At 39.9% G+C, this 102791-nt stretch overlaps 7 protein-coding genes and 1 pseudogene across 12 annotated transcripts; 1 reads left to right on the top strand and 7 right to left on the bottom strand.

The window, feature by feature from the left end:
• Nucleotides 1-15094: 15094 nt before the first annotated feature.
• On the bottom strand, nucleotides 15095-16130 carry LOC115795306 (chemokine XC receptor 1-like). The gene has a single exon (XM_030751128.1). The coding sequence runs from the start codon at nucleotides 16128-16130 to the stop codon at nucleotides 15135-15137; it is 996 nt and encodes a 331-aa protein (XP_030606988.1). The 3' UTR covers nucleotides 15095-15134.
• Nucleotides 16131-35013: 18883 nt separating this feature from the next.
• On the bottom strand, nucleotides 35014-37428 carry LOC115796151 (chemokine XC receptor 1-like). Of its 2 annotated transcripts, none has more exons than XM_030752421.1 (2): nucleotides 37289-37428; nucleotides 35014-36603 (listed from the first exon to the last, which is right to left on the bottom strand). In XM_030752421.1, exon 2 carries the CDS (start codon nucleotides 36591-36593, stop codon nucleotides 35577-35579), a length of 1017 nt encoding a protein of 338 aa, XP_030608281.1. In that variant the 5' UTR covers nucleotides 36594-36603; nucleotides 37289-37428; the 3' UTR covers nucleotides 35014-35576. The 2 variants fall into 2 exon arrangements, with proteins under 2 accessions (XP_030608281.1, XP_030608283.1); XM_030752423.1 differs by lacking the exon at nucleotides 37289-37428 and adding an exon at nucleotides 36780-36838.
• A 2468-nt stretch (nucleotides 37429-39896) lies between these two features.
• Nucleotides 39897-41206, bottom strand: LOC115795596 (chemokine XC receptor 1-like; annotated as a pseudogene).
• Nucleotides 41207-46994: 5788 nt separating this feature from the next.
• Nucleotides 46995-48265, bottom strand: LOC115796237 (chemokine XC receptor 1-like). Its single transcript, XM_030752545.1, has 2 exons — nucleotides 48228-48265; nucleotides 46995-48121 (listed from the first exon to the last, which is right to left on the bottom strand). The coding sequence occupies exon 2, from the start codon at nucleotides 48109-48111 to the stop codon at nucleotides 47089-47091; it is 1023 nt and encodes a 340-aa protein (XP_030608405.1). The 5' UTR covers nucleotides 48112-48121; nucleotides 48228-48265; the 3' UTR covers nucleotides 46995-47088.
• Nucleotides 48266-51903: 3638 nt separating this feature from the next.
• LOC115795200 (C-C chemokine receptor type 8-like) lies at nucleotides 51904-53983 on the bottom strand. Its single transcript, XM_030751012.1, has 2 exons — nucleotides 53906-53983; nucleotides 51904-53359 (listed from the first exon to the last, which is right to left on the bottom strand). The coding sequence occupies exon 2, from the start codon at nucleotides 53325-53327 to the stop codon at nucleotides 52320-52322; it is 1008 nt and encodes a 335-aa protein (XP_030606872.1). The 5' UTR covers nucleotides 53328-53359; nucleotides 53906-53983; the 3' UTR covers nucleotides 51904-52319.
• Nucleotides 53984-54205: 222 nt separating this feature from the next.
• Nucleotides 54206-55648, bottom strand: LOC115795198 (chemokine XC receptor 1-like). The gene is made up of 2 exons (XM_030751010.1): nucleotides 55491-55648; nucleotides 54206-55311 (listed from the first exon to the last, which is right to left on the bottom strand). Exon 2 carries the CDS (start codon nucleotides 55299-55301, stop codon nucleotides 54267-54269), a length of 1035 nt encoding a protein of 344 aa, XP_030606870.1. The 5' UTR covers nucleotides 55302-55311; nucleotides 55491-55648; the 3' UTR covers nucleotides 54206-54266.
• A 47-nt stretch (nucleotides 55649-55695) lies between these two features.
• Nucleotides 55696-59935, bottom strand: LOC115795199 (chemokine XC receptor 1-like). Its single transcript, XM_030751011.1, has 2 exons — nucleotides 59907-59935; nucleotides 55696-58428 (listed from the first exon to the last, which is right to left on the bottom strand). Exon 2 carries the CDS (start codon nucleotides 58402-58404, stop codon nucleotides 57364-57366), a length of 1041 nt encoding a protein of 346 aa, XP_030606871.1. The 5' UTR covers nucleotides 58405-58428; nucleotides 59907-59935; the 3' UTR covers nucleotides 55696-57363.
• Nucleotides 59936-60775: 840 nt separating this feature from the next.
• On the top strand, nucleotides 60776-96106 carry fyco1b (FYVE and coiled-coil domain autophagy adaptor 1b). 5 transcript variants are annotated; one of them, XM_030751584.1, is made up of 18 exons: nucleotides 60776-60890; nucleotides 61493-61577; nucleotides 62461-62567; nucleotides 63610-63735; nucleotides 65124-65230; nucleotides 69400-69543; nucleotides 71726-71822; nucleotides 71922-74354; nucleotides 79586-79678; nucleotides 80484-80602; nucleotides 81011-81178; nucleotides 82646-82786; nucleotides 87318-87526; nucleotides 87681-87816; nucleotides 90264-90368; nucleotides 90958-91168; nucleotides 93765-93874; nucleotides 93963-96106. In XM_030751584.1, exons 2-18 carry the CDS (start codon nucleotides 61517-61519, stop codon nucleotides 94036-94038), a joined length of 4443 nt encoding a protein of 1480 aa, XP_030607444.1. In that variant the 5' UTR covers nucleotides 60776-60890; nucleotides 61493-61516; the 3' UTR covers nucleotides 94039-96106. The 5 variants fall into 5 exon arrangements, with proteins under 5 accessions (XP_030607444.1, XP_030607441.1, XP_030607442.1 ...); XM_030751581.1 differs by having other exon boundaries at nucleotides 87675-87816; XM_030751582.1 differs by having other exon boundaries at nucleotides 60826-60890; nucleotides 61490-61577; nucleotides 87675-87816.
• Nucleotides 96107-102791: the final 6685 nt, after the last annotated feature.

Raw genomic sequence — 102791 nt, 5'->3', positions numbered from 1 at the left:
GAAACACACCTCTAGAGTCCCGTGCCATTCTATAAAAATATATAAATATTTTAACTGCCTTGATTTACACGCTGTAAGGTGGGCTTTTTTATTGTGTAGGCAATGTTTGCCTTCATTGTGACACAATGAAGTCAAACATTAGTTGAGTTACAGATGTTTGCAAGTTTTTTGTGGTGTTTTGCTGCATCTATGAGCTGTTTTGGGAAAAGCATCTTTGCCGCTGAGAATGTCAAAGTTGTTGCAAGAAATGTGCCCCAAGTGATCGAGAAAACCTGGAAGAGTAGGTAAGGATGTCTGTGTTTGTACCTGACCCATAGTTGAGGCAGGAAGACAGGGTGTTTCTGAAGAGCAGTGTTTAGGACATGTTTGTTATCTTGGTGGTCTAGAGAATTAATTATATTACCCAGAGTGCACAGGAATCTTCTGTTAAATAATTAAATAAATATCAGTCAGCTCTTCTAAATAAGGAGGCAAGAACAATGTTTTTCTCAGTTGCTTTGGCTCAATTCTTGAAGCAAAAAATATGTGAATATTTTCACAGCATTTTGTACTTGTTCACGACAGAAAGCGTTTTCTCCTTTTGTTACATTTTGGAAACATTTAGCACATTTAGGCAAATGAAAAAGAGCAATTTGAATTATAATATATATACGTCTGGGTTGTTCATATCTTTATGAAAAAGATTAATTATGTTTCTTCTCAGTTCGCTTTACTTTCTAATATATGCTAGCATTGTGTAAGTTATGTGTTCAATAAACAAATTATTTTCAAAATGGAAAGTTCCACAGATTTAAATCATGTCTATCAATAGCTTAAATACATGAACAGAGCACTGTCACAGTACAACGGGGGGGGGGGGGGGGGGGGGGGGGGGGGGTAGGGTAGGGTAGAATCTGTCCATAGAAGGGAAAGTGAAGTAAGAATGCAGAGAAGGCAACCAACATAGGAAAAATTCAAAAGGGTGCAGAAAATGACTAGATAAATAGTCAATCTCCCCATTTACTTTGCAAGGGAGGGCATTAGGTGTGAGGTTTATGAGAAACTGCTGCCAGATGTACAGGTGCAACAGAAAGTCAGTAATTCCCAGCCTTTTATTTTTTTTTCCGTATTGTAATATTGCCTACATATAGGAGCTCTTTTGCTTTGCAAAGAAGAATGCATAGTGTTGATCTCATCAAGTCAGCATATGAAGTCTATTCACTTTCATTCACAACTGCGGGCAGTTATCCTCAAAAATAATAAGTTGGTACAGCAGGTATTTAATGTGAGAGAAAGCACGGAGGAAAAGACTTACTGAATTAGATGATGAGGAGCTTAAGTATAAAATCTGCTGTCTTCCTCATAAAAATCTTAAAATTCTGACCAACCTGTTCATTTAACTGACAATGACTTCACTGACACAGCAACAACATGACTCACATGTTGTTGGTTTTGGATGAGTTAGAGCAGTTTGCAGTATGAATGAGCTGTTTTAGGACATGCTGCTTAAGAGCTGAGAACTTCAAAAATATTTTGAGAAATGTGCCAAAGAAAAACTGTTAGATGATAGAAGAATCACTGCAAAGGCATACACACTGGCAGTGAGACACTGTTAACCCTCTGAGTCATCATCGGTGATGACCCTAACTGCAACCATAACCCTATGTTATCATCATATGTAATTAATCAGGTGACAAAAGTCATTCTAAATGATACACACAAAAATGAGAGCAAACTGACTTTGTTATGAGAAAACACTCCTCTATAACAGAAACTGCAGATTGTTACTATCTATATTGCTATTTTTCAAGATAGATAGATAGATAGATAGATAGATAGATAGATAGATAGATAGATAGATAGATAGATAGATAGATAGATAGATAGATAGATAGATAGATAGATAGATAGATAGATAGATAGATAGATAGATAGATAGATAGATAGATAGATAGATAGATAGATAGATAGATAGATAGATATTACATTCCCATTTGCAAGTGAGAAATAACCAACATTAAACATGTAAGAACAAGTAGGAACTTTCTCGGCTCATCTAGACTAATTAAATGGAGCTTTGTGAGGAGTCATTAGGTAGATAATTAACTATCTATTAGTATGGAGAAAGAATTCATTCATAATATCTATAGTTAAACCACTTACTCCTCTGTCTTAACTTGTAACGTATTGTTTCATAATCGCTCCTCCTTATGATTAATAAGAATCTTGATCGACCATCAAATATCACTTGTGTAGATCATTTCAGACGAGGTGTCACTGTTATGCTGTGAATGCAAAGTTAATGAAAATCTAATTTTGAAGTAGTTCTCTTCCCTGAACAGGATGTGTTTGTAAGATAAAACTTGGTACACATGCATCAGCTGGCAAAGAGCATCCACAAACAACAACGTGCATCAGCAAAATCCAATTAAATCTTTTCATTGAAAGAGAACACTTCTATGCAGTTTACATTGTAAGACATGCAGATGCACAGTTGGGGATTTTGTGGACGTTACGACTATAACAAATGTCCCAACCTGGCGTTAGAGTCTCATCAGTGTATGATCTTGGTGCTGCAGAAAATCTTTCAGTTTCTTTTAGTATTCTAGTCCATTCTATGCCATCACCAATCTGTCCCATACTGCCTTTCAAGTATTTCCTGTGGGACTCATGCTGTGTTCATAAGGCCTCTCTCTCTCTTTCTCTCTCTCCCCCTCCCTCTTATACACACACAAACAAGCACACACACACACACACACACACACACACACACACACACACACACACACACACACACACACACACACACATGCTCATACTGTGGTGACTGCAGCAGAGAGAAGTGAGCTGTCTGTGGAGGGTTGGATTCTTGGTGTCGGTCCAAAAATGTGTCACTCGGGACACGCATGGCCTGCTGGAGGCAGGAATTCTGTCGCTAATGGGCCCCGCAGCCGTCGGCACCACCTGGGGATATGGGAGATGGGATGGATGGATGGGGGAGGGACTGAGGGAGAGAAGAGGGAGTTTATGTGGCACAATGTGTTGGTAACAGGAGGACATGAAACTGAGTCTATCTATCTATCTATCTATCTATCTATCTATCTATCTATCTATCTATCTATCTATCTATCTATCTATCATCTATCTATCTATCTATCTATCTATCTATCTATCTATCTATCTATCTATCTATCTATCTATCTATCTATCTATCTATCTATCTATCTATCTATCTGCCTGCCTGCCTGCCTGCCTGCCTGCCTGTCTGTCTGTCTAATTCAGCAAGCTGTAAAAGCAACTCGATTTTTTTTTCTAATGCAGAAATAAAACTTTCTGGTACTTTCCAGGTTCTATTAGACATAACCAAGTTATTCGTCTTCAATATGTTCTTTGAACTTGTGAAAATTAATGTATTTAGAAGGAAAAGTCAACATTTTTCCCTGCCATGAAAGGCAGCTTATAAAAAATGTGAAGGCATAAACAGGCAGGGCAGGTGTTGACGATGCAAATGAAACAGATGACAGATGGTGAGCCTCGCGATTGCTCACTGTGCAGATAATGGATGGAGGTAATCAAATTCCTCTGAGGCTTTGGGACTTTCTTCAGAACTTTCCCATCAATTGCACCATCAAACGGTACCATCGTCAATATAGCCTCCCTCTACCTCAAAAGAAGGGGTTACAAAGAAGTTACAAGATTTTATTTTTCTGATATACTTGGGCGAGTTTCAAGGCTAATGTGGAAAACGCACTATTCTGTTAATGTGTACAGAAAGTCAGCACACAGGCAGAAAGATGGAAGACAACTGAAAGGTAGATCTACATGGCTCTGTTGCAATCAAGGTTTTGTTTTATTTTGAGACATGTCTACGATGGAACAGGAGTTTGTGCCAGATCAGAGTTTTACCAATAATGTACTGTTGCTTTAGAAATGCAGCAATCAGATCAGCAGGCCAACAAAGCAAGTCTACCTTGGATGCTCTCCATCTGCATCCAAGCAAACTCTCCTTTCATGTTCTGTGATCGAAGCTTTCATGAATTTATTCACTTGAGCTGAGAGAGTTGTTGCTTCAAACAGGAGGATCATGAAAACGTGTATCTGATCTGCACTTTTCATAGTCTCACTGGAGGGAAACAGGCTGCATTTCTGTAAATTTCCTCCTCATTGTGGTGACAGCCATTTGATTTTCATAGGGCCCAGTTTGAAGGTCAGTTTAATGGCCCGTTTGTGTTTTGTGTTCGTCTTGCTTCAGTGGAAGCTTCAAAACAAAGGGGGTCGGACAACGCAATAAATGCGATTTTTTGTTTTAATGAGTAAAACATATCATTAAAAAATGCAATAAGTCTTTCAACATATCGCCACAACTTGTTCTCCAAAGAGACTATCAAAGCAGTACTGCAGAAATTAATTTGCAAACTTGGCTTCACTGTTATCAGTATGGAAGACAAACAGTTTTGTGTCAGACAAGGCTTGAAAATGCCAATTCTGTATCTGAAAAGCATTTTCCTGTCACAACACTCAAGAGCAGCATATTACTGCAACAATTCTCTTTCACACTTCGAGCTATGATAACAGCTTCAAGTGCCACACATATGTCTGCATAAAAGTGAAGGAGAAATTATCACGGAGGCAAAGAGAGGAAAGTATGCTGAATATCACAAGTTTTTATATGTCAAGTGAAGCTTTTTTTTTTCTATAAATGTGATAATTACTATTTCAAAAGCTTGGGACAGTGCACCATATTGATTATGTTAAAGGTGCAAAGAAATTTGCTTTGCATTTTTTTTTATGTTGGGGAGAAAATTCTACTGGTACAGCAGTTTTCTGACAGGCTGGAAAGTAACATGCTGGGAAGGATCTGCTTCTAACAGTGTTCAGCAGCTCCTAAATTAGAGGGAAAAAAAACCAAACATGATGCAAAAGAGAAACATATTCTTAGAGAAAAATCCTGTACAAGTAAGTTTTCCTGTTGTTCTCTGTCCAACCTGATCAGGGCATGCAAGCCAAGTGAGTGTAATTAACTTTTCCCAACTAATCTCTCCCTCAGTTACCTTATTTGTGTAAAATTCCCAATTAACTATATCCCGACAAATGACAAAACAATGCCATGTGAAATTTCTTAATGAATTCCTTTGTCTCTGACTGGCACCGATGAGGCATGAGAAAGGCACATGTATAGCGAGCATATTAGTTAGGCGAGCCCATGTGATGGTGCCCGTTCACGGCTGACGGAGTGTTGGTATCCTCGGGCATGGCTGCCAAGCTGCCAGTCTGTGCCGTCACACCTTGCTGCCTTTAAAGATTGCCCTGCAGAGACAGGGAGGGGATACGGAGGGCCTCACGTTTTTAACAATGCACAGTCTGGCAACCCAGGAGGGTTTACAACTGAGGATCGGTGCCAAGAACTGCCCACCAGAGAGATAGCTGTGGGGGAGGGGGATGAAGAGAGTTATGGGTGTAGAGCAGCACGCGCACATAAAGTCAGGTCTCTGTTGGGCACATTCCCTCATAGTATGTCTGTATGGATATGTACGTATATGAATGCTTCTCCCCTTATTGGCATGTGTTTGTGTATGTGAGGAAAGACAGCTGGGACCAATATTGGGGCGTATATCCAACAAAACTGTATGTCAAATCAATTCATCAAGCTTTCAGTGTGAGATGTTAAAGGAAAGAGAAAAGTGAGTGCACATATATTGTAGCCTTAGCACACACACACACACACACACACACACACACACACACACACACACACACACACACACACACACACACACACACACACAGGCTACACACCCACACGCACTTTGCCTTTTCTCAGTAATCCACACAAATGGCAGTGGATGGCAGAATGTAAATGAGCTGGTTATTACACAGCAACGTTCATCAAGCTGAGCTGGAAAGACTTCAATGGCCCTGATGAATATGCATGCAAATTTGTTAATTAAGTTAATTATTCTGCTGAAAATTCATTTGTCTTCCCAAGGACATTTCTGCGATGATTTTAACATGTTTCCACCATTAGTCATGCACGGTGCTATCGAAAATCACTTCTGTTCACCTTTTGGAAAGTTGCGGCCAAAAATCGGAGATAGAACACCTACAAATGAGGAGGAGGAGGGACGAGGTAGGTAGAGGACAACATATCAGGGGCGTGAAGAGTGGTCGGAGGTAGACAGCAGCTGGTGCAGCCTGAGGCTAAGGAAGGGTAAGCCAAAAAGCCGGGTCTGTAGGATATTTGCTCAGTGAATAGAGGACTGAAGAGTCAGTGCCAGGTCTGGAGGTTCTCACTGGGACCATATAAGATAAAAATGTTTTCATTCATGTTAATGCAAAAGACTTTAAACCAAAAAAGTATGTCATGTAATATGATGCATGACATGCACTTCATAATATGAATGATTAAATAATGACTTAATCTTTAATTTCCAGCTGCATATATTCCAGGTGTTTTCCCATATGGTAAAATACATAGAGAAATATATAAATGGGAATACAGCTGATCCATCATTGATACAAGACATATTAAATATATATCATGTTTTTCTATGCCATTTAATGTTTTCACCTATGTCTGCAAAACAGCTGTGGATAAAAACATATTGTGTCATATCCTGTGATATTATTTTATGCTCCTTATATCAAGATGTGGCCAGAAATATAACATTTCATATATGTTATATTATATGTATTTTCTTAATTCATATGAAATTTACATTTGATAGTCATTTTTATTATCTAAATATATAAACACATATGTGGAAAAGTCTGCAGCCTTTTACATCTGTTGCTCTTTTAATCCATGAATTTGAATCTTGGCTTCCAGATTAGGCTGAGTGATTGGTGGAACCTGTCTTATTTAAACCTCTGACACTTGGGGCCTGCTCTTCTCTTTGCTACTGGAGTGTGTGAGGTCTTCTTGCCAAGCTTCAATGAGGCCTTCAGAAAAAAAAAAATGTTTTGGATGCCTTTGTGTCTGGAAGGGTGTTTAAAAAGATCTCAAAATTATCTGAGCTCAGTGATTGCACTGTCACTAAGTGGGGTAGATTTTTAATGACTGCCAGTTTGTCCGGGACTGAATGCCCCAATAAATTCCTTCCCCAAAGGCTCCCCAACTGTCCTTTGCAGGATCTGCAGGCAACTGCTGTAACAGTTGGTGTCAAAGCACATTTGTTTAAAATCAGAAGAATATGGCACAATTTTACTTGCATGAGAAACATGCCACAGAAAAACCTTGTCCATAAAGAATGATTAAAGTAAAACTAATTTGAGATAGAACATATAGGCAAATATCTTTTAAACTAATGTGCTTTGGAGAGAAAAATCAAAGTTAGAGCTGTTTGGCAGCAGTAACAATAGTTCTGTTTGGCCCAGACCAAAGGCAGCTTCTCAGGACAAGAGCTCCAACTGTGAAATATGAAAATGATATAGATTTGGGTTGCTTCAGTGCCTCAGGCAATGTTCAGCTTGTAGTTATCAATTCTGCTGCAAAATTCTGTATCGTATCAAAGTATGCTTGAAAGTAATGTGAGACCATCTGTCTGTAAGTTAAGGCTGAGGCATACGGGGACCTTTCAAGAGAATAAATCCACAAGCAAATGGCTCAGGAAGGAATGAATGAAATAGGAGAAATAGAGTGTTACAGAATGGGCCATCCAAAGCCTAGAATTTACATCCCGCTGAAATGTTGTATTAGATAGTTTAAACAAATACATGTAAGAAAGGCCTGAAACATCTTGCAACTGAAAGACTTTTCAGCAGACCCATTATGCACCTACAAGCAGTTGTTTCTGCTAAAGAGCGCATTACCTACTTAAGAGACCAATGCCATGCTTACATTTTCCCATGAAAAATGTTTTATCTGTTGATATTTTTCTTGAATAAATTACTAAAATCATTATGCTGTTGCTCAGTCAGCCCTGTTCCAAAGAGGATGAAATATTTGCTGTTTAAATATGTTAAGAAAGCTAAAATTTCCACAGGACTGCATTTAGGTGGGCAAGACACTAAATAAGCAGGGTTTACCTGCTTGTTGGTATTTATCTAAAATCATAAGCATGTGAGGCGTCACGGTGGTGTGGTGGTCATTTATGGATGGACGTAAGCATGTGAATTACGTTCATCATACATATCATTTACCCATTTAGTCATCCATTTTCTGCCAGTAATCCAGGTCCAGGTTGTGGGGGCAGCAGTGTATGTCGTGTCCTGCGTCCCCAGGCCTCCTCCCTCCTGGTAGGACATGCCCAAAAGTGCCCAGGAGGCATCCTACTCAGATGCTCTAACCATTTTGTCTGGCTCCTTTCAATGTGGAAGAGTATCAGCTCTGCTCTGTGCACCTCCTGAATGACAGAGCTCCTCGCCCTAACTCTAAAGAACCTAGACACTGTTCAGAGGAAGCTCATGATCTCACAGCTCATGATCACAGATTAGGGTAGCAACATAAATCAGCAGGGTTGGGAACAAACAGGTTGCTGTCCCACATGGAGGAGTATATGTATTTTGGGGTTTTGTTCACACATTCTTCATAGTACATATAAATATTTCAGCAGTTACATATATTTATTTTTGGTGAACACCCCCCCCCCACCCCCCAAAAAAAGCACAAAAAAAAAACCAAGCAAAAACACAGACTGTTTAAGGCTGATCTATGGCATTAACTAATGAAGCCTCAAGCCTCAAGCTGAGGATACTCCATGCTCACAGGGTAGTGAATTGTCAGCCACAAACTGGGTCCACCCTAAAGTGTGCTCTGCTTCATCATTTATTTTGATTCTAATGTAAAAATGAGCATTCAACATGATCTAAAACTAGCAACTGACACCACCATGAAGGTTTTACTGAGACCACAGATCAAAGAAGCAGTAGGATTTTTCCTTTGGACTTCTATAAAATTAGACTCCTACTTGCAAAGGAGCTGCCGCCTGCTGGTCACTAGAAAGAATGCAGCTTTAAGGTACAGCTTCATTACCTTAATTTTTCAGACCTGGGGGCTGTTTCCCTCTCTTTTATACAGTCTATGCTGGAAGCCATTTCTGTTTCATTTAATTTTTCATTGCAATGTAACATAAAAGTCACCATGTAACTAACTGTTTTGTGGACTAATGCTTTTAAGCCTCAAATTTTTCCTTCTTGTTATTGTTTTTTTTTTTTAAAGTATATGTGACCATGTTTGACCTTTGCTTAGTAAGGTACATTGGGATGGTAACCTGAGAAACAGAACAGAGACTCAATGTGGATACAACAGAATAATGAAAAAAATGCACCAGCCTGCATCTCAAAATAGATATCCTAATATTGCAAGACTTAAAGCATTAATACAATATAGACACATGAATTAGGTGGAGGGGAAAAAGACAAGCGTGACACCAAAACCAATTTTTGTGAGTAGACTACAAAATTTAAACCATAATGCCAGAAAGTAAGCAAATACAAAACAAAATGGGAAAGTTGTAAATGAGAGATGTTAAAAATTAAAGTTACAAAGTAAGAGAAGCTGAAAAAGTCAAGACACAAAACAAGCCAGATGGAAAAATTTTGCAAGAAACATCAGGACGCACTGTTTGATACATCAAATAGCCATTCCGAGGCAGCTAGGCTAAGTCTGAATATCCAGATGTTTGATTTGTTAATTAAGTCTCCATGGTAGTTAATCATGCTGTTTTTTTTCTGTCTCACAACAGCAGGTAAAAAGAGGAGGACGACCCTACAATATAGAGATCTGATACATGCAGAGACAGGCTGCATTTGTTCTTTGTGGGTTATATTTGAAAAAAACGCAAGCAGCCAAAAAAGTTGTTCAGTCAACAAGAAAAACACAGAAATTCATTCACAGCAATGGAGCTGTTTAGGGAATAATTTTTTTTGTTTGATTTGTCAAAGATCTCTGTTTTAATTCTTTTTTGGCTGAAATGGAAATACAAGTAATAACATGGTGTTATTGGTTCAGTTATACTCTTGTGAAACAAGCAGCATAAGCCTGTACCAATGTCCCCTCTAGTGGAGAAGTGCAGCCTTGCAGTAGCAACAAAACAGACCAAGATGCTGCGTGAAATATGATAAATTATCAAACATAAATATATTTCTTTCTTAAGAGTGGACTTCGAAACCTCCATGTCACCCTCCTGAATTCTTGATTGAGCAAAGTGTGTATGGTAAGCGTGAGTTTAAATCTTTTAAATCTTAAAAAAGAAAGAAAGAAAAAAAAGATTCCCATGACAAATTCGATCAGGATTAGGTGCATTAGTGAAATGTCTTACATGCCAGTGTGTGTCACTAAATGATAAGTCATCTATATTTGTTCTCTAAAACAGTTGTTTGTAATTATAAGGGTGACACACTTAATCGATTTGCACGCATTTCCCTGACAGTCCAGATTAACAAGCAATAAGACTTTATTAGCAATATGCACACACGCACTTACACATTTGCAAGACATCAATTAAATTCACATATGGTTGGAGTAATTATCGTTATAGATAACTAAAATGAAAGGGGAGATATCACTGTGAAAAAGGAGGGTGAGTTGCCCTGGAGAAAAGAAGAGCAGGGAGTGAACGTGAGGGCCAGGGAGGCTAGTAGCAGAAACTCCATAAGAAAACAACAACAGCTGTTTCGCTCGTGGCTAAAAACAGGATTGAACAACAACATCATTTGCTAAGAAAATGATCTGGGAGAAGAGAGTGTACTGGCTCAAAGATAAGAAATGGCATGACTCTGTGGGGTGAGTTTTAGACTGAATTTTTCTACTTTTGTCTTTTCTCTGCAGTCATTGATGTTATTAAATCTGTTGTTTTCTGTGAATGTTAAAAACACAAATGCAAAAAAAAAAAAAAGAAAGAAAGAAAGAAGAAAGAACAGATACAATCTGATTAAAAACACACTTTCTTCTTAAACTGAGAAAATGCTGAAAATGCCAGAGTTTAAACTTAGAGTTTTATCAATTTTCTTGAACAAATTTGTTTAAGAAAACTGATAAAATTGCTGTGCAAAGAAGAACCAGTTGCAGGATGTGGTGTCTCATACGTGCAGAGAAAGTTTGAATCGACTGTGTTCATAGGTCACTGATATTACACACTGAAAAAAATCTCTTTATTTTTCGCTGACTTGTGCAAACACAACATGATCATGCTACAGTATAATTTCATGTTTGACTATTACACAAACAACATGCACAGAAATTATATCTGGCACAGAACTCTCTCTCTCAGTCTGTGCCAAAGAAAGTGTGAGCACGCTCCCGACTGCTCTGCCCTTGACTTGTATCCATTCATCCGAGCGTGCTGGATGCTTTAGTTAATTAAGCTTAATCTAGCCCCAGAGACAGATATGAGTGCTGTTAGAGAGGCCCACTGAGCTGTCCCAATACACTCTTCTCAGGACCCCCAGTGGAGCCATCATGGCCTTACTAGTCAACCATAATCAAGAACACTGACAGGACCCCAAAGAGACATGTTACATGTAGGAAAGTTAAAATATTTGGACCATAAAAAAGGCAGAATTGGTTCATGCAGTATTTTAATTACTGAAATGATATGACATAACTACATTTCAAGCACACATAATTTTAGATAAAAGTAGGGTTTAGATAAAAGCAGAGCCATATAACTTTACACAATTATACATAGAATTCCATATTTTGCTTATCCTTCCTTTCAGAGGTAATTTGTTTTGTGTGTGTCACATTCAGAAGATCACAGAGATAAATAAATCCCTAATATATTGACCATTTTGATGTTTGAAAAAAAAAAAAAGATTGAGAATATAAGATCTACAGCAAACAGATTCAAAATAGCCTTAAACAGATGTGGACAAAAATATAACAAATGATACAAATTATTGCAAATGAGGCTGTTTGAGAGTTGTAAGAATGTAATTGTTTCACTTTCTGATGCCTGATTTGTAATTTTTAAAACACTTGCATGACTTTATAGGCTAAATTGTCTACACACTTTATAAAAGGTTTTATATTCACATCAAAACAAAAGATTAACATAACAAAAATAAAATCCCCACAAGTCACACACTTTAACAATTATGACAAATTTCTCTTTGGGAAAAAAAAAAAAGACATCAAAAAATTACCATCTACTTTACCCTCCAGTCATTTTTGTTGCCACCTTGTGGGCTGATTTGCTCAGTGCAGATAAATTGTCATAACAGTGGGATTTACAGTGTTGGTGTCAGTGAGAAGAACTACAACTGAGAATATGCAAAAAAAAGTCTAAAAGTTCTATCTTACAAGTCGCAGCATTTTTTCTGATAAGTTAAAATCATTCTTCCTCTTTCTTACAAACAATATTGAAACAATTAAACATAAGTTTGTTTGTTTTTTCTTCCCTTTCATCTTTTCACTATGTGTACACATTTTGAGTATATAATCAACACTAAAGGAGAACTTTCCTCAAATTCAAAATTCCATATTATCTATATTGAGTTGCAGCCAAAGGTTTGCGTTAAGGAAAACAGCAAAAGAAAAAAGCAAACAGGTAACCCCTCCATATTTTTAGAGGTTTTCTTTGTCTTTGAAAACACAAAAATCAGGATTGAACAGTAAAATTATCTGCACCAATTTAAACTACAGTTATGTGCATGTCTCTGCCATCCCTACAGTAATGTAGACAGTATCAAAGACCAAAAATAGTTAAATCCATCTTGGATTTCTGTTTATTATTCTCCTTTATGCTTGCAAACACCTTCACCATTATTAAAGGCTATGTAAAAATAAGAAACTGGGGTTAAAGTCCAAATATATTGAAGGACATTTCAACTTGAAATGAACCACTTTGAATGAAATGTATTAAAGCACAATAATAAGACATCAGAGACCTACACAGGACAAATAAAGCAAGGCTGCAAAAGAACCACTAGCATGCCACAAGTTAGCAAAACCGCCTACAGTTATTTGAAAGTGGTGCTGGGTCCATCTTTGAAAAACAGTCAGTTTCCCAGTGGCATCAAATGGTGTTTCTGTTTCTGCTCTAAATTCCACAAACTGATTTTTTCCCCCCCAGCAATTATGTGAGATTGGACATCACTGTAAACTAAGAAAAACTGTGAACAATGCCAGTGACACTTAACATCCTCACAATAGCCAGCATAATCCCAGCTTTCCACCTTTGTTTTTAAAGCGTCACATATGTGATGCCTGAAATGCTGAATTTCCAAGCATCTAGTTGCACCTTTTCCATCTAGCACGGTTGCTCGGCTAGTTGTGCAGCATCACAGTAATGAGACAATAAACTGTCATGGCAGTCAACAGAATGACACTGCTGTACAACCCAACAAAGTATGCAGCAGTCATGAATTTGCAAAGAAAGTCCCCAAAGACCCAGATCAGCTGCCCAGAATGGAAGTATGATGCTGAAGATCAAACCAGAGCAGGTCATCTTCAGGATAAAAATATTCACGATACTTCTCAGGTTCTTGTAGGTGGCAAGAACACATAAGAGGAGACCAGTGCCTATGACACAGATGATGAAGATTAAAATGAAAAGGACACTGGTAAAACTGGAAAGTCAATCTCACAAAGATATGCAAGATGATCACTCACTCCTTCATCAGTTGTGGCGAAGTTGTTTGCTATTGTCAATTTTCTATTAAACATACAAACTAAATGATTTTTCAAATGTAATTAGTGAATTAGGCTTTCTATAAACTTTGGGAAACTGTTGATTTTAGTTTTAGTTTTATATTCATATTACAGTATGCGCATATGTATACTCTCATAATACATACTTAATTACTCTTTATTACATAAAGAGTAATTAAGTACCAAATTAGGAGAACAAACAAAGCATGTACCAATCAACAACCAAAGTGTTGAATCCCACTGTGCTGGAAAACGTGTTGACGTTCTTAAGCTAACTAATAGTTCCTTTTTCTTTTTTATTTCACAATTACTCCAAGATGCTGCCATAACAAAAAATTTTGTCATGGTTTGTCAAAAAAATGTCTACAAGCATGCTAAACTAATCAAAAAAGGCACGGAAATAAAAGTGGATGATTTTCCTTATTTTATTGTGGATGGAAAATATGATAAAAAAAAAAAAAACCTTTACAAAAGTGATTCATATGATAAGATAGACTATAGATAATCAAAGTAACATGGATTTATGATATCGCTAAAATAAACATTCTTTTAAAATCACATGCTACAGCAGTACAACAGTAAAATACTCTTGATCACACAGTACATTACACATCACTGCTGTCAAACAGAAGTCTCACCAATCTGCACCAAACAGAACAGACACAGGAATGAAAGTAAAACAAATTCTTCATTTTATTGTAGATGAAAGTTAGAAATATGATTAAACTTTACAAGAGTGATTGATATAATGTAAAATAGTCAAAGGGAAATAGATTTATGATATCTCCATTGTCACATACAGTTTAATAAGTAAATAAATGTGCATGCTACAGCAGTACAACAATAAAAGGCTCTTGATGATGGCACAGTTTGATCGGAAAGCAGATAATCACAGATAACTACATGAAGAAAACTTGATGAAGCACAGCACATTACACCTCAGTGCTGTCAAACAGAAGTCTCACACTTTTATTCCCCTTTTTCTCAGTTAAAGCTTTACAGCAACTGGTAGGACCCAACTCGGACCTCAGAACAGCATGAGTTTTTTTGTGAACCTACTATCTGAATGAGGCACAAGAACCCTGGCGTTGCTGTTTGGCTGTTTGAGTTACTATGGTATATCTGCCAGCTCAAAGGACTCTATTGTTGAAAGATGACGTTATTGTTTGACAAAGATGCAGGTTCATGAGTAGCAGTTTGTGGGCTAAATACTAATGGTAATAGCTGGTATAGTTTTACTATGTTCATCAATATGTTTTGTATCTTATTATCTTTAATGTTAAATGAGCAAATGTTAGTACATTCATGTTACACCAAATTATAGATAGAAAGCAGCTTGATTAACATCAGGTTTATTATTTCTGACAGCCAGATACCAGTCAAAAGAAAAGTCAAAGAAACGGATGTAAAATGCCTCCACAATTGGAATATTTGAAAGTTAGAGCCTTACTTTGGCAACAAATGTAATAATAATCCATATTAATGTCATCTGATGTATCTAGTCTAATTCTAAAGCATCTGGTAATCTAATACTAATCCATGGTTATGGCTAAGCATTGTAAATTCACATTTCTTCATCTTTTAGATGGATGAATACTACTGAACTTTCATTGTTACTCACATCTCTGCTTTGTGATAAAGGATTACACAGTATGGAAACATACTTCCTAAATCTTTGTGCTCCAATTATATGGAACAGAGGGCTAAGGCAGCAGTAGAAGTGAGACAGAGGATAAAGGATAGCCCATGCAAAGTGCAATACATGGAACCCTGCACGTGTGAGATTCAAAACACCCAAGATCTCAAGTGTCATTATAAAGTTAAGGACACAGTAAGGAGTCAAACAAAGAAAAATAGCAACAGTTATCCATAAAATCAGTTTTGAAGGCTGCTGATTGCTGTTTATCCTGCCCTGTTTCACCATTATCCACATGTGAACATAGCAGAATGTAACGATAAAGAAAGGAATGAGAAAGAAAAGGAAAATCTCCATGTACAAGTCAACAAGTAACATAGTTAATGACTCCATATGTACACACACTTCATCATGTGTGACTCCACTATTCACAGACAGCTTAATGCTTGAAACTGCACCTACCAGCCATATCAAGATGCTAGCTACAAGCACACCACATTTTCTTGAGACCTGTGCACACAGACAAGAAACTTGAACAGCAGAAACATAATAATGCAAAGACATGGCAGTGAGGATCACCACAGAAGTGTTCAGTCCCAGATAATAAACCCATATCCCGACTCCACAGGCCCAATCTCCAAAGATCCAGCCGTGGAGTACATTACAGGCCTCAAAGGGCAAGTTCAGAGTGAAGCAAAGGTTAGCAACTGTGAGCTGCAGAAGTAAGATATCGGGTGTGCTCTTCCAAGCTTGTTCTCTTCGGAGGACCCACAGCAGGAAGCTGTTTCCAGGCAGGCTGATGCAGAAGATGAGAATGATGATGGCAGCAGCATAGCGTTGCTGTGCTGATTGCTCAACTTGAAGCTTGAGCTCACTGCTTTCCGTCAGATTAAAGAGTGTAAACTCATCACTGCTCAAGGCCATTATTTACTAGATGAGGTGTTGTGAGGAAATTGCTGTTGATCTAACGAAGAGGTGAGATTATAACATTAGTTTTTAATTATTTAAAAACTTCATATACATTAATGATTAAATAAATCTATTAGACAAAGCGAGACAAAAACTAATCCAGTCAAGTGCAACAGACCCTGTCCTCTAAAAACTTCAACAGTGGTGACTGTTGTGTTATACTGTAATGTTTATAAGGAAGAACATGAGTAGCTTAGTGATCATAATATTTACAAAGGATATCAGCTTTGTACTTTGTCATGCCTATCTACTCCTTTGAATGAAAATACATATTGTAAAGGTTAAGTCTAAGTTGGACACTTGTTCCTGCCATCCAACTTCCTCACTCAGCTGTCAGTTCTTATCACAAGTCTTCAGCACCAAATGCATCTCATTGACTGTCTAACTTACGATCTTCTAATATAACTTTTGGCAGATTTCATTCTAATTACACTCACAACCACCTGCCATATATATATGTAAATTTCTTCTGCTCCAAGGAGGGTTCTCTTTGAGGATCTACCAGGTTCAGGAGTCACCACTGATCTTCAGTAGGGCCTTCCCCTTACTGTAGCCTCCAGCCTAGCTTGTTGCTTTATTTTCATTAAATGTCTGTTGTGTATTTGCGGTTGGGGTCCCTGTTAGTGAAATGCTGATAGCTCAATTTGAAGCTTGATTTCACCTCTTTAAGTCTCATTAAAGAGTTTAAACTCATCGCTGTTCAAGGCCATTATTTACTTTTTGAGTTCCTGTGAGAAAATTCCTGCTGAGAAGTGAGGAGATATAATTCAAATTGTCATATGAATTCATGATTATTTTTCCTAGTTCAAATCTCTTAGGCAAAGCTAGATGAAGACTAATGCACTCTAATACAATAGGCCCATTCGTCTAACACCCACTGATCTGTGTTGAAAGGGTAAAAGTCTATAATCTTGGAAGCTGCAATTTGCGACACTGTTGTGTTACACTGGTATGTTTGTATTGCAAAAGTGATCATAATGTTTATTATTTATATCAGCATAATATTCTGTATGTGTCATGGCTTCAACTCAAAATGAACTACTTTAAAATAAATATGCTTAAGCTCAATAATACCTATAAATAACACGTGTCCTGCAGATTTTAGATGTGTCTCTGCTTCAGCACACCTGAGTCAAATATAGAAGTCATTAGCAGGACTCTGGAGAACTTGACTGCATACTGAGGAGGTAATTTAGCCATTTGATTCAGGTGTGTTGGATCAGGGACACATCTAAATACTGCAGGACACTGGCCCTTGAGGCCTGGAGTTTGAGACCCCTGCCTTAAAGGTTAGCTACCCGCACAGATATTTGTTTTTTACATTTAATGCATTTCATTCCATGTTTTTGAGCTACATTTACCCTCCTGATTGTTTCCATTTTAATTCATATTGCTGTAATATCACGTTTCACTCCATATTCTCACATTTCAATACATTTTCTAGTATTTTTATTCCAAACTTTTCAGTTGTATTACATCAGTTCTCAACCTAAACCAAACCCCAACCAAAAATATGCTGACTTAAGTCAAGAGGAAAAATGCCAAAATGGCCTTACCTTGTGCATGCACTCGTGACCTTCCAGTAGGTCCTGCTCACAGCTTTTCTCAGTGATTGTGTTAATACACTTCTATCTCACACTAATTTGACTCTCTCAGCAACCACAGAAAAGTGCTATTAGTGCATTTTTTTTTAATCCAGTTTATTGTGACATATGAAAAAATTTTTTGTGAGAACAGAGAAGTGAAATCAGCTTCACTAGATTTCAGCCACATTTTCTTTTCTTTTTTTTTTTTTTTTTTTTTGCAAAACCAGCACACCAAATTAATTTGCAGCACTGAGATGCACATTTTTACAAACATTTATCTTTAATTCCGCAAATTAAAGACTGAAACATATACAGCAAGTAAAATAAATATTGAACACATCACTGATTTTCTAAATAAACATATTTTTAAAGGTGCTATTGACATAAAATTCTCACCGGATGTCAGTAACAACCCATCCAATGCACACATGCAAAGAAATCAAACCATTGATGTCCATAAATTATGTGTAATAATGAGAAATGACACAGGGAAAAAGCCTTTGTTGGTGATGACAGCTTCAAGAGGCCTCCTGTATGGAGAAACTGGTTGCACGCATTGCTCAGGTGTGATTTTTGGACCATTCTTCCGCACAGATGCTCTTCAAATCCTGAAGGCTCCGTGGGCTCCTTCTATGAAATCTGAGCTTTAGTTCCTTCCATAGATTTTCAATTGGATTCAGGTCAGGTGATTGGCTGGTCCATTCCAGCAGCTTTATTTCATTTCTCTGAAACCAATTGAGAGTTTCCTTGGCTGTGTGTTTGGGATCATTGTCTGGTGCAATGTCCACCCTTGCTTCATCTTCATCATTCTGGTAGATGGCACCAGGTTTTTATCAACAATGTCTGGGTAGACTCCTATGGAAGAGTCACCAAGGGAACTGTTTACCCTCCCTGGGATAGGGTTACCGGGGCCCCACCTTGGAGCCAGGCCTAGGGAGGGAGCTCGAGGGAGACCATCTGGTGGCCGGGCATTAACCTGTGGTGGCCGTCCGGGTGCAGTAGCTGGGACCCAGTTGTGGGAACTACACTCCCATTCCCGCATGCTGGGTGTTCTAACCACCTCAAATAGAAAGCCAGCAGCATAAGCAGACTAAACACACCTGGGTCACCACCTGCTCACACCTTTGCCTTTGGGGAAGAGATACTGGACCATTAAAACCTGGACAAACAGACTAAAAGCAGCTTCTTCCTCAGGGTTGTGGCCTCCATTTAGTGGCCCTCCACCCTCTGTCACACACACACACACACACACACAACTTAAATAAATTAACTGAGCAGTTTTCTATAAAATGACAGAAAACCGTTTGCTCAGGTTTAGTTTTTGTATAATATATAAAATGAGGAGATTCATTATCAAATTAGGAGAGTAAACACATCAACCTGCATTTAATCATTAATTGATATTAATCTCTGGCTCTCTTCCACAGCATATCTTTCTCTCCCCTCAGCCCAACCGGTCGCGGCAGATGACTGCCCCTCTCTGAGCCTGGTTCTGCTGGAGGTTTCTTCCTGTTAAAAGGGAGTTTTTCCTTTCCACTGTCGCCAAGTGCTGCTCACAGGGGGTCGTTTTGACTGTTGGGTTTTCTCTGTATTATTGTAGGGTCTTTACCCACAATACAAAGCGCCTTGAGGCGACAGTTTGTTGTGATTTGGCGCTATATAAATAAAAATTGAATTGAATTGAATCAACCAAACATCAGCCATCAGGTCTTGTGCTGAATTGCACTGTGCAAGGAAAAGTGATATTCTTGAGTTAACTAATAGTTAATCTTTTTGTTTCATATTAACTCAAATGTTGTATTAACAAAAATCTCTCTCAAAAAAAAGGAATTTTCAATATTTTTTGTCATAGTTTTTCTTGACACATAACTATCTACAAGCATGCTGCACCAATCAGAACAGACAAAGGAATAAAAGCAAAGCAAATTCTTTACTTTATTGTAGATGAAGATAAAGGAAATCTGATTAAAAAACTTAAGAGTGACTGAGATAAAGTAAAATATTAGTTAATCAAAGTGATACAGATTCATATCTAATATCGTGTACAGTTTAATCAGTAAATAAACATACTTTTAAAATCACATACATGCAACAGCAGTACAACAATAAAAGGCGTTTGATTGCAGTACAGAAAGTAGATAACCACAGACGTAAAGAAAACTTGATGAAATACAGCACAACCCAGTATCACGGCAAAGCGTGCAATTGTGTCCATTTCATGCTTTACGTCTCATAGGCATGAAACGTACATGCATGTTGATTTTGCAGTTACAACAGGGTGCGATATTTCATTTCCAGCTCACAACTTTCCACCACCATTCTGTTGATTTTCAGCCATTTAAGTGGGTCAAATACTGGCATTAGTACTTTACATATGACTGGGTAGCATTAGCAATTTATACCCAACAGGATGTCTTGTTAATGTTTTTTTTTTTTTCAAGGAAATACTTCACTTTCTCTTGTATTTTGATTATAGTGAAGATTTAAGATTGGGTGGGCCTCATGGGAGTTTCTGGTTATTAAGTGGGCTGCAGCACTCCTGACTTTGGGAATGACTGCTGTAAAGTTTGGCTGTTTGTGTTACTATGATAAATCTGCCAGCTCAAAGCACTCTATAATATTCTCCTCAGCCTGTGCATTAACAAAAGTAAGTCTCTGTCATTAGTAGCTGCCACACACTTTAATTGTTGTTTGCTTGTGTTTTTGCACCATTATCTGTAAACTCTATAGACTGGTGTATGTGTTAATCGAATGTTTTGGAGATATTGAAACCAACTCTTATGGCCCTAATAAGTTAAAATCACAAAGGCCACATTCCTTTCTGATGCTTAGCCTGAAATAATGCACGTCTAATAATACATGTCTGTCTGCCTTTAGCATCAATTGTTGAAAGATGTTAAGGAAGTAACTGTTGTTTGACAAAGATGCAGGTTAATGAGTAGCAGGTAGTGAGCTAAATACAAATGGTAATAGCAGGTGTAGTTTTACTATGTTTATCAATAAGTTTTGTATCTTAATTTGTATTGAATGTTTATTTATAATTAATGTTTTAATTTCTGACAGCTAGACACCAGGCAAAGAAATGTCAATGAAATAGATTTTTTTAAAAAAACCTTCCAAAATCTGAGTTGTAACAAAAAAAGTTCTAAATCTAATACTGATACTATATTGATTTTAGCTAATTTATCTAGTCCAATCCTAAAGCGTCTGTTCGTCTAATCCTAATCCATCACTATGGCTAAGCACCATAAATCCATATTTATTCGTCTTTTTGTAGAGGGATGAATACCACTGAACTCCCATTGTTACTCACATCTCTGCTTTGTGATAAAGGGTTGCACGGTGTGGGGAGATACTTCCTAAACCTTTGTGCTCCAATTATATGGAACAGAGGGCTTAGGCAGCAGTAGAAGTGAGAAAGAGGATAAAGGATAAACAATACAACGTCGAGTACATGGATCCATGCATGTGTCAGATTGAAAACACCCCAAATGTGAAATGTCTTTATAAAGTCAACACCATAGTAAGGAGTCAAACAAAGATGGCGCTGTCACTTGGTGTTGGCTCTCACTGCGGTATTGTATCACTTCCTGTTCCTGTTTCGGAGCACAGTGTTTTGCTGTCTGTTAGCTGTTATATCTGTATAACTCGATTTATCTGGATAATAACATATTTTAGTGTAATCTTCACCTACTTTAAATAGCATACTCTTTGCTGAATCACCTGTATTCACATTACTCACTTTATTTGTTTTTAGAAATTCGCTAGCTTAGCTCAGCTAGTAGCTTAGCCCTTAGCCGACTCACTACCAGCATGGCTTCTTCTCCTGTCTCTCCTGCACTTTCCTGCTCTGGGTGTCACATGTTTAGTTACTCCTCGGCCTCCTTTAGCAGTAACGGTACTTGTAATAAATGTAGTCTGTTTGTAGCTCTGGAGGCCAGGCTTTCTGAACTGGAGACTCGGCTCCGCACCCTGGAAAATCCTGCATCTAGCCAGGCCCCTGTAGCGGGTGCGGACCATGGTAGCTTAGCCGCCGTTAGCTCCCCCCAGCAGATCCCGAGCAGCAGGGAAAACAGGCCGGCTGGGTGACGGTGAGGAGGAAGCGTAGTCCTAAGCAGAAGCCCCGGGTACACCACCAACCTGTTCACGTCTCTAACCGTTTTTCTCCACTCGGCGACACACCTGCCGAGGAACAAACTCTGGTTATTGGCGACTCTGTTTTGAGAAACGTGAAGCTAGAGACACCGGCGACTATAGTCAAATGTCTTCCAGGGGCCAGAGCAGGCGACATTCATGGAAATTTGAAACTGCTGGCTAAGGCTAATCGTAGATTTGGTAAGATCGTTATTCACGTCGCAGTAATAACACCCGGTTACGCCAATCGGAGGTCACTAAAATTAATATTGACTCGGTGTGTAACTTTGCAAAAACGATGTCGGACTCTGTAGTTTTCTCTGGGCCCCTCCCCAATCAGACCAGGAGCGACATGTTTAGCCGCATGTTCTCCTTGAATCGCTGGCTAGCGCCCAACCGGTCGCGGCAGATGACTGCCCCTCCCTGAGCCTGGTTCTGCTGGAGGTTTCTTCCTGTTAAAAGGGAGTTTTTCCTTTCCACTGTCGCCAAGTGCTGCTCATAGGGGGTCGTTTTGACTGTTGGGTTTTCTCTGTATTATTGTAGGGTCTTTACCCACAATACAAAGCGCCTTGAGGCGACAGTTTGTTGTGATTTGGCGCTATATAAATAAAATTGAATTGAATTGAATTGAATTGAAAATGTGTTTCTGGTAGAACTGGGCCCCAATCCAGGAAGCAGATTTAGCTAAAAACAACATCAAAAAAACCTCTGGGTTTGTAACTCTAAAATAACAGAAACTGTTCTAGAAAGAGAGCTATCTTCAACTCTGAATCAGTTACCATGGTAACAGACTCTGAACCTAACCTGCTCACTGGCAGGTTTTATCCAACAAACTGAGTATTTCTCTGACTCCTCCCCTCCTGCTGCACCTGAACCACCTGTCTGACACTCTGATCATTTCCTCATTCATAAATTGGCTGTCAGAGGAGAGAATTCATCTGCAGACGTTTGTTTCTACCAGCACTGAAATCCCAGTTAGACATTCATTTATTTTTGTACGTAACATGAAGCTTTTACAGTCGTTCACTCGTCAACAGGCTGTAAGGACGGAGACAGCGATGATGTCACGCATTATGAGCATAGCTGCCAGACTGTCAATAGATTCCATATTTACTGAAAATTATTTAAACAATTAAATGGTCATAAACTGAACTGTCACAAATTGCAGAAAAAACACCTTCTAAAAAAATGTACCTGAGGTCTGCTGCTGTCTCAGTCTCTAACACACAGGTCGCTCAGTAAACTCAGTCTGAGCTGTTTCTCCACAGTTTTATCTTCACTTTCTGTCTCCTGTAGTTTGTCCGTCACGCTGCAGCTGAATAATTAATTTCATCTGATGAAAATTCAAGTTGCATAAATGATGACAGTGGACATTATAAAATAAATTCTATATTTTCTAACAAACTTTAATTCTATGATTACAGAGTGGGCCAAGCTGATTAAAATGACTTGTCATGCTCTACACTCAAACGTATATTCCTTGATCCGCTGGATTAAATTTGAGGCTCTGCTCCATATTTGCCCGTTGCCAGATGGTGAATCCTGGTGTCGGTGCTCCATTGATGATGACTTTCTTTCCTTACTCACATGCTAACTGATTGAACTAACTCTGATCAGCCGTTCTGGAACGGGAAACTAATGAAAGTTACCAATCTCACAGTTGGCCAACTGAGAGTCTGATTTAAACTCGGTTTGTTGAACCTGCTTCCTGGAATATGGCCTTGGGTTTTAAAAAAATGTCTAATTTATTAACTATTAAACTGTAAACTATTTTTTTTTAACCTTTTTTCACGTGGTTTGAAAAGCTTTTTGATAAAAAGATTGTTTTGCTTATACTGAGGTTAGAATAAAATATTGGAGAGAGAGAATATGTTCCATTAGTTCTTATCACTATTAATAGGTAATTGGACGAGTCACAAGACAGATCAAGCAGCTGCGACGAGGTCTTAAAGAAACACCAATGTGGACAGTGCTGACTCAGCGACCAGACACAGCAGCTTTGCTACTTCCAAAAGAGGGAGCAAGAAACATCTGCCCTGAAGTAAGTTAGTTAATAAATCTGATCTGACCTCATTTGTATTTTAATTTAGCTGAAAAGATCAGAGAGTGAATTATGCTTCTCATGTGCATTTCAATGCAGGTTCTTCTGCAGCGCATCACTTGGCCACAAGCAGACGATGATGATGATGATGATGATGACGACGACTGCTCAGCTGACAGCAAATGTCGTGTGTCGGGTTATCTCCAGGAGTTCATCACAAGAGGTTGGCTGTTAGAGAACACTTGCACGCGTGATTTAAACAGCATTAGAATTTACTTTTGTTTGTTTTTTATGTAGCTACACCGACTGAACTGCTGAATCTGGTGAAATTCTGGACAGGCTGGGAGGTCCTGCCAACAGCTCTCTCTGTAGAGGTAACCACAGGAAGATATATCACAGCCTCAACCTGCTTTGAGATTCTGCGCATCCCTTGCCACTACAAGGATTACACTTCTTTCCAGAGTGACTTGCTTGCTTCTGTTTCCACCTGCCACACAGGGTTTGGTTTACTGTGAAAGTACCAGCTGATGTTTCAATAATTCCAAGTTTTAAAAATATTTTATGTTCTGTTTAACTGTTTTTTAAAGGGTTTTTTTAAAAAAAGTTTTAAAGAAGTCATCTGGAGTACGTTTTGTAAAGTTGATATTTCATCTTTTTACAAGAGACTCAGTCAAGTCAAAACTGGATTTTCTTGTCTTGGATAAGACGTGAATTAGTTCTTTATCAAAACCTGAATAGCTGAGAATCTTCACTGTTCTTAAAATAAAACAAACTTACCACTTCAAGTACCAGAGCTGTAAAGGGTTCAGAATTTTAAAAAGAGTCCTGAGTTTACATTTGCTGGCTTGCATGTTTGCTGTTCACAGGAAATCATTAAATAAATGTTTTGGCTACAGACTTGTCTTCAGTATCCTCCCTTTTGACTCACCAAAAACAGCAAACACCCAACAAGTGCAGGTATTTTGATTCTTAGATCATCTTTTATTCACAAAGAAAGCAAATGCTCACAAAACTGAACAGCCATATAAATGTCAGCCAAAAGACTGAGATGCAGCTTTTGGGTCAACTGCCTCCTTTAAGGCTGTCATTTGTTCACAAGTCAGAGGGCACGCCGTGTCTGGGACCACAATGCCCGAGTGCTGGTTCTGAGGAAGCCCACTGTCTTCCCATTCAATATGGGGAAAGTCCAGATCCTACAGAAAGAAAGACTTGGAATGGTTTTGAAATTGAATCACCTGTCCTAATGTAATTAAATGTTAAAACATGCACATACTTCTGTACTATCTGGTCTTTGAATTGGGTGGTGTGAACAGCCCAGTGCCCACAGCTGGTTAGGAGTCATGTGGCCTTCTGTTCTGAGTGGGTGATTGTCCCAACCACAGTGGAAAGTGTCCAAGTCTTCCTGTGGGCGTGGCAGGAACACATAGTGGCAACAGAACAGGTGTGTAGCATTACCAATGCTGAGGAAGCCACCATCTTCAAGGTAATGGAGAACATCGTAGTAGATGCTCGTTACAGCAACCCACAGGTCCCTCCATAACCTCTCAATCCTAAAATTACACAGATTACATCTCAATAGTGTCATTGTACTACACGTACAATAACACTTGACATTAACAATAAGAATAAAAGCATTATACATAATTTAAAAGGTAAAGTAATTAGGGTTTTAAAATTGCATCTTTTGGTTATTTGTATTAATTTTCATAACTTTATCAATACATTTTGCTACATATACTACATTCTGGATTTTGCAAGTTTTTTTTAATCTATAAATATTAGGTGACAGCTTTCAAGTAGCATTGTACTACATTCTTCTCAACTAACCGTTGGTTATGAACACTTTTCCCAGATATAAAGCTGCTCCTCCCAGTACCACGGACTGTGAACATGAGGCGAGCGATGTCCACGTTTTCCACCCCTTGATCACCACGTACCCTAAGAAATATAAATAAAAATAAGTCTATAGATAGTGAAGAAGTGAATAAATAAATAACTAAGTTACCCATGCTTTGGGGCATTATCTAACAGTTTAGCAAAATATACATTTACCTTAGTGGAAAACCAAACTTCTCAACTGATGCTTGGAAGAAGGCCAGGGCAGTGGATGCCAGGTTGTTGGAGGATGCACCCAGGTACATAATCTGCAGCACAATGCAATGATACCACTATGAAATACTAGGTATCTGATGATTGTTAAAAACATATTTATCCTGGACAACTATGTTTACCTTACGGGAAAAGCCATCAATCCCTCCAAATATAACAATGTTATATCTAAAAAGAAAAAAAAAAATCGTGTGTTAAAGACAACTAATGAAAATAATGTGTGCCTTAACAGCAATAAGTATACTGTACAATAACATCAAACCATGAATTGCACTACAAATGACTAAAAAAACAAAACAAAAACATACCGGATCAATTTATGGTTTGTATTGATGTGCATCAGGGAGTGAGGACCTGGAACAGAGTAGGTACGTCGATTGACACACCCCAAATTGAATGTCCGAGCTATGACACCACTGGTGTCAACGCGGTGCATGGATGCTCTGACGCGGTCATACTGCACCCTCAGTCCTCTGGCTTGCAGAAGTGCCTTCATCATTCGGTATCCAGAATGAGGCTGCTTGGATATGATCTCCCTCACACACTGGTCCAAGTCTTCATCAGTCATGGTGCTGTAGAGTGTCCTTACTGAGAGATCACACTCCCACATACGTCTGTACAGTGTACTTCTAGAGACCCCCAATAGCTTGGTTATATATGGTACGGACAAGTTAAGTTCAAGCAAGTGGCGAAGGCAGTCTGAGGATACTACCATACGCTGTCGCCCTGTTGGTCCTTGTTCAAACTGTACAACTGTAGTGTGCTCTTTGCTTCTGTGTTTTTCAGCATTTATGAGACTGTGCAGGTCTGTCAGTGCATCTAAAATATTGGGACAAATGTGTGCCTGACTAGACAGTGCATTTAACAGCACATATTCTTGTGTGCATGTAAACTCTAAGAAGTCCAAATCCAAAGGCATGCGTTCCAGAATATGCTCCAAACGAGACCGAAGTCTCCCGAAAATATGATTTAACAGTTCGTAGGGGACAGAAAACAATGCATTAACATACAATGATAATAATTAGTATTATGTAATACAAAATCTAATCTGTACTTCCAAAGCCTGCATATGCGACCAACAGAGCAGTACATGCACGGGCAGTGGGTGTCACTCACTGCCAAATTTGTCTCCGTGTGTTCAAAGGCCACAGACAGGCGAGCACTTGCTCTCTCTCTCTCTCTAACTAAATATAGCGAAAATCCCTCGTTCGGTGCCGCCATGATTGTTGTTGTGGTCGTTGCCTCCAGCGTTGGTGAAGTTTTACAATTAGCGCCTACCGTCCCCTACAGGTTATTGAACATAACAGATGTGAAAAGCTGCCTACAAAAGGCTTTGGAAATTGTTATATAAGTATTTTAGATGTTTGTAACGAGCGAATCTATTTTATGTACGTAACTGAAGTATCATTAGGAGCACTAGTTACTGTTTTTTACATTGTGTGTGTCAGGTATAGCATTTATAAGATAAGATAAGATAGTGTTTATTTGTCACATGCACAGTTATACACAGTACAATGCACAGTGAAATGTATTTTGTACCTGCAACCTTATATACACATATAAATAAGAAGAATAAAAATTAAAAAAAAGTAATTCACACTATACACTATACTCTATATACTATACACTATACACACTTTTTAAATTAAATTATAATATTTACACTGTGCAATAATGGTCCAGTTAGGGCTCAGAGTTGAGCAGACGGATGGCTTGTGGGTAAAAACTCTTCTTCAACCTTTCAGTCTTAGCCCTCAGGCAGCGGTAACGCCGGCCTGATGGGAGCAGGGAGAAGAGAGAGTGTCCGGGGTGGCTGGGCTGTTTTAGGATCTTCATGGCCCTCAGCCTGCACTGCTTGGTGTAAATGTCCTGCAGGTTGGGGAGGGTGGTTCTGATGGTCCGTTCAGCTGAACGAACCACCCTTTTTAGGGCCATGAAGTCCTGCTTGGTGCAGTTTCCCATCCAGGTGGTGATGCTCCCACGCATGATGCTCTCGATGGTGCAGGTGTAAAAGTTCCTGAGCACCTTGAGTGGGAGCTTGAAGTCTCTCAGCCGCCTGAGGAGGTAGAGACGCTGTCTGGCCTTCTTCACAGTGATGTTTATGTGATGAGTCCAGGACAGGTCGTGTGAGATGGTCACTCCCAGGTATTTGAAAGTGTCCACTCTTTCCACCTCAGCACCACTGATGACAAGTGGATGGTAGTCCCTCTGCTGCTTCCTGCTGAAGTCCACGATCAGTTCCTTTGTTTTGCTGACGTTGAGCAGGAGGTGGTTCTCCTGGCACCAGTTCTCCAGGCGGGAGACCTCTCTCCTGTAGGCTGTCTCCTCATTGTGAGAGATTAGTCCCACAACAGCAGTGTCGTCAGCAAACTTGACGTTGGACTCTGACGTGGCCTCGCAGTCATGGGTGTACAGTGAGTACAGCAGAGGGCTGAGCACACAGCCTTGGGGGGATCCAGTGTTGAGGGTGAGGGAGGATGAGGTGAGGTGACCCACTCGTACCACCTGTGGTCTGCTGGTCAGGAAGCTGTGAACCCACCTGCACAGGGATGGGCCCAGGCCCAGGTCCAGCAGCTTAGAGACCAGCCTGGAGGGAACTATGGTGTTGAATGCTGAGCTGTAATCTACAAACAGCACTCTCACATAGTTCCCCTTACCAGTGTCTATGTGTGAAAGGGTCTTGTGGAGGAGGAAGGATATGGCGTCATCTGTGGATCTGTCTGGCCGGTATGCAAACTGTAGTGGGTCGAGGGTGGTGGGCAGTGAGGAGGTGATGAATGTCTTGATGAGTCTCTCAAAACACTTCATCACCACAGAGGTGAGTGCTATGGGCCTGAAGTCATTGGGGCTGCTGGGGTGTGGTTTCTTTGGGACAGGGACTATGATGGACTTTTTAAAGCAGGTGGGAATCACACACAGTTTCAGTGAGAGGTTGAATATCACTGTAAACACAGGTGCCAGCTGGTCAGCGCAGGTCTTAAGGACACGTCCACTAATACCGTCTGGTCCAGCCGCTTTCCTGGTGTTTACACGTCTAAACGCCCTCCTCACGTCGCGCTCCGTCACAGTGAGTGTCTCCGCCCCTCCGGCCACGTAAGAAAAGAATAATTTGCTTACCGGAGTTTTACTGCTGGCCGCCATAGTTCTTCTGTCTTCCCGCCCAGCGCCAGCCATGTATCACGTGACTAAAGAAGCGTTGTGTGATTGGCTGGAGTTTGGTTTGTCTTCAGCCAGCATCGATTGCTCTTGCCTGGGGGTGGATAACTTTTCACCGCATTTTCTGACAGCGAATTTTAGACACTGAATTTGACCTATCGCATTTGAGTACTCGAAAATATTTGCATCGAATTTTTAAAGGGTGAATTTTTTATCTTGAAATTTTGATCATTGAAAAATAAACTGAAAATGAGATAGTGAAATTTCAGAGACTTAAATTCAGAGGCAAAAAATTCAATCACTTTTTTTCGGCATTAAAAAAATTCAGTGCCAGAAATTCAATGGCATTTAAAATTCAGATCCTGATGACACAAGTTTGCTTCCATAGACAGGCACCAACTACCTTGCAGCCACAGCTCTGAGCAGCAGCCTCAACAATGGAGGTGCGGAACATGGTCCATTCGGACTCAATGTCCTCAGCCTCCTTCGGAATGTTGTCGAAGTTCTGCCGGAGGTGGGAGTTGAAGATCTCCCGGACTGGGGCTTCTGCCAGACGTTCCCAGCGCACCCTCACAATACGTTTAGGTGCGCCAGGTCTGTCCAGCATCTTCCCCCGCCACCTGATCCAACTCACCACCAGGTGGTGATCAGTTAACCGCTCAGCTCCTCTCTTCACCCGAGTGTCCAGAACATACGGCCACAGATCTGATGATACGATTACAAAATCGATCATCGACCTGCGACCTAGGGTGTCCTGGTGCCATGTGCACTTATGGTGATCCTTATGTTTGAACATGGTGTTCGTTATGGACAAACTGTGGTTTGCACAGAAGTCCAACAACAAAACACCATTCGGGTTCAGATTGGGCAGGCCGTTCCTCCCAATCATGCCCCTCCAGGTCTCACTATCATTGCCCACATGAGCGTTGAAGTCTCCCAGCAAGACTATGGAGTCACCAGATGGAGCACTCTCCAGCACCCCGCCCAGCGACTCCAAAAAGGGTGGGTACTCTGAACTGTCATTCGGCGCATAAGCGCAAACAACAGTCAGGACCCATTCCCCAGCCCGAAGGCGCAGGTAAACTACCCTCTCATCCACCGGTGAAAACTCCGACGTACAGGCAGCAAGCCGGGGGGATACAAGAATACCCACCCCAGCTCGCCGCCTCTCACCGAGGGCAACTCCAGACTGGAACAGAGTCCAGCTCTTCTCCAGGAGACTGGTTCCAGAGCCCAGGCCATGTGTTGAGGTGAGCCCAACTATATCTAGCTGGTATCTCTCAACCTCACGCACTAGCTCAGGCTCCTTCCCCACCAGAGAGGTGACATTCCATGTCCCAATAGCCAGTCTCGATAGCCGGAGATCGGTCCGCCAGGGCCTCCGCCCTTGGCCACCGCCTGACACACATTGCACCCGACCCCTGAAGAAAACTAAGGGTTTAAATATACACAAAGTTATTAGGGAGCGTGAAGACAACATGGCAACATAGAAAGCGGTATAAATTCCCTTTTTGCATCTGTGCCTCTTGCAGGTGCAACTTGACTTGAAAATCCTTCACTGCATCATAGATGTGTATAATCACGTGGTCCCGTCCCTGAAGCTGCAGATAGTGATGGTATGATGAGGCCCCATGTGAATGTGTTGAGTCATTCCAGCCAATGGCTTCACCAAAAGCCTGATCACACGAAGCCCCGTTGAACACTTAACATTTGATGTACAGTAATCCCTCACTTATAGCGGGTGTTACATTCCAGGACCACCCACGATAAGTGAAAATCCACGAAGTAGGGACGCTATATTTATTTTAATACTTATACATTATTTTAGTAGTTATACACTATTTTAAGTTTTTATAAACCCTCCCCACACACTTATACACCAAATATATACATTACTGTACAACACGTACTACGCATGTGAAGAACGAGTACTGCGAAAAACCGCGAAACAGCGAAAATAATGCAATAAATATTTTACACTAATATTGATCGAAAACCCGCGAAACAGCGAGTCCGCAAAAAGTGAAGTAGCGAGGGATTACTGTACAGCATCCCTACTGTTATGTTACATGTTGGCTGGCAGATATTTTAGCATAATTATGCAATTATTATGTTAAAATCCCCATTTCAGGTATTGTAAAACCAGATTAAATAAATCTATGCTGATCGTGGTATATCTAAGTATCAATAAACAGTTACAGGAAGTGCTTGGGTTGAGGCAGTGATGTGCAGTCAGGGGAGGCAGTGCCTCTCCTGTCATCATGACAAGTAAAATACTAGCAATGATAAGAGAAAATACATCTGACCACCTGACTGTTCTATACTATCTAGACTGTTTTATCAAACTGTTTTCTGAATTATTTCAACACTTTAATGGTCAAAAAAAATTTACACATTGCCTTCAAACACATGGAAGAAAGGTGGGGTGAGGCAGTGCAGTGCTGTGCCTCACCGCTAGTGGCGCTGTGTCACATACAATAAATGAAGCAGGTGGTTGGCGCATGCCCATTGCTGTCTCTCTTTAAATCGCCAATATACATGTTTGATTACACATGTGCTACACATGCTGATCTTCCAGGTCTGTCTAATATATTGAATGAATGTGTGTGGCATGTTTATTCTTTGTGATCCTTCATAAATGCACGGTGAAAATACACAGGGTGAGGCATACAGTACCATGCCACACCAATGGGGGGCTGCAGCAGCACTGCCCTCCTATCGTTGTAACAGAGTAACGGAGATATTCGTGGAGAAGGATAGGTGTATGGATTTCATCTTCAAATAAAGGTAAGTTTTTATTAATTTAAAAAGAGAGACACCCCCTCCCCCCCCCAAAAAAAAATAGTTTGACCTTACATTAAATATTTTGTTTTTCTTGCCATCATTGTTGAACAATATGGAGTTGATTAAAGCATAATTAATCATTAGCATAATTAAAACTGAAAAATAAGCTTCTACTTTGGGTTCATATATGTGAACATCCGACTCCAGTGGAGTCAGTGCCTCACCCATCACAAACCTCACCGTACATCACTGGGTGGAGGTGGGGGTGCTTCACTGATTTTTATTCAGGAATAAAACAATTTTAACAGTGTAGGGATTCAGCCGACCTCTTCTTTTTGGTATAACTTTCCCAGCCTTAGAAAACACACTTTTACAGAGGACTGAAGAAGCACGGGCATGCTGAAACTGAAGTTGTAAATTGTACAGGCGAGGTACTTCTGATTATGCCTATAAACTGCAGGTTTAACGCATTAAGAGGCTTCTTATGTCACAGAGAAAGGCTGACTCACACAGCCACTTTTCATCAGGAGCCCTGCTGAGTCGTTTCCTTTACTTTCTGTGAACTGACAGATATCCTCAGGTAGCTCATTGCACCTGTGTGATAAGGCAAGTCAACAAATTCAGAAGCTATTTCCTCCAGAAAAGACTGAAACTTAAACCTTTGCCTCTTATAAAGTTCACTGTCTGTGTTACGGTGCTGTCTTCAGGACTTTGCTGCACAGCATTTCCTGGTGTGTGACAGTGATTCACTGTCAGCTCACCCCAGCAGGTCTCCCTCTGTATCTTCTACCCCACCTGTCCCGCCAATCTACTCTTTTCTTCGCACATTGCAGGTGGGGAAAAAAGACACACAGACTTACCTCTGATGCCAGATCAGGTCCTCTGCCTCCCAGCTGTTTGGAAAATCCCTGTTTTCGACTTTTCCTTTGGGCATTTTGGGGGTACAGGCTAGCTTAAATGTCACTGTAAAAAGTGCTGAGGGATGTTTTTATCCACTGATCACTGATCAATGTGTCATTGCAGGGGCGTAGGAATGAGTTTCCTATTGTGGGGGACACATATTGGAAACCCGACAGATCCATAAATACTCTGAGCAAAGCATAAAAAATGCTATTTGATCTTTTACGTTCTTCTTTTTCAAATGTTTCTTGGAAAAATAGTGTGTACACCTATATTATTGCATGTATAATTTACATATGTATATGTTTTATGATCGTAAGATGTGGGCAAACTGACTTGAGCACAGATAACTGTTACCAGTGCACAGATAACTGTTACCAATGCACAGGTAATTGTTACCAGTGCATAGACAAATGTTGCCAGTGCACTAGCATGTTAAAAAAAAAAAGTTTCATTACAAATGTATGTGAGCTTTGGGGGGGCCCTAGTGGTCAGGGGGCCCTAGGCAGCCGCATATGTCGCCTATGCCTCGGGCCGTCTCTGTTCATGGCAATGATCCTGACAGACCATTTTACCTCATTCAAGAGTTTCTGACTCCTGCCACTGTCTCCCACCTCCCAAACACACAGAGCTGTTCAGAGGGGGGCAAGGGGATCGCAATGACATGACTCTATGTTGCACCTTCAAAATAAAAGCACGCGAGTTAAAGATTTCAAAATCAAGTATTTTTCTCCTCTGCTGTGTAATTTTTGGGTGGGACAAATGCGCCTGTCTCCAATATTGGGGGGGACATGTCCCCTCTGTCCCCCCAGTTCCTACGCCTATGTGTCATTGGCAACGCAGGAAAATGGGTTAGTGCGCAGGATTTGTAGTATAAGTGGTTGGAGTGCTATTTACTGGCCATTAATAATAGCCATATGAAATTATCTCGCAGGCCGAATATATTTGTGGGCCTTGAGTCTGATCATAATAATAACTAATAATAATAACATAACTGCTCAAGGCCAAATAAATTTGTCACAGGTAGATCAAATGAATGCAGTTCAGAAGTCCAAAATGATCCTAAAGTCCAGCATGTCAGCATAATGTGTCATATCATCAATATTAGTAAAACATATATTTAAAAAATAAATGTACAGGTATATGTATAAAAGTCAGTATATGGAACAAATTCAGAAGATTGACCAAAATTTTGAAGTGGACTACTTTAAATGTCATGTAAAAGCACAATGATATGCCACCAGAGATCTTGAAATGACACATAAAGTGAGTCTGCAGGGGTCACTGTGAGTCAGTGAAAAAAATGGTCACTACTGCTGCTTACATAACAGCATCAACATTATTTTTTCTTTAAAGTTACCTGCACACATATGATTTGGATCTGGAGCCTATCCCATCTGTCACAGGGCGGGAGGTAGGGTACACCCTGTACAGGTCACCAGCCTGTCGCATGTCTACAGAGAGACCGATAACCATTCACACTCACAATCACACCTATGGGCAATTTAGAATGGCCAATTAACCTAACCCCAGTATTTCACAGAATGTTCCACTGTGTTCCAAAATTTCACCTTTTATTAGATGTTAGATTCAACTCATTGTGATTGTGCAAACAAAGAAATGATCATTCCAGATCACTCATCCAGAGACAAGAATCCACAGTCATGCAGCCAGAGACCGGCACTACTATTTAAATAGGCAATGTGGTTTAAGGACACAACACAGCACGGGGGCTTGAACCGGCAACCTCTCCAGCTACAAGGCAAGGGCCTACCCACTGCGCCACTGCATTATTATTCTTTTTATTCTTACATAAATAAATTATTTGTACATAAAGGAACATTTTTCATGACTATATATGTTGTGATCTGCTTCAAAACAGGATAAAATGCCAAAATTACATTACCTTTTTTATACCTTATCCAGCCTGTGTCACTCAAGGTATTGCTTACTGTTTCTCTCAGTGATTGTGTTAATACACTTACATTTCACACTAGTTTGACTCCATCAGGAAGTGCTGTCAATGGAATCTAAGCCACCATCATATGCCACACTTCTAGAAGGAAGTGAAAACAGCTTCACTGGGTTTCAGCAACATTTTATTTTCTGCAGAACCATCAAATGAAAGTGGAACAGTGACATTTACATTTTTACACATATACATCCTTTACTTGGCACATTTAAAAAAGCTAAAAAAAGATTAGATCAATGTTCCTTTTCATGAGTCACTCTTTAATGAAGCTTAGGTGTAAGTTCAATAAGGAAAATCTGTATTCACTCCTCTGCCTGCTTTCCTGGGTATTTGGCTGCTAGTGTACTTCTGCTTTTCCATTCTGTCAGACTCAAAGCTGACATCATTCCTCTAGTCCAATCATCTTTCTGCCCGCATTCTTCAAGCCAATCAGTCTCCACTTTGAATACTTTAAATCTCACTCCTTAATTGTCATTCTTTCTTGTATACTCATTCGTGCAACCCACTTCCTCCCCATGTCCACCACACCCAAATCACTCAGTGTGCCACCCAAGTCTCTATCTTTAGCTTCACCACCCACATCTAGACTCCGGGGGGTTCTGCCCTCATTGCTGGGATTCCATTTTACTTCGATGGGACATCGGAGTCTAACCACCAAATAGATTAATTGAATTCTGTATATCAATAAATAATGTTCAACTTTTCCTAATGATCTCTCCTTATTGAAATGAATAGTTGTGCAGTCCCACCTTAACAGCAGAGCTCTGTGCTGTGAAAGCTACATTCTGAGTAACAGAAGTGTTCTGCCCGGTGTCTCTCTCCCTGTTCTTCCTACACACATTTTCACAGTGCAAAAGCTTCAACAGATGCTTTCGCAACTTCTGTGAGAGCGTATATAGAACAGGGTTCATACAGCAGTGAGAAAAGGCAAGTATTTCACAAATATGGTAGGCAATATTCAACCGTTCCTGTGCTTTACAACCTTCGGGTGTATAGAGAGACTTGATTAAAAGCAAAATATGATATGGCCCCCAGCAAATGAAAAAGGCTGCAACAATACACAACAGCATAACTACAGTCCTGTGCTTTTTTCTGTTTAGACCTTGCAGAACTGTCTTGAGGATGGCAGAATAGCAGAAAGTAATGATGGCAAATGGGAGAAAGAATAAAAGTGATACTTGGAGATAATATCCAAGTTTGTCATCAGAGCTGCCCTCGCAATAGTTAAAATCATCCAAGTTTTCCACCTTTACTTTCATAGCATCACTCAGGGATGCTGAGATGCTGATGACCCAGGCAGCTATACAGGCACCAACTGCATGCCTCTTTCTTCTAGCACAGTTGCTCTTCCATTTGTGTAGTACCACTCCAATGAAACGGGCCACTGTAATGCCAGTCAGCAGAATGACACTGCTGTACAAACCAACAAAGTATGCAGCAGTCATAAATTTGCAGACAAAGTCCCCAAAGACCCAGTGATGGAGGTGATCAGTGGCCCAGAATGGAAGTGTGAAGGTGAAGATCAAATCCGAGCAGGCCAGGTTCAGGATAAAAATATTTGTGACACTTTTCAGATTCTCGTAGATGAAAAGAACACACAAGACGAGAACATTGCCTATGACACTGATGATGAAGATCAAGATGAAGATGGGACCTGTGATAGCTGGAAAGTCTGTCTCACAAAGATATGGAACATGATCACTTGCTCCTTGATCAGTTGTCGTGTTGTTTGCCATTGTCAATTTTCTAGAAAACATACATACAAAATAAGATTTTTAAAACTTAACTAAGTACATCAACTGAGGTGTTCTATATAAACATACAGAAACTGTTCATTTTGTTTTAGTCTTTGGATATTAGGTAAACTCTAAAAAGTAATTAAATACCAAATTTGGGGTAAAAATAAAAACTGATCAACTTACCGTAAACACTGCACTGAATGTTGAATTGCGCTGTGCTGTAAACCCTAGCATGTTCCTGAGGTAACTAGTGGTTCCTCTTTTTGTTTTGCATTATTTTAGAGATGCCTACTCAACAAACCACAAAATGAAAAAAAAAAATGACTTGGGTAGTCTTTTTTTTTTTTTTACTTTGAAAATGAAATAAAATGTAACTTATGTTTTAACATATTTTGTCATCGTTTTCCCTGACAAATAACTGTCTAAAGGTATGCTACATTAATCAAAACAGACAAATCTATATTTAAGGGGTTTTATTATTTTTGTTTGTTATTTTTGTAAGAATGCTGATAATATAACATTTACAGATAAGCACAATATCCAATACTCTGTTGGGAAGAAACCATTTAATGCTGAAAATATGGAGACAGAAAAAAAAAGAGTTTACAAAACTGAGGCAGATTTATATCTTTAATGCCATGTACATTAAAGATATAAAAATAAAAAGTGCATAAAAAGTGGATATTGCCTACCATATTTGTGAAATACTTGCTTATTCTCACTGCTGTATGAACCCTCTGCTGTACATGATCTCACTGAAGGTGCAAAAGCATCTGTTGAAGGTTTTACAATGTAAAAATGTGTGCAGTTAAAATCAGGAGAGCGGCACTTCTACAGTAAATAAAGCCACTTCTGTTAATCAGGAAGTGGTTTTAACTGCACAGAGGTCTGCTGTTAAGGTGGAACTACCCACTATATATTAAACTGTGACTTGTGAAATTAAACATTGAGGCAGTATGTAAATACTTTTATTTAATTTTGCATTTGTACACTCCCTTGAAATTATAGACATATAGCTTTTCTTTTTTTATGTTTGTAATGTGCCAAGTAAAGAATGTATGCATGTAAAAATGTGAATTTAACTGCTGCACTTTCATTTGCTGTTTCTGTGAAAAATAAAAATTTGCTGAAATCCAGTGAAGCCATTTTCAGTTCTGTCTAGAAGTGTGGCTTGTAATGTTAGGCTAGATTACAAAATATTCCATTGACGACACTTTTCTTTTGTTCCAGTTAGAGTCAAACTAATGGGAAGTGTAAGTGTAGCACCAGAATCCAAAACAAAAAGAAGGGGCCTATTCCAGGAAGCAGATTTAGCTAAAAACTCCATGTTTTTTAACCCTGGCAGAAACTGTTCCAGAAATAGAGCTAACTCCAACTCTGAGTCAGTTACTGGGGTAATAGACTCTGTGAACCTAACCTGGTCACTGGTAGGTTGCCCTTCTGAAGAAGGGCAATTTGTGGCCTGAAACGTTACTTCTTACTATTAAGATTTGTTTGGATTAAAAACATGGTTTAGGAGCTTTGCCGGGGTGTGGACCCTCTTTTTTTCTCTTTACAAATTTTTTTTGTTCCAGCACCCAGCCTTCATTTTGGATGTGCGTGTCCTTGTTTCTTTTTCACTGGTAGGTTTTACCCAACAAACTCTCCTGCTGCACCCAGGGGCGCAGCTATATACTTTCTGAGGTGTATGCGGACACATTTTTAGGCACCCCCCTCAACCCAACCCAACGCAACCCAACCCACATGCATACACACACCAGGGTTCTAGCCAGAAATTTTTTTCAGGGCGGGCTCCTGTTTGCTAAATGCAGTGACAGCAGAGGGCGTCTCAGACCGGTGCGGCACCTTGCGATCAACCGCTAGCTAGAACACTGCATACTCACACACACGCGCGCGCACACACACACACACACACACACACACAAAACGCACCATCCACATCCTCTCAACATTTACTGTGTTCATGTGTGCAGATCACTTATTCATGGACTTATAAAATACAAGACTTCTATGACATAACTTACCGACTGTCTTTAAACGGGGACAGGAGAAGGGGAGGTGAAGGAGCGCAGGGCTCTGTTATTGATCATGTCAAATGCACAGCTGTTAAATACAGAAAATGCAACTACAGAAATATTTTCCCACATCATTTTGGCGCCCCCCCTCTGGTGTGGCGCCCCTGTGCATTGCATATAGTGTATACGCCCTTTTTGCACCACTGGCTGCACCTGAACCACCTGTCGGAGACAGGGGAGGGGAGAAGTCAGCGAGATACTCAGAGTTTGTTGGGTAAAACCTACCAGCGACCAGGTTAGGTTCACAGAGTCTATTACCCCAGTAACTGACTCAGAGTTGGAGTTAGCTCTATTTCTGGAACAGTTTCTGCCAGGGTTAACAAACATGGAGTTTTTAGCTAAACCTGCTTCCTGGAATAGGCCCCTGCTTTTTGTTTTGGACTCTGGTGCTTCCTGTTTTCTTTTGTTCTGTCTTGGTTGTCTCAGCGACTGCAGTTTTAATGAAGTGGACCACCTTAAATGGTGTGTTCAAGCACAATGATATGACACCAGAGATCTAGAAATGACATAAAGTGAGTGCAGGGGTCACTGTGAGTCAGTGAAAAAATGGTCACAGAAAATGCTGCTGCTTTTGTATAACAGTCTCAACATTTTTTTTTTCTTTAAAGTTAAATACTTGCACACCTGACATCGTCTGACTTTTTCTCTTTTGATGGCCATTGCTGCCATATCAATGTCCATATTCTTGTATTTACAGCATTGTCCTCTATGGTTATTCCAACCATTCACATTTTATTATTACACAAAAAAATTCCTCATGACCATGTGTGTTGTCATCTACTTCAAAATAAAATAAAATGCCAACATGACCTTACCTTGTATATATTTAGTCCATGTCATTTTAGTTACTGCTGACTGCTTCCTTCTATGATTGTGTAAATATACTTACACTTCCCATTAGTTTGACTCTAACTGGAACAAAAGAAAAGTGTCGTCAATGGAATATTTTGTAATCTAGCCTAACATTACAAGCCACACTTCTAGACAGAACTGAAAATGGCTTCACTGGTTTTCAGCAAATTTTTTTTTATTTTTCACAGAAACAGCAAATGAAAGTGCAGCAGTTAAATTCACATTTTTACATGCATACATTCTTTACTTGGCACATTACAAACATAAAAAAAATAAAAAGCTATATGTCTATAATTTCAAGGGAGTGTACAAATGCAAAATTAAATAAAAGTATTTACATACTGACTCAATGTTTAATTTCACAAGTCACAGTTTAATATATAGTGGGTAGTTCCACCTTAACAGCGGACTTCTGTGCAGTTAAAACCACTACCTGATTAACAGAAGTGGCTTTATTTACTACAAGTGCTGCTCTCCTGATTCTTCCTACACACATTTTTACATTGTAAAACCTTCAACAGATGCTTTTGGACCTTCTGTGACAGCATGTACAGCAGAGGGTTCATACAGCAGTGAGAATAAGCAAGTATTTCACAAATATGGTAAGCAATATCAAACCGTTCCTGTGCCTTACAACCTTTGGGTGTGTAGAGAGACTTGATTAAAAGCAGAATATGGTATGGCCCCCAGCAAATGAAAAAGACTACAACAATACACAACAATGCAGCTACAGTCCTGTGCTTTTTTCTGTTTAAACCTTGCAGAACTGTTTTGAGGATAGCAGCATAGCAGAAAGTAATGATGGCAAAGGGGAAGAAGAATAGCAGGGACACCTGGAGATAATATTCAAGCTTGTCATCAAATCCAGTTTCACAATAGTTAACATCATCCCAGTTTTCCACCTTTACTTTCATAGCATCGCGCAGGGATGCTGAGATGCTGATGACCCAGGCAGCTATACAAGCACCAGCTGCATACCTCTTCCTTTCTAAGTTGCTTGGCCATTTGTGCAGCACCACTTTAATGAAACGATCCACTGTCATGGCAGTCAGCAGAATGACACTGCTGTACAGCCCAACAAAGTATGCAGCAGTCATAAATTTGCAGACAAAGTCCCCAAAGACCCAGTGATGGAGGTGATCAGTGGCCCAGAATGGAAGTGTGACAGTGAAGGTCAGATCAGAGCAGGCCAGGTTCAGAATAAAAATATTTGTGACACTTTTCAGATTCTCATAGATGAAAAGAGCACATAAGAGGAGAACATTGCCTATGACACTGATGATGAAGATCACGACGAAGGCGGGACCCTTGATAGCTGGAAAGTCTGTCTCACAGAGATATTCAACATAATCACTCACTCCATCATCAGTTGTTGTGAAGTTGTTTGCCATTGTCAGTTTTCTAGAAAACACAAAAGTAGATTTTCTTTTTAAATGTAATTAAACACATTAACTGAGCAGTTTTCTATAAACATACAAAAACTCTTTAGATTTGGGTTTTCTATAATATGTAAACTATAGCAAGTAATAAAGTTCCGAATTAGGGGAACAAACACAAAGTCTTACCTCAAGCATGCGCTATCTAGTCTTCTGTTGATTAACATTTTGCGGATAAAGTTGTGCCATTCTTAAGTACACTGATTGTTCCTCTTTTTGTTTCATAATAAGTCAGAGATGCCTTACTAAAACCACATAAAAAAACATAGACAAAAATGAAACCTAAACAAAGTGAAACTTATGTTTTAATATTTTTGTAACAGTTTTCAATGACATATAAGACATATACCCATATGGAAACATACTACACTAATCAGAACAGACTGTTAGGGATTATTTTTTACTCAATGAATAAAGGACAAATGTTTAAAGGTAAAACTCCAGTAAATTAATTACTAAACAGAGGATCAACCAAATAATAAACAATTAAATAATACATTAGACAGGGAGCACCAAATCAGGAAGTACTAGACTAACTCCTCTGTTTCAGTGCATCTTATCTTGAGGACTGGCCACAGAACGTACAATTAAAACATCACCAAAGTTACCTTGAAAAAGTAATCTGATTACTGATTACTCCTTTAAAAAGTAACTTAGTTACTTTACTGATTACTTAATTTTAGAAGTAACTAAGTTAGATTACAAGTTACTTTATTAGTTACACTCCTAAAGATTCTTGGAAAACAGGTTATTTCTTCATTTTTTTTATATAAATCATGTTGACGGCACTCTTTTTACCAATATAAGCAAAGACATTACGCGTAAATGCACATAGAAACATTGGAATCACTTTATGGCAGACGATCACTTTTTGGCACAACACTGGCAGCATTGTTGCATCAGCCAGACGTCACATTATTTTTGCTTTCTTCTTGCGTCTTGGGGATATCCCCGAGACGCAAGAAGAAAGCAAAAATATATCTTTTTACTAAGGAGAATGACAAAAATAGTAAGGGACAGTGACTTGGATAAGTTACTTTAATCTAAGTAATGCGTGAATGACATCACTGGAGAAAAACAAAACAAGATTCAAAACACAAAAGTATTTATGCTGAAACAACAGAAACAGCCAAATTACCACTGGGACGTATTGGACTCTGGCAAAGAGTGAATTTTTCCACTGGTCCTCAGATACAGGTCCTTGATAATGCTGATGACACACAGATGCACCAGGCTGTGGCATGGAAGCAAAACTCCACCCCAGGAGGAGAACAGGGGCCTATTCCAGGAAGCAGGTTTAGCTAACAGGTTTAGCTGACTTGAAAACTCAAATATATATATATTATGGGGAGATAAACTATTTAGCATTACGTGTATTAGTTACATTTACTAGCAATTATTTGCATGATTATATTTGTTAGTTTTATTTGTATATAGCATTATTTACTTATTAGTGGTCTGAAACAGACTTTTTCCTTCTCAAAGTGTGTAGGCTGGTCATTCCTTAGGTGTGGTTGTCATAGAAACCAGTGTAGAAATTCTATAAAAGGTCAAAGGGTATATTCTTTAGGAGAAGTGGAGGATGGGGGATATAAGCAGAGGACAGACTGTGAGAAACTTAGACTGGGTGAGGAAGAGAGCCAGAAAGGTAAGGTCTGATCTAGTCTCTCAGATATATCTGATTCAAACATGTTTTATATCATATACTCTGTTAATTAATGCTTGAATAAATGTTTAGATTATGACGTGAGTATTTGCATGACCTGTGTGTTTCTTTTCACCATCAACGAACCTGGGTGGGATCACTGGATTGGAAGTTTTAAACAAAGTAAAGATTTCTAAAGTACAATTGGAAAACAGATCCCAACTATATTATTTATATATATATATATAATCTTCTCTCTTATCTGTTCAATATCGCAATCGATTCACGGTCACTCGTTAGATCAGCGTTCTCCATCCTTGTTGATCATGTACAGCTTCTTTTATTTCAGCGATTGTCATATTTGTATCCTGTTTGATGGTGTCAAGCCAGCAAGTTCTTGGTCGGCTTTGTCCTCTATGTCCGCTGACCATTCTGAGTGTCATGGTCACTGTTTTGCTGTTTAGACGAATATTGTCTTGTGTTTTTTGCTAAACTTTTCCCTCTAGTGGTCACTTTTGGTTAGTCATCCAAAAAAACAGTAGAAGAAGCTGTAAACAGGAAGCACAGCACAGTCGCAGCTACTCGGCAGCTCCTCAGCCCTGCTTATGTTGTTTTCTTGCTTGCTAAAGCATCATCTGTGAGTATTATAAATTGAAATAATCACACGTGAGAGTAGTTGCTGCAGACACCTTCATTTGGAGAGAAAATATGCATTTTTATGTTTGAAGTAAGCTCGGTTTGTTGCTAGCTAACTATAAGCTAACTATAAGGGGCACCTGTCTGCATATGAAAATGGTGTATGTTGTGATTTTCACATTGTTATCGCAGCAATCATACTTATATGTATTCTTGTTTATCCTGTTACAGTTTCACAGAAAAATTGATGTCAGTAAACTCTGCAAGATGTCCTCCCTGAGTCTGTGGAGTTTCTGCATTCATTCTGTTTAGCTGTTTGGATAGCTAGTGGCATTTGAGCTTGGATTCGGGAGACAGACACCCTCTCTATTTTTAAGATTAGGCTTAAAACTTTCCTTTATGATAAAGCTTATAGTTAGGGCTGGATCAGGTGACCCTGAACCATCCCTTAGTTATGCTGCTATAGGCCTAGTCTGCTGGGGGGTTCACATAATGCACTGTTTCTCATTCACCTTATTTACTTTGTTTATACTCCACTCTGCATTTAATCATTAATTGATATTAATCTCTGGCTCTCTTCCACAGCATGTCTTTCTCTCCCCTCAGCCCAACCGGTCGCGGCAGATGACTGCCCCTCCCTGAGCCTGGTTCTGCTGGAGGTTTCTTCCTGTTAAAAGGGAGTTTTTCCTTCCCACTGTCGCCAAGTGCTTGCTCATAGGGGGTCGTTTTGACTGTTGGGTTTTCTCTGTATTATTGTAGGGTCTTTACCCACAATACAAAGCTTGAACCAAGTGTTTATAACTCTTACCCCTTTTTTTGGCAGAATTGGACAAAGCAATCTCCTGCTTCATTTGTCTCTCCCAAACCATAGCTACCGACAATATCTGTCTCTGTTGCTGTACCCACCTTGGAATTAAAGTCTCCGATGATGTATACTATGTCCTTTCTCGGTGTCAGATCTAGTGCCCGCCAAATCTCTGTGTAATAAAACTCTATCTCCTCTTCCTCTGAGCCGCAGATCGGAGCATAGATTTGGATGATGGTGATATTGCGTCCCTGTCCTTTGAATCGTGTGGCCATCACTTGATCACTGACTGGATAATAAACTTCAAGGGCCTTGGCGATCTGCTTTGACAGAATGAATCCAACTCCCCAGCGACAAATGTTTGAATTGCCAGAATAATAGAAAACATGATTTCCAGAGTTGAAATAACCACTGCCTCGCCAATGCACTTCACTTACTCCAAGGATATCAATGTCCAGCTGGGTCATTTCTCTCTTGACAATTTTGAGTTTGCCAATATTTAGTCCATTTACATTCCATGTTCCGATTTTCATACTCCGTGTGGCTTTGACCTGTCCACGTCATCACTGTTCTGGCTAATTGGATAATCTCGTTGCTCTTCCCCAGTAGCTGTTTGGATACTTTGCGGCCAGGGGGTCCCACCACTCGGCACCATGTCTGTATCATGGTTTGAACTACGATCCATTGAGTATGTTGGCATAATACTGGGGGAGTTTACCAGGTCTTTCCCCAGGCCAAAGCCATTTCACCACCATTATTCAATGACGTTGACACCCCCCCAACCACGTTGAAGAGAATGGTTGGACTTTGGGGTGTGTATATATACATACAGGGGCGGGCTGGGGTTGAAATTCTGCCCGGGAGCTTGGTTTAGAGAGGCCTTTTATCTGATTGTACAACGGAGCAGCAAAAGGGGGAAAAAAGATCGTCAATCCCCCCTTAGCTGGTGTCTCGCCCTTCACCTCTCCTAATAGTGTGCTGGCTGGGCTGCAGTGTTAATTTTGACAGCAAATTTTGATTTAGTTTTAGTCATAGTCTTTTGACGAAAATGTAATTTAGTTTTCGTCATAATTTAGTCATTTGAATAGTTTTAGTTTTAGTTGACGAATATCATAAGAATATAGTCGGCTAAATCTACAGTCGATTTAGTCGACTAAAATATAAAGGTAGTAAATTGTAAATGCTTTTTCTTCAGTTCCCTTGAATTAGTCATTATACACACTTACACAAAATTAAACATTTATTCAAAGTTATGGAATATTATTAATAATATTAACATTAGCGTTTCACCTGCTTCCCACACACCTGATCATTAACACCACCTTACTGAGATAATAAGAGCGTTTTACAGCAGGACACGCTCTGAAAGGTACAGGGCAGTGTTCAGAACTAAGATTAGGAAAGGCTAGTCCACCGCAGTGTGGTGATTTTCTGTAAACACAAACGCTAAACTGGGAAAAACACTTTACCCTGCATGACATTAAAATGCTTACCTTTGCATGGAGATCTGGGTGACAGGTTTCCACATGTTGTTTAAGATTTGTCATGTTTTTACCCGAGTTAGTGGCCCCACATTGTTTTCACATTGTTTTGTTTGTCACAACGTCAAAGGACAAATGTGTCAATACATCGACTCTTCTCTTTTCTCCCTGCTGACATTGTTTACGTAATTTAGTTCTATCAGAAGTAAAGACAAATCACAGGCTAGTTTGGCCTTCCTGGGTTTAGAGCAAATTTGTGCAACTGTGCATTTGATTGGATGTTTTCCTAACTTGTCCCACCCTGTCACAAAATTAAATAATTTCTAATTGGCTGTTTTCCTAATTTGTCCTTGCCTTTCACAAAATTAAATGAGTTCTGATTGGATGTCATCCCCGCCAAGCATTTTTGTCTCATTTTCATTCGTTGACAAAAGCGTCAGTTAATTTTGTCATCCTTTTTATCCTTTTAGGTAGTTTTTATTTAGTTATCATCTAGTTTTCGTCAATATGGTGTCCTCGTAGCTTCTGTCATGATGTGGCTGGTATGTCCTGCTACAAGCATAAACCTGTCTGTTAGTAGCAGTCATTGAATTAGGAGACAATGAAGTGTGTGCAAATTTGGTGGGGGTCACTAACAATGAAACTCTTGTTGAAACTTATACATGGAGATATGCCTTTTCTGTCAAATTACTTCACATTCTGCTATGTCCACATGTGGTGAAACAGGTCAGGATAAACAGCCACTAACAGCCTTCAAAGGTGAATTACTGGATTTTTATGAACTGATGCATACGGAAGCTTGTTTCCACCACTAAAAAAAAAATTGCCATCCGTAACCTGTTATTTTCTTGAAATTTCAAGTTAATAAGTCTAAATTTCAAGTTACTTTCTCGAAATTTCGATTTTGCGCTGCCAATCAGGAAGCTCCATGATCTGTACATCATTTTCTTGTTAACTGGAAGCAGGAAGCTGAAGGTATCAGCTGTCTGACAGATAGTGGTGGACAGTAACGAAGTACAAATACTTCGTTACTGTACTTAAGTAGATTTTTCAGGTATCTGTACTTGAGTATTTATTTTTTGACAACTTTTTACTTTTACTCACTACATTTTTACACAAGTATCTGTACTTTCTACTTCTGGCATTTTTAAAACAAGCTCGTTACTTTAGGTTTAATGCGTCTGAGAAACGTTTGCATTTCCGGTCAGTGAGGGAGCCGGCTTTTGATTGTAAGCGTTTTTTTCTTGGAAGTCACAACAACAGGGTGGGGGGGGGGGGGGGGGGGGGGGGCAGACACCCAACAGAAATTTGCTGTCAGTGCATTTATCAGCCTATCATGACATGCCAAAAGAACAGAGAAGTGAAAACAGCTTTACTGGATCCTAGGAAATGTTATTTTGTACAGAAACAGCAAATTAAAGTGCAGCAGTGAAATACAAATTTTTATATACACATCTTTGAAGTGGCACACTAAAATAAAACATGGATGTCTATAATTTATAAATTATACCAAAGATGTACAATTACATAAAAGCCCTCACAGAAGGACTTTATATTTAATATCAAGAGTGACTGTTTAATGGATAGTTGTGTAGTTCCAACTTAACAGCAGAGCTCTGTGCTGTGAAAGTTACTTTCTGACTAACAGAAGTGGCACCCATGTCTCTCTCCCTGTTCTTCCTGCACACATTTTCACAGCGCAAAAGCTTCAACAGATGCTTTCGCAACTTCTGTGAGAGCGTATACAGCAGAGGGTTCATACAGCAGTGAGAATAGGCAAGTATTTCACAGATATGGTAGGCAATATCCAATCGTTCCTGTGCCTTACAACCTTTGGGTCTATAGAGAGACTTGATTAAAAGCAAAATATGATATGGCCCCCAGCAAATGAAAAAGGCTGCAACAATACACAACAGCACAGCTACAGTCCTGTGCTTTTTTCTGTTTAAAGCTTGCAAAACTGTCTTGAGGATGGCAGAATAGCAGAAAGTAATGATGGCAAATGGGAGGAAGAATAACAGTGATACTTGGAGATAATATCCAAGTTTGTCATCATCGCTGTCCTCGCAATAGTTAACATCATCCCAGTTTTCCACTTTTACTTTCATAGCATCGCGCAGGGATGCTGAGATGCTGATGACCCAGGCAGCTACACAAGTACCAATTCCACACCTCTTTCTGCCGAGGTAGCTCAGCCAGTTGTGCAGCACCACGGTAATGAAACGATCCACTGTCATTGCAGTCAGCAGAATGACACTGCTGTACAAACCAACAAAGAATGCAGCAGTCATAAATTTGCAGACAAAGTCCCCAAAGACCCAGTGATGGAGGTGATCAGTGGCCCAGAATGGAAGTGTGAAGGTGAAGATCAAATCAGAGCAGGCCAGGTTCAGGATAAAAATATTTGTGATGCTTTTCAGGTTCTCATACATGAAAAGAACACATAAGAGGAGACCATTGCCTATGACACTGATGATGAAGATCAAGATGAAGGCAGGACCAGTGATAGCTGGAAAGTCAGTCTCACAAAGATATTCAACATGATCGCTCACTCCGTCATCAGCTGTTGTGAAATTGTTTGCCATTGTCAATTTTCTAGAAAACATAAACACAAAAGTAGATTTTGTATATTATGTAAACCATAGACAGCAATAAGGTACCAAATTAGAAGAACAAACACAGCAAGTACTGATCAACTTACCCCAAACATCAGCTGTCACGTCTTGTGTTGAATTGCACTGTACTGTAAATGCTGTGATGTTCTTGAGTTAACTAATAGTTCCTCTTTTTGTTTCACATTAAGTCAGAGCTGCTGTTGCTGCTTTAACAAAACCCACATAATAAACATACAGGCAGCCTTTTTTTCCACATTGAAAATCAAACTTGAGCAAAATACAAAGCATATTTCAATGTTTTTGTCATAATTTTCACTGACATGTGAATGTCTATAAACATGTTGCACGTAAGACTTTTTCCTATTGCAAAGAATAAAAATATTGCTGATGAGATCAAAATGTGAAAATAAGCACAATACCCAATACGTTTTTAAGAAAAGGTTATTTTCAGATGAAAATAGGAAACACACTGTCATGATCCAGGGCCAGTGGCCCTGCATTTTGAGTTCTGGTTATGTTTCTTAGTTTTTCTTACAGTCTAGTTTCTCAGTTGTTGCAGTTTTGTATTGTTTTGGGGTTTTTGTCAATTATAGGTTATTCTGATTTTCCTGTGTTCCCGTCTTCCTGTGTCTTTGTGCTCCTGTGTCTGTGCTTCTCTGTGTATCTGTCTCCCTGTGTTCTTGTGTGCTGGTGTTTGTCTTTATTGTTTGTGTTTCAGGTGTCTGTGTCTTCTCTGTTCAGTTGTTCCCTGTCTTGTGTCAGCTTAGGTGTTGTTGGGTTTTGTTTTGTCATGTTTAGATTCCCTCTGTGTGCCAGTCTCCTTATGTGTCAAGTCTGCGTGTACCATGTTGGGTTACTTCCTGTTTTATTTTGCCAGTTCTTTGTCCTGTGTCCTTGTGTTTTGCTTTACCTCCGTGAGTCTCGTTAGTGTTATTCTGTTCAGCTGTTTGCCCCAGCTGTTTCCACTCACCCCTCGTCTCCTCTGTGTATTTATTGTCTGAGTTTTCCTCTGGTCAGCTGTCAGAGTCTTGTTGTCTTTGTGGCAGTGGTTTTTGTTCCTGTGTTTCCCTAGCTTCTTGATTTCCCTAGTTTCCTTTCAGTTTAAGTTTTCTTTAGTTTGTTATCTTCTTAAGGTTTTTGTATTTGCATTAGCCACAATAAAGGCTCTTTTTGTTTTACACCACTACCTGCTCCTGTGTCCTCCGTTTTGGGTCCTCTCCACCTTCCCATGCCACATGGCCTGCACCCCTGGACCGTGACACACAAAACCTACAAAAGTGATATATAAATATATATTTCTAATAACATCATCCATGCATGTACAGCACAATCAGTACAGCAATACTAATGATACAGGTGGAAAAAACATTGATGAAAATTGAAACACAGATTATTACACATCACTGTTGTTATTGTTATTTGTTGCAAATTCAGCTCCGTGTGTGTGAGAAAGAGAGAGGTCAGATTTATAAATCTGTACAGAAATTTGTGAATGTGAAGAGGAATCTCAGAATGTGTATGTACTCAGATGTGTAAATAAATCTGTAAGCATGTGTGGGCATGGAGTTTCTGTTTTGCTTGAATCACTAAAAATACACACAAGTCACTCAGATTTTCAGTAGTTTTTTTTTTTCTTACTCATGACTTTTGCTTCACTTCTGCTAAGGCAGCTCTGTGCAGTGATTTCTACTTGTCTGTGAATTGAGGGTTCTTTAACTTTGAACTCAGGCTCACAGGCTTAGGCTTTCTCACGTGGTCATTAAGTACCACCCGATGGGGTATTACTCAGTTTTCAAGCGTCACATCAGTCAGCTGGTAGTGGTGGTTGTGCTAATGAAAGCAGGCTCAGGTTGACAGATGTGCTTGTTGTACGGGGACAGCAAGACAGTCATGAGATGTGTGGTAGGAGCAGTAGATGACTTCAGAGTGGAGATGGGATTACATCAGGGATCGTCTGTGAGCCGACAGATGAGGTGGAGTAGGAGTCTCTGTGGACTCTGATGTTTACAGATGACATTCTGATCTGCAGTGAGAGTAGGGAGCAGGTGGAAGAGAGCCTGGAGAGGTGGGGTGTGCTCTGGAGAGAAGTGGATCGAAAGTCAGTAGAAGCAAGACAGAATACGTGTGCATAATTGAGAGAGAGAAATGTGGAAAAGTGAACATCCAAGGAGTAGCAATAATCAAAGTGCATGAGTTTAAATACTTGGGGTCAACCATCCAAAGCAACAGACAGTGTACAAGAGAGGTGACGACGAGAGTGCAGGCAGGGTAGGGTGGGTGGAGACGAACGTGTCAGGGGTGATTTGTGACAGAAGGATAACACCAAGAGTGAAAAAGAAGCTGGCTGTGAGACCTGCTATGATGTATGGCACTAACAAAAAGACAGGAGGCTGACCTGGAGGTGGCAGAGTTGAAGATGCTCAAATTTTCATTGAACGTGACCAGGACAGGCAAGATTAAATCAAGATCAAGATTATTTATTTGTGTTCCTTGGGAGAAATTTGTCTCAGTTTAAAAAGTGGAAGAGGGTAACCCTGCACAATAAAACAGAGCAAAAACACCACTAAAATACAACAAATACAATAAAACAACAAAAACAAATTTACAGACAGTAGAACTGTAAATTTAAAAATGGAAATGGAATGGAATGGAAATACATCAGAGCGGCAGCTCAGGTTGAGCGGTTTGGAGACAAAGTTAGAGGCAAGGCTGAGATGGTTTGAACATGTGCAGAGGAGAGACGGTGGAGATATTAGACAAAGTATGTTGAAGATGGAACTGTCATCCTGAAAAGAAGAAGACCTCAGAGGCGGTTCATGGATGTCATGAAGGAGGACATGCAGTGGTTGGTGTGACAGAGGAGGATGCTGGAGATAGGGTGAGATGGAGACAGATAACCCGCTGTGGTGACCCCTAAAGGGGGCAGCTGAAAGAGGAAGAAGAAGACTTAATACCTGCTTCCTTATGAAAAAGACATTAAAAACGTCCCTTTTTCATGTTTAATAATCCCTCAAACAACTCTGTGAGATTCTTCTCCAGCCAGACGTGTATACTATGAACAAAGTTCAATCAAGCCAGTCTGTCTTTGCATTAGCTGGCTCAACAAAACCTAAACCCGCAGTTGGAGATAACGAGCATCACAACAGTGGTTATCAACTTTCTGTGTTAAGCTGGGCTTTCTGCTTCAGTTTTGTGTGCACGCACATAAAAAAGGGTGCATTTCAAGGATCATATGACTGTTCTTCTGCACAAAATGATTCCTATAGGTGCTGCCAGATCCAGTCAGAAATGTTATCAGATGATGATGATAAAAATGGTGATTAAAAATGTATAAAGAACATAAAAAATAACAGTAAAATGCAACATTTTTACACGTAAGACAAAAGATTAATGCTGCAAAAAACTCAATCTAGTAATTTAGTGCACAAGTTAATAATTTTGTTGCTGAGTATGCTCTCAGTGCTGTTGTCTATTTCTAAGGTGACAGCTGCAGATTAGCCCTCTGAAACTTTAAATTAGACCCACTGAAACATGTGGAAATCACTTTAATCTGTCTGCAGATTAAAGCAAAACTAATTTGACTGATTGAGTAGGTATACTTGGTGTATGTTCTGTGTTCTAGTAGCTGCACTTCCATCAGGTAAAAGTGACTTAGCAGCAGATTAGGACCAGGAATAACCGCATTTATACATTTTTCTGCATCACTAAATTTACACATGCTCATTCCCAAGTCTGGTGCACAGTATAGTATTTATTCAGTGGTATTAGGAAAATACAGCTTAACAATTTGCACATATAAAATGTATTCACCCAACAGAGAATGTATAATGCACTTAAAACATACTGTAAGTAAAAGAATCTGTGAAACTGCTACGCTTCCAGACAATTTAAAACCAAAACTCGGAATAAGACCTGCTGCCAACCAGGTTACGTGTTCAAGTTACTATGGTGATTTAAACCGGTAAAAGAAACAATTTTGTAATGCGGAAAACTCAACTCGATAAGCCATTAATCTCATTTCACAGTGCATCCCACTAGCATTAACAAAAGCCAATCTCTATGATTAAAAGCTACCACTCACTTTTCAATGCTGTTAATTTCAGCTAATTTATCTGATCAAATCCTAACGCATCTTGTCATCTAACTCTAAGGGATGCTCATGGCAGGGCATTGTAACTTCACATTTCTTCAGCATTTTGGAGAGGTATGAATGCCATTGAACCGTCATTATCACTCTCATCTCTGCATAGTGATAATTTATTGCACGGCATGGGGAGATGCCTCCTAAACCTTTGTGCTCCAATTATATGGACCAGAGGGCTGAGGCAGCAGAAGGTGTGAGTCATGGGATTGATAATGAACCATGTATAGTGCAATGCATATATCACCTCATGTGTGTGCATACGAACATCCAATATTAGCAAGGATTGTATAAAGATGTGGACATTGTAAGGAGCCAAGCAAAGAAAAGTGCCAACAGTTATCCATAAAATCAGTTTTGAAGGCTGCTGATGGCTGTTTATCCTGCCCTGTTTCACCATTATCCATATGTGGACATAGCAGAATGTAATGATAAGGAAAGGAATGAGAAAGAAAAGGCAAATCTCCATGTACATGTCAAAGAGTTCCATAGTTTTGGACTCCACCAAAGTTACACATACTTTACTGCTGCCAAATTCAACAACTTTGCTACTTACAGACAGCTTTATGCTTGCAGCAGCACATACCAGCCACATCACAACGCTAGCTACGCGGACACTATATTGTCTTGAGACCCATACAGACAAACATGAAGCCTGAATCACAGTAACATAATAATACAGAGGCATGGCAGTGAGGATCACCACAGAGGTGAACAGTCCCAGATAATAAATCCCTATCCCTACTCCACAGGTCCACTCTCCAAAGATCCATTCATGCAGTTCATTGCAGGCCGCAAAGGGCAAGGTCAGCGTGAAGCAAAGGTTAGAAATTGTGAGTTGCAGAAGTAAGAGATCCGATGTGGTCTTCCAAGGTCGTTCCATCCGGAGAACCCACAGCAGGAAGCTGTTTCCAGACAGGCTGATGCAGAAGGTGAGAGTGGTGAATGCAGCAGCATAGTGAAGTGCTGTTTTGTCAATGTGAGTCTCAGCCTCGCTTTCAGCCTTATCATGGATATAGTCATAATCGTCATTGTTCATGGCCATTATTTACTTTTGGTGGTCTTGTGAGGAAATTACTGTTGATGAATAAAGAAAATGGGGTATGTAAATTTTTTAAAGTTATTTAAATCAAGTTCATATAAATTATTGCATTAATGGAAAAAATTGTGGTGCAGATATAGTAGTAACAGACAGATAAAACAAATGCAGTTCAGAAACATCAGAAATAATCACAAAGTTGTTTGGCATACTCTTCTGTATGTTTCATGCCTTGAACAGAAGGTGTGTCCACAGAGGTTATTGTGAACAAGTGGGGAAAAAACGGTCATAACACATCCTGTTGCTTGCACAACAGCATTGACTTTTCCATCCTCTTAAAAGTTAAATACCTGCATATATATAAGATGTGTCTGTTTGGTGTACCTCATTTTATTCCACACAGAAGTTTTATTTAAGATTCTCAGTTTGATTCATATTGCTGTAACATTAAATTCCACCCCATATTCTCAGATTTCCATGCATTTTCTTATATTTCTATTCTAAACTTTCACATTTCATTATCATGTAAATCATTTCTTATGACTACGTTAGGACCTAATTCAAAACTGCCAGGGAGAGCTTACCTTGTGCATGCACAGTCGTGTCACTTTAGGTACTGCTCACTGTTTCCCTCAGTGATTGTGTTAATGCACTTGTACCTCATACTCATTTGACTGAATCAGGAACCACAGAAATTTGCTGTCAATGCATTTTTTTCAGTTCAGCCTATCATGACTCACCAAAAAATTTAGAGAGAACAAAGAAGTGAAAACATCTCCACTGGATTCTAGCAACATTTTATTTCCTACAAAAACAGGGCAGTTGAGAAGAGTATATTTTTATGCACATGCAGCGTTTACTTGCCACATTAAAAACAATGGATGTATGTAATGTCAAGGGAATTTGCAAAATAAAAGTATTTACAAATTTAATCAATATTTAATATCAAGAGTGACTGTTTAATGCAGTTCCATGCAAGTTGTGCAGTTCCAACTTAACAGCAGAGCTTTGTGCTGTGAAAGTTACTTTCTGACTGACAGAAGTGAGACCCATGTCTCTCTCCCTGTTCTTCCTGCACACATTTTCACAGTGCAACAGTTTCAACAGATGCTTTCGCAACTTCTGTGAGAGCGTATACAGCAGAGGGTTCATACAGCAGTGAGAATAGGCAAGTATTTCACAGATATGGTAGGCAATATCCAACCGTTCCTGTGCCTTACAACCTTTGGGTCTATAGAGAGACTTGATTAAAAGCAAAATATGATATGGCCCCCAGCAAATGAAAAAGGCTGCAACAATACACAACAGCACAGCTACAGTCCTGTGCTTTTTTCTGTTTAAAGCTCGCAAAACTGTCTTGAGGATGGCAGAATAGCAGAAAATAATGATGGCAAATGGGAGGAAGAATAAGAGTGATACTTGGAGATAATATCCAAGTCTGTCACTAGAGCTGTCCTCGCAATAGTTAACATCATCAAAGTTTTCCACTTTTACTTTCATAGCATCGTGCAGGGATGCTGAGATGCTGATGGCCCAGGCAGCTATGCAAGCACCAACTGCATACTTCTTCTTTCTTCTTACGTAGCTTAGCCAGTTGTGCAGCACCACGGTAATGAAACGATCCACTGTCATTGCAGTCAGCAGAATGACACTGCTGTACAAACCAACAAAGAATGCAGCAGTCATAAATTTGCAGACAAAGTCCCCAAAGACCCAGTGGTGGAGGTGATCAGTGGCCCAGAATGGAAGTGTGAAGGTGAAGATCAAATCGGAGCAGGCCAGGTTCAGGATAAAAATATTTGTGACACTTTTCAGGTTTTCATACATGAAAAGAACACATAAGAGGAGACCATTGCCTATGACACTGATGATGAAGATCAAGATGAAGGCAGGACCAGTGATAGCTGGAAAGTCAGTCTCACAAAGATATTCAACATGATCGCTCACTCCGTCATCAGCTGTTGTGAAATTGTTTGCCATTGTCAATTTTCTAGAAAACATAAACACAAAAGTAGATTTGTTTTAAAATGTAATTAAACGCATTAACTGAGCCATTCTCTATAAACATACAAAAACTCTTGATTTTAGTTTTAATATATTACGTAAACCATAAACAGTAATTAAGTACCAAATTAGAAGAGTAAACACAGCAAGTACTGATCACCTTACCACAAACATCAGGCTGTCAAGTCTTGGGTTGAATTGCACAGTGATGGAACAGTTGTGATGCTCTTGAGTTAACTGATAGTTCCTCTTCTTGTTTCACATTAAGTCAAAGATACTCCCTTAACAAAAAGATATTAAAAAACTTGGGAAACCTTTTTTTTTTTTTGCAAATGAAACTTGAACAAAACAAAAAGTATGTTTTCATGTTTATGTCATGTTTTCATTGGTATTTGACTGTCTAATCAAAACAGACACAAAAATGCAAGTTCTTCTTTTGTGAAGTATAAAAATTCATGATGATGATGCTGATATTAAAATGTGAAAATATTGTGCTGGAAAGGCATCATTTACTGCTGAAATCTGGACACATTAAAAAAGTTTACAAAACTCATTGATAAGATAACATAAAATAAAGCACAAATAATCAAAGTGATGTAGAGTTCTGAATTATCTCTAAGAGCATATACAGTATAACCAGTAGCTCAACATACTTTTGAAATTGTTACAGTAGTACAGCAATGAAAAGCTCTTTAATGTACAGAAGAATGTCCAGTAACCACAGATAAGTACATGAAGAAAGTGTGATGAAACAGGATATTACACATCACTACAGAAGCCTCATGCTTATTATTCTCCTTTTTTTTTCTCAGCTTTGCCTTTCCAGTAGCTGGTGTGACTCCACACTGACCCCAGAACAGCCTGAATTTTCTGTGTTCCCACCATCTGAATAATAAACTCTTCAGGCTTTGAATTAACATTAATATTAGTAGCTTCCAGTCACTTTAATTCTTGCTTGTTTATTACACCATTATCTTTAAACTCTAAAGCTGATGTGTGTTAATCCCAGGAGATCGAATGTTTCTGAGATAGTCAAACCAGCTATTCTATCAAATTCCTCTCTGGTGTTTGGGCTGAATGACTAAACCTGTTGAACATGTCTGCATGCTTTCATTACTGAGGGCTGAAGATATTAAGGAAGCAATTGTAGTTTGACAATGATGCAGCTTTATAAGTATCAGTTAAGTCCCTTAATATTAATGCTAATCATATGATATGTTTAACTGGTGTAGTTTTACTATGTTCCTCAGTATGTTTTGCATCTTGCATCTTGCAAATGTTCGTATATACATGTTAAACTGAATGATTAATGCCAAGCAATAAGCAACCTGATCAACAGTAATCAGTAATAATCAGTAATGTTTGATTGCAAAACACAAAGTAAAAAAAGGTCCAGAAAATGGATGTTAAAAAGCCTCCAAAATCTGACCCGCTGAGAACTAAGACTAAAAATGCTCACTGATGACACTATATTCATTTCACACACTTTAAAATATTTCTTGTTTAGTTGCATCTGGGTTGTTGACAAATGTGAGCAGGATGACCTGATACATGTCGAGGTCTGAAGAACGAGAGAGGAGAGTGTTTTAAGAGTGTTTTTTTCCACAACCATTAGGTTATGTTACGGTTTAGGATTAAGGCCAGCATAATTTATTTTTCCCAAACTGGTTGGCTTGTTGGTTGACTGTGCTCTGCAGAGACTATACTCACCTGATGGGCAAATCGATGGGATGTATACTTTATACACCCTTACTCACTGCTAACTAGATGTTTTCTACATATGACTTTCCTGCTCCTTTACCCTCTTTCCTGCCAATTTCTACCTCCAAGAATGCTCCAAATAGATAATACAGAAGTTAATGTTGGCTATTCCAATTGCAGACTACAAGAGTAACATTGGGGATAATTGTTTTGGGAAATTATGTTGGCAGTTAATTCCCAAATGAAACCAGATTCAAAAGAACAATGAATGCCTTTTAGAAATTTGGAGAATCAACTGTATTAATGAATTAGGCTCTTTCTTCCGGTTTTCACTTTATCAAGGCGCCATGGACAAGTCTTCCCCACTTGTTACTGATGTGATTGTATGCCGGCTATGCCTATTGCGAAAACTGTTGTTGTTGCTGTTTTTGTTTAGGCCCAAGCTCTTCAGCATTTTCTTCAAGTGGCTTTTGAATTTAACCCCCACAAACACATAAAACACAGGGTTGAGACAGCACTGTGAAAAAGCAAAAAGCCGGCTAATCTCGAAGGCATAATCCAGTCTTATGCTTTTTTCACACTCTTCCTGTATTGCATCACTTTCGCTGGACCAGTAAGAAAATGACTGCAGAAATATCACCACATTGTAAGGTACCCATCCTACAAGGAAAACAACCATGAGAATAAAAATGAGTTTCAGAGTTTTGTTTCTTCTTCTTTGCACAGGATGAAGTAACCTGCACAGGATATGAGTGTAGCAAAACATGAATACCACTGAGGTCATTATAAAGAGGATGTTTTGCTGGTAGATACCCCACAAGCTCCAGTAAGAATCTGTATATACACAGTAGTTTGACTCTGCAACTTTGGTGAAAGCGAAAGCTAGACTTGAAACCAGGATACTAATTACCCAAATGATCACAGATGCTACAGTACTGTAAAAACCTGTGGTGGACACAATGTCAGACAGAGGATTCATAACAGCTACATAGCGGTGGGCAGTCATCAGGATGAGGAGGATACCACTGCTGTAGAAGCCAAGGCAGAAGATAAAATTGACTATTTTGCATGCAGACTCCCCTAAAGTCCATCCATGCATGTTGTAGTAGGCCCAGAAGGGCAGTCCTGCTGTGAAGAAGAGGTCTGATATAGCCAGGTTCAGGATGAATGTGTTGGTGAGGGATTTCAGATTCTCATACTTAACCAGGATCACCAGGACCAGGATGTTGCCAAAGACACTGAGGATCACCACAATGGAAAAAAACACTGGAGTGAAGATCGCTCCAAAGTCCATGATGCTTGTTTTGTTGCATATTTCATCAAGATAGTCATAGCTGGTGGTCAAGATTCCATCAATGGAGTAATCCATTGTATCCATTTTCTTCAAGCATGAAGAGAAAATCTAAATTAAAAAAAAGCTTTGTTAGACAGGTGTATCAGCTAAGTCAAATTACGCAGTCTTACTTAAGGGATGATAATATTACACCCCTTTTTGATGTATTAATTTTTGCTTTAAATATTACTGTTATTATAGCATGTTTTGCTGTAAAATTTGCTTATCTTGTGGAGTGTGTGGGTTTCCTCTTGGTCATCTTTCAATTACAGCATAATGCTGTCTGATGACTGAATTACTTTAATCACTGGTCATTGTGTGGAAAAGAAAAACAATTATAAATAATCAAAGATTTAGAAAAAAAAAGTTTGGCAAAAAAATGTCATGTAGGAAACAGCACAACATGAAAAAGTATTTAAAATAATTCAACAACTTTGGACAATCTACAGATCTCACTGTGAACTGTTTAGAGACTGTTTTCTTTAATCGTGTTAAAAAGAAAAGGGTATTCTTTCCCAAAATATAAATACTTTGCTTATACTTTAAAATGTTATCATTTATTTAAAGCATTATTTGCCATTTGCTTGTAATTCTGTCATCTAAATATGTAAATTTCACCAATCTAAGTAATATTAACTGCTGAACTGCCTGTCAGCTACATCCTGATAAATGCATGTGTAAATGCTGGAGTACTGTATGTAATCAGTGCTGAAAAGCTTAATAAATGCCCTGTTGTTTAAAAGTATCTGTTATTTAATGTTTTATGAAAGCCATATGTTAACACAACAAGTATCATGTAAAAAAAAAAAATCACATTATAATAGTGGTGTAATGATAGATGAAATTCTAAGTAAATTTTATCGTACCATGCAGAATAAAAACAAGCTACTCAAAGCAATTTTCTAATTTAACACAAAGGAAGTCCAAGTAAAAATTACTACCAAATTCTGAGCACAATTTGTGTGTTGCTAGTAGAATTACTTGAGTAATTTTAGCAAAAATCAATTCTTGGTAGTAAGTCAACTTTACTTGAAGATTTCCTAATTAAAATTTACAAGGAATTCTGCATTGAAATTATAGGTTTTTTTTTTTAGTTATTTATTCTCTTGAATTGTTTTTTTCTTCAGGGAACTAAAGGTGTCATCAGTGATCAAAAAGGGGGGAAAAGGATTTATTTTAGCTGTGTTTTGTTACTGAGTTGATTTTGTCTTGTCAGTTTATAAGTGTAACATTGTTCTTGAAAAACTAAAATAAAGTATTCTAAAAAAAAAAGGGGGGGGGGGGGGGGGCACAAGAAAAGGCCACAATTATATTCAGTGCACAAAATGCTGTTGTGTGTTCTGTGTGCATGGGCTGATTAATTCATGTGCACAAACAGATCAAAATCTGCACTCAGTTTAGTGAAATGCACCTCTGAAATATTTTTCCCCTCTGTGAACACTGATGGACTCTGTACACAAAACCCTAAATTTTAATTGTGGTGTTGTCAAAGTCAACCTCAGACTCTGACTTTGATTAAAATGAAAGAAAATGGAATTATACTGTACCTGCACAAAGGGGGAGTACACTCCAGGGTCCTCAGCAAAAGTGTCAGTGAGAGCTAGGTGAGTGTGGATTTAAATATCATAAAGGTGAACAGAAACTCAAGTTTATTCTCGGTTCATCCACCACAAAAAGGTTGCAGGGCATCTTGGTTTCACACATGGAAAAATACATGTTCCTGAAAATAGCGATGTATACACGTTTCATATATGTGAATTTACCTGTTTTACCTGTAACAGGTGTGACTGTTTATTGATAAACATTCATTACCATAGTTAAATCAAAGCGATTTAAAAGATCCAATGGGAAAATGATATATAAATATCAATATCCTGCATCAAAGGTTGTTGAATTTATTAATATGTAACCCGTAGTCAACACCGATGACACTTGATGGCACTTGTTAATTAATGTAACCTATACAGAGCAAGCTGCTGAGCATTAAGTAAATGCTAAGCAATAAGTAGAACAGAAAAGTCAATAATCAAATAAATGTACACTGATTTACTGTTGTTTTTGTTTTGTTTTTTTGTTTGAGGGCATGTGCTTGTGGTCATTCTGGTATTTTTATCCTTATGAGACTGCTGGACTAACAGCAAGAGCACATTTTTTAGGCCTCTGAGAATCCTAAATATTTACTGGTAGTTTTGTAATCCTTAATTTTATCTTTGATTTTGGATACAGCTGCTCCCTTTATTTAAGTAGATTTCAAATAGTTAAATTCTTAAAATGTAAAAAATGTTTTTAGAAAACTACTGAATATACTGTACTTGTTTTGAACTTTAATTTTGAACTTATTATGCATGTATATGCAACACGTACGTTTCAGCTTTGTTTATTTATGCTGTCTCTCAACCAAACTAGGAGAGACTTTCGCTGTAGCTAGTGGCTAGTCAGCCGTCAATCATTTACAGAGCCCGCCCCCATCGGGAGCAAGTTTCTGCTGTATCGGTGACAAACTGGACCCTCCGGACAATTTTTCACATCAAGTACGTGTTTCGTGTTGTGATTGATTTAACACTGAAGTGTTTCTTCTTATTTACAACCTAAGTACGACAGTTAGGAACAGAAACCGAGATTAAATAAAGCAAGAAACGAGTCGCTGAGAGCAGGTGCATGTCCGTCCTGTAGCGCTCGCTAAGGTTTTGACAAATCGATGTTTATGTCGCGGTTTGTTGCGTTTTAAAGTGAAACGACTCAACTTTTCGGGGTCGTAATGGCGACGGTGGATAAATCTAGACAAATCTTGTCTCAGCGCGCTGTGACAAAGACGCTGTAGCTACAAATGGTGACCTGTTGTAATGATGTTGTATTCGTTTTTGTACACATGCAGTCACATTTCGTAAACTTTACAGATAGTGCCTTTTCATCAATGTGCGTCTTACAGCAGTTCTAGCTTTATGAATCTCTTGCTTTACAGAGGAGTGAACTAATTTAGGACAGCACCATTTTATCTTTACCCCCCGACTGTTACCGCTTTGGCACAGGTTTATAATCGCTTTTTTTGTGTGTGTGTATTCTTGATAACTCGTGAGAGCATTTCTGAAGCATGTAAAATAACTTGCATTTCTGTATTTTTAATCCTTTGGAGAATTTGCCTGAGTACATCCCCACAATGGCCTCCACCTCATCAGTTGGGGATAAACAGTTGCAGAGGATAATCAGAGATCTGCATGGTAATTAAGCTGACCACACATACAATAAACCACATATGTGCATTACAGTACATTACCCTTAATGTGTGCCATGCAACATGCATGAAGTATCTTCAGCCAAAGATTTTTTTTTTATATGTAAATGTTTTATACTTGATGCACTATACAGTGACCAGCTGCAGCATTAAAACCACCAGACAAATGCAGTGTAGGTCTCCAACAGCCACCAAAAGAGTTATGACTTAGCTGAGCTTTTTTGGCTGGAGCTCTGGGAATGTGGTGTAGGGATAGGCATTGACATATGGATCAGATTTTGTCCAGTCTATCTGAATGCAGTGCCGCTGAGCTTTTCAGTTCCTTTACTCATGACACATTGGAGTTTTTGCACACCTGATTCACACAGAAGCTGTTTTTGGATTTGGTACTGTAAAAGAAAACAATGGTTACAGTCACATTAAAAATGAAAAATCTGTGCAAGCTGTCTTTGTTGCCACACAGAAAAAAAAAAAAAATTCAGTTTCAGTGAAGGAATCAATAAATCCCTGTAAAGGCTTATTGGTATCCAGCCCTACTTAGGTCTTAATAGATAGACCTTGTTGCTGTATATTCCACTGAGTTTGGAGGCCAGGTCAATGTCTTAGGATGAGTTTTTTGGTGTAGCTTATCTTGCTGAGAGAGGTCACTACCATGGGGAGCATGCTTGCTCTGCAATGGTGTTTAGGTGTATCTCAGTAGCATCCACTTTACCTGTCCTGTGGTTTGAATTATGCGGCTGGTTGGTCTAAATGTCACAAAAAATATTCTGGGACAAAGAAATGTGAACAGATTCTCTCTTTGCTATGTCTACACAAAATCATATATTGGTGTTTTGTATAACAATGCATTTTTTTTTTTTTTTCTGTAGATGCCGTGATAGAATTAAGTAAGGAACACAGAGAGTGTGGTGAACCCATAACTGACGACAGCGCCAACTTGCACAAGTTTTTCTACAAACTAGAATACCTGCTGCAGGTATGTTGTTCTGTCAAAGAGAGGAGCATTGGGTGTAACAGAACTCCAATAAAATATCTTTTGTATTTTGTATCACCGTATGATTCAGTTTGAGTTTGAAAGTGTACCAGCTATGAGTTGCAGCTATGCAGCTAATGGTTGAGCATGACTGACCTCCCTTTCTCCACTTCCCTGATGGCCTGTGCTCACACTGCCCTTAATGATCGGAGCCCAAGTAGGCATTTCGGTTCCTCCCATCTTGTGCTTGCTCTCCCTCTCTTTCATGCACCCCAAATCACTTTTGCAGTTTCATGATTTTATGGTTTTTGCAGCTTAATTGGGGGACCAGTGAGAACACCGGCTTGTCACGTATTTGTTAATTGCTTAGCAGTTGTTGGAGAGACAGTTGCCTAGGCATAGCTAGTTATCACACTATGTTCATACCGAGTCCAACCGTGTCTTGGCCCCAGCTCGCCATCCCTTTTCAAGCAGGCCAGGGCACAGTATGCCTAATCACACCAGGGCATGGCACACAGCAGTCACACTCAGCAAACGCTCTCAGGGACGGTACAAGTTGCCCAGTGTGAGTACACCATTATCTTCCCTGGGCAGTGGCTTATTTTGATGGGATTCCTATATAGCCAGTGGATTTCCTAAGAAAGGGAGCCATTTCTGTCTGCTAGTGATTAGTTGCAGATGCAATAACAAAAACCCTGTTTACCTGCATTCAGCTAAAACCTGCTCAAACATGACTTGTCAGTGCTGCACACCAGTATTCTTAGGTTGTGAACCCTTAAAATGAAACCTTTCCGATGTCTTATCACTGGTTTCCTGTATTTAAAGATTATTAGTAGTGATACCAGTGAGTAATTTCTTTAATCTGCTTAAGCTGTTCTTGTAAGTGACCAGAGGTGAAAGTCTGAGTTGAAAAAAGTGTACATTTGTGTAGCAAAACTATCTTGAGTTATATTAACAGCATATTTTTAGATGGTCATGTTGTACAGTCCACATTAAAGAATACATTGTTTGGTAATGCAGTAATAAATGTGTTTGTGTTTCTTAGTTTGACCAAAAAGAGAAGACAACCTTCCTTGGCCACAGAAAAGACTACTGGGATTACTTCTGTGACTGCCTGATTAAGATCAAGGGAGCTAACGATGGCATCCGTTTTGTGAAGTCCATCCCTGAGGTAATCCTCCTCTGCAGCACACACATGCTTAGTCACCCTTTGTGCCTCAGTCCTTCCATGGCGTGCAACACATGCACATACATAGAAATACACAGTGACTGTATAACCATGGAACTAATCCTCTGGCCAATCAGGTGTGCTAAGGCTCAGAGCTGCTAATTCACATACTGTCTTACACCTGTACTGTACCACCTGTATTATTTCTTTCTCACTTTCTGTCCTGGGAATTCACACTGGTGAGCTTCATACTTAAATAACTGTGATTTATTCCTAGTTAGTATTGTATTTTATTAGTTTCCTGTTTATCTGTCAGTGATTTTATGTGATTAAGTGATTTAAAGAGTGGTTTAGAAATCAAAGTGCTCTTTGCTTATGGGTTATTGGCATGCGGAAGCCATGCAAACACCATGAAGTAACCAGGATATTTCATAATTATTTTCTGTAGCATTGAAATAGACATTCAGCACCCTGTTTTGTAAGTGGAACTTCAGTTCCTTATATTAGTCAGCTTTTACCATCAAATATTTGTTTAGAAAAATCACTGAAACTAATCCCTAATCATAAATATTATTAATTTCTTAAGTTGACTGTTTATGTAATTTTTTTTTATAGCAAACCTTGTAGAATTTTAACTGTTTCCTAGCATCAGAGAGTTAATTATTAAGTATCCACTGATTTGTTATCATGAGGAAGACAGATTTATGGATTAAAGTTTCTGCAGGGACTTAAATTGGTCATTGTGTTTATCTTAACATAACATCTGACTGTTGATTAATAATTTAAGAAAACTTAAAAAATAAATAAATAAATACATTAAAAAAATTTTATATATATATATATATATATATATATATATATATATATATATATATATATATATATATATATATATATATATATATAAATTTTTTTCCCCTCTCTTTACTCTTTTTGTTTCCTGTCACAGATATAAAGATGTCTCCAGCTGGTGTCCTTCTGGTAGATCTGTGCATCTGTTGTCTTACTTAAATCCCTCCATCTGCCAATGTATTGGAGAGTCTGGGCTTACAAATAGTACATTTAGTCTCTATATGGTGATCACCTTTAAATATAGACATCTTTAAGCTGAACTGGGATCTTCGTAGTAGCTTGGCCATTTAACATCTTTGTGTTTTTGACTGTTGCACAAAACAACAGACAGTTAAACTCTATGATGAACATATTTGAATATTTACTGAAATAAAAAAAAGGAGGTGCAGTCACAGTTTCTCAGAAAGTAGAAATCGTGTTAAGTCTGACCTATTTGATAAGTTGGATAAGAAACACGCTGAGATTAGTCCACATAGCAGTGAGTTGCTGTTGTTGTGAGTGTGTTTCTGACTAAAGTGTATATTTTTGTGTCTCTTCAGTTGAAGACGTCACTGGGGAAAGGACGGGCCTTCATCCGCTACTCACTTGTTCACCAGCGTCTCGCTGACACACTGCAGCAATGTTTTATGAATCACAAAGTCACGAGGTGAGACAACAAATCAGCTCAAATTCAATAACAATGTGTTATGAGCACTTTTGTCCTGCAACTGTTACTTTGCTATCCTGAGTGATTTTTAGCCAATAACATATTTGTTTTCAAGATGTGTGTTTTACTCCAGTGATGTGCTCTGTTGCTTTGTTTTGTCTTAGGAAGTGTGACTCTCCCTTCCTTTTTTATGTCCTATTTCTCTTTTTCCACTGAAATCCCAGAAGAAAAATGACTTGACCACAGACCCATGCACTACTTCTCAGTTCCTTTCTTTCTCAAATCAAATGTCAGTTTTATTTTTGCTTTAAGAAAAGAAAAGAAGAAGTTTATTGTTGTCAGCACAATAAAACTAAACATAGCAGTTTATATCAATAACATGAATATCAGCAACATTCTAATTTTGCCCATCTCCCTTCACAGGAAACAATAATAAAAATTCAAAGAAAATAAAAGTGCAATTTAAAAATTGAAGCTGCAAGCAATATGTAAGTTGCAAACATAGAAATTAGTTAAAACAGACCTCAACTTAAAAACCCAAAGCGGATCAGCAGTGAGGCAAACACATTGGCTCTGGTGAGCATTGTATCAGAGAGAGTATTTCACTCTTATTTAAACACAGTTGTCCTTTATGGCCAAGGTATTTTACATTCAGCAGACATTCAGCTTAGTTAGCAACCTCAGGAATGGAGCTGAAGTAGTTTCGTTGCTTTGGTGGTGGATTGCACCTTCCACGTTTGAGCATATAATTCTTCCACCTTAGGGGGTGATGCTGGACCAAAAAATATGAACTATGACAAAAGTAAAATACCATTTTATAGGGGCTTTTGTTCTGGACTGAGCATGAGTGCAACTTAATTGAGTTAAAAATTTCCCCGTTTCCAGGCTGTATGCTCAGCTAATGGAAGATAAGCTAACTATATAGCTGCTGATTGTAACATCAGAGTTACAGTGCAAACATGGCGACAGTTTTTTTTTCTTTTCTTTTCTTAAAAGGTGTTCTCTAAACTGTCAGACTATTATTTTATGTTTTAATTTTGTGTCTGAACTTTGCCTGATTGGCATTTACCATAGAATACCAGAATTGGCAGGTCCACCAGTGGCACCCATTGCTTTTCACAATTGAGAGCAGGTTCATGCAGAGCACATGTGACAGACATGAAAGGGTCTGGAGAATCCGTGGAGAACATTATGCTGCCTGTAACATCGCTCATCATGACCGGTTTGGTAGTGTGTCAATGATGGTCTTGGGAGCCATATTCATGGAGGACACAGACCTCTACAGGCTAGTGAATGGCACCCTGACTTCCATTAGATATTAGGATGAAATCCTTGGACCCATTGACAGACGCTATGCTGGTGTAGTGGGTCCTGGGTTCCTCTTGGTTTTAAATCCAATAGAACACTTTTGGGACATTATGTTTCAGTTCATCTGACGTTGCCATGTTGCATCTCCGACTGTCCAGGAGCTCAGTGATGCCCTGGTCCAGATTTGGGATGAGATCCCCCAGGACACTATCCATTATCTCATTAGGAGCATGTCCCAATGTTGTCAGGCATGCATACACAGTGCAGAGGGGCCATACAAATTACCATTTTGAGTTGCTGCAGTGAAGTTTTAAATAATTTTTTTCACTTTGATTTTTAGGTTGTGTTTGAATTTAGCCCTCTGTAGACTGATAATTTTCATTTCCATCAAACGACGTGGCATCCTTTCATTCCTAGCACATTACTCAGTCCATATCAAAAATCATGCTGGATATCTGGATATCTACCAGCATGATTTTTTTCATTGAGATCTCATGTGTTTTTTTTGAGCTGTATAAAAGGCAAAAACAGTTTGTACAATTCTAACGAACTCGAAAGTCAATTTTTGGTATGAATCCCTTTATTCTCCAACACAGCTTGAACACTATCAGGCAAGTTTTCTTGGAATTTCTTAGTTCTTTCACTGGCTCCCAGTGATATTCACAATCAAGTTTAAAAATCCTATTATTATCATCTAAAGCTTTACAGGCCCCTGCTCATAAAATTAGCACAAAAAAAGTGAGGGAATTTGTGTTTGCTGACTGTTTCCTTGTTGTAACAATGCTTGGCAGTAAATCTTATACCCTTGGAAAGCCTGCTTATTTCCCCTTAAATGGTGCCACAGTTGTAAGGAAAATGCATTTGTGAGTTGTGCAGGAGAACTGAGTATGAAAAACTTGACAAATCTTCTCTGCCAGTGCCAAACAGCTTATTCTGCTATTTACTCTTGCTTTGAGCTTCTGGTACCCCAAGTGCTAACAATCAGGTTGTCGTGATTGCAGGAAATCTCAATGCAGAGAGCTATTTAAATTCTTCAACCAGTGGCGAGAGCCCCTGTTCTGCAGGATTTAGATGTGTCCCTGATCCAGCACACCTGAATCAAATGGCTGAATTACCTCCTCAGTATGCAGTGAAGTTCTCCAGAGTCCTGCTAATGACTTCTGTATTTGACTCAGGTGTGTTGAAGCAGAGACACATCTAAAACCTGCAGGACAGTGGCTCTCGAGGCCTGGAGTTGAAGAGCCCTGCTCTAAGATGATAACGCTCGCCCCCACAGAGCGGGGTTAATCAGAGACTGCCTCCAGAATTTGGGAGTGGAGAGGATGGAATGGCCTGGCTGTAGTACTGACCTCAACCCCACTGAATAGAGTAGTGGGATTAGCTTGAGCATGCTGTTCGTGCCAGAGTGATCAACCACATTAGCTGGCTTGTAACAAATGCTGGTTGAAAATTGGAACAGCATCCCACAGCAGTGTGTGACCAGCATGAGGAGGAGGTGCAAGGCTGTTGTGGCTCTGTATGGTTCTTCCACATGCTGCTGAGGCCCCTGTTTGTTAAATAAATAGTTAAATTGCCAATATGTTTAGTTTCTTCTGACATCAATCATCCAATCCAATAAATTACACCAAAAAAGAGTCAATATCAGAATAAGCTGTTTGATCAAGGTCTCCTATTTTTTCCACGCCGTCACATTAAAACCAGAGACAGTCACATTTTTGAGGTTGCAGCGCCCAAACTTTGGAACAGCCATCCTCAGCTTGGGTCAGCTGAGTCTGTGATTTGTTTTAAAGCTCTCCTGAAAGCACATTTTTATAGGTTAGTTTTTCTTTAATCTTCTGCCCATTATTTTGGGGCCTTAGTTTATATCTTTTTGCATTTATGGAAGTGTGCGTGTTGGAATGAATGTGTGATCGTATGGTTGATTATGTATCTGTATATTGGAACATGTATACTTAACTTTAATGTGTGGTTTTTATTCAAAGTGTGAAGTTCTTTGTAACTCTGTGTTTGGAAAGGTGCTATACAAATTAAGTTATTATTATTATTATTATTATTATTATTAAGTAGTCTTCAGGAATTATTCTCCAGGCTTCTTGAAGAACATGCAGAGCTCTTGGAGGATGTTGGCTGTTCCATTCTCTGTCAAGATAATCCCACACCTCTTCAATAATATTGAGGTCCAGGCTCTGGGGAGGCCAATCCATGTGTGATGGCACCCCTTTGTGTGCTTTTCTGTTCAGATCTGGCTTACTGCTTTGGCATTATGTTTTTTATTCTGAAAGCTGTTGCCAGTCAGATGTTTTCCAGATGGTGGATCAAAATCTGATGGTATGTTTCTGTACACATAATTCCATCAAGTTTGGCAAGATCCCCGACACCACTGGCTGACATGTAGCCTCCACTGTGTTTTACAGATAGCTGTAGGCTCTCACTGTTGTACCTCTCTCCTGACCTCCTGTGTACAAATGTTTCAGCAACCAGCAGATGGATCACCCGAAGGGCTAGTTCCATCTCTCAGGACCTGTGTTAGGTCTTTGCTGGACAGACATGACTTTCAGATACTGTTCATCTACTGTAGCTAGTTTTTCAGGCCTGCCACTTTTAGCCACTGCCAGAATTTTATGTCTATCAGACTGTGTTATCTTTGTTATTTTTCAGATTGCTGCTCGTAACTGATTCTATTTTTTATTCTTTGTAACATTTCCATTTCCTGTATGGGACCAGTTTAAGATTTCTGGCTTTAATTTAGCCAGTTTCTTTGCAACTGTGTGAAGATTTGGTTGGCCAAGTAAAAATAAGAGTGTATCCTTTATTGTTTTGTGTTTAATGATTTGTTTTGTTTTTCTGTTCTTCCAATACAGTGACTGGTATTATGCCCGGAGTCCATTCCTCAAGTCTCACCTCACTGCTGACATAATCAACAATCTTTATGAACTTAACCAGATCCAATTTGATGTGGCAGCCAGAGGTTATGACCTTGATGCAGATTGGCCAAAATTTGCAAGGTATGTATGTATGAAGAACAAAACTTAAAAAAATAAATAATAACATTTTTTTTTTTACATTAAAAAATAATTAAAGTGAGTAAATAAATAGATCTCAGAGGGACTAAAATAACAGGGGTTAACACACCAGTTTTTTTTTTTGCTAATGTGATATTATGGTGGCAAAGTACTGAGTGTTTCACAACGTGAAGTTAACACCTAATTATCTTATCACCCTGCGCATATTCCACATATTCACAGTTCTGTCTTTTTGCTGTAGTGCTTGAGTGTGTGTGTGTGTGTGTGTGTGTGTGTGTGTGTGTGTGTGTGTGTGTGTGTGGTTGGTGACAGCGTGTGAACTTAGATCGTTGTTCCTCATGTCAGCAGCTGTGTCAAAACTTTGCATTTCTTTGTGATCAATTTACAGTCACTGTACAAGCAGCGAGCAGTTATTTAAAAGGATGATTTTTGTTGTATTGCATCAGATTATTTTTAATATCCTTGCAGATCTGAAAATTGTATGCATTGCAAAAAGACCTACAACAACAACACAAAACTGTGGTGTGAAAAATTACCTGTAAATAGCGGGATCGATGTCAAAAATTGACAAAGCAATATTTTTTAAATACGTTATGAAGGATTACATTAGACAGTAAAGCCCTGCACTGTTTGTAGTTTCTTTTTAGCAAGTGCTTCAGGGCAGGAATTTGTTCCGCTTGGCACTTCTCACGAGTAGCCTGAAATTATCTGATGCAGCCAACACACACACACATTCTCTCTGAGTGGGTGGCTAAATGGAAATTATGTATAAATTATGTATAATGTATAAAATCCAGAAAAAGTTTTACTCAAGTTACTGACCTGCTGAAATAAATTTAATGAATATAGTTTATAATGAATTTATAGTTTAAACTCTTTACTTCCACATCTTGACAATGCTTCTTGTAAGGAAGTATGATTCCATGACAGTATAGGTAAAATTGTATTTTTGGTCTTGTAACTTCCTTCCAATTTCTTAGAAATTTTTTATTCCATTTTGTACATTGTACAAGTTCATAGAAAGAATGACCATTTGGTAATGTAGGAAAACAGAAGCTGTGTTCAATTACATCACGTATAATCATGTAATAGCATGGCTAGTCAGACACAATTTTCTGCACTTGTAAAGTACAAGCAGGATGTGTGTAAATTCAGTCATGTTTTTCTACTAACAAGATCACAGTAAAAAGTGGACCACATTTCTGATCTGTTCTTCTCTTTAACATGCTGCTAAAATTGAGTGAAATTAGTTCATCAAATTAACTAATCCCATCTAAAAGTAGACTTTATGATAGCAGAACAGATTTATTTGACTTTATTAGTCATTTCTTCTGAATAAATTGGCCACTGAGTGTGGGTTTTTAACAATAACATAGAGAACGTGAGTTATTTTTAAAAACTGTAATTTAGTTACCGTATTTTTCGGACTATAAGCCGCTACTTTTTTCCCACGTTTTGAACCATGCGGCTTATAGCCCGGTGCGGCGTTTCTGTGGATTTTTCTTTAACCACCAGGGGGCTCTTTAGCAGGATATGAATCATGGGACGTCAAAGTTGGAAATCAAAGAAGAAAGCGCCAACAAGTGCTAGCAGCAGGCACAAAAGAGATTTTTTTCAAACTCCCTCATCATGGAAACCACAAAAAGAACTTCCTATGATGCCGCTTTTAAGTTGAGGGCTATCGACCTGGCACTACAGGAGGGAAATAGAGCCGCTGCACGTAAGCTCGGCGTGAACGAATCAATGGTGAATTGACTTGTTATAACTCAAATTTGGGGTTGTCTGTCCCCCTCTGCTGAGTGCCGAGTAATTGTGGAAAACCGAGAGCGGCGGAGATACCAGCGGCTTATAGCCCGGTGCGGCTTATATATGTACGTTTCCAGTTTTTTCCAAAAAATTTGTAGGTGCGGCTTACAGTATGGTGCGCTCTATAGTCCGGAAAATACGGTATATTCTTTAAATATTGCATCACTTCTTGGACTTCTTAAAAATCTTAGTGTGTTCTTGGTATTTGTACTGTGTCTAGGTGTGGTGTTTAGTTCCTCTTAACCATTTCCAAATAACACAGTTCTCTCCAGTACATTTTACAGAAAATTAGTAGAAATAAAGTGTCTGCACTGTTTGTCTTTGTGTGACCCTAAAGTTTGGTATCTCATTATCAAAGGCGAACATTAGGATCTGGTTCCTCAGCCTTCCTTTGGAAGCCCCCTAGTCGCTGCTCTAGTGTCAACAGTCTGGTTAGCAGTTATTCACACTCACAGGTACATATCTATATAGATAATTTTCCACAACAGTCTGGTTAAATGTGGCTAATGTTTATAGCCCCTAACCACTGCTCTCTTTTTCCATGCACTGACCAGGGTCAGGAGTTTTTCCCAGCCCCAGATTTGAGTCACAGTGTCCTTGATGAACCTTCATCCTGCAGCATTGCAGAGAATCTGCGGATTGAGCTCGACCAGTCTGAGCTCAGACAGCAGGAGCTTTTGGTGAAAGTTCAAGAGTTAGGCAAGGAGGCTGTGGAGCTGAAATGTATTGTAAAAAACCTCCAAGAACAGTTATCAGCTCAGAAGTCTGACAAATCAGCATCTACAGCAGCCCAAAGTAACCAAGAAACAAACAGTGAGGAAAGACTAAATCATCATCATCGTCGTCAAACCCGCAGGGAATCGATAAGCAGTGAACTTCAAGATAGGCTCACAGCTGCTGAGAACAAAAATATGGAGCTTCTTTCCAAGTTAGATGAGACTCTTAAAGAAAGGGGACAACAAACTGCCAGTTACTGCGACTCAGCCTGGAAAATCCAGGAACTCCTGGACAAACTCAAGTCTGCAGAGGAGGAGAGGTTGGAGGCAAAAAGAGAGGCTGAGGACCGAACAAGGCACTGTGAATGTCTGTCACAGGAACTAAAACTCAGGGAAGAAGAATTGAGGAACGCTGAGGAGAAGCTAGCTGAAGTAAAAGCCGGAGCTGATGATGAACGTGAGGAGGCACTCACACGGCTAGAGGAGCTCCAAAGTGCAGTCGGTCGAATTCAGGGGGCTCTGACTTTAAAAGAGAAAGAGACGGGGAACTTGAGAGCCCAGCTTCAGGACCTGCAAGCCTCACTGGAATGCAGGGAACGGCAGGCAGAGGAACTGAGGAAAATACTGCAGGAAGAGAAGGAGGAGGTAGAGAAGCAATGTAGCATGAGTAGCAGCCAGAATGAGGAACTTGAGAGCCTCATTTCAGATTTAAGAAAAAGTCTTAAAAGCAGAGAGAAAGAGCTAGCAGCTAGTTCAGAAAAAATCAAACATTTAGAAGAGCAGTTAGAAAAACTAAATGTAGAGAAAGAAACTGTGAGCTCTCGAAATATTGATGATGAAATAATTTCTTGCAGTGAATCTGAGAATACTGCTGATGACAAAACACAATTCAGCAATCTAATGGAAATAAATGCCAAGCTTCTCCAAAGGGTTAGGAAAGGTGAGGCAAGTATTACAGAGCTGACTGAGAGCAGGGCCACCCTGTTAGACCAGCTAGCTTCTTTGAGGGCGTCTGAGAAGCACCTAAAAGGTAGAGTGGAAGCGGCAAAGATGAGTGTGGAAGACAGAGAGAAGAAGCTTTTAGATGAAAACCTGCATTTGGAGGAGATGGTCCAAAAAGCATTTGTCCAGAGGGAAGAATGTGATGCTCAATTGAAGAAGCTCGAGCAGGAGAATACTGAGCTTCTAGGCAGTCAGTCGACACTGAAGAAACAGTTAGCCACAACGCAACAGGAACTGGACTCACTCACTACCAAAGCTGAAAAATTAGACATGAACCTTATAGTGTCTCAGAAAAGCCAAGCAGAGTTACTTGAAAAGCTCCAGGAAACTGAAACTAAGCTAAGAGACCAGACTGTAAAATGTGAGCTTCTGCAGGCTCGAGCAGAGGAGCTAGATAGCCAGAGTGGAGAGCTGCACGATGAAAAAGGAGCAGCAGAGAGCAATGAAAAGATGCAGAAGCTTCACAGCAAGCACCAGACATCCTCAGTGGAAACCAAAGAGACCCCATTCAGGCTGGTTATAGCTGAGGCGCAACTGGAACTCAACCTAAGGGAGGTAACCAGGCTCCAGGAAGAGGTGGTGGAGCTTAGAGCACAACTTCTGGCAGGAAATGAGGAGAAGATGAAAGCTCAGACCCTGCAGGAGGTGACAGAGGCCTCCAGAGAGGACCTTTGTGTTTTATCAGAACAACTGAAGGCCCAAGTTGAGGAACTAAACCGCCGGCATGTGGATGAAATTCTTAGATCTCGGGAACGTGAGGAGGCTCTTATTCGTGAGCGAGATGGTGAGGCACAGGCTCGAGCAGGTCTTGCTGCAGAGGTGACAGCATCTAGAGAAGAGCTTGATAAACTCAAGCTGCGTTATGATGCTTTGTGTCTGGAGAACAGTGAATCAAGGGAGGCCCTTCACAGAGCCAACACAGAGACTGCAGAACTAGGTGTGCATGTGTGCATGCTGACTGCTGAGAGTGAGGAGGCTCGACTGCGCTGGGCGGGCCTGTCAACAAGGCTGCAGGAGCTGGAGGAGGAGGCAACTCAGGAGGCAGAAAGGCTGAATTCCTGCATGGAGCAGCTGCGTCAGGAGAACCAGGAACTCCACAGTCAGCTCCATAGCACAGAGGATCTCATGGCATCCAAGGAGAAACTCCAGAAACAGCTGAGCAAGGCCCAACAGGAAACCGAAGCTGTGCAGGAGATAAACCAAGAAGAGATTCAACAACTCCGGCTGCAGCTCAGCAGCCAGGCCATAAGCCAGGAAAACCAGCTCCAGGTCAGACAGAAATAGCTATATTAAAGTATACGTTGCTTAAGTGTGTTTACGTGTGCTGCAGAATTTTATTGTTGTCTTCCCACTTTCAGCATTTTTCCTTGTGAACAAAAAATCTGTTTCCTGTAATCTAAAAAACCACAGCTGAATTTTTTACTGCAAGATTCCAGGTTTAACTTTTGTGTTCTTTGCCCTTTTATTACATAGTGACAGGTTAAGTTAGACAAGTGTGTTTTTACTGCAAATTTAGGATTGTGCATTAGTTTTTTCCTTGTAAGCCATGGGTATGTTGGACACTGTTTGTGTGAACTGTGACGTCAAGACAGCACTGGAACTATTTATACTAGCGCTTGAGACAGTTTTCTGCTGAATAAATGTGTCACAATCAGGGTTATAATAGTTTTGGATTTTACATTATAGTTTAGTTTTAGTTAGTTTTTACTTTTTTTTCTTTAATTCAGTTAGTTTTAATTAGTTTTCAGAGTGGTTTTTCTCGTTTTTATTAGTTTTTATTTTTGGTTTCATGCTTAGTTTCAGTTAGTTTCAGTATTAGTTTTAGTATTTTCATACCTAATCAGGTGCAAGATTCAAGGCGCAAAAGTGACTATTGTGTAATGAAAACTTGACAAAAGATACCGTTTAAAGAAATATATTCAACAACCAGCTGTTCACAAGACATGCTAAATGTGTGTAATATTAAGGACACACATGAACATCAACAGGGAGAAACAAAGAAAAACATGAATTCCCAAACTTAATAAATTCTACAATAAACTCCACAATAAAGTTCAGCCTCAGTGCAGTAGATTAACAACACCTACATGTGGTGTTTGACAAAAACAAACTCTTTGAAGGAGTCAAAGCTCAAATCCAGCTGCATCCTGATGTTCTCACCACCTGATGCTGCTTCTGTTTTGGAGCTAGCTTGGTTAGATGCTGCTAATTAAACTTGCAGGGTCTTTGCGGCCTCTGTACATAGTCTACGGAAGTTTTCAACCTCATGTCCACATTTATGCTTGTGTAGCTGGATTGTGTGTGTTAATTACCTTGTGGTCGTGTGCAGGTGTTTTATATGCGGTGCATGCTGGGACTTCTTTTTTGGTCCTCGCTCTTTGTGCTCAGTTTTTTGGCTGCAAACATATTTGTCCCTGTTTTTTTTTCACTTTCTTCATTCCTTCACGTCCATCCTGATAGTTTCAGCAGTCTCCTACCAGGAATTTGCTGACAGTTGTGAGTCCTTATATTGATGCTTTGATTATTATTCCTGATTGTTATTCTCTCACTGAGAGTAGCCGGAAACGCACAAGGACTAAACAGTTTAGTCACAACTTTCTGGGCTGCGTGGACCCGACAAGTAGTCCCGTTTCTCAGAGGCACAGGCCAGGTTACCTGGTAGGATCAGAGCGGTTTCTGTAGCCGTTGTGCGCTTCTCAGGTGGACTTTGATGTTGCTGGTTTTTCCTGACTGAGAAATGTTCTGCACATTTTTCATCATCCACAACAAGACTTTCGATTCTATCTGTGCTCTTGTACTCAAAGAACCTCCATACGGGACTCTGCCGCTTTCTCGGCAGCGATTACTTTGCGGACCAGCGTGGTGAGCGCACGCACATGCACACACACTCACACAGTTGTCCGATGGCGCTCCCAGCTTAAACTCGGAGAGCGGAAAAAATTATTTCATATCAATCCACAAGGCTTAAAAAAAAAAAAAAAACAAGTAAATGAAAGTCAGTTTATCGATAATTTCAGTTAGTTTTAGTTAGTTTTGTAAACTCACAATTCAGTTTTAGTTAGTTATCGTTTTTTCCTTTTAATTATAGTATTTATTTATTTCAGTTAACGACAATGTTTTTTCAATTTCAGTTTTCGTTATTTCGTTTGTTTTCGTTAACTATAATAACCCTGGTCACAATGCATCAGTGCTGATATAGAGTAAGTTGAAACAGGAAACAAAGCGGATGTTTCTACAAAGTGTTGCTGCTATCTGAGAATCTCTTTCCAGAGAATCTCTGGAAATGCCGGTAAAGACTGACCCCCTCGTGCATTTATGTCTCCAGTCCAGCTGGTTACAGAAAATCAGGTGGTACACAATGAGCAGTAATAACACCTAAGTACTCTTTTTCAGACCCCCCACCCACCAAAAGTGTACAAAGAAAATGTTTGATCTTTTTTCATGACATTTAATCTCACCTGGTTCTTTGGTATTTTAATATAATAGGAAGTATTAAAAGCTACGGAACCCCGCAAGGGACATGGGAGGGAAATAAAAAGAGAGAGATGTACTTTTCCGATGTCATGAGTTACTTTTGCAAGATCTCGCAAAACTTTTTAATTTTAGACCATGCACTTCCGTGTTAATCTTGATACAGCAGCATCCATCAGGACATTGAAAGGATCGGCGAGAGATTCCCAGCAAAAGTCGCCTTTAATTTATAATTTAGCGGTTACTGTTGGCCGTAACCACGCCAAAACTGTACAGGCATGAAGGAATGAACTGGACTGTGCTGCTCTCACACCATCACTGCTTCACTCGATCGCCACAAACACAGCACTGCCCCATCCCCCTTTTCTTCTCAGCCACTCAGCTCATAAACAACCACAGTGATGGAGGACACATACCTATTCATCTATGTCATATATATTCATAAAATAAAAGCTCAAGCTGTGTGTGTGTGTGTGCGTATGTTTATAATACCTTGTGGGGACAATTTTCCTGACATATACTACGTTGTGGGGACCAATTGCTCCTTGTGGGGACTGGAACCTTGTCCCCACAAGGGGAAACCCTGTTTTTGGGTCAGGGGTCAGAGTTAGGGCTAAGGTATGAATTGAGGTTAGGTTAGGGTTAGGGTTAGGTATGTGATGGTTAGGGTTAGGAAAAGGGTAAAGGTAAGGTTTAGGCTGTAGAAATGAATGGAAGTCAATGGAAATTCCCCACAAAGATAGCAAAACACACGTGTGTGTGTGTGTGTGTGTGTGTGTGTGTGTGTGTGTGTGTGTGTGTGTGTGTGTGTGTGTGTGTGTGTGTGTGTGTGTGTGTGCGCGCGCGCAAAAGTACATCCCTTCTTTTTTTTTTTCTTCCTCCAATGTGAATGTGTACTGCACTGCATGTACGCAAAATGTACATGCGTCACACTGTACTCAGTGGCAGTGGAGCGATTTGTCATCTGAATAGCCGGTCTTGTGCCAAAAAGTGATTTCCTGTATTTGCCCAAAAAAATGATTGCTGGTATTTATATTGTTGTAAATGACTTGCACACCTATAATCTGTCAAGCATATCTCAAACATTATCTCTTATGAATGATATCAGTTCATTTTGAGTCATAAAGAACATTTTTGTCACATGGTAGAAGCTGCAATCAGTTTTTGGCAAAGTGACTTTCATATATTCTTTATTAATAAGGGTAAAAATTATCATTGACATTTTTTCCCGAATGATCTGCCAAGAGGGCTGCAGAAATTGCAACAAAGATAACATTACAGTTCTATAAAGAGTAGCCAAAAAGGACTGGATTGGTTATGATGTAGATACAATAACGCAGTCATAAATATATTTGCAAACTAATTCATGTCTTCTTTTTATATATAAGCCCTTCATAAATCCTGTGCACCACAGCCTATTTACCAATATAAGCAAAGATAAAACATTTAAAAAAAAATCAGAAATCAATTTTTGACACAACACCGGAAACCTGAAAACTCCACTGTCACTGTGTTTTGTGTACGTACACCGCTCGTACTGCGTCCCTTTGTATGCAATGGCATCTCCCGGACCTCCCTTCGGCACCGAGGGGGACACCCCACCCCACCCTCCAGGACCTCGATTCGTCCTTTAGCGACTTCTAGCGATTTTTGAAACAGCCGACAGCACAAAAGTTGGCAACAGTGCCAGCTAGTGATGAGAGTGTGAAACTGACGCTTCGATATGTGCTTCGAACCCTGGGCTTACAACTCCATAGAACCACTGCTTCGAAGCTTGCTTCAGGGCGAAAAAAAAATCACGTGACATATGACATCCAAAGCAGCAACTGCTTCATTCTCGAAATGAATTACCTGACTGGTTCAGGTGATTCACTGACACCCCGTCAAGGAGTGAGAGCGAGACAGTCAGCCAGGTTCATACTCACACAGTTTTAGCGTTGTTACGGCCAACAGTAACTGCTGAACTATGAATTAAAGACAGCCTTTGCTGCCAATCTCTCGCCCGTCCTTTCAACGTGATGACGGACACTGTTGTATCAAGATTAACGCAAAAGCACATGGCCTTAAATTAAAAACTTTTGCACGTAACTGCCTTTTTTCTTATATTTTTTTTCTCCCCTGTCCCTTGCGGGTCTCTGTGAAAAACAGTTGAACAAACAATGTACCCCCTGCCGTACGCTTTGTATGCTTTGGAAAATGTCGATAATTGTGAATCATCCCTAAGTGCAGCATCTAACAAAAATGACATCACAGTTGCTGGTGCAAGCTGCATTTGCAAGCAAGCTTTAACTGGTAGTTTCCACCACACTTGAGCTGCAGGTTAGTGCTTCCAAAACAGTAAAGACACTGAGTAAAAGTATTTAAATTTTACTGTTTTTTTTTTAAACATTATTGAGTAGTGCCATACAGTGTCATTTATCATTGCATACAGGAGTGAATTTGCTCACTTTCAAAGAAATAAACAGTCTCGACTACCAGAAATTCCACAAATATTGCCATTTCCTGACATTTCTTGGAACGTGTTTTTTTTTTTTTGGGGGGGGGGGGGGGGGGGGGGTGCTGCCTACAATTTCCTCTGAAATAATATTAACCTCAACTTCCACAGCAGATTTTCAGTGCTGTTCAGTGTGGTGAGCTACAGACACGCCCCTGGATGAAAGGAAAGCTTATTACAGAGAAATACAGATGCATTCACATGTTCTCAAATCCTCCCATCTGCAGTACTGAAAAATTAGTATTCTTTAGAAGTTCATAGCACTCAACTGTTGGTAGACACATGCTTTTTAGAAAAAAGCTGCACAGTCTTACTACAGCATAGACAAGCAATATAAACAAATCAGGAAGGATCTTTCTGTCACTACAAAAGTAGTTGAAAATAACCTGAATGTATATGAAGATTCACACTATCTAGGCTACTAGAGTGCAACTAATTTAAATATGTTCTCTGCTTGAGTACCCGGCTTGATTGTTTTCAAGTTCTGATATCAGAACTTTAATGATGAATTTCTGATTATTTTTTGTCCATCTAGAACACAATTCTGGAGTTACGGGATGTTAAATTGCAGCTCCAGACTAAGAACGAGAAAGTAGTCACCCTGGAGAACCGTGTCAAGCAGCTAGAGGTAAGAGGATAACCTGCTGTTACAAAAGTTTGGTACGTTATTGTGAACATGAAGTTCAAGCCCCAAACTACGCACATACATACACAGGCTGCTGTTAAAGAGAATTTCTATTATGTAATAAGACCCAAAGTGTGGTTTTTGACAATAAAAAGTTATTGTTCTGAGTGGACAAATCCAAGTCCAGATCTCAGTGCAGTTGCAGATTTGTGGCTAATGATCCTCATGTAACATGACGGAGTTTGATAAGTTTTCCAAAGAATAATTTAAGCGTAATGCTAAAGCGTTAGACTGACCTGGTGAAGACTAGTAGACCTGTGAATATTAAGACTGTAAAGAAAACATTGAATGTTGCCTTATTTAAAGTATTTTGTATTTTATATTTCTAATTATTTTAGACAACTTTGCTGAGATGGCGCTTTTTTCAAGTTTATTTTGAAGGCTCTATTGCTGTTAGTCAAAAAAACATCTGAAACTTACTTCGGTTTAAGGTTGCAAGAAGGTTTTAAGCTGTGGTCAACAAACTGACGTAGTCTTGTAGTAAAGTGGTTTTAGATGTGGAAATGGAACTTCTTTGTTGTCTAATGCTGACCACACTGCAGATATCACTGGCGAATGTTGCCGTGACAAAATGCATGTGCAGTTTGTGCAGCTCTGTCTGCATTTTCATGTCTGGGGTTGATAAATGAGAACACAAATTGCAGTTCCATTCTGTATATTGCCAATTGAAGTAATCATAATGTTATGTTCACAGGCATAATTCACAAAGAGCCAGAAATAATCTTGTGCTTTGCTGTGCTGATTGCAGGCTGAAAATCAGAGATATTACCAACAGATTGAGGAGAAAAACATCCAGATGGCCGAGTCTGAAAATCTTATCCACCAGAAAGAAGACGAGATAATCCATCTGAAAGGGAATTTATCAAGGTGAGATACTGTATATTCATAATCACACATTCTGGTCCAAATTAAAGCTCTGTGATGAAACTTTTTAATCTTTTCTGTTTAGAGTTGTAGCCCAGAAACAACCAAATACATTGAGATTCTCCATGTTGACGGTATAGGGTAGGTTCTCTCTGGGGACTCTAGCTTTGTCACACAGTCTAAAGACACGCTTGTTAGGTTAATTGGCGATACTAATTTGGCCGTAGGTGTGAGTGTGAGCGTGAATGCTTGTATGTCTCTGTTAGCCTTGATGTGGACTGGTGGCCTGTCCATGGTGTACCCTGCCTCTTGCCCAGTGACAGCTGTGATAGGCTCTGGATGGATGGATGGATGCTCGCTCCATGTTTTTTGGGGGTTTTTTTGTTCAGCCTGTGTATGTACTATATGCAGATCTGAGGAGGCGCTAGCAGCTGCTCAGCGGGCCTGTCAGGACATGGCTGAAAATCTACAAAGAGTCACACAGGACAGGCAAAGCTTTGATCTGAAAATGGCTGCTGAACTAGATGATCTTTACCGTACCAAAATCAATTTGGAGGAAAGGCTCGTGGAACTCATCAGGTATAAACATCTTTTCTTTTTCCACAGGTTTTCTCATATGGAGCCCCATTTTTGCCACTTTCTAAATTAATTATTTTCTGCAAGGTGGGGATGTTACCAGAACCCGGCAAGGTGACAACAATACCCCATCAGCCTTTTTAGGCTGGGCTGATGGGGTATTGTTGTCACCTTGCCGGGCGGGGGGAGGCCAACTTTCAACTTTGTGAATGTTATAACGCGATACCTCCATAACAATGTCACCTAGGATTTTCAGTTTGATACCTTTACCTTTAATTTTATTTAAAAAGGGACCATGTACAATATTAACATACCATTGATGCATCTACTAAAATATCGGAGGAGTTCGAATCTTGACAACCTCAAGGTCAAGGTCAGAGGTCAAGTTTTTCTGAAAATCTTGTGAACACAATAAATTGATAATAATGTGACCTAGGATTTTCAAATTGATACCATAGATACATCTACTGAAAATATCAGACAAGTTAGTTCTTTCCATAAGTGACATTATTATTCTGAGTGGTTTATGTTTGATTTTAGCATTTCTCATTCCTGGTTCTTATTTAACCATTTACTTTTGAATTAATATAGTGAATAAAGTCATAAAGTCTCATATGAACCCCACTGAGCTCTACCGAAACCTGGTAATTATGTGGTCTAGAACTTGTACTTCCAGGGGATTTGTGCAAGATTCTGCTGCCAGGAGGCTGAGGGGTAGCACTGGCAGCCAACAATATTTTTTTTTAGTACCATAGATACCATGAGCAGCATATGTACTGAGGCTGCAGTTGTTCCAGGAACTGATCATAGCAACATACGCCTACAAATGTTCTTGTCTATACTTACATATTGAAGAAAAAGAAGGCTCCCCACAAGCACAGCAAAAACTGCACTTGGCAACTTGTGCTGCTCTGTTCCAACTCATTGATAAGAAAGGCAGCGTCGAATATGGAAGTACTTTGCATTTCAGGCAGATGACCAAAGGGTAACAAATGATTCACAAAAGGCAGTATACAAACAGTGCTTTTGTACTTGTCAGACTAAGGGAGGAAATACTTAAAGTTTAGTGAAACGCCCAAAAGACTGGCATTTAGAGCCATTCAAGTAATTCAAGTTGAGTGAGTTTCAGTTCAAATTAACAACATCCAAAGTGTTATCTTTTGTTTCCTATGTTATCTTGAGACAGCTGGTATTGCTGTTGGGAAGTCAGTTATGTTCCATAGGCTAAAGTGTTTGCAGTGGCTAACATTATATAAATGCTTAAGCTCATGTAACTAATGCTGTACCTCGCAGTAATGGTAGTAGCTACTCTGGAACCATCCCATTTCAGTCTGTGTCAGAAATATGTCATGTCTAATTGGGTGTCAGGTAATTCTACTGGTACTGGTACAAACTATTTCTGGTGTCATGTCATCTATACTGTAAGAGAGCATTTTGGAAAACATACAAATAAGCTTGTGCTTGTTGCAGGGAGAAGGATGCCCTTTGGCAGAAGTCAGATGCTCTGGAGTTTGAGCAGAAGCTGCGGGATGAGGAGACGGAGAGGGATGTCAACTACTGTCTGGGGTGTCACACTCAGTTCAGCTGGTGGTTTCGTAGGTACAGCTGCAGGTGAGATGGTCCTCTGGATTAGAAGAAAAATCCAACCACCAACCAATAAAAGTACACTCAGTTCTGCTACTTGTAAGCTGTTTGGGTGATGACATTTTCTCAAACACTGTCACTGCTTCCTAAGACTCTGTTATCATTCGCTGCCCTGTTTACGCTATGGTTGTGAGATAATTAATTTTCTTCACACATTCCTCACTTGGTTTACATTATGCATTGCAAAGTACTTCTACAAAACTTAGTTCTGCAAAAGACTGTCACTTATTCAAGACATGCAAGCATGTTTCAGACGTGTGAATACGTGACTGTTGCCAGAATTGCTAAAGTGACCTGAGAGAAGTGCAGCCAAAGTCAAAGAAACTGTGCTACAGAACTCCACTGAATTTTTATTTTAACGATGTCTCATTTCTAATTAAGATCTGTAAGCCACCAGTCAAATATACTCTGCACTACCACTGAATGGTATCCCTCATAACTACATAACCTCTCAATTCAGCAAATGTATCTGAATAAGAAAATGTCTGTGATGGGATTCAATCATTTTATGATGTTTCCCACTGTATTGCATAAAGAATCTCTCGGTGTAATGCCACTATATCTTTAAAGGCAGCCTGATATCTGTCTACCGGAAAGCCTTGCGCTTTCCGGCAAGGCTACAGGTGGAGGAGTCTGCTTCTACATAAACAGTGGCTGGTGTACGGATGTGACAGAGATTTCTAAGCACTGCTCTCCCTCACTGGAATATCTTTTCATTCACTGTAAACCGTTCTACTCTCCGCGGGAGTTCGCTTCATTCATACTGGCTGCTGTTTACATCCCGCCGGACGCGGACGTGCACGAGGCCCAGTGCGCGCTCACAGAGCAGATTCTGTGCATGGAGCGGACATACCCGGACTCTCTTATCATCGTACTTGGGGACTTTAATAAAGCCAGCCTGAGACAGGAACTTCCCAAATATAAACAATATATCACATGTCCGACCAGAGAGGAGAAGACACTAGACCACTGCTACAGCACGATAAGCGGGGCTTATCACGCAGTGCCCCGCGCTGCACTCGGCCTCTCTGACCACGACATGATCCACCTGATCCCCGCGTACAGACAGAGGCTGAAGCTCTCAAAACCTGTGGTGAGGACAACAAAGCAGTGGACCCGTGAGGCTGTGGAGGAGCTCCGCACATGCTTCGAAACTACAGACTGGGACTCAATGAGGGCTGCCTGTGACAGTCTGGATGACTACACGGACACTGTAACCTCGTATATCCACTTCTGCGAGGACAGCATTGTGCCATCACGCACCAGGGTGTGTTATAACAGTGACAAACCCTGGTTTACTCCCAAACTGAAGCAGCTGTGGATAGAGAAGAGGGAGGCTTTTAAAAGTGGGGACAAAGACTGCTACAAAGAGGCCAAGTACAGGTTTAGCAAGGAAGTGGCCACTGCTAGATCACATCACTCTGAGAATATACAGCAGCAGATCTCAGAGAACGACGCGGCCTCTGTATGGAAAGGTTTTAGGCAGATTACCAACTACAAGCCTAAAACCCCCCACTCCACAGACGACCTACAAACTGCAAATAGACTGAACGAGTTCTATTGTCGTTTTGATGATCAGTTCAGCAGCCTTCACACCTCCACCAGTCCCAACTACAATACAGCCAACACAAATATTCACCCCCCAACCTCCCCCACTCCCCACACCTCAGAGAAGCCCACATCATCAAGGACTCCCACCCCAGAGTCCCCCTCCTCCCCCACCCCCACAGTCTTTTGTATTCAGGAGGACCAGGTGCTAAAGCAGTTCAGGAGTGTCAAAGCTCGCAAAGCTCCAGGTCCAGATGGTGTCTCACCTGCCACACTGAGACACTGTGCTAACGAGCTTGCCCCATTGTTCACGAACATCTTCAACTCCTCACTGGAGGCTTGCCACGTGCCTGTCTGCTTTAAAACCGCTACCATTGTTCCTGTCCCCAAGAAGCCAAGGATCACTGGATTAAATGACTACAGACCTGTGGCACTGACTTCTGTGGTCATGAAGTCATTTGAGCGTCTGGTGCTGTCCCACCTCAAGTCCCTCACAGCCCCCCTTCTGGACCCCCTGCAGTTTGCCTACAGAGCCAACAGGTCTGTGGACGACGCCATCAACCTGACTCTGCACTTCATCCTACAGCATCTGGACTCCCAGGGAACCTACGCCAGGATCCTGTTTGTGGACTTCAGCTCTGCCTTCAACACCATCATCCCTGATCTCCTCCAAGAAAAGCTGTCCCAGATGAACGTGCCTGATCCCATCTGCAGGTGGATCACTGACTTCCTGACGAACAGGAAGCAGCACGTGAGGCTGGGGAAGAATGTCTCGGACTCCCGGACCATCAGCACTGGCACTCCTCAGGGCTGTGTCCTCTCTCCTCTGCTCTTCTCCCTGTATACCAACTGCTGCACCTCTGACCACCAGTCTGTCAAGCTTATTAAGTTTGCAGACGACATGACTCTCATCGGACTCATCTCAGACGGGGACGAGTCGGCCTACAGGATGGAGGTCAAACGTCTGGCGTCCTGGTGCAGCCACAATAACCTGGTACTGAACGCCCAGAAGACAGTGGAGATTATAGTGGACTTTAGGAAGCACACAGCCCCTCTACCCTCCATCATCCTGACTGACACCCCCATCACCACAGTGGACTCTTCTCGCTTCCTGGGAACTACCATCACCCAGGACCTCAAGTGGGAGCCCACCATCACCTCTGTCATCAAAAAGGCCCAGCAGAGGATGTACTTCCTGCGGCAGTTGAAGAAATTCAACTTGCCAGCAAGGACCATGGTGCAGTTCTATACTGCCATCATTGAGTCCATCCTCACCTCCTCCATCACTGTGTGGTACGCTGGAGCCCCCACTAGGGACAAACAGAGACTACAGCGCGTTGTGCACTCTGCTGAGAAGGTGATTGGCTGTAACCTCCCATCTCTCCAGGACCTGTACACCTCCAGGACACTGGGGCGTGCAGGTCGGATCACAGCCGACCACTCTCACCCTGGGCACAGACTTTTTGACCCTCTCCCCTCAGGCAGGAGGCTACGGTCCATACGGACCAGAACCTCCCGCCATAAGAACAGTTTCTTCCCCTCTGCTGTTGGACTCATGAACAATTACCCTAAGACTGTTACTACCACCCTCCACAAACGCTGATGACCCTATGTCTATGCACCTGTCTGACTGCACTGATGTACATATTAGTGGAATATAGTCTACATTCTTCTATCTTTTAATTAGTCTCTGCACTGTATATTTTGTAATTTTGTAATATTGTGCTATAGTTATAGCTCTAATATCTCTGTATATTTGCAATTTGTATACTTGTATATTGTCTTATAGTTTTTATACTTATTTGTTTTTTTCTGTAAGCACGAAGTACCGCAGCAATTTCCTAATGCTGTGAACCTGTTCACCCATATGGCAATAAAAACCTTCTGATTCTGATTCTGATTCTCTGATACATCGCTTTTCATTTAAAATCTAATCAGACAATTCAGTCTGTGAAACATCTACACCCACCGGCTACTTCAATGTTTACACCTTGCTGGGCACCAGGTTGGACCGCCTTTTGCCTTCAGAGTTGCCTTTATTCTTTATGGCATAGATTCAAGAAGGTGCTGGAAACATTCCTCATAGATTTTGGGCCAAATAGAGATGATAGTATCCCACAGTTGCTTATGTAGGCTTAGTTCTTAGCTGATAGGAGTAGTACCCAGTACAGTGTTATGCTGCTACAGTCCATCTGCTTCAACATTCAATGTGTTGTACGTTCAGCGATGCTCTTCTGCATATTTTGGTTGTAAGAAGTGATTATTTGACTTACTGTTGCCTTCCTATGAGCTTGAAGCAGTCTGACTATTCACCTCTGAGCTCTGGCAGCAACAAGGCATTTTTGTCCAGAGAACTGGATTTTCTGTTCTCTGTAAACCTAGAGATGATTGTGTGAGAAAATCGCAGATCAGCAGTTCTGAAGTGTATGTTTGAAATGTTGCAACACCATTTACTCAGTAACAGTATGGTGGTGAAAACAGCTGAGAATCAAACAATTAGGAAAATAGTGTAATCTGATCCAACTCAGTGGATCATTTAATTGTTTTTATACATTTGGATTCACTTTGAATGCATCAAAAAGTGGATGTATTTTGGGAAAATGTTTTAAGAACCAAAACTGACAAAAAGCCGCAAGTAAGGACCTTCTATTGTTAGAAATGTTTTTATGTAGGGTTTTAGATCAGACTGTTGACTACCCAAAGTTCAAGGCTGAAAACTAAAGACTGCTCACTTCTTGTAAAATGTCAGACGTCACACAAGTTACATTTTAAAACTTCTGTTTCTTAAACACACTTTTGCCTTTGATAGTTTCATTTATTTTTTGTGCATGTGTATGTTTCACGTAAAAGGAACCAACACTCACAGATCAGTTCGCTTTAATGAACTACATTTCACAGTAATAGGCCAGTTGCACTAACACGCTCGGCCTATTTTTCTGTCTCTTGCTAGACTGTGTGGACGCCCCTTCTGCTACTACTGCTGCAGCAACACAGTGAGCACCCAGCAGGGTGGCAACAAAGAGCGCTGCTGTAAGGACTGTTACAACCAGCACAGTGCGGTAGTTGAGCGCCACCCACAGGAAGAAGTGATTCACAGCACACCGGGGACACCATTCAGGCGCTTGCTGCAGGCTGGCCTGGCTGTGAGCGGTGTTTCAGGTGATCTCTCTCACACACACACATGTAAAAAAAAATTAATGGAGTAATGTGTCAAAGGCAAAGATATTTGCTTTATATTATCACACACACTGCAGTAAGAGTTGAGAATAAAGTTCAATGGTGAATATGCAGCTAATTTATGTTCCAGGAGCAGGTGAAGGTGACAAGCTGGACGATGGTGTTTTTGACATTATCACAGAAGAGGAAGTGTGTGGGGTCTACGATGGCGAATCCCCATCTTTTGTCACCGGTTGCTCTCCTGGGCATGGGCAGCAGGGGGCAGCACAGCTGTAAGTATCTCACATTTCAGTCACTGACGGATTATCAAACACTGCACGGCAGATAAATAACAGTCACCAAAACAGATTTTCTATTTTCACATTTCCTTTGTAACACGCCTCCTCTGAAACAATCTACTTAGTCTGTTCCCGTTTAATCTCAAATTGGAAATTTTGTAGCAGAATGAGAGCGTGACTGGTAAAATGATGAATAAAAATTCACTTACTCCTGAACATAATTACATTTTTATATTTAACATATTTGCCTTGCCCAAATAAAATGTCATGGATATATTTGAACTTCTTTAGCAGTGGTTACTTTGCTGTATGAAATCAAAAAATTTATAATTGGGATGTCTTATTTATTTTTGATGATTTTAATAGTCTGATTTTATAAATCAGACATTCATACCAGTGTGTGTTTTTTCCCTCATTTTCAGTCTATTCCTTGTACCTGACCATTTTCAAAGGAATTTTTTGTTAGTTTGTATTTAAAGCCACTTAACACTGACCTGTGACTCATTCAAGCACGAGAAAAGTCATCCTACTCAAAGAACAAATAGTGATATACACATAACAACCTGACAAAAAAAACAATTTTAAATTGGATCTTTAGGCACTTTGTTACTAGCAGCCTGCTGCAAAAACATTTGCTCCCATTTCTTTAGTTGAATCTATGAAAAAGGTAACACAGTTTGTCAGACATAAAATAGTATTTTTGCACCAACGAGAAGAGCTATTTGCAGATGTGTGCAGTGTCTCCTTAAAAAAAATTTGAGGAAACTGGACATGTGGAGAACAAAAGAAGAAGTAGCAGAACTTAAAAAAACACAATCCACATCAGATAAACAGTATCTGAAAGTCATACCCTTAAGAAACAGGAAATGGTCTCAGTGGAAGGGTGGCTGTAAGGAAGGGAAACTGGGAGAAAAGGCTGAGGTATGCCAGATTACACAAAACTGGACTGAAAATTAGTGGCAACAGGTCTTATGAAGTGAGGAATACAAATTTGACATTTTTATTTAAATATATGTTAACATGTATGGAGGAGGATGTGAGAAAGTGTCTGCTGCCATCTGTAAAACACAGTGGAAGCTCTGTCATGGTTTGGGGCTGCATTTCAGCCAGTGGTGTCGGGGATCTTGTCAAAATTGATGGAAAAGCAGAAAAGTGCCATCAGATTTTGATCCACCGTGCAATCCATCATGCAATACCATAAAGAAAGTGTCTTTATGCAACAGCTTTATCTTCCTGCGTGCTTGTGATCCCAAACACACTCCCAGTGCACACCACACAATGGAACATTGTCATGGATTGGCAACCACAGAGCCTAGACCTCAACATTATTGAAGCAGTGTGGGATCATCTTGAGAACAGAACAAAAGGCAGCCAACATCCAAAGAATTTTGAATGTCCTTCATGATGCCTGGAGAACTATTCCTGAATACCTTAAAGAAATGACAAGAAAGCTGCCTGAGAGAGTTCGGGCTGTGCTGAAGAATAAAGGTGGTCATACCAAATATTCACTTTAAAGCTTGTTGACAAACTCTATTTTTGTCCTGAGTAGCTACTGTATTTCCATGTATGTTTGCACATGTTTCAACCAATCACTGCGCATTTTTCTGGCAAAATACACAGCTGAAAAAATTAAAGGAACCCTTTTTAATCAGAGTATAGCATCAGGTCAGTTAAACTTCTGGGATATTGAGCTGGTCAGATCTGGTCTTGCTGGTCCACAAATTGATATGTGAGTGTCTGTTTTTTTCCCTGGTTTTGCATTTGGCTAGGGTCACTGTCATAACTGGTCACATGAGGCAATACCTGGACCCTACAGAGGCTGCACAGGTAGTCCAACTCCTTCAGGATGGCTCATCAATACGTGCCATTGCCAGAAGGTTTGCCGTGTCTCCCAGCACAATCTCATTCCAGGATTCCAGGAGACAGGCAGTTACTCTAGGAGAGCTGGACAGGGCTGTAGAAGTTCCTTAACCCATCAGTAGGACTGGTATCTGCTCCTTTGTGCAGGAACAGGATGCCAGAGCCCTAAAAAATGACCTCCAGCCTGACACTGGTATGAATGTCTCTGACCAAACAATCAGAAACAGACTTAATGAGGATGGCCTGAGGGCCTGATGTCCTGTGGTGAGAGTATGCAGGCAGTTCCTGAAGGATGAAAGAATTGATACCATTGACTGTCCGCCATGCTCGCCTGACCTAAATCCAATAGAACACCTCTGGGACATTATATTTCAGTCTCTTTTTTTCCTATTGAGATTGGATGTATTTTCAAAGTGTTCCTTAAACTTTTTTGAGCAGCGTATGAAATAAGGGGTGGCTCAAGAGTTTTGCACACTATTGTATATGTATTCACTCCAGTGTATTTGTAGTTTAAAAAAATGGTTGAATGAATGAGCAGTAAATTATGTGTTAATATAAAACATCACTGTCATTCTGATTAGAAACAACAGTGCCAGTGCAGGAGACCTCACATCAGAAGATACTGAGGACCTCAGTGCTGCAGTACAGGATGCAGAGATCTGCCTGCTGAAGTCTGGAGAACTGACGTGAGTTTCTGTGAAAATTACACTTGAAAGGCAGTAAGGTGTAAAGTTTTGGTTTACAGGGTCAAATGGTTAGGTTTCTAATGTTCAGAGGAAGTTTTGTATTTTTTGTGATGAAAGTGTTGCACTAAATCACTAAATGGGAACTGAAAAATGAAGCAAATCTGGATTGGGGGTTACCAACTTCCCTAAATATTACACAGTACATACATGTTGCAGATCACCTGTTTCACTTCTGGTGTTGCCTGAAGACAGTTTGTTCAGTAAATCTAGAAGCCCGGAGGCCTACTGGCAGCAGCCATCTGCCTCACTGAAGTGCAACAAGCTAAATGGTTGCACCAAAATATCATTATGAGGCTAGCAGCTCAAAGTTACTTGCTAGCTGCAAGTGAGTAGCTTGTTATCAGTTAATCTGACAGCTGGATCAATGATGGTTTGGCCTTCAGGGTGTCAGAACTTTCTGATTTCCAAGGTAACCTCTTCAAGTGCCTATTTAATTAGAAAAAGAAAATTAGCAAAATCTGGGTTCAATAAATACGTGGAGTGCTGCTGTTTTATCGTGAAATGTTTTGTTTTGTTTCATATGCTGCAGGCTCTCTGTGCACTTCACAGTGGATGACATCTCAGCGTTTGGTGACAGCTCCCGAGAGCTCTTCATCAAATCGAGCTGTTACAGCACCATCCCCATCACCATGAGCAGTCCTGGCCCCACTGTGTCCTGGACCTTCACCTCTGAACCAAAGAGCATCTCCTTCAGTGTGGTCTACAGGGAGACCACAGAGACTCCACTGGAGCAAGCCAAGGTAAGACCCCATCTTGTCTGTAAACATTGGTGAAGAATACATCCTCACAGAGATGCATTTCCACAGTAACTGATTGCATTTGGATCCAGTTACAAGTAAAATGCCTGGATTTATTAAACTGTACAGCCATCTGCAAAGAAACTAACTGGTGAGTGAACACTAACATGATCTTATTAATAGTAATAAACTGAAAATACCATGGGAAAACAATATGAAAGATTAGGACGAACCTACACAGAACAATCTCCCTACTCTCCAGCTCCTTTCTGCATCACACTACTTTACAGAGTTTTGGTTCATTCCTTATCTTTCAGGCTGAATTTTTTTTTAGCACTGAGTCAGTCTCAGTGGTCTTGGTGTCTGACAGACACATTTTACCAGCTGGAGAACGCAGTGGAGCGTTCAGCAGCTAAATAGCCAGACGTTCCCCTCAGGAGTGGATAGTGACCAAAAGGAGCTACTGCCATGACTACCACCACACAAGCATGACTCCAAATGAATAATAATGGATGTGTTAATAACCAGCTCCTAACATACATGCTATATGAGAACCCATCTGCTAATCTGCTAACTTAGAATATGCAGGACTTCCGGTGTATCCAGCAGATATCCGGGCCGAGATTCGCAGTCGATACTACAAATGTAGATTAATTTTAAAAACAAAATCACTGTCAGACGGTAGCTGATTTTTTCCAATGCTTCGGAGCAAATGCCATCCCCTTTTTGCTCTCCATATGGATCGTTAACCTGCATGCATCCAAGGCCTGCTCAAACCTCATTGGTTAGTGTTTCCCACTTATATTCTTCTTGGGTTTGTGCACACAGGTATATGCACACATGCATTTTTGCATGTGCTCTTATCAAATATTACTGATCAAATAAACTTTGGACAAAAAGTAAGGAAATTTGTGTTTGGTCCATAATTTTGTTGTTGTAACAATGCTTCTCGGCAGTAAATCTCTGATATCATGTGAAAGCCTGTTTATTTGGTGCCACATTTGTAAGGAAAATGCATTTGTAAGTTGAGCAGAGTCGAGTATGTGGGTTGCGCCCATGAAAAACTTGACAAATCTTCTCTGCCAATGCCAAACAGCTTATTCTGTTATTGACTCTTGTTTTGAGTTTCTGGTACCCCAGGTGCTGGCAGTCAGGCTTGTCATCATTGGAAGCAATTTCCAGTGATGACATAAACAGGCTTTCCAATGGTGTGAGATTTATTGCTGAGACGCATTGTTAAAGCAAAGAAATAATCGACCAAAAACAAATGTCTTTATTTTTGTGATAAGTTTATTTGCTACTTGTTGATAAATACTGTATCTCTCTCTATATATATATATATATATATATATATATATATATATATATATATATATATATATATATATATATATATATATATATATATATATATATGATGCTGAGAACTTCCACAATTACAGTGCAGCCAGAGAGCCAGTTGGTGGGGAAGCCAGAAGTGAGAAGAGGTGGGGCAAACTAGTTACCAGGGACTGAACTTTAAATATAACAGCAAGAGAACTATCCACTTGTTAAATGACTGGTGTCAGAGGAGTCTACATCATTCTTCAGCTGCTCCCACCACAGCAGATCATCTGCCTCCATCTCACCTTATCCCTAGCATCCTCAAACCCTTTGCATGTCCTCCTCTACTACGTCTATGAACCTTTGAGGCCTTCCTCTTTTCCTCCTGCCAGCTCCATCTTCAAAATCCTTTGTCCAATATATCCTCTGTCCCTCCTCTGCACATGTCCAAACCATCTCAGCCTTCTCTTACTTTGTCTCCAGACTGCTCAGTCTGAGCCGTCCCTCTGATGTACTCGTTTATAAAGAGGGATGCAAAACCTAAAAATGCTAAAATGAGTTGGAAATGTACTTAAGCAGTCTTTAATGTACCTGGGTGGGTTGCCAAATAAATTGTGTGTGGGAAACAGTAGTAATTGGAAATCTAGTCCCTTGCCTGCAGATTGTACATCTGTAGACACTGTTTATAGAGATTAACCTTAATAATACTGTAAACTTTATTTTATTTAATCTAACCCCAAGTGATGAATAAAAAAAAGTGTCAGTTCATTTCATCAAAGTTGATAAAACTCAGACTGTGACAGGTTTCCAGTATTTCAGCTTTTGCCTAAATATTTATCAACAATACATCAAGTTAGGGGGATGAGTGGTCTTCCTCAGCCTGCTGATGGTGTGGGGCTGTATTCTGTGACCCCTGATGTAATATGCAGTGTGCATACGCAAGAAACTAAATTATTCAGTTTATATTTCCTCAGTGATAAAGTAGAGCTAATATTTTATTCCACTGTGGTACTTATGTAGCCGTAGCAGAGCCACCCACTGTGCAAATTCCCTGGCAGCAAAAATAAAGATGAGTCAGGACAGGGTTAATAAAGGTAACCGAGCGGTGGTGAAAGTCCGACAGCTTTTCTGCACATTTGTCAGGGTTTAAATTCAGCAAGCATTCAGAGTTGGTAAAATACTGCCACCTGTTGCCATCTTGGGGGTTGTTTAGACTTTTACCTAATGTATGCAGAAGAAATTCTTCACCAGGATTTCTGTCCTTTGCTCTGTGCAGGTTTTGATCCCCCTAACCCGCTGTAACTCCCACAAGGAGACAATGCAGGGAGAACTGAAAGTCAGAAATCCCGGAGAATACACACTTATCTTTGACAACTCCTTCTCCAGGTCAGTCATCCTGTGCTCTAAAAAACAGTTTAAAATAAGACAAGACAAAACAAAAAGTAAAGGCTTCTCTGTCTGTCTTGTTTACCAGGTTCATCTCAAAGAAAGTGCTGTATCATCTGAGTCTAGACAAGCCCGTGGTCTACGATGGAACTGACCTCCTCTGAGCGTGACAGGAGAGACACGAGCATGTGTAAAACTGACTTTTGAGACTGTCAAGGCTGTCAAATCTCATAGGTATCATTTTAAGGCAAATGGGTCAGAGTGTTCTGATGCTGAGCAGCCTCAGTGGAAAGGCTGTGGCATTAAAAAACGTCTTAACTGCTTTCTACTCCTTCGTAACGTAAAATGAAAGAAAACAATGTTACACTACTGTATGTCAGCATGCACTACCTTTTATGAAAGCTAGTTTAAATATAGCATGAGGGATAGCCAAACGGTTGCATATCTGAATGTGACCAACTTGTGAGTGCACATATGTGCTTGTGTGTCTGCACATACACATGCAGCTTCTCTAGTGCAGAAGTAAGAAGTGAGTTATTTGACTTTTCCTTTCAAAATTAAGACTGACATGCACTGACAAGTATATTTTGCTCCAGGAGTCGCTCATGCGGTTAAAATTTTCGTGCACAGAATGAGAAATTTTATGTTTTGATATCCAAAATTTTCATAGTCAAATTAATTGCCTAAAAGAAGGAGTTGAGAAAGTATTTATATACTGAAAAAACAGGCAGGACTGTCTGATTTTGAGTAAATTGGTGGCCTAAATACATCAGATAAGCATACTTTATAACAAAAATAATATATAGTAATTGTTATAGTTCATTGTTCCCAGCAAACCTCTGACTGCTGGCAAGCATGTGGTTGAGACATGATCAAACGCTTGTTGTTAAAGCGTTGTGGAGATCATGTCTGTTTGCAAACTGAGAAAAATCCAATCACTTGATTTATTAACGGTAAATTTTGTTTTAAAACTTTGAAGAATTTAACTTTGAGTCTTAACTGACGTTTTAGTGAATATTAATGCTACAGTAGAATGAGCCCAGCAGTATGTCCTGTTCATGCTCCTTTCGCACATTTTTCTTATTGTTGCCTTTTTCATCTGTCAGGAATTAGATGAACTGGTTCTGTTGCAATCATGACGAAGCTTAACGGGAAGAAACAAGACCACAGACAGAACCCAGAAAGCATTTGGTTTTATTTATCTTGAGTAAACACGCTTTATTTCAGTGTTTTGTCTCTGATGGTCGCAGCTGAAGACAGAGCGGAATGCGGCTGCTTGGTTTCTATGCATCCAAACACTAAGAGTGTGTCCAGGCTTTCCAGCTTCATCATGTACATATCAAAATTTAGGTTTTTCTTCAGTTGAACCATGACTCCTGATGATTTTACATTACATTTAGCAAAAAAAAAAAAAAAATGGGACTGATTCTCATGAAAAATATAAAGCTGTTACTGTGTTTGTTTATCAGAAAAAATATCTTTAGAATCATTTTGTTGGTGTTTTTATTTTCATGCTGTTGCTTTGTAATGTTCTGAATAAGGTAATTGGAGTGTTTTGTTATGAGAAATTTGTACAACCTGCAGGTTGTCAAACAGAAAACATAAGCCTCAGCCTTCATCATGCAAGTCCAAAAATTCTATCAGTTTAATACTTGAATTTTTCTCATGACTCTTAAAAGGATTTAAATGTGGAAAATAATCCAATTTTCCAAACAGTAATCCAGCATCTTATCATTTAACAGTACTGACTTAGAAACACCGGATCACTGCTTTGCTTCTCCAGAGAGTTTAAAAAATGTCTTCCTTCATTTTAAACCCATTTTCTAATTTGGGTTGTGAAGAAAACTGACAGGAGGAAAGCAAATAAGGAAAAATTGATTTTTATACATACATGATTAAGAGTGACACGTTGCCAAATATATTGTCTATTTTACAATTCTTAAATGGAAGTTTCTATTTAAAGACACTGCGACATGACTGCTGTGCAATGCACTTTGTGAAAGGGCTTTTTATTGATCTGTATCCCATGAGCCTTTGTGCCAGGTGATGAATGTTTCTTGTTTTTTTTTTTCCTCCTCCATATGTTGGCTGTCTGTGATTGTAGATGTTTACAGCTGGATTTGTCAGAGGGAATCTGCCGACATGTCTTATGAGAACTAAAATATTTATACTACATATTTATACTAGAAATGATTATGGTTAATAAATAAGGATTGTGTGATGAATCTGTGATTGCTGGTCATTTTAATCTGAAACATATCACAGTGTGATGTATTTGATGGTCACTTCTCACTGTGGATGTCACTCTGCTCAAGACAGAAGTGTCTCAGCGACTACCCAAAGAACTGCATTACATATTCATGCATGCATGATTCGCAGAAGATGAATTCAGCTGACTTTGCTGAATGTTTTGAGGTTCACAGTTGTGTTTTCTTCAAAGCGCAACCTCAGGAGCTTGAAAAATGAAGCCAATGAAGAAGCAGCAAAAGCTACAGCTCCAAAAGCAGGTCAGCTCCCATATACTAATGTTAAAACGCCTAACTGAAGCATTAAAAAGCATGTTTACAGAAAATATTTTTGGCATATATGGTTTCCCCCTTCGCGGCAGTTCCATGCAGGGTGATTTTTGCCTGTAATCTCAGAGAAACACAGTAAGTTTGATGTGCTTCGTGCAGCGCTGTACTAAGACTTTGCTACACCTTGACTCCCCAGACCACAGCTTGGCCTTACCTGGTTTCAGGACTTCTAGGGTGGACAGGGACTTTACCCTCAGCAGTAAGAAGAAATGTGGAGGATTACACTATTTATAATTAAAGGGTAGTTTGACAGTCTGGGACATTATTGTAATTTGGACCATACAAATTTGACCAGGTTTTTGGATTTTTTTTTTTTTTTTTTTTTATTTTCTCAATGTAACTCATCCATCAGGATACTGCCGTTAGGGGCGTGATCACTTTGTGTGTGCAGACGGCAGCAATTTGAGATAGTACTACAAGCTAGCTAGCTGAAAGCAGCACTTAAATCATTCATTCATATAAGGTAAGATCTGATTCCAAGAAGACAACATGGCAGCAGGCAGAATGCTAACAGTGAAGTCTAAAACCAGTGGGTAACCTCAGATTTTGTATGGCCATATTCTATACTGTCTTTGTTTTGTTTTAATATTTCCAATAACCATTGGATGTATTCCCAAGAAGTTTGTTTTAAACCAATCAGGCAAACTCATATTTAGTGAGCCATTTAACAGAACAGTTTGATCTCACGTGGGCTGGAATATACACACTCCGTAATGTATCCCATTTCTTTAATTGGAGAGATGTACATTCAGAAAGTGGTTACAGTTAATTAAACAGATGATTAACTGCCTGTTGTGTCTAAAAAATAAGCACAACTTGAGAATATATATACGTTTTCCACATCCAGTCAATCTGCCAACCAGATTGACTGAATCTGGTTCGGTTAATCTGAACCAGATTCAGTTTAGCCGATTCAGATTGACTGAATCTGAATCTATACATTTCATGTATATTTGAAATGTATAGATCACAGTATCTAGTAAAAGCACAAAATATTCTTATCGGTCTGGAAAGAAACAAAAGCAGCATTTCACTTTTTTATGATCCAAATTTAAATGAACATCTTTTAATTAGTAAAATTTGAATATTTTTTTCACTTCTGTTGTCACGCTTTGCAAATCCATCCTTTGGGTTGGACTGGACTCTGTGGTGTGTATACATTTGCCAACCCCCTTACATTACATCAAGCGCCCAAAATTTCACATTCTGATGATCCTTAACTGCATTTTTTCATTTCGGCATGCCAAACTGACCTGTGTTAGTAATCTGTTATTAACTTTATGCTCAGTGCACCAAGATTGCGGTCTTGCTGTCTGTTACTCTGTCCCATATCCTTAACATCACTACTTCTTTCAGCTGCTCCCTTTAGCCACAGCAGATCATCTGCCTTCATCTCCCCCTGTGCCTAGCATCCTTCTCTGTCGCACCAACCCTCTGCATGTCCTCCTTCACTGCATCTATGAATCTCCTCTATGGTCACCTCTTCCTTCATTCACCAGCACCCTGTTGGCCGACAGCAGCGGAGGAAGTCAATGTTAACCTGAGCCCCAACCGACCGGGTATGGAAATCTCATTCTTGATGATCTGCATGTTTGATTTGGCAGTGATTACAACGAATGCCCTTCCAGATGCAACCCTCCCCATTTTTCCAGGCTTGGGACTGGCACTAGAAGTACACTGGCTTGCAGCCCACTGTCTCAATTTTAGAACAAACATAAATGTTTCAGTTTATCATTTTCAGAGTGAGAATGGATGTCTGAATATTTTTGGTTAGTTGAAGTTCTGCACCCTTTCTCCTGCAGCAATAACTTCAGCTGCGAGCAGCTACTCTTTATTGTGTTTATTGCATTTTGGGATAGTGTTTTCTTGTGAGAAAAGAAGAAAGAAAGAAAATGGGAGAAGTGGGATTTAGTTTGCATGCTGAGTTCCATTATATTTTTATTTTGCCACTTCTTGAGCGTGAATCCACTACATCGTCATTGTGTGTCTGGGACACAGTTCAAGTCGTGTTATTTTAAGGATCACAGGATGAGTGCCTGAATGTGTAGTGTGTGTTGTGTGTGTGTGTGTGTGTGTGTGTGTGTGTGTGTGTGTGTGTGTGTGTGTGTGTGTGTGTGTGTGTGTGTGTGTGTGTGTGTGTGTGTGTGTATACACGTGGTATTGTTCTAGGAGCGTGTTTGTCTCTGAGATAGCGTTTATGTCGCAGAGGCCATTCTGTTTCTCAAGGTTAATGATCTCATTGTAAATCATGTCACATCCACCTCCCTCTCCCCGACTCCCCTCTCTCCTGCTTTTCTCTCCTCCTGCCTGCCGCCTTCACTGAATCTGTCATTTGCTCCGTTGCTGTGCACATGCATGAATCAGCATGTGTGTTGGAGGCGGTTGTTTATAATAGCGCGTGTGTGTCGAATGTTAATGCAACACAGAATGTACACACATAGATGCAGTTCACAGATGGGGATGCTCAGATATGAGAGTATGGAAAGGGAAAATTGCATTGTTGCACATGCATGTATAAAATGTACGTTTATATAAAATGTCATTTCTAACTTACAGTACATGACCCTTTTATTATATTGCTTTTTTTTTTCTGAAATCTCAGTTTGTAAATATTTCTAGGTTTTGCTGCTTGTTGTATCCTCCCTCTTTTTAAAAGGGACATTTAACAACATATTTCCTCAAAGGACTAAAGATTAAAACTTGTGAGGTATGTTACCCAAACTATCATAAACCAGCTGTCTGATGTGCTCTTATTTGGAGTGGGAAATAACACCTCATAAAGAAAGCTTATGAAGCATCAAAAAAAAAAGTTAAGGGTAATTTGTTTTAACCTGATGGGTGGCATGAAAGAAAAGTTAAGAAAATTAATTGTAGTATATTTTTTTGTTGTTTGTTTTTTCCTTTGATGTTATAAGAGATTTACTAATGAAGTTGCCCATAGGGTGCACTAGAAATGCAAGAGCTACAGCATCTGCTAGAAAGTACATGGGCAAATACAAGCTATCAGGCAGCTTTTAAAACATTTTTTCTTCTTTCATGTGCAAATGGAGCTCAAAATGCACAGACGGGGATCAAAAAAGGTATCTTACCTATCCTATGGAAATTAGTTCCCTTTGAATGCAAAACAGTTTAGTCTTTAAAGTCATTTTATTCACTCATTCACTCATGCTTTAATGGTGTGTAATTCTAAAGCTTGCACACATTTAGCTTGGAGCTCTGCGGCCCCCTGGAGTCTTTCGGCCCAGGATGTTGGCTCACTTTGTTCTGTATGTCACATTGCTCGAACTGAGTACTGCTGACAATGCTGGCACAGTAATGTTGAGGTTAGCAGAATCGTGCACATGTTGGTTTCATCCAAATGTGCAGATTTTTTGACTTACTTTCCATCAATCATAAAGCTTTTATCAGTGTTACTGGCAGTAAAATGAAATGCAAAATTCACATACTGCAGATAGGTAGGTGTTTTATAGACTGTGTGCACTCAGAGCGATTCAGCCCAACATAATGAACAAAATACATTTCAGTTACTTGCACAATCAGTACATTTACATTTTACCTCCCCGTTTCTGTAAACACAGAAACAGAAGAAACACACAGAATCATCCTATGTTTCAGCGTTGTGTGCTTCCTGCATTTAACTTCTAGACCAGCAAATGTCCAAATCACAGCAGATGAAGTCTCAGACCACCCACTGTCCACAGTAACACTCCTGTTTTGAGACCTCTCGTGCTCTATTAAAATCTTCCCCTCGGACACCTTAACATAATCTGTACCTGCGTGAGGCTACATTATCATAACTGAATAAAGATGGGTCTGAGTGTGCTGGCTGCCTGTCTGTGTGCAGAGAGCACACCACTGATCTGGACTTGCCACTGCGTCCCTGTGGTCTACGCATGTCTGTATGCATTGTGAGGTTAGACATACAGTCATGCTGGTGTGTGTTTGTGAGTGCACCGCCATCTGTTTGCTCACTGTATGTGTGCTTCCTCCCTCTACACTTTCTCTCCTCAGGCTTTGCAGCCCCCTGTAGTGGTAATGACAGGTCGTGTTGGGCCCTCTTAGACAGTTTGCTCCTGTCAAGTGTAGTTTCATAGTTTCAAGCAGACAGTTTCAGCTCCTGCTGCCCTGGGACACTCCATCACAAGCTACAGGCCAGTCAGACACTTTGCTCACACAGCAGCAGATCTCGTTTCCTCTGCTGGACTCCCCTTTCTTTATTTTATATTTTCAGCTTTCTCCCGTTTCCTAAGTTCTTATAGCGTCACACCTGTACTCTAAGAGATGCATAAGCACATGCAACACATACGAGAAATCATCTTCCAATGGACTCATACCTGCTGTTACACAAATAATAAAATGTGTTTTTATACATCAGATACCTCCTGAGAAGTTAAAAATATAATACAGATTTAAATGAATTTAGGTGAGAGGCATGAGACAGATGCTGCTGCATTTATGAAATGTGCAAAACACAGAAACCTTTCAAAAAACTCAAAACCACCTTTGTGGTAGTTATAGTGTCTTCATGGCATTTTGCCATGGTAACACACACACTCACGTGGGGGAACCATACCAGCTGGATTTCAGCTGAATGACCAACAAAGCCTTCAACTAAAGTAAGTCAGATCTGTACTGTCTGGAAATAAGCTTCCTGCAGTGTCTGGGCTCACCTTTAGAAATAGGATGAGTTCAGCTACATGTATTCAGGAGGAGCACAGAGTTGGTTCTCCTAAACATCAAAGGAGCCAAATGAGGTGGTTTGGGCATGTGACAACATGTCTCCTGGGTGCCTCATAGGTCAGGACGATCCCGTTGGGAGGGGACCCCAGGGCAGATCCAGGACATACTGGAGAGATTACATCACTCTGAGATAATGTCTCGGGAAGGCAGTGGCTGAGGAGAGGAAGCACCTCTACTTATACTGTGACCCCAGCAAACCAGATCAGGATAAGTAATAGAAAATGGATGGAAGAATGTAAGCTATCAACAATTTGAAAAGCAAGCTTTGCAAGAATTGAAGGTTTTTCCAATCAGTTGAGGGCTACATTAAAAAGGTTTACTAGTCCTCATAGCATACCTCTATAAAAGTCATATCTGCCTGTGGCATTTGTGTGGTACATCCATATAACGTACGGCACACAAGAAAAGTCATAAAACACCAGTTTTATAATACTTGTCATATCCAAATATCCAAATCTTTAATCTGCCTAAACAGAGGTCAAACATGTAAAGGCAGGTAACAAGGCAAACAGGAGGGACGAGGCAAAGGGCTATGTCCATAAAACTGCCCACACAGGTAGTAGACAGTTCAAGAAGAGGAACATTAGGGACCTCTTGGACCCATCTCATCTTCAGTTCTCCCAAACATCAGGAATCTAGGTGTTACATTTGATCAAGCTTTCAATTCTGATAGACATGTCGGTTCTCTTGTACGTTCCTGTTTTTATCACCTGCAGAACACTGGCCATCATAAATACATTGTGAAATGGAAATGATCACACATGCTTTTATTTTGTCACAGCTTGATTATTGCAGCTCATTATTCCTTTGCCTGAGCAAATCATCTGTGGATCGGCTTCAATGCTGCTGCAAGGCTTCTCACCAGTCCCTCTAAAAGGCCCCGTGTGACACCAATTCTGTTCTCTTTCTCTTGCTCCCTACAAAGTTTAGGGTTCAGGTCAACATTTTGATGATCACTTTCAGAGCTCTTCAAGGTCAGCTTTTACATCCATATGTAACTAAAAGGTCTCTGAGGTCTGCTGACCAATGCTTGCTGATGATGCACTGCTCCAGATTAAGGACCAAAGGAGATTGCACTTCTGAGATTCTATCTCCTAAGTTGTGGACTTAAGATCTGTGGACACTGTTGACACCTCGAACAAGATGCTTAAGACCTACAACACTTTAATTGTTGTGTCTCTTTTATGTTGTACTGAAATGCACTTTGTGACTTCTGTTCTTACAATCTGGCAAGTTGGGGGTGAACAGCTGTAGGTGTATGTGCTGTGAAGGGTGACTGGCTAACTGGAAACAGCTGTGACTAATACAACACGGGAAACTGATTAAGGCAGGGCAGCAATCCTAAAAGAGGCAACACTAACAAAGACAGTAACAGGAAAAGAAAAGAAACATGAAAGAAAGCAATAAAAAGATTTGTTGCCATCACTGGTGGGGTCAGGATGACTCAACACACTTAACTTTCCATCATAGTCTAGAGATCAAGTCTCATATTGGACAGTTTCTAACTTTTCTCACAAAATATTTGGTCTGGGTTAGAAAATAAAAATGACGGCTTGGGGAAACAACAAGCGTATAGATTTTCTCTGAGTGCTGAAAGGGAA

This window comes from Archocentrus centrarchus, chromosome 17 (genome assembly GCF_007364275.1).
Source record: "Archocentrus centrarchus isolate MPI-CPG fArcCen1 chromosome 17, fArcCen1, whole genome shotgun sequence".
NCBI lineage: Eukaryota > Metazoa > Chordata > Actinopteri > Cichliformes > Cichlidae > Archocentrus > Archocentrus centrarchus.
The sequence above is the reverse complement of the archived record's forward strand: the minus strand, read 5'-3'. Positions and strand labels throughout refer to the sequence as shown.

Coding starts and splice junctions, on each gene's coding strand:
- LOC115795200 (XM_030751012.1), bottom strand. CDS start 53,327: ATGGCCATGAACAATGACGATTATGACTATATCCATGATAAGGCTGAA.
- LOC115795306 (XM_030751128.1), bottom strand. CDS start 16,130: ATGGCCTTGAGCAGTGATGAGTTTACACTCTTTAATCTGACGGAAAGC.
- LOC115795198 (XM_030751010.1), bottom strand. CDS start 55,301: ATGGCAAACAATTTCACAACAGCTGATGACGGAGTGAGCGATCATGTT.
- LOC115795199 (XM_030751011.1), bottom strand. CDS start 58,404: ATGGATACAATGGATTACTCCATTGATGGAATCTTGACCACCAGCTAT.
- fyco1b (XM_030751581.1), top strand. CDS start 61,517: ATGGCCTCCACCTCATCAGTTGGGGATAAACAGTTGCAGAGGATAATC. Junction 79,679..80,483: donor ACCGTGTCAAGCAGCTAGAG/GTAAGAGGATAA, acceptor TGCTGATTGCAG/GCTGAAAATCAGAGATATTA. Junction 81,179..82,645: donor AGGCTCGTGGAACTCATCAG/GTATAAACATCT, acceptor TGCTTGTTGCAG/GGAGAAGGATGCCCTTTGGC.
- LOC115796237 (XM_030752545.1), bottom strand. CDS start 48,111: ATGGCAAACAATTTCACAACAGCTGATGACGGAGTGAGCGATCATGTT.
- LOC115796151 (XM_030752421.1), bottom strand. CDS start 36,593: ATGGCAAACAACACGACAACTGATCAAGGAGCAAGTGATCATGTTCCA.